The sequence below is a fragment of the Bos indicus genome, chromosome 24 (genome assembly GCF_029378745.1).
Source record: "Bos indicus isolate NIAB-ARS_2022 breed Sahiwal x Tharparkar chromosome 24, NIAB-ARS_B.indTharparkar_mat_pri_1.0, whole genome shotgun sequence".
NCBI classification, from domain to species: Eukaryota; Metazoa; Chordata; class Mammalia; order Artiodactyla; family Bovidae; genus Bos; species Bos indicus.
The window spans coordinates 46,896,420-47,040,598 of NC_091783.1; the positions used below are offsets into that span (position 1 = coordinate 46,896,420).

At 39.7% G+C, this 144,179-nt stretch overlaps 2 protein-coding genes and 1 pseudogene across 12 annotated transcripts; 1 reads left to right on the forward strand and 2 right to left on the reverse strand.

Moving 5' to 3' along the window:
* Window positions 1-911: 911 nt before the first annotated feature.
* On the reverse strand, window positions 912-117,910 carry PIAS2 (protein inhibitor of activated STAT 2). 11 transcript variants are annotated; one of them, XR_011563840.1, is made up of 15 exons: window positions 117,727-117,909; window positions 73,443-73,917; window positions 66,646-66,730; window positions 55,641-55,691; window positions 55,428-55,518; window positions 48,808-48,942; window positions 46,091-46,196; window positions 44,645-44,718; window positions 37,575-37,735; window positions 26,086-26,219; window positions 23,636-23,807; window positions 15,294-15,433; window positions 11,129-13,323; window positions 10,987-11,024; window positions 6,936-8,690 (listed from the first exon to the last, which is right to left on the reverse strand). XR_011563840.1 is itself a non-coding variant. In XM_070778998.1 (15 exons), exons 3-15 carry the CDS (start codon window positions 73,912-73,914, stop codon window positions 8,803-8,805), a joined length of 1,842 nt encoding a protein of 613 aa, XP_070635099.1. In that variant the 5' UTR covers window positions 73,915-73,917; window positions 98,953-99,041; window positions 117,727-117,907; the 3' UTR covers window positions 6,936-8,802. The 11 variants fall into 11 exon arrangements, 10 of the variants coding, with proteins under 10 accessions (XP_019842199.2, XP_070635099.1, XP_019842191.2 ...); XM_070778998.1 differs by lacking the exon at window positions 11,129-13,323 and adding an exon at window positions 98,953-99,041 and having other exon boundaries at window positions 6,936-8,985; window positions 117,727-117,907; XM_019986640.2 differs by lacking the exons at window positions 6,936-8,690; window positions 11,129-13,323 and adding an exon at window positions 912-4,598.
* Window positions 16,490-16,880, forward strand: LOC139179297 (small ribosomal subunit protein eS25-like; annotated as a pseudogene).
* A 6,045-nt stretch (window positions 117,911-123,955) lies between the features above and the next one.
* LOC109577711 (small ribosomal subunit protein uS12-like) lies at window positions 123,956-124,465 on the reverse strand. Its single transcript, XM_070778594.1, has one exon. The coding sequence runs from the start codon at window positions 124,433-124,435 to the stop codon at window positions 123,980-123,982; it is 456 nt and encodes a 151-aa protein (XP_070634695.1). The 5' UTR covers window positions 124,436-124,465; the 3' UTR covers window positions 123,956-123,979.
* Window positions 124,466-144,179: the final 19,714 nt, after the last annotated feature.

The following is a 144,179-nucleotide window of genomic DNA, read 5'->3' on the forward strand; positions in this document are numbered from 1 at the left end:
CTAATGAATCAGCTCTTCGCATCGGGTGGTCAAAGTATTGGAACCTCACCTTCAACATCAGTCCTTCCGATGAATATTTAAAATTGATTTCCTTTAGGATTGACTGGTTTGAGCTCCTTGCAGTCCAAGGGACTCTCAAGAGTCTTCTCCAACACCACAGTTCAAAGGCATCAATTCTTTGGCACTCAGCCTTCTTTATAAAGGTCCAGCTCTCACATCCATACATGACTACTGGAAAAACCGTAGCTCTTGATTATACAGACCTTTGTCAGCGAAGTTATGTTTCTGCTTTTCAATATGTTGTCTGAGGTTATTGATATTTCTCCCAGCAATCTTGATTCCAGCTTGTGCTTCATCCAGCCAGGCATTTCCCATGATGTACTCTACATATAAGTTAAGTAAGCAGGGTGATAACATACAGCCTTGATGTATTCTGTTCCCAATTTGGAACCAGTCCATAGTCCCGTTGCTTCTTGACCTGCATACAGGTTTCACAGGAAGCAGGTAAGGTGTCTGGTATTCCTAGATACCAATACAATTGTACTGCAATATTCATAGTAGTATAGCTGACCCAGGTAACCTGGCCCCTAGGATATAGAGATTATAGGCAGAATTTCCCCAGCCTTACGTATACAGTAGGCTGAGTCTACAATGGGTCCTAGGCCTTCAGGTTTAATGAAACACCTACTGGCACATTCTTGTCCCTACTGTGCATTTCCCTACCCATCTCCCATTCCTGGCCCTCGCCCCGTAAGAGTTTGGAGTCTATTAGGTTAGTGAGCTCACTTCCTCCAAAGTCCCCAGCTTCTTTCATCCGTCTGCCTTGTTTCCCTCCCTTGTGAATACCAGTTGGTCAGATGTCAAGTGATTTCTACAGTCAGTTTAAGTCAAACACAAATGACGACCCACCATTTCTTCATTGACAAGCATTTATTGAGCACCTACCATGTGCCACACCATGTTTGGCTCTGGGATGCAATTGAAATATCCTGCCCTCATGGAGCTTACAATCTAGCAGAGGAAACAAATACACAGTGAACTAATACATAAAATAAACACAGGTTGTGCCTTCTGCCATATAGGATACAAGCAGTGATGTGGTCAGGATATTTAGGAAACACTTTTTAGACAGAATAGTCAAGGAAGGCCCCTATGAGAAATGGTTAAAAACTGAGTATGAAGCCTGACTCCCCGCTTATATGCTACAAGTCACTTACCCTCTCAGAATCTGTTTCCACATTCGTAGAATGGAAATTATCGTATGAAACTCAACCAATGCTCCTTACTGTGAATCACCATGAAAAGTCTTCAATAACTTCTTGCTATTGATATTCTACATGATTTTTCATGATTTCTTACATACTTCTCTTAATATTCCTTAGCAAACTTCTGGCTATTTTGGACATTTTCAGCCGTCTCTTTATCTGTGTGCTCTTGTAGCACCCTGACTCCACCTTTAACCACTGCACTACGATCTCCCTATTCACTGATCTACATGGCCTTAGTCAGTGGTTAGTATTAACCGCTCAGTCGTGTCTGACTCTGTGACCCCATGGACTAGAGAGTCCATGGAATTCTCCAGGCCAGAATACTCGAGTGGGTAGCCACTCCCTTCTCCAGGGGATCTTGCCAACCCAGGGATAGAACCCAGGTCTCCCACATTGCAGGCGGATTCTTTACCAGCTGAGCCACCAGGGAAGCCCCATCTACTGGATGGCAACTTTGGTGAAGGTAAGTCTGCGTCGTGTGTTCCAAGTGCCTGATACAGTGCCTGGCATAAACAGCCTCTCAAATATTTAATGACATGAGACTTTTATAAGCCAAAAGCAGCAGCCAAAAGGTGGAAGACATAGAGGATAGAGGGAAAGTCTCATGGAGGGAGGTCCTGAGGACAACAGAGGACACAGGCATCGAAGGTTCATGGGGCTGGACTGGCCTTTGGCCCAACTTGTCCTCTGAGGCTGGAATAAAGGATGAAGGTGAGCGCGGAGGTAAAGAAACCATGCTGAAGTCCTGAATCTTCTAATTGAATTTGGAAACAAGATCACCTGCTAAGAAAGGTGTGTTCTGAAAAGGAGTGGTAGGCTGTCATCAAACACACACACAAAAGACAAGAAGTAAGTGTTAGCGAGGATGTGGAGAAAAGGAAACCCTTGTGCACTGCTGGCAGGAGTAAACTGGTGCAGCTAGAACAGAGAACAGTACGAGGGATTCTCAAAAAATTAAGTAGAATTACCATATGATCTGGCAATTCCACTTCTGGGTATTTACATGATGTCAAGTGATTTCAAAGAGGTATGTGTACATCAATACTCACTGCAACAGTATTTTACAATAGCCAATGTATATGGAAGCATCTTAAGTGCCCACAGATGAATGGGCAAAGAAGTGCATACATACACAACACGGCCATTAACAACAACAAAGAAATCTTGCCATTTCCAATAACATGCATGGATCTAGAGGGTATTATGCTACGCAAAATATATCAGAGAAAGACAAATACCACATGATCTTGCTCCTACGTGGAATCTAATCAAATGAAATGAAAAGACTCATACAGAGAATAAATGAGTGGTTGCCAGGAGGGAGAGGCTGGAGAGGGGAAGAAATGGTAAAAGGAATTAAGAGATATAAACCTCCAGTTATAAAATAAGCCACAGGAATGAAAACATACAGCATAATACATTATTATAACTTCATATGGAGACAAATGGTTACTAGATTTATGATGGTGAGAATAGATGCAAACATCAAATCATGTAGTACATCTAAAATTAACATAATTTTATACATCAACTATACTTCAATTAAAAAAGAAAAAAGGAATGGAAATATTTGCATTAATTGATGAGAATGGGGAAAGAACCATGCCGTGTCAAGTCAAAGGACTGGCAGGTGACTGAGAAAGGGGTCTGAGGACATGCTGAAGGATGTGATAATGACGTTAGGTAAGAGTACAAAGAAAATAGAGAGGGTTAAATAGGGAGTTTCAATGGAAGAAAATGTTGGAGGCAAGATAACCAAAAACCTCACCAGCCAGTGTTGGATGGGTCATCCGTCAGAACATGAAGTCACTGAGAATACGACAGAATCAGAGATGGCCAAGTACACTGTCAGGAAGTGAGGCCTTCAGCAAATCAATGGGAGTGATCGATGGTAAGAGCAGAAGTAACTAACAGTGTAACTTCCTGACACAGGCAACAAAAGGGCAGATTTTTGTCAGAAGCCTTGAGAAATTATTTAGAAATTACAAGACAAAGGAAGGGCAGCTGCCACCACCTCCTGAGATAGTGGAATGTGGACACAGCCCACACTGGTGAGAGCTGCAGGCTTTGGCAGGCCTTTAGGAGACAGCCAAATTTGTTATGACAAGGCAGTTAAGTACAAACTCAAAAAAACATCAACTTGCAGCCAAGCATGGTTAAGGGAAGATAGAGGGTGGACAGAGGGCTTCCCCATGGCTCAGCAGGTACAGAATCCACCTGCGACGCAGGCAACACAGGCTACCGTCCAAAGGGTCGCAGAGAGTCAGTCACGCCTGAGCGACTGGGCATGTGCAAGCACAAAGGCAGGCAGGCAATCGGGAGAGACTGCAACACATACAGAAGGGAGACCAGTGACGGTAAAAATGGAGGCAAGGGAAGTCTGCACTTCTTAAGACTGCAGAACAAAAATATGCTTCTTGAAAACTTCCTTTCTGAAATCTCATCTTAATCATCAAACTCACCATTGTCTCCCCTTAATGACTGTTGTCCATTCTACCTTGAGAAATGGACTCAGCTCTTATTCCTACATCCACTTAATCTTGAATCTTCCTTTGAAATGGCTCCATCATCCACTCCTTCCTTATTCCTATAGCCATCACCTGAAATCAGGTCTCATAATTTTATGTCTAGGTTACCACACCAGCCTCCCAAATAGCCTACCTAATTAGTGTCACTTCAGTCATAAGGCTTTTGAATTAATAGGTCTGTTTCAGACACCCAAGTCCAACTGCAAAATTTATCTGTTTCTTCATTTGCAACACAAAGACAACACTACTTTCCTTTGAAAGACTGCGGTAAGGAATGTGATATGTTGTAGGTTGCTCAGCACAGCTCTTAGTAGGTAAGAATTCCTGATTTTTGAAAACTTGCTGTAAGCCCTTTGAAGAATGGGACCAGATCTGTTACGTCAGTCTAGTCCACATACATTTTCAAAACACACTGAAACCTTGTTGAATGGTGTGATGAAGGCCAAAATACGAGGGATATTTTATAACACAACACTCTTCATGTAAAAGGCTTGAGCTTTGAAAACATAAAAGCAGCTTTACAATCCATTCAAAAAGAAACAGTTCAGGAAACAACATGGTATGCCAATCAAGAAAGTAATACCTTGAGCAAAAGACGACTGCAGTCTGTTTTTCTTATCCCAGAGCTACCTTGAGAACACCAAGATGGGGTGGGAAACACACACGAAAAAAATGAGAAAGCAAAGCTTGGCTCTGCTTTTGTTGTTGCTTTAGCCTTACCACTTTTCCAGTTTGAGTTGCACTGCCTTTGGCTCAGAAGATCCTACTGGCCTTGGGGAACTCAGAAAGGCCAAAATGGAGCCTAAGGGAAGAGAAAAAAAGAGAGAGCTGGCTACTAAGGGCTGGCCCCAGGCAAAGATGGTTTCAGAAAGTCAAGAATTTCTAACTAAAAATGGAAAACGTAGTGTAACATGGGCTACTTTGTAATGCAAGTAAAAATGTGTGAAAAACCATTTGGATATCCTTATACGCAGGTGTTTCTGGAACATATCAGAGAGATATATTTGAAACTGAGACATCCCAGGAAAATTTCTGCCAATTATCTCCAAATCAGTTACCCCAGCTCACCAAGGTCAGAGGTGGAAGGCCTTAATGCAGATGCCTGCATACAGGTAATGGTACATATTCTTGGAAAATATGGTTAGATAGTTCTCATACCACATGGTTAGCAAAACCACTTGGAAAACTGTTGTGCACCAAAAGTTACAGAAGTATTTACATCCTTGACTCAAGCTCACCTCTAGGAATTTATCCTAAGGAAATAATTTATGCACAAAGACATGCACTGTAACAGCATCATGAGATACAACTGAAATGCCAACAGGGAAAAGCAACAGAAAGCATGGCACATCCATACAAGGCAGTTTTTAGTAACATGGAATAATGCCTGGAGACTGAGAAAAAACAATCAAGATACAACTTACACTGAGAAGGAATAAAACTATGTAAAATCAAACATGTAGCAAAGAGACCGGCAAGAAACATTCAAAAATATTTAAGTGCCCTTTCTACCTTTTCTGTATTGTCTGGACTTCCCACAATAAGCATGTATTACCAACATAAACAAAAAAAATATTGAATCAGACAAGCATTAAAGCAGAATGGGCATTTTTATATAGATTTATTGGTTTCTGCTAGGAATTGGAGTGTGGTTCCTAACAAAAAAGTGGGGGCTTACAAACCAGTCATTCTTTAAAAAGCAGAGAAGTTATTTAATTTCTTTTCTGTAAGTTCCACCATATTCACGTAGAAATGTAGCAGAAAAGATGGTGAATCAGGTTCTATTATGAATTACCAATCTAAATGACAACTCCATGCTCCCACAACACACAGACCTAGACCCAGGGTCACAAAATACAACGTCAGACCCAAGTTTTAAATGGCACACTGCTCTACGTTTTCCACGATGAAAAAGATTAGGAAAATAAAGTGTTTACTTGGGGTGGGGGGGAGACTTTTTTCACACCCACTGGGACTAGAGAGAAATGAACGACTGAGTTGAGAACTAATATTTTATAAAATTCAACTTTACTTAAAAAGACGAAATGTAAAATAAATACTTTTTTGGCAGAAGAAAAGCAGACACCTTGGTTACTAGATGACAGACGTTCAGGACTGCTCTGAATGAAGAATGGCGGAAAGGTCTGAATCCTAAATCACGACAGTCTGTTGAATATCTTTCCTCTACAATCCAACCTTTCTTCAAATCCTTCCAAAATTCTACCCTAGAGAAATTTGCTTTATACCCAGAGTTATGGATCTCCTTATGTATACTCATAATCGTTCACTTAATTATGGTATTTCCATTCTAGCTTTCTGGACTCTACAGTTTCATGTGGCCTTTATAATCATCCCACAACAGATGCTGAAAGAATTTATACCTTCTGGGCAGAAATGGAAACAAAGTCCTAAAGCGGCTTACCTAAGAATCAAAAAGTTAGTCGATGTAAGCAGACCCTAGGCTGAAGCTACATTCAGTACCAATTATATTGTCATGAGTTATCAGAGCAAGGAAACTCGTCTAACATTTCTGTGTGAACAAAGATAAAAACACAGGCTGGTTAAGTGTTTGTAAGAGGCTGGTAACTACAGTTCCTTTTCTTACACATCATCAGATGGCAGATGGTTGGCTGCCACCTAAGTACAAGTAGCGATGACCTCCTCTGAAACTGAATTATACTTGGTTGAGCAGGTATCTTGGCTAGTAAAAGACACTACTACAAAGGCAGGGTCCCAGTAAAAGTATTTGGTGGCCATACTAAAAAAAGGACAATGGCTTAGTAAGCATGCTGTTGTCATAGAGCCAAAAGCATACAAAAAGGTACTCACCTTCAAAGATACATACATAAAAGTCTCAATTTTAAGATTATAAACTCAAAAGTATATTTTTAAAAATGTTAGTCGCCTGTATGAGATAAATTAAAAATTTTATGTAATTTAGTGTAAAGCACCAAAAATGAACAATACAACTGTTCACATAAAATAGTGAAAATAAAAGTACAACTATAAAAGCACAGCGGTTATCAGTTACAAGAATCGAGTAAATGAACTAATTTCTATTATTTTTTTCATTTACCTTATAAAACTCTGTTGGTTAAGTTGGGGGGGGTCTCTGAGAATCTAATGGGTAACAAAATGATAACAAATATACAGCATTTCTTTATTAACAAATTATATCACACAAATCAGGTTACTTTTTCTGTCTGATTACAGAGTTAACAGAACTTGCATCCACATTTAGAGCAGCAATATAAAAGTTTACCAGGAAGAAATTCTGTGTATGGACGAAAGGACTGCAACATGTCCTAAGAATTGAAAACTGGCAACTATGATGTAACAACTGCAGAAGATTCATGCTTGTTTTCCATGTTTTTAACTCTCCAAAAGGGATAATACATTAAGGGGATAATACAGCCAAAGAAGGGATGATGTAAAAACTCACAGGAAATTAAATGAGTATAAAAACAGCACAAAGGTCACGAGAACTTGAGAAGGTATGAAAAACCGAGCAGCGACAAGGCAGCTCCCTGGAGTTGCACCAGGCCTGACTGTTCCCTGTCCTACACGAAACTGGTGCTCTTCATCTGGGCATTTCAGTCTGAGAAATCAGCCAGATTCATGATTTTTAAACAAAGGTTTACTTAGACACAGCTTAGGGAGAGAAAGCTAAACATTCGGAAAGTATTAACTCCTTGAGAAATCAAAATTGTGCAGCCAGATGAAAACAAAGTATAAAATCTGGATAAAAATGTTTCTCTAAAGGTAAAATTCAGCTTCCTGAGAGATTTCAAATCAAACACATAGTAAGAGAGTGGTTTTCAAAGTGGGTTTCAGGCCCATCCTCTCTTCAAACTTTTCTTATACCCAAACACTTCTAATTCTGTTTTTATCTTCTGTGGTTTCAGCAAACATCTCCTTTTTTAAAAAAAGGAAATCTGATGCCACCTCCATCCCTTTGCTATTGTTTGTTCTTTTAAATTTAAAAATCACTGCTATGAGAAAAATGAGATCTATGACATACTTTGTCAGTATTACTCATTGCAGATTTGAACATTATCCTATACAATAAACGAGTAAAAGAAGTTCTTAGGAAGAAATTAAACTTTGCTATTCCCACTGCCCCTAAATCTGTTCTTCTACTGCCTCCATGCTCTCAATATTTCTGGACAGTGTGAACACAATCTTAACATTCCAGCCACACCTTAATCCAGACACATTTCAGTCAACAGTCACAGAGAACTTCGTTGAGAAGGTAAGCCCTAATTTACAGACATCTCTAGAATGAGAAAGTTCAATGACCAAAAACAGCACACATTACATCAGGGCAGACTCTGTATAGTGTTCTTCAACATACTCACTATTAAGGAGCAGACAAATCCCAGAACTCCACTCTGCACTCATGGGCACAGAACACCAGAGTAGAAACAACCGCCAGGGGAAACATACAGGCCATGTTTCTTGGATGGAAACGGAGAACAGTGGAACCCAAGCTTTGGCCACTTATCTAGACTTCATTACTTCAGCAAAACAGAACAAATCCATGGAAAGGACTCATTTGGCAAATGTAACTTCTTTCCATGTATTTTTTCCTTCACATCAGGTTAAACAAAAAGTTGTCATTTTAGAATCACTGATTACATCTTTTTTAATTAGAAAAAAGTATACTTGAATATTTACATAATTTTATTGCTGTGTATTACAACAAAAAAAATTTAACTTTTTTGTAGAATCTATCCAGTAACATGAACTTGAAATCCATCTCTCAGGAGGATACAGTTACAGCTGAATGTAGCTGATGCTCCAGAGGACACCAAGAGTAAGAAAAATCCGTGCACGTCATGTGGTTCTTGTTGCAGTCATCTGTGTTCATCTCTCAGAAGGCAAACGAATCCATCTGACATTTCAATAAATATCAAAGCAATCATTAGCAAAAAATAGCTTCCACGGACCAGAGATCCAAGAAAGAGCAGTTCTGATGAATGATTCCTAGAATCGAGAGTCCTTCTTTAGTCCAGTGAGATGATGTCAGGAATGTTACTTCCACTGCTGGTTATGACCCCTGTCTCACTCCTGCTGCTGGATGAACTAACATGAGTACTGCTCTCATGGGGGCTGGTGGTGGTGACAGACGCACTGCTTGCTGTTAAGGGTGAGGTGAGACTATCCAAAAACATAGGAGGACAGTACTGCTTGAAACAAACAATGATGCGGGTGAGGAAGAGGCTTCATTGATTGTAAATAAAGACTACACACTGTTAGATATGCATAAGTGAAAGCCACATATTTAAATCTCGGTGGGATTTAAAAATTTCTCAAAACTTCACATCTTTGGATAGAAGGTGGCACGAATTTAACATTTTACATTATTTGATGAGTGCAGCATATTCTTGACTGTCTCAAAACAGAATCTGTTGACCAAATATGTAGGTAGTAGTACAAAAATGTCAATAATAACTATAGTTAATACTGAATACTAGCCCCACAATTATGAATCATACTTAGTCTTGAATTTGCTCACTAAATGTATTTATACCAAATTTAAAGCACACTGTAAAAGGCTAATAAACTTATCTTTAATGGCTTTAAGCAAAAGTGCTAACACAAAATTCAATAATTCTTTCAAAAGTTATTATTAATTAGACCCTTAAGGAACAATGTTAAGACTTATCAGCGGAAAAACAACATCTGATTCCTATCTACATACATGTAATAGTACTTGTGTGATTAGAAGACAGCATACACTCTAATATAGAGACTACATGGTAGCTAACTACCCCGAGATGCTCAGAACGAGATCTCCTGTATTTTGGAATAAAAAACAAAACAAAATTTTGGAATAAATCTTAAAGGAAATCTAACTGCCTCTGAGATGTCTGCTTGACAGCCCCCTGCAAGTGTTTATAAATGCTGGTTTAAATCTTAGTTGCTGATCCCCAAACAAATTTCAACCTGGGTTTAAGTACTCTGATACTGACCAGGAGGAAGAGAGACAAGAGCTAAAAGCTTTATTTTATATCACCATAGACTGTTTTATGTGCGAAACAACTGCACTAACTTCAGTATGATAAGCGCGGCCCAGTACACACTACAAGAGGAGAGGTCCTAAGTTTGTGTTTAGACTGACTACATGAAAGATCAGTAAGGACAGCTCATCAATATTATCAATTCTAGGTATTTTTTATCAACAAGTTAGCCTGACACCAAGCATGCTGAATAGCCCTATAAAATCAAAATCCTCAAGGTTCCAAGATGATTTTTTAAAAAAGGATGATTGACATAAAAGTCAGTAATACTGTAATCCTGAAGAATCTATCTCCTAGAAAAATACATAGATATTTTGCTATAGAATCTACTGATGTAGCAAAGTCAGTTTAGGGTGAAAAGAAACTTCTCTTTTTGTGCTTGTCACCTTGGGCCCAAACTTCCAGTACTGCTTGTGTGATCAAACAGAGTATTAAACCAGGAAGCTGATACACAACCTGTGGTTAGCCGATTCTGAGCAGACTACAAGAGCAGTGATCCATGGTTCTTCCTCTATCCGTCCCTACTCTCAGCACTTCTCCAGGTCTCTTTCTCTGTCTGCTTTCCCCATCAGCTTTTCTTGTGCCTTTTTCCTCCTCTCCTGTTAGCCTATCAGTGGAGGCTGTGCTCACTGCAAGGTCTTCATGGTGGGACACTGGAATACTAGTTTCTTATCTCCAACAGATAAAACACGACTGGCTGGTTTATAGCAATTTTAGGTGAGGGCTTCTTCAAAGTCTGAATTTGACTGCCTTTAAAAACTAGGAAGAATCAAGCTAATGATTCAATCTGTTTAATCAGCTTCAGCCATCTTCTATGTACAGAACAAGTGTTTTACAAATTATCTCTATAAAGTTTCAACATTTCCAGTCATCCAGCACTGCTTCCCCTCATTTTAATCACTCAAATGCTTGTTAAGAAATGCCAAATGATTATATTAAACTAAACAAAAAATAATTTAAAATGCTAGTAGTAAAGGTCAAAATATCATAAAATGAAAAACGTCATGCCTCCAAGTAAAACTGTGAAGTATTTATAGAAGTACTTTCCTTCCATCAATTTAAGTAACTGAAAGTTGACTGTCCTGATTTTATGCAACTGGTCATTTTTAGTTAGTGACACAACCAACAATCCAGTACAAATTAGTTGCTTAAATTCAGGATACATACCTGGGGATCAACTGGAATAAGGGAAAGAAAATCCAAACCTAAAACAAAAATGTTCTGTTAATAGTTGTCTCATATTTTGGAGACAAGAATTATTTCCCCAAATCATTTTTTAAGTCATAGAACACGTGGGTTAAGTCCTTACCATTCTGCTGTAGGGAAGGTCTATATCACAATCAGGATATTTCAGGATATTTATGTGCATAAAACCCAAAAATGTACATATGTCTTGACAAAACAACTGGAAAAACCATCCCCAGAGGTTTAAAACGGGTAGAGGAGTCCAAAATTTAAATAGAACTAGTCAAAGCAAATTTTCACTTAGCGGAATGAGAAGCAATAAAATGAAGAGATGATTATCTGGATTGAGACATTAAAAAAAACATGCTTAGTCTCTTAAGACACTTCACATTTATTTTTTAGAAATACACATTAAGCTTCATCTAAAATATCACTTCTAAAACAAATAAATGTCTATTTCACGGACAGCTCTCTGTCCCCCGGTTCCCACAACAAAAGGAGTAGTACACAGTTCAATACGCTGCATAAAGCAAGCACTTCGTAGCCGCTGCTTACTAACAAGCTAAACCTTGCCACGGTGTACTGGGTTATAAGCTAATGCAGTTTTCTAAAGATTTGGGATCCTCCAATTATACTTATATAGAAATAGAAAAGTAACAAAAGGTTGCCCAGTAATACTGTTTTGAAATATTAAAGTTATAACAATAAATAATAAAATCTTCATGTCTGAAAAGTCTAGCAATAAACTTCAAGGTCAGTTCCCCTAGACCTCTGCTTGACTAAATTCTAAAACATTATAAAAAAAAAATCATATATTAGGTATATGATTACTAAGGCCAATTTCTATTTATTCTATGAGTTTTTATATCCTGGTATTCAAGGTCACCTCAAGTACAATAATCATAATACAGTGTACTATGATACTGGACTGTTAGTCTAAATAGAGAATATGAGTGGGAAATTATATTTAACCTGTGTTAATACAACTGATAAATGTTTAAGTTTATTCCCTTATAATCTCTAAATAAGGGTAAAATGATAATACTTACTGAATAATACAAGCTGTAGCACCAATCATTTGAAAGAAGTCATTCAACTTCTAAAAGATTTTTGAAAACTGCTGACATGACTTGTCGTTTCTTATGGCTATCACTAGCTATAAGATACAAGATTTGAGCCAACACTGGACAAAGGGAATCATAAACAATTTTTCCAAAGAGTTCCCCATTAAAGTGATACTAAGGAGGTGATGTACTTCAGTAAGCGAGTTTCTGTTCACAGTAATAATACCGCTGAGTAAATCCTCTCTCTGCGGCAGCTGAACAGTAATTCAAAATCTGTCTAGCCCTTATAATATCATCTGCAAGTTTTATATATTCAGCATTTCTATTACTGGATGATTATTTCATGTGTGCTAACAGTCTACTGATCTGTATCTTTTGACATCTCATCCAAGGATAACTGAATATGATAACATACAATGCCATAATAAAAGTATCTAGAAATTTTTCTGAAATTTTGATTGAAACCCACTGTATCTCCCTAGCTGTATTATACAGATGCTGTCTCCATAAAAGTCAATAATATTTCAATGTAAATATTTCTCACTTAAACCATTTTCTCTCCAACAGTAACACTGAAGCTTGAACAGTATTTCAGATGTTATTCCTTCTATTAAAAAAATATTATCAACAATGTCTTATAATTCTACTTTGTAAGTATAGACTATGAAAACTCTTACATGAAACAGATGAAGCTTCAGGAATAGTGATTAAAACATTATTGCCTTAATACTTTATAAAAGTTCAGTAAAATGCTATTCTTATTTCACCATAAGTTTGAACTGCAATGGTATGTTGTGTTTTCACTCTTAAGTATTTCATAATTATCTTTAACTAAAAAAGCAGGTAGTTTTAAAAATTATGATGGTACATTCTAAATGCTTTTCTCAATACTGATAGATCTGTAGTTTTTAGATTTTAAACACTTCTTCATGTGAAACTGACTCTGTATGTCTTATTAATAACAACACATTTTACTTACTTGAGCCATGAAGTTTAACAAAACGTAACTGCTACATGATTAAATATGTAAATGTTTAGCACTTTCAAATTTTAATGATACAACTTTTGAGCACCATTCGCACCTGACAATATGGCACTAGCAATAATAAGGCAGTCATATTTTTTCGTGAAATAATCAAGCTGTTTTCCATTCCATAAATACAAATTATGTTTTATTTTTGCATTCACTGTTGCACAGTATCAGAAGATGTTCCAAGCTGCAGTTCATTATTAATATCATTTCTTCTTTGTTCTCCTGCAGATTCAGAAGATTCATGTTTATGATGTTTAAAAGGAATGTTAAGAAATGTATTAAGAGTTTGTCATCTCTCAATTCTTGGTATTCTATTTAATATTTTATTATAAATTATTAAATTTATAAATATCAAAACTCTGTACAGTATGACTAATTACATAAAAATTATGCACAAAAAAATCTCCAAAGTAATTACTAATTACAAAAGAGCATGTTAACAGTAAAACCCAAATAAAAACTAAACTATTTAGATCAAGTAACTACTACATAATTCATAAATGACGGTAAACTGGTAACTCTTCTAAAGTACAATAGATCCTATTCTATTCCGTTCATTTTAATAAGCAGTATCACTATACTAGCTTATAATGGCTAAATACCAGTCCTGGATAATAGTCTTAGTTCTTACCAGCTTGAATGTATTTTATGAAATACACAATTAACATATTTTATCGCATTTTTCTCAAATCTGTACATTTTATAAAGTAAATAGTCTGACTTTATGCCCAAATTTTGAAATATAAATTCTCTGAAATTAAAAATTCATCCAAACTCACACAATTCAAAAACTAACAGAGCAAGTGATTTGTACATTGTATCTATTCTATTGCTAAATGGCCAGAGTCACTTAGTAAACAGAGAAATGTTCATTATCTTTTTCCTCAGGATTAATTTTTAATTCGAGATCTTTAGGAAATGAATTCTTCTGGAATGCTTATTTGTAACACATACTAAGATGACATGTGGAAACCTTTCAACTTCATTTAAAACTAGCCACAGTTAAAATAAACATGGCAGTTAGGGATTAAGACTCTGACTTTCCCTCTTTCTTATGGACCATGAAACTTCACCTGTAACTCAAGATCAAGCTTTGTATCAGCAATAACTCTGTAACTGGTGCTGGCTGGGTTTACAAACAGTTTTTTTTTAAATAACCAATTCCCAAAGAACATGTGGAGGAGATATATTTAAGAACCAAAAAGCTTTTAACATTTTTTTTGATGGATACTATTTTTAGTTTACTCTTTTCCATTAAATTGTATTCAAACTGAATAAACTCTGAACAAAATTACACCTGACCAGATTACACAACTATCAACTGTTCCAACAACACAAATTTCACCCAATAGAATATATATTGTGCTTAAAATAAAGACCTTATTAAGAGGGCTAAGAAGGATAAATCACAGGTCAAATTAACTTCCTAAATCCAGAAAAGAAAATTAATAACAGGAGGAGGTAACTGAATTTCAATAAAAGGGCCCTTCAGAGAGAAGGGAAGTCATAAAGTCACTGGTTCTAAACTTGTGCCAATTTGATCTATGAAAAAACTTGATACTACGGTAGCTCAGGCAGCCATGACGTTTTTAGCTGTTAATATCATATAAAAGATATTCCTAAACCGACACAACATTGTAAAGCAATTATCCTCCAATTAAAAAAAAGAAATGTTTTTTTAAAAAGATAACTCTAAACACTCAGGAGTGTTGTGGAAAAAGAGCAGGCAGATCTGATTTTTACAGGGTAAAGCTGGCAGGCAACCTGACCTCACAGTTCTCAAGGGTATTCTGAAGTCGTGATGGGCTACCAAGAAGTGATGCGCTTTTAGAAAAGAAAAGTATGAGAAAACATTCTCCCTAACCTGTGAAGCTTTCATGAAAAACAAACCAAGAAAAAGTCTCCCTGTGGTATATCCTCTATGCAGGAGAATAAACTTCGTCAAATTTTCCCACTACCCTACCACTCTATTTCCTCCCAACAAAATCTATAGATTGCTCGGTAGTTAAAATGATAGCAACTGAACGTGATTAATATTTAAAACAGGTATCACCCTTACAGGAACCCTTTCCTTAGCAATTTCCTTTGCATTTTTATTTAAGATACTTAAATTATATTTGCTTCACAGATTAAGATAAAAAATAAATGGTAAAAAAAAAAAATTGATAAAAACAAAACAACTCTTCACATACCTGGCAGATCTGAGGACATGCTTGAGATTGGCGTGTGGTGGAATGGTACTGAGTAGTCTGTTAATGAAGGCGGAATAGCAGCAGGATCAACCGAAGTCACACTGGGCACCCTTACAGAAGATGGCTGATACATGAGAACCCTGTTTTAAATAGCATGGGAAATTACAAACAATCTGGCTGTTAGTTCACAGGAGAGAAGAGCTGTACTACGGGGCATTCTCAATCGTAAGTTCACTAAGCTTCAGAACAACTATGTGGCAGCTACTCACTACACAGAACGCCACTCACTCTCCTCTTTCATAACAGTCTTCACTTTAACATGAATATGTTGCCTCTCAATAGCAGCTGTGACATAAGAGCAAGGTGGCACTAAAACATAAAGAACACTGCTAGAGCAAAACATAGAACTCTGAACCACAAATAGGGCTATACGCTACACACTGCTTTTATTAATGTATGTGTAACATGCATGTGATATTAGTAAGTTATATATAAAGAAATTTAGAAAGAAAATAGAAGACTCCGAAAATTTGATTTAAATCAGGGTACCTTTATGACTAAAGCTACTTACTTACTATAGCTCAAACATAATTCCTTCCATTATGTAACATGAATTGTGTTAATTATTAGCACTTTTATCTGGGGATCACCTGAGTAAAGACAGTCCTAAAGCCAGCCAGTCTGATAAAAAACCAGTAACAATCAGAAAAGAAATTAGATTAAGAATAAAACATTCAGGATTTAAGACATAACATTCAGAAATAAAAACACTAGCTACCATGATACCATCTACTCTTTTAGGAGAGCTATGACTTTGAAATTCACTGTTCATGCTACTAAAAACACAAATTAAATATACTTAAGATAATTTATTATTGGTATTTATACATATATGTATACACACTGTATATATACACTATAATTATTTTATAATTTCAAGAAGCAGTATGGTTAAACATATTTTTGAAGTAGTTCAGGAAAAAAGAGAAATGATTTTGCATTCTTCCCACTTAATAGTCATTATATCTTAGTCCAGAGTTAATGATTAGAAGTCCTCAAGAAAACATCTTAAAAATATATATATATATATAAAAGAAACTAAGCAACGTCATGGACCCTCTGGCTGATGGCGACCATCTTTTTGTCCAACATCTTAGTGAGGCTGCAGGGGTAGCAGCTGCTCTCCAATCTCTGAGATGCTACCCAAGGATGACAAGAAAAAGTAGATGCCAGAAAGCCAGCCAAGAAAGACAAACACCCAGTGAGCAAGTCGGGGGCAAGGCCAAAGGCAAAATATGGGACAAGCTCAATAACCTAGTCTTGCCTGACAAAGCCACATATGCCAGACTACGTGAGGAAGTTCCTGACTACAAGCTTAAAACCTCAGCTGTTGTCTCCGAGAGACTGAAGACTCACAGCTCCTTGGTCAGGGTAGCCCTTCAGGGGCTACTTAGTAAAGCATCCATTAAAGTGGTTTCAAAGCACAGAGTACACGTAATTTAAACCAGAAACACCAAAGGTGAAGATGCCCCAGCTTCCAGTAAAGATGTACAGACGGGTCCCACCACTGTACATTGTGAAAAATAAAACTTCTGTGAGCTCAACAAGACAGGCACAATCTCCATAGCTGGAAGGGGTCACTACAAAGATGACGCACAACTGATAGAAACAGCGCGTGCGTGTATATGATCAGTCACTAGGTCATGTCTGACTCTGAGACCCCACGGACTATAGCCCACCAAGCTCCTCTGGTCCATGGGATTTCCCAGGCATGAATTCTGGAGTGGGTTGCCGTTTCCTCTTCCAGGGGATCTCCCCGACCCAGGGATCAAACCAGCATCTCCTGCAGCCTCTGCACTGGCAGGAGGATTCTTACCACTGAGCCACCTGGGAAGCCCTGTTATTCTGTACTATTTTTCAAAAAATACAGATGTCACTGGAAAGGAGGAAAACAAAGTCATCTTGAGAGGATATACGTGGCTGTGTTAGCAAATGCTAGTCTCAGGAAAGCAAGTGAACTGAGACTGATCTATTTGGGAATCACGGGAAATACAGTATGCTTGAGACAACAACATAAGCTAAGTATTTCAAAACACATTTTCCAGACGTAGGTGAAGACCAACAAAAAGAGCAACCTGCCTCAGTTACAATCAGGAGGTGTCTTGGATGCCAGTGTTACCTGGCCATCTAAAACCACAAAGGTAGACTCTGGAGGGGGAAAGAGAGCCCTGATATGAGCTCAAGTATGCATGTTATATTAAAGCACATCTGCTTTTGGAAGTCTGAAGACACTGGTCCTCTACAAGGATGAAAGTAGAACAGGGAATCACCAGAAGTGTTTCCAAATTACACATGATCCTACCTCCCACACAGGAATGTGTATGAGAAACTGGGGCATGGGGTCATGGGAAATAAGAAGGAAATAGAGACTGGCATATGTTTGTACACACAAGGGGGCGTAAAAAGTGGCTCTGATTATCTCACACTGGCTTTTCTCTTCATCCTCAACTGACCTTTCAATCTGGATCAGATTCATAGAAAACAACACTCACTTTCCCTCCCTGGCCCTTTACTTACACCTGCACAGAATTGAGGTCAATGTCCCCGTGTACTCGTCACCACAGTAACCCTTAACCACTGCACATCTTCTGCTCTCATAACGTAAAACTCTGGGTGATTAACTATTCCTTGTTTCACCAATATAAAATTCTACACAACAGGTAAAAATGCCACAATCCAGTGACAGTACAAATTATTAATCAACATCTACAATCTCAGCAAATATCTGAAAAATTAAACAATTCAGGGTAAGTTAAATCCGATTACCTGAACTTTGTAACATTAACACAAATTCAACTTCATATAGAATGGGTAAAATTCGCCATTTGTTAGGATTATCAAATTACCTACTGGTAGCGGATTTTGGCACCCCACTCCAGTCAGTACTCTTGCCTGGAAAATCCCAGGGACCGAGGAGCTTGGTGGGCTGCAGTCCATGGGGTCGCTAAGAGTCGGACACGACTGAGTGACTTCACCGTCACTTTTCACTTTCCTGCACTAGAGAAGGAAATGGCAACCCACTCGAGTGTTCTCGGCTGGAGAATCCCAGGGACGGGGGAGCCTGGTGGGCTGCCGTCTATGGGGTCACACAGAGTCGGACACAATTAGCAGCAGTAGCAGCAGCGGATTTTTATCTCAATCAGAAGCCTCACAAAGATCACATTCGGAAAGGTAAACAACTCTAATGCCTGTGCAAAAACAGATGTATTTATAGACATGGAATAATAGGAACCACGGTGAAATCTAAATGGCTATGTCTGGTGGAATTATGGGTTTAAGTATGTGACGCTATAAATACTAAAAACATTTTGTTACTCCCTCCTCATAGGATTGGCAAATACACACACAGGCCTATATGTACATTATGTATTATGTACACATATAAGTTTTTATAGCTTTATGCATATCAGGAAAAGGTTGGCTTAAGGCTCGACTTTCAAAAACTAAGATCATGGCATCTGGTCCCATCACTTCATGGCAAACAGATGTGGAAACAGTGAAAGATTTTATTTTCTTGGGTTCCAAAATCACTGCAGACAGTGACTGCAGCCATGAAATTAAAAGATGCTTGCTCCTTGGAAGGAAAGCTATGACAAACCTAGACAGCATATTATTTTTTGTCTGTTTTTTGTTTTCATGTAACAAAAAAGAGTTATTGTGCGGTTTGTCGAATATAAGATGAATAATAACAATGGCCAAAATACGTCACTTTTCCATGCTTTACTGAGCACTGTCATTGCCATTATTTCATTCAATCCTCACAATAACTTAATGAGTTGCACATTATTATCATTCCTATTTTACAGATGAGAAAACTGAGCTTACAGAATTCCCAAAGTCACACGGTTACTACACAGGAAACGTTACAGGTTGTTTACTGTCACCTTTGGTTCATCATATTTAAGTACAAAGTCACTATCCTTGTCCAAGTCAGCTCTATTTCTGTCAGTGATACCGGACTGCACATTATTAATAAAAAGAAGAGGCATCACTTTGCTGACAAAGGTCAGTACAATCAAAGCTACGGTTTTTCCAGCAGTCATGTACGGATGTGACAGTTGGACCATAAAGAAGGTTGAGTGCCAAAGAATTGATGCTTAAGAACTATGGTGCTGGAGAAGACTCTTGAGAGTCCCTTGGACTGCAAGGAGATCAAACCAGTCAATCCTAAATGAGATCAACCCTCAATATTCATTGGAAGGACTGATGCTGAAGCTCCAGTATTTTGGGCACCTGATGCGAAGAGTATGACCTACTCAATGGACAAAAGTTTGAGCAAACTCCAGGAGATACTGAAGGACAAGGAAGCCTGGCATGCTGCAGTCCACAGGGTCACAAAGAGTCAGACATGAATTAGTGACTGAACAACAACATAATTTCACAGCACAAAAGAAAATTGCTGGCATACTGCTAGACAGCAAATATTAGTATTCTAGAGTACTAGATCACTAAATTCATCATACTTGGCCCAGACTTAGATGTCTGAAAATTCAGTGACTTGAATTTTTATCCATAAACCTGAAATTCACCAGGTGTTCCCACTTTATGATCATAAACATATTTTCAAAGATTCAATTCCGCTACCAATTTCTAATGATTCTTCAGTTCAGTTCAGTCACTCAGCCGTGTCTGACTCTTTGTGACCCCATGAACTGCAGCACGCCAGGCCTCCCTGTCCATCACCAGCTGCCAGAGTTCACCCAAACTCATGTCCATCGAGTCGGTGATGCCATCCAACCATCTCATTCTCTGTCGTCCCCTTCTCCTCCTGCCCCCAATCCCTCCCAGCATCAGGGTCTTTTCCAATGAGTCAACTCTTCACATCAGGTGGCCAAATTATTGCAGTTTCAGTTTCAACATCAGTCCTTCCAATGAACACCCAGGACGGATCTCCTTTAGGATGGACTGGTTGGATCTCCTTGCAGTCCAAGGGACTCTCAAGAGTCTTCTCCAAAACCATAGTCTTAATGTATCTCTAATCTTTGCTTCCTGTCTTGAGAATACCTCTTTATTAATGACAAAGCAATCATTCAATTTCCAAGGCATGGAGTAGGTGCATAATATTTTAAAATTATCTGTTAATTTAGAAAAACACCAGACGTTTTCTAAAAGTCTTATTTTCCCTCTATTCCCCATTTGCTTACTAACACTAAGAAGCCCTATGATAAATTTTCACCTCAGGGAAAATTTCCAGATGCTGACACAAAAGGGAGGACATGAGAAGAATGACCAGACACAAAACCAGAAAAAAAAAACAACTAAGAGTTGGACAGGATTACACAGATGAAATAATCACAGTATGGTCACCACTGTGACGCCTGCACAGGTGGCATCCACTCTACCTTAACACAGAAAAACATCAATGTTCTTAGTGTTCAGAAAACTCCAATGGAAAGTTTTCATGTATCATTCCTCTACTGGATGTGTATCTGCCAAATGCTATAACAAAGAATAAACTTAACCCAGTTCACCAATGACTCCCGTTCAAGACCTACAAGGTAAATAACCACATTTTCTCTTTTCCTGGCTTCACAGCTTCAGTCCTTTGACCCACTCATCCATCAGGCTACTCACTGTCCTCTTTCCCTCCTCTGGCTGCTCTCATTAATACCCTTCTTGATGAAAGCCCTGACTAAAATGGTCTAAGTGAAAGTCATTTAGCCTAAAATGGAATAGAACTGGCATGGGTATGTATCTTGGATACTGCTTCTTTTGTTAATGCAATCTAAGAACAAATCTGCTCAAGTGGTAAACCATTAAGTGAATTCTGACACTTCAGAGAGCTTCTAGCTAAATGGCTGTTAATTTACAGAAGGCCATCATCTATTAAGATGATGATATACAGTCGTCCCTCAGTATTCACAGCGGACTGGGTCCAAGGACCCTCTCCCCAGAAGGATACCAAAACTCACAGATCCTGAAGTCCCTTACCTCAAATACCATAAAATTCATCTCTAGATTACCTTATACCTTATAGGACTTCCCTGGTGGCTCAGACGGTAAAGTGTCTGTCTACGATGCGGGAGACCCGGGTTCGATCCCTGGGTTGGGAAGATCCTTTGGAGAAGGAAATGGCAATCCACTCCAGTACTGTTGCCTGGAAAATCCCATGGACAGAGGAGTCTGGTAGGCTACAGTCCACGGGGTCGCAAAGAGTCGGACACGACTGAGCAACTTCATGTATGTATACCTTATAAGACCTAATACAATGCAAATGCTATGTGAAATAGTTCCTGCTCTTGGAAACTTTAAAAAAAAAATTTTCCTCTAGCCATTTCTGATAATCCACAATTGCCAGAATCCACAGATGTGGAGAGCTGACTAGCTGTCTATGACAAGATCCATTTTATCAATGTATTTCCTAATTATAAAGCATTCTTGGATAAACTCTACTTGGCATTAAAGGATACCATTTTAACATATTATTAAATAATTTACTAAGATCAAATTCAGAATTTTCATTGATCTTCCTAATGTAAGCCTGTTTCATAGCAGTTTTCCAATTTGGCTGTTAATGTATAAGTCAAGTTTGGGTATTAAGAATTACGCCAGCTTCATAGAATGAATGGGGTAGCTGCACTTTATGATTTAAACCAAAATTTTCACGTGTTGCTGGTTTAGTCACAAATTTCCACCTTATACTCTAAATGTTAGGTTTTTCTTTTTACCCTAGATGAGACTCAACATCTATCTCTGTGGTAGCTGATCACAGGTGTGAACTGTCCTGATTCCTCAGCATGGTGAGGTCATCTCAGATGATCCTTACAGTGAGCCACCAGAGACACCCTCCAAGATAACAGTAACCCTTCAACCTGGTGTGAATCCATCTAACTATATATTTTTATATATCCATCTAATTATATATTGTGCAACCTACGTTTCCCCAGCATGCTCTAAAGCATTTTATTAGAGAGTAAACTCTGGAAATATCACATCTAAGCCAGTAAACATTTCAAAACTCTATTTTCATTTTTTATCATTTAAATTCTAGAAGTGCCAACCAAACTGTCTGAAAGAAACCATAAATGATCAGCATCCCAGAAAAAAAATTCCAGTTGAAATACTTATTACATTTTCAGTTCCACTAAGAAAAAAAATGCACTCTCACTGTGATGTGGAAAGCACATCTTGAAATACAAGTATTTTAACAGTGAAGAAGGCAGCACAGAAAGCTTTAATTCTCCTGGTTTCAAAAGTTAACTGCAAAAAAGGAATGTTTCAAAAGTGCACCGAGAATATAACTCGACTTGTATAAAATGCCTAGAGAAGGCAAATTTATAGCAATAAAAAGGAGATCAATGGTTGCCGACTGGAGTGTGCATGGGGATTAACTCAAAGGAACATGACAGACGTTTACTGGGTGTTGAGAATATTCTACAACTGAGTTGTGATGATAACTGCGTACCTATGAATTTAATAAAACCACTGAACTGTGCAACTCAAGACTTCAGATGTGGGATTTTATGGTATGTAAATTATACTCCAATAAAGCCATTAGAGAAAAGAAGTGCAATGAGAGGTCAAAAGACAAGACTGGCACACCCAAGTTTGGAATAATATGCTCATGGGATGTCGAGAGAACCCTCTGCTACTTTCTTGCAGGTTCTAAAATCTCTCAAAATTATCTATTGCTAATTACTTAAACCTGTCATTTAGATGCCTTAGAAACAAATGCTACACCACATTTACTTGCCCACACTGTGCTTTGGAGAGGGTGAGAAGGGAAGGCAATCATTTTTTACTGAGAAAATTACCATGGGCCTGAATCAGGCTGAGCTCTTGCATTATTTTATTGAAACCTGAATATAACCTTATGAGGTAGGCATTACTTAACCCCATTTTACAGAACAGGAAAAGGAGGCTCTAACAAGTTAAGTATTTCATCCAAGATCACAGAACGAGTAAGCAATGGTGTCAAAAGTAGAATCCACACTGGTCAGATTGCCAATTACACACTCCACACACTCCACTTCCTCACGGTGGTCTGTGATGCCAAATTTACTCCTTACAAAGAGTCAAGAAAATAACAGCAAGTGTTCAATATGAAATATTTAGACATGAGAAGATTTCAACCCTCACTTCCCAAAGACGGGAATATCTTCTTCATCAAAATCTGCTTTCCCATGAACAACATGCTCATTTGAAAATATTTCAACTGAACAGAACACAAATTAAAGTGGCCCTCTATGGTTATGCCACTCTCCAAGAGCCATTTACAAACCTAACCCAGGAACAGTTAGTTCCAAGTGTAATAAACAATAGTGAACTATAAATTCACAAACCCTTTGGTTGGGCTGCTTTGTGTTTCTGACATAAAGATGCATTTCCTTTTGGCAGGAGGGCCTTCCTCTTCATCAGAAGAGCTTTCTACTGTTAGGTCAATGACATCCACTTTCTTCTTGCTTGGCTCACTGGCTACAGTCACTGCACACGGCTTACTGAGGACAGTTGAAGCTACATGGAGGGAACAGAGTGGGGAAAAAAAAGTGAGAGGTGTAATACAAGCTCTAACCGTAAGTTTTAAACTGTGCAGCATGTCCTAAAGAATACACAGCCCGTAAAGTCCATACTCATCCCATGGACAGAGACTAACTCTCTAACTTCAGACATTCATCTATGAAACGACTGCTTACCTAGGAGACAGAGGGAGCACAATGCCTTGTGAGAAGACCAAAACCTCTTTCAGACGGCACCTGCTGAGTTATCTCCCCAGTACTGCCAGTAGATCTGTGTAGATCCTGCTCCTCACACTATCTCCCCCGGTGAGGACTCACATTATAGACAGACATCTGGAGTTAAGGGGCTGGTCTCTGGCCGTGGACAAGAGTATGTGGCTTTACTGGCTGTGTATTCTCACAGACATGGTAGTATGAAGTCAGAATCAAACACTTCCATTCTAACAAAGCAGTGGTGCTTATATCAAAGAATACATAAGCTCTTCACCACAAGCCAGAACTGGATAAAATGCTCACTTTGATAGTATCAGTTGAAAAAAAGCCTAACTATCTCACTTTAACAAGTTACTCAGACATTCGAAGTTTTTCTTACCAATTACCTACTTAGGTTCTCCTTTCTACCCACTTCCATAGTCTTACACGATATGTTAACTCACTGTTTCAAAGAAAATATGTTCTACAATCTACTTAGTAGAAAATGCATGCTACTTGATCATGGAAAAGCAGTAGCAACTAATTAAATCACTATTTTTCTCACATATGAGGGAAACCTTGATCATTCCCACGGGTTCAGTAACAACACAGGAGAATGATTAATACTGACATAAAATCCTTTACTTTTTCCTCTCCTCCTACTCTGAACACCTATTATTCATTACGTTGCCAGATGTGAAACACAGTCAGCACAAAACTCAGTGAGTGGACTACATCAGATAAAAAGAAACTAGGTGCACCTCAGGTTTCAATTTCTCAGATGGCCCTGAATTTCCCCACTCAGCACGGACATCACAGGGAGCTGAAGGCTGAGCTAAGTGTAACTCAGGCTCATATTTCTTCCCAGAAAGCAATGAGCTCTGAACTCACCTTTTTTTTTTTTTTTCAAACCAACTAACGTATGACCATCTTTCCCCACCCTCCATTAATGGAAAATGCAGCCTCTCTATCCACATGTCTACTTGGGGTTCGTTCCTCCAACAGATACTCTAAAAACAATTCTGAAAAACTATCCATAGAAATGTCACATAAATCTGCACGTTGTAACAAGCACAGCATATTAAGATGATTCTAAAAACTACAAGCAATGTATTGGTGAGGATGTGGAGAAAAGGTAACTCCAGATGACTGTTGGTGGGAATGTGGTGCAACCGCAGTGGGAAACAACACGGCAGTTTCTCAAAACACTAAACACAGAACTACCCTATGACCCAGCAATTCCGTCCCGGGTATATACTGAAAAACAAAACAAAAACACTAACTCAAAAAGATGCATGCACCCCAAAGCTCATAAGAGCATTATTTACAACTGCCAAGATAGGGAAGCAACCTAAGTGTCCATCAACAGATGAACGGATAAAGAAGATATGGTGTGTACCTACAGACATGCACACGGACATTAAAAACAAAAATCTTGCCACTTGCACCAACATGGATGAACTTGGACAGCATGATGCTAAGTGAAAAAAATCAGAGAAAGACAAATACTATCTGAAATCACCTATATGTGGAATCTAAAAAATATAACTAGTGAATGTAACAAAGCAGCAGCACACTCACAGATATAGAGAACAGATTAGTGGTGACAAGTGGGAAGAGGGAAGAGAAGAGGGGCATTAGAGGGGTGGGGAAGCGGGAGGTACAAGCTATTAGGTTCAGGATAAGCTACAAGGATATGTTGTACAACACAGGGAATATAGCCAATATTTTACAATTAACTATAAATGGAGTATAACCTTTAAAAACTATGAGTCACTATATTGTACACCTTTAACTTTCATAATATTGTACAGCAATTATACTTCAATAAAAATAATAAGACAATTTACATGGTTATTTACTTTATATATGAAAAATATACTATGAAAAGACTGATTATAATGTGGTATAAACCTCTGCACATGTCTTAAGAAAAATCATTTGGGAGAAATAAGATGTTTAACGATCAAAAGGTAAACTGAGGACACGGAACTCCAAACAAGCGTTCTAACGGCCGAGGCGAATGCTACAGATACAACACACGAGTCTCACTGCTTTGCTCTCTGCGGCCATTCTGCACATACTTTCTATTTTGGGACATGGTTGGGTGGATACTTTCATAGCTTCTTTCTTCGGTCTCATTGGACACCAAGAACCATCTTCTTGGAATTTGATCTCGTCCACATCAGTACAGTCATTGAGAATTTCCATAAAAAGCCTATAAACCAAGTAAGAAGAATAGAAACATAATTGAATGGCTTTGCTCAAAGGTGAAATAACAAAGTAATACATTTTACCTTGGAGACAAAAGGTATTTTGTATTTTTTGTTTGTTTGGTGTTTTAATACTTCACACTTAACAACAACTATTATCACCTCCTTCCTCCTAGGTTTTATCTCCTTAACAGGCAACAGAAGAGTTAAGTGACTTACTGAGTATCATTCTAAAAATCAGTGGTTAAACAAAAACAGACACAACTGGAACATTCTTGCTGGGACTTGCAATAAACAAACAACCCTCAACATAACGCATGAACCAAACACAAAAATTACTGTCCAAAATATAACATATATGATTATCAAGAAAAAAGGATCACAGGGATGGGGAAAGGAGGCAGAAATAGAGACATCGAAGTCTTAATAAATTTAAAATAACTCAGCATATAAATTATGTTACAGGATCAAAATGAAATTGGAAAACAACTTCAGAAAAATATTTGGAAATTACACAGAACAATTCAGGACACAAAGATAATATTAAAACACTCAGGAAGTATTTTGTACTGAATGGAAATGAAAATATACTAAAGTCTGTAGAAGGCAGTTAAAGCCGTACAATTTTCCATTAAAAAAGGATGCAAATCAAGAACCTCACCTTCTAACTAAACAGAACTAGAAAAAAGTAAATTAAAGTGACAATAAGCCAGAGAAGGAAAATAACAAAGAACATAAACAAAATAGGGAAAAAATAAAATAGAGAAAAAACAAAGAAACCAAATGCAGGTACTTTAAGATCAATAAAAACCGACAAACTTCTAGTCAGACTTAGACTTACTCAAAAAGCAAAAGATAACCCAAGGAACCTGTGTCTGTTAAAGAAACTGAATTTGTAAAAAAAATTTACCACAAAGACAATTCTAGGCCCAAATGTCTTCAGTATGAAATTCTACCAAATATCTGAGGAGACACAGTATGACTTTCCAGCTCACCTATAATGCCAGCATTGTGTGGGTGCTCAGTTGCCCAATCGAGTCTGACTCTGCAACCCCATGAACTGGGGCCCACCAGGCTCCTCTGTCCATGGGATTTCCCAGGCAAGAATACTGGACTGGGTTGCCATTTCCTCCTCCAGGGCACCTTTCCCACCCAGGGATCGAACCCACATCTCTTGTGTCCCCTGCACTGGCAGGAGGGTTCTTTAACACTGCACCGCCTGGGAAATCCCATAAGGCCAGCATTACTCTGATAGTAAAAACAGACAATACAGGAAAACAGACCACTCTCTCTCACGAACTTAGCAAAACAAACCCAACAATAAATATAAAACATAGCAAATCATGACCAAGTGGGGTTAGAATGAAAGGTTAGTTTAATATTTGAAAATCAATCAATGCAAATCATCACGTAAACAGAGTAGTCAGTTTAAGACAGCAAGACAAAAATATAAAAGGCATCTAAATTAAAAAGGAAGAAGTAAAAACTGCCTTTATTCACAAATTATTAACTTTTCTATACAGAACATTCTATGTTCTCCGTAATGCAACTAGAACTACAAAATGCATTGAGCAGAGTTTCAAGATAGACAAAAATCAACTAAATTTCCATATAACAAGCAGAAATTAATATAAAAACTAATACCACATCAAACATGAAATAAGGGGATAAATCTGACATAAGGCACACAAGACCAATCAACTACCAAGTATTACTGAGACCTAATTAACGAACAGTATGAAAAGGCAAAAAGATAGGATGCTGAAAGATAAATTCCCCAGGTTGGTAGGTGCCCAATATGCTACTGGAGATCAGTGGGGAAATAACTCCAGAAAGAATGAAGGGATGGCGCCAAAGCAAAAACACCACCCAGCTGTGGATGGGACTGGTGATAGAAGCAAGGTCCGATGCTGTAAAGAGCAATACTGCATAGGAACCTGGAATGTCAGGTCCATGAATCAAGGCAAATTGGAAGTGGTCAAACAGGAGATGGCAAGAGTGAATGTCGATATTCTAGGAATCAGCGAACTAAGATAGACTGGAATGGGAATGGGTGAATTTAACTCAGATGAGCATTGTATCTACTACAGCGGGCAGGAATCCCTTAGAAGAAATGGAGTAGCCACCATGGTCAACAAAAGGGTCCGAAATGCAGTACTTGGATGCAATCTCAAAAACGACAGAATGATCTCTGTTCGTTTCCAAGGAAAATCACAGTAATCCAAGTCTATGCCCCGACCAATAACTCTGAAGAAGCTGAAGTTGAACAGTTCTATGAAGACCTACAAGACCTTCTAGAACTAACACCCAAAAAAGATGTCCTTTTCATTATATGGGACTGGAATGCAGAAGTAGGAAGTCAAGAAACACCTGAAGTAACAGGCAAATTTGGCCTTGGAATATGGAATGAAGCAGGGCAAAGGCTAATAGAGTTCTGCCAAGAGAGCACACTGGTCATAGCAAACACCCTCTTCTAACAACACAAGAGAAGACTCTACACGTGGACATCATCAGATGGTTGACACCGAAATCAGATTGATTATATTCTTTGCAGCCAAAGATGGAGAAGCTCTATACAGTCAGCAAAAACAAGACCGGGAGCTGACTGTGGCTCAGATCATGAACACCTTATTGCCAAATTCAGACTGAAATTGAAGAAAGTGGAGAAAACCACTAGACCATTCAGGTATGACCTAAATCAAATCCCTTATGACTATACAGTAAAAGTGAGAAATAGATTTAAGAGACTAGATCTGACAGAGTGCCTGATGAACTATGGATGGAGGTTTGTGACACTGTACAGGAGACAGGGATCAAGACCATCCCCATGGAAAAGAAATGCAAAAAAGCAAAATGGCTGTCTGAAGAGGCTTTACAAATAGCTGTGAAAAGAAGGGAAGTAAAAAGCAAAAGAGAAAAGGACAGATATACCCATTTGAATGCAGAATTCCAAAGAATAGCAAGGAGAGATAAGAAAGCCTTCCTCAGTGATCAATGCAAAGAAATAGAGGAAAACAACAGAATGGGAAAGAATAGAGATCTCTTCAAGAAAATTAGAGATACCAAGGGGACATGTCATGCAAAGATGGGCTCAATATGTGCAGAAATGGTAGGGACTTGACAGATGCAGAAGATATTAAGAAGAGGTGGCAAGAATACACAGAAGAAAAAAAAAAAAAAAGAATACACAGAAGAACTATAATAAAAGATCTTCACGACCCAAATAATCACGATGGTGTGATCACTGACCTAGAGCCAGACATCCTGGAATGTGAAGTCAAGTGGGCCTTAGAAAGCATCACTATGAACAAAGCTAGTGGAGGTGATGCAATTCCAGTTGAGCTATTTCAAGTCCTGAAAGATGATGCTGTGAAAGTGCTGCACTCAATATGCCAGCAAATTTGGAAAACTCAGCAGTGGCCACAGGACTGGAAAAGGTCAGTTTTCATTCCAATCCCAAAGAAAGGCAATGCCAAAGAATGCTCAAACTACCACACAATTGCACTCATCTCACACACTAGTAACGTAATGCTCAAAATTCTCCAAGCCAGGCTTCAGCAATACATGAACCAGTTTTAGAAAAGGCAGAAGTACCAGAGATCAAATTGCCAAAATACATTGGATCATCGAAAAAGCAAGAGAGTTCCAGAAAAACATCTATATCTGCTTTATTGACTATGCCAAAGCCTTTGACTGTGTGGATCACATTACTGTGGAAAATTCTGAAAGAGATGGGAATACCAGATCACCTGACCTGCCTCTTGAGAAATCTGTATGCAGGTCAGGAAGCAACAGTTAGAAGTGGACATGGAACAACAGACTGGTTCCAAATAGAAAAAGAAGTACATCAAGGCTGTATATCGTCACCCTGCTTATTTAACTTATATGCAGAGTACATCATGAGAAACACTGGACTGGAGGAAGGACAAGCTGGATTGCCAGGAGAAATATTAATAATCTCAGATATGCAGATGACACCACCCTTATGGCAGAAAATGAAGAACTAAAGAGCCTCTTGATGAAAGTGAAAGAGGAGAGTGAAAAAGTTGGCTTAAATGCATTGGAGAAGGAAATGGCAACCCACTCCAGTGTTCTTGCCTGGAGAATCCCAGGGATGGGGGAGCCTGGTGGGCTGCTGTCTATGGGGTTGCACAGTTGTAAAAGACTGAAGCGACTTAGCAGCAGCAGCAGTAGCAAAGCTCAACATTCAGAAACTAAGATCATGGCATCCGGTCCCATCACTTCATGACAAATAGATGGGGAAACAGTGTCAGACTTTATTTTGGGGGGGTCCAAAATCACTGCAGATGGTGACTGCAGCCATGAAATTAAAAGACATTTACTCCTTGGAAGGAAAGTTATGACCAACCTAGACAGCATATTAAAAAGCAGAGACATTACTTTGCCAACAAAGGTCCGTCTAGTAAAGACTATAGTTTTTCCAGTGGTCATGTATGGATGTGAGAGTTGGACTACAAAGAAACTGAGTGCCAAAGAATTGATGCTTTTGATCTGTCGTGTTGGAGAAGACTCTTGAGAGTCCCTTGGACTGCAAGGAGTTTCAACCAATCCATCCTAAAGAATATCAGTCCTGGGTGTTCACTGGAAGGACTGATGTTGAAGCTATAACTCCAATACTTTGGCCACCTGATGTGAAGAGATGACTCATTTGAAGAAAGGGACGACAGAGGGTGAGATGGTTGGATGGCATCACCGACTCAATGGACATGGATTTGGGTGGACTCCGGGAGTTGGTAATAGACACGGAGGCCTGGCGTGCCGCTGTTCATGGGGTCGCAAAGAGTTGGACATGACTGAGCAACTGAACTGAATTAATCAACAGATATATACCATGTTCATAGATTAAAATACTCAATATTGTGAAGTCACCCTTAATTGATCTACAGAGTCAACATTATACAAGTAAAAAAAACCAGGTTTTTTCCCTAATTGACAAGCTCACTCTAAAATGTGCAATGAAATGCAAAAGATCTATAATTGCCAAAAGAATTTTAAGAAAGAAAGAAATTAGAAGTCTATTACTCTGATTTCAAGACTGTGCAATATTGACATAAACATATACAAATCAACAAAATAAAATTCAAAGATGAACCCACACACATATGGCAAACTGATTTTTGAAAAAATAATGCAAAGACGATGCAGTGAGTAAAAGCCAATCTCTTCAACAAGTGTGGCAGAACAACTGCATGACCATATGCCAGAAAGAAAAATGAAGCTAAAACCTTGATTTTTATCTCACACCATATACAAAAATTAACTTGAAACAGACAAGACATCTAAGTGTAAAATGCAATGAAAAGACTTCTAAAGGAAGCAAGGAGAAAATCTTTGTGACCCTGGGTTAGGGCAAAATATCTTAGTATGATATCAAAGGCATAGGACATAAAAGAAAACCCTGATAAACTGGCCTTAATCCAAGAACTATTGCTCTTTGAAAGACATTGTTAAGAGACTAAAAGGAGGATATGGCACAAAACATTGTAAAATTATATTATCTGATAACAGGTTGTACATCCACTATATGTACAGAATTATCAAAACTCAGTAATATGAAAACAAAAAACCCAACTGCAAAGTGAGTGAAAATCTGAGCAGTCATTTTACCAAAGATAACACAGAGATGGCAAATCGACACACAAAAAGATGTTCAGTATAGAAATGAGGGAAATGCAAATCCCTTATTTGCATTAAATTAAATCCACAATGGAGTACTACCATATATCAGTAGATTGTCTAAAGTTTAAAAAACTAACAATACCAAATGTTGATCGGACTGTGGAGTAACTAGAACTCTCATACACTGCTACTGGGAATACAAAATAGTACATCACATTGGAAAACAGTTTGGTAATTTACTGAAAAATTAAGCATATGCCTAGCATGTGACCAGGGATTCCACTCTGAGTACTTACCCAAGAAAAATTAAAACATCAGAACAAAGACTTGGACATGAATGTTGTTAGCAGATTTATTTGCAAGACTCCAAGCCAGAAACAACCCATCAACAAGTGAACTGATAAAACTGTGGGCTATCTGTTCAATGGATGCTACTCAGCAAAAAAAACGAACTATTGGTACCTACAGCAATGTGGACAGACTTCAACGGCACTGAATAAAAATAAGTCAGACAAAGGAATGCACTCTATGATGCCATTCATGCACAACTCTAGAAAATCCAAAACAATCTATAGAAACAGGAAGCATATTAGTATTTGAGGAAATAGTGAAAGGAAGAGATTAGAAAGATACATGAGAAAACTGTTGTTATTGTTCAGTTGCTAAGTTGAGTCTGACTCTTTGTGACCACAAGGACTGTATGTAGCACATTAGGCTCTTCTGTCCTCAACTATTTCCCGGAGTTTGCTCAAATTCATGACTGAGTTGGTGATGCTATCTAACCATCTCATTTTCTGTCCCCCACCATTCCTTTCCCCTTCAATCTTTCCCAGCATCAGGGTCTTTTCCAATGAGTTGGTGCTTTGCATCAGGTGACCAAAGAATTGAAGTCCGAGCTTCAACAGTGAATACTAAAGCCTCAGCAACAGTCCTTTCAATGAATATTCAGGGTTGATTTCCTTCAAGATTGATTGGATTGTTCTCCTTGCAGTACAAAGGACTCTCAAGAGTCTTCTCCAACACAACTCAAAAGCATCAATTCTTCGGTGCTCAGCCTACATTATGGTCCAACTTTCACATCTGTAGGTAGCTACTGGAAAAACCACACCTTTGATTGTACAGACCTTTGTCAGCAAAGTGATGTCTCTGCTTTTTATTAATAATATGCTGGCTAGGTTTGTCACAGTTTTCCTTCCAAGGAACAAGCCTCTTTTAATTTCATGGTTACAGTCAACATCCAGAGTGATTTTGGAGCTCAAGAAAATAATATTTGCCACTGCTTCCACTCTTCCCACTTCTATTTGCCATGAAGTGATGAGACCAGATACCACAATCTTAGTTTTTTGAATGCTAAGTTTCAAACCAGCTTTTTCACTCTTCTCTTTCACCTTCATCAAGAGGCTCTTTAGTTACTGTTCACTTACTATTAGAGTGCTATCATCTGCATATCTGAGGTTACTGATATTTCTCCCAGCAGTCCTGATTCCAGCTTGTGATTCATCCAGCCTGGCATTTCACATGATGCACTATGCATATAAGTTAAATAAAACGGCTAACAACATATAGTCTTGTTGTACTCCTTTCCCAATTTTGAACCAGTATGTTGTTGTAACTGTTGCTTCTTGACCCACACACAGGTTTCTCAGCAGACAAGTAAGGCAGTCTGGTACTTCCATAGTTTTTTTGTGATCCACACAAAGGCTTCAGCATAGTCAATGAAGAAGTGGGTGTTTATCAAGAACTAAACATGTTTGCTTTCTCCATAATCCGACAAATGTTGGCATTTTGATCTCTAGTTCCTCTGCCTCTTCAAAACCCAGCTTGTACATCTGGGAGTTCTCAGTTCAAGTACAGCTAAAGCCTACATTGAAGGATTTTGAACATAACCTTGCTAGCATGTGAAATGAGAGCAACTGTATAGTAGTATGAATATTCTTCAGCATTGCTCATTTTTGGGATTGGAATGAAAATTAAACTTTCAATCCCGTGGCCATTGATGAGTTTTCCAAGTTTGCTGACATAATGGTGCAGCACTTTACTAGCATCATCTTTTAGCATTTTGAAAAGCTCAATTGGATTTCCCTCACCTCCAGTAGCTTTCTTCATAGTAATGTTTCTTAAGGCCCACTTGATTGTATACTCCAAGATGTCCAGCTCTAGGTGAGTGACTGCACCATCATGGTTATCTGGGTCATTAGGACCTTTTTTGCATATACATTTCTTCTGTATATTCCTGCCACCTCCTCTTAATCTTTTCTGCCTGTCAGGTGCTTACCCTTTCTGTCCTTTCTCGTGCCCATCCTTGCATGAAATGTTCTCTTGATCTCTCCAGTTTTCTTGAAGAGATCTCTAATCTTTCCCATTCTGTTGTTTTCCTCTATTTTTTTGCATTGTTCATTTAAGAAGGCCTTCTGATCTCTCCTTGCTATTCTCTGGAACTCTGTGGTCAGCTGGGTCTATCTTTCCCTTTCTCCCTTGCCTTTAACTTCTCTTCTTTCCTTAGGTTATTTGTAAAGCCTCCTTGGACAACCACTTTGCCTTCTTTCATTTATTTCTCTTGGGGATGGTTTTGGTCACTGCCTCCTGTACAGTGTTATGAACTTCCATCCATAGTTCTTCAGGCACTCTGTCTACCAGACCTAATCTCTCAAATCTATTTGTCACATCTACTGTATAATCATAAGGGATTTGATTTAGGTCATAACTGAATGGCCTAGTGGTTTTCCCAACTTCAATTTAAGCCTGAATTTTTCAATGAAGAGCTCATAATCTGAGCCAGTCCACTTCAGGTCTTGTTTTTGCTGACTGTATTGAGCTTCTTCATCTTTGGCTGCAAAGAACAATCAATATGATTTTGGTATTGACCATCTGGTGATGTCCATGTGTAGTGTCATCTCTTGGGTTGTTGGAAAAGGGTGTCTGCCATGACCAGTGTGTTCTGTTAACAAAACTTTGTTGGCCTTTGTCCTGCTTCATTAGGGGCTTCCCTGGTGGCTCAAGTGGTAAAGAATCTGCCCATAATGCAGGAAGACCTGGGTTTGATCCCTGGGTCAGGTAGATCCCCTGGAGAAGGGAATGGCTACCCATTCCAGAATTTCTTGCCTGGAGAATTCCACGGACATACTTCATTTTGTACTCCAAGGCCAAAGCTGCCTGCTAGTTCAGATATCTTTTGACTTTCTATTTCTGCATTCCAATTCCTTACAATGAAAAGCATATCTTTTTTTACTATTAGTTCTAAAAAAGTTTGTATACAGGTCTTCATAGAACTAGTCAACTTCAGTTTCTTTGGTGTTAAGTATTTAGTGCACAGACTTGGATTACTGTGATGATGAAGGATCTGCCTTGGAAACGAACTGAGATCATTCACTCCTTTTTGAGACTGTACCCCAAATATTGCATTTCAGATTCTTTTGTTGACCATGAGGGCTACTCCACTTCTTCTACAGATTCCTGCCCACAGTAGTAGATACAATAGTCATCTGAAAATTCAGATTCCTCAAATGTCAATGTTCAATCTTACCATCTTCTCCTGGGCCATATACAATTTACCTTGATTCATGGAACTAACATTCCAGGTTCCTATGCAATATTGTTCTTTATAGCATCGGACTTTGCTTTTACCACCAGACACATCTGCAGCTGAGTGTTATTTCTGCTTTGGCCCAGCTGCTTCATTCTCACTGGAGCTATTAGTAACTGCCCTCCGCTCTTCCCCAGTAGCATACTGGACATCTTCTGACCTGGAGGGGGCTCATCTTCCAGCATCCTATCTTTCAGCCTTTTCATACTGTCCATGGGGTTCTCCAGGCAAGAATACTGGAGTGGGTTGCCATTTTCTTCTCCAGCCACCTTGCTTCCCAGGTGGCTCAGTGCTAAAGAATCCACCTGCAAATACAGGAGCCACAGGTTTGATCCGTGGGTACAGAAGATCTCCTGAGAAGGAAATGGCAACTCATTCCAATAATTTTCCCTAGAAATCCATGGAGAGAGAAGCCTGGTGAGCTACAGGCCATGGAGTCCCACAAGAATTGAGAAAACTTCAGATGTGATAGATATATTTATCATATTTTAATGATATTTCAGGTATATATTGGGTCAAAATGTATCAAATTGTACACTTTAAACAGGGATAGTTCTTCTACCACAATAAAACTGATAAAAATGAATGAGGAAAAACACTACCCTCCTTAGAAGATGTAAAACTTTAAATATGTATTTCCCCAATTATATGAAAAACAAAATTTCAATCAAAATCAAAACAAGATTTGTGTAATTTAAGAATACTTTCATTCAGGTGAATATGGCCAACTCCAATGATGGTCAAGAAAATTCTGATTCATATGGCCAAAGAGGTACTAATGCATAACAAAAATCCAATAATTAAAACAGTTTTACAGTGATCAATACTTTGATCAACGGCACAAATAACAGCACAGAAATGACACTTGTATATAAAAATGTTTCAAATGATGGAAGCAGTGTCCTAAGCCTATGAAGAGATATATTCATTAAGTGTTGGTGAGACTACCGACCAACAATCAGGTAGTGGGTAGTAATGTGATCACATACTCCCTATCATCAGTTTCTTCCCCACCCCCAGTTCTCTTCACATAGTTTCATTCTTTACTTTCACAGCACTTAACATTTACTACACAATTCTTTATTGTCTCCATTTTAGACCTGACACATGGCTAGTATTTAATATGTATTATGTTGAAAGAATTCATGAAGGAATGCATAACAGAATAAAGAACTGCATGAATGAAAGGAGGGAAAATGACATCTTGAAGTTTCTGACAAAAAAACTAGTGTTTGTTCAAATAAAATCTCTGGAACTCTCTAAAACACACTAATGATAAGCAGTATACCCACAACACAATGTCAAGTATTCAGGAAGCACACCCTAAAATATGAATGGGCAAAAGGGCATGAAATACGTAACTTATCTCAAATGATTCAAAAAGTTTCTGAGAATAGTGAAAATCATCTGTTTCTCTCTATACACAGATATACACGCACAAAAACACATACAAATTAAGAGGGAATGTGATAAAACAATATGGCAGACTGTTAACAACTGACACATTACACGCTACTGTTAACAAATTCTTGTTAAGTTTGAAATTATTTCAAAGCAAGTTAAAAAGTAAAAGTTTACAGAGAGAAAAAGTCCCATCACTCTTTACTGTTTCATTCCTCTTTACAATAATACTCTTTTCAAACTTAAAAAATCGTGCTGCAGAATTATCTTTAAAGATCAAGGTTATTTTTCACTCTATACTGAATGAAAATGATAGTGTATATATACATTACTTCCCAACAATTAGGTTGTATTATTTTTCCTTAATTTCAACATATACAAAATGAGCAATACTGCTTAAGAGTTTGGGCTCCAGAGTCAGAAAAACCTAGAAGTGAATTCCCATTTTAAACTTACCAGCTGCATAACACAACTCTATTTACCCTACCACTTACTTAGTATGTTTTTGCAGAGACTTCATTGCTCTTCTAGTTCTAGATAAGCAAAATGATATCACTAAGTGGATTTTACCCTCCTTCCTATAGGTAATGAAATATGACCATGGAAAGCAAAATGAAAAGGAAACTACTCACCCTCTTGCCCCCAACACCATAATATTGTAAAGACAGAAGGGCCACTAACTACAGTTTAAAAATAAGATTGAGTATAATTAAGTATTATGTTGGGATATACTTACCCATCTAAAATTAGACTTTCATAGGCAGCTTTTTTGTCACACACAGGACAAATCCAGGTGGGTTTCTTCTCATTCATTTGCAGATAAAGGGCAGCATCAAAACACTGTAGGTGTGTACAAGTCACCGCACGGCATGGGATTGTCAGCCTCATTTTCCCTAACTGGACGACAGGGAAGACAATGTGGAAAGTCATTTCAGAAAGGAGAACAAAGCCTCAAAAGTCATAAAAATCTGAAGAAGTCATACAAGACTAACAAAGTCAAAAAGAAATTCAAACCAGAATTTATTTCCATCAAGACTACAATATACTTTATTTGTATTCACTGCTTGAGCTATAATTTTTAAAAGACCATTTCACTTTCTGAAAGAAAGTAAAACTTATAAAATCACAGGTAGAAAAAGATACATATAAAATGAAAACATTTAAAGCTTTATACTTCAATTAAAAATAAATAAATTTTTTAAAACATGAAAACATGTTTCTTTTTCATCTCTTCCCCTACTTAAAGGGAACCACTGCTATCTATCTCTCGCATGTCCTTTCACAGATGGTCTATGCATAATCAAGTGTGTCTTTTAAAAAATATTTTCACAGAAATGGTGGCATGCAATTCACACAATTCTTTACTTATATTTAAACTTTTTCTAATCCTTTATCACTACAGATGATGCTGCAATAGACAGCTACGGGATAAATTCCTAGCAGGAAAAATTTTGAGTCCAAGCGTATCTGTGATTTTTGTCCCAATAACAAACTAACTTTCACAGAAATTACCTATTGATTTACACATACACATGTATTAATGTGCTTGGCTCCCCTCAACCTTATCAATATAGCAGTTCTTGAATCCTTTAACCTCTGCCAATCTGACAGGTGAAAAACACCCCATTATAGTTTTGTAATACACTTCTAAGTGAAGCTGAGCTTTTTATAGCTTCTAAGGGTCATTTGGGTTTCTAAGAACTACTTATTCAAAACGTTCTTGATTTTCTACTTGGTTATTAATCTTTGGTTACCTATATTAATCAGCCTCATATACGTGATATGAACTGCAAATGTATTTTTCACTTAAGAAAGAAAGCTTTTTACTTTCCTATAATCACATATGTTGAAGTGTCAGTATACTGATAAAACCTAGTTCTTTTTTTTTTTCCTCATTAAATTTTTTTAAATGGGTCTCAAATTATGTGACAGATTTTTGGTCAAGTTGTTTTCATTAAAAAGTACTGATTTTAAAAACTAATAACTTAAACTGCCACACACAGAGCATATGGTCCACAAAAACATTCTCCTTTCCTTCTGAAGGTTTTACAATGCATTTTTATCATTAACCAGTCTTTTACTATTAAACTTAAATGGCCAATTGGTAGAGGAATACGAACATCAAGACAGACATAACATCCAGATTAGATCAGACCAAGTTTTGCTGTAAAGCCTTTCAAACTTCCCTGTATATTTCCTTTACAAAAAATTCTCAGTTTCTAATCAGTTCTCTCATTCTGATAGAAAATCTATTTCTCGACTATATGCTAAGCCCCACAAGGAAAAGGTCTATGTCACTGTTCACTACTGTAACCTAAGTGTTACAACATAGTACCAAGGATGCAACAGATGATCAGTATTTGTCAACCAGATGGTAGAAGGAATGCAGAGAGACTGGATAAATGGCAAAGACAAAGAAAAGGAAAAGGAAAGGACTTCTTCATATGTACTATGAAGTCTAGAAGAAACCACAGAAAATTATAACACCGTTAATCCTCCCTGAGGGGGAGGGGGAGGATCTTTAGGATATTCTCCTTTTTTCTTTTTGGTTTACCTGTAGTTTCTTTCCTCTAAAATGAACATTGGGTTATTTTATAATATAAAAAGAAAATAATTTAGCCAACTCATCATTATAGCAGTCCTATATGCCAAGTAGCACAATGAATACCCTCTACCTTTATCTTAGTGACACTACCTTTTAACCTAACAACTACACTACCCAGTTGATCTATATTATCATCCTCACTTTATACATGAGGAAACAGGCACAAAGAAACAAAGTTAACTTGACTAACATTACAAAATCAAGAGTCAATATTTGAACCCAGATGATCTAGCTCAAGAGTCCATACTATCTCTTAAGTGTCTAACTAGGATTCTAAGAGATTTTAGAAGTATAGTGATTCATGCAAATGGATAGAACAATTTAACTACTGGGCTGCCCAATAAGTTCATTAAGGTTTTTCTGTATCATGTTAGGGAATATTTAAGATGGAAAAAGGTGAGAAAAGAATGTGAGGCAATTTTCTATGATATATGCTTTATTTCCCCTTCCTTTAATAACAAATAACCTCTTACGTAATGTAGAAACTTACAGCATGTTACAGACTTTTACATAAATTTCATCTAATTCTCATAATAATTGCATGACTCCAAAAGACTAGTACCTCTATTTCTATTTTTGAAATGACGATGTTGAGGTTACAAGATACTGAAAACAATACACTCACTAAGATACAGCTGGCAGAGCTATAACACAAATTCAAATGTTCTTCACTTTCATGAAGACATTCCTAGTTTTATATCATACATGGTGGTAATTTTTAGTTTTAATTATCTACGTTTTCCTATTTTGCTAAGAGGTTTTTTCTGTGAGGAAAGGATGCTGACCTACTCAGCACCTAATGGGGTAACTGGAGGATTTTTTTTCTTTTTCAATTATTGTTATAGATTTGAATATTTCAATAGATTTTCTAATAACAACTTACACTTGCATTCCTAAGAGGCATCCCTTCATTATATCATTCGTTTAAAAGAGTACTGGTGTTAGTTCTAGGTCTTCATAGAACTGATCAACTTCAGCTTGTTCAGTACTGGTGTTTGGGGCATAGACTTGGATTACTGTGATACTAAACGGTGTGCCTTGGAAATGAACCAAGATTGTTCTGTTGTTTTTAAGGTTGCACCTTAAAAGAAGTACATTTCGGACTCTTTTGCTGACTACGAGGGCTACTCCATTTCTTCTGAAGGACTCTTGCCAATAGTAGTGGATATAATGGTCATCTGAATTAAAATCACTCATTCCCATTCATTTTAGTTCACTGATTCCTAAGATGTCGATATTTACTCTTGCCATCTCCTGGTTGACCACATCCAATTTACCTTGATTCATGGACCTAACATTCCAGGTTTCTGTGCAAAACTGTTCCTTATAGCACTGGATTTTACATTCGTCACCAGACACACCCGCAACTCAGTGTGGTTTCTGCCCTGGCTCAGCAGTTTCCTTCTTTCTGGTGCTGTTAATAGCTGTCCTCTGCTCTTCCGCAGTAGCATCCTGGAGACCTTCTGACCTTGGCAGGAGCAGGGGCTCATCTTTCAGTGTCCTAACTTTTTGCCCTTTTATACAGTTCATGGGTTCTCACAGCTAGTATACTGGAGTGGTTTGTCCTTCCCTCCTCCAGTGAATCACGTTTTGTCACAACTCTCTACTATGACCCAACCGTCCTGGGTGGCCCTACACAGCATGGCTCATAGCTTCACTGAGTTACAGAAGACCCGTCGCCCCAACAAGGCAGTGATCCAAAAAAAGATGTCCTATTTATCATAGAGGATTGAACTGAAAAAGCAGGAAGTCAAGAGATAACTGGAGTAATATGCAAGTTTGGCCTTGGAATACAAAATGAAGCAGGGCAAAAGCTAAAACAGAATTCTGCCAAGCAAACGCACTGGTCATAGCAAACACCCTTTTCAACAACACAGAGACTCTACACATGGACATCACCAGATAGTCAATATCAAAATCAGATTGATTATATTCTTTGCAGCTGAAGATGGAGAAGCTCTATACAGTCAGCAAAAACAAGACCTGATCTGACTGTGGCTCTGATCATGAGTTCCTTACTGCAAAATTCAAGTTTAAATTGAAGAAAGTAGGGAAAGCCACTAGGCCATTCAGATATGACCCAAATAATAATTAATTATGATTAGACAGTGGACGTGACGAATAGATTCAAGGGATTAGATCTGGTAGACAGAGTGCCTGAAGAAGTATGGACAGAGGTTCATAACTCTGTACAGATGGTGGTGACCAAAACCATCCCCAAGAAAAAGAAATCCAAGAAGGCAAAGTAGTTATACAAGGAGGCTTTTCAAATAGCAGAGGAAAGAAGAGAAGCCAAAGGCAAGGGAGAAAGGGAACAATGTACACCAAACTGAACACAGAGTTCCAGAGAACAGCAAGGAGAGATAAGACTTTCTTCAATGAACAATGCAAAGAAGTAGAGGAAAACAACAGAATGGGAAAGACTAGAGATCTCTTCAAGATCAAGAGAACACTTCATGCAAGGATGGGCACAATAAAGGACAGAAAGGGTAAGGACCTAACAGAGGCAGAAGAGATTAAGAGGAGGTGGCAAGAATACACAGAAGAACTGTACAAAAAAGGTCTTAGTGACAGGAATAACCACAATGGTGTGGTCACTCACCTAGAGCCAGATATCCTGCAGTGTGAAGTCAAGTGGGCCTTAGGAAGCATTACTATGAACTAAGCTAGTGGAGGTGAGGGAATTCCAGCTGAGCTATTTAAAATGCTTAGAAGATTATGCTGTTAAAGTGCTGCACTCAACATGTCAGCATATTTGAAAAACTCAGCAGTGGCCACAGGACTGGAAAAGGTCAGTTTTCATCCCAATCTCAATTCTGTGTAAAATTCAGATCCTGTGTTCAAAAAGTTAATTATACACACTCAATCAGATCCTCTTCAACAACCAGTGCTGAAAACATACCTCCCTTGGGTCCCAAGGACAGAGGTCGTGGACTGCACTCTCACTATCCACATGCATGTCTACTCTAAATCACTTTACACAACAAAACATTTCACATACCATGAAAACAGAACATTTCTCCCACCTCCTTAAGCTATCATTTTCTCTAATTTTTGCCTCATAAACCCAGGGTTTTTTAGGCTTATCCTCCCAACTGCCTATAATCCTTTTTCTCCTCTCCAGTTCCCATCACCATCCTAGTTCCTGTCTTATTTCCGTTCTGCTATAGTGTCTCTGCCTTCAAAACTACTTTCATAATCTAAGTTCCATCATCTATCTGCTAAGTTTGCTCAAAACACCTATGCTTGATTTTCTAATAACATACACCACATCCTACAGCTATCAACGCAAAGTATGTTAGCACTAAGGCAGTCTGAAGAGTACCATTCACAGTTTTCTTAGAAAATGTTATGGAAAAAATCAGGTAGAATGAATACTGAGGAAAAGCTCAAAAGGCAGTCTCAAAAGAGATCTGTTTTCACTTGTAAGCAGAGAAAAGAAAACATTAATGAACTTTAAACAGGATCTTGTTATTTCTTCAAATAAGAAAACTGTTAATTTTCTTAAAACTGTCAGTTTTCTTAAAACTGACACATCTGAAAGGAATCTATTCTTATATAGGAGAAATCCCAACCACTTCAATATGCCACTTCCACTGTTTTGAATGCCCAAGAATTCAACAGTTTGGTTGCTTTAGTTGTTGTCTTGTAGAATAGCATGGTGTTTGAAGAAAAGAGGAAAAACACACACCAACAAAAGGTTCAAAAAAAACTTACAGGATACGGCACTGTGTAACTGTACAACTTCTTAGTTGTAAAGAGAAGTGCTTTCTTCCTGACAACAGTTTGACATAATAAAACATGAATGTAACACAAGTTCCACTCCCAGTGGCTGTGCTTAAAATATAGCCAGCAATGAGTATCTGCCAAATACACTAGGGTTAAACCACTAAGAAATTTCTAATATCCAAACTGTTTCTGACTAACAAAATGGAAATTTCACGTGTTTCAATTTGGTATCAATTTTAACGTGAGCAGGAGAAAAAGGTACTGTGAGGACACTCAAATGAACTGATGCCCAGTGACCAGGGAAGACCCCGGATCTAAACACATGCCCTTGAGGGCCTCTGCTGCCACCTCATTAAAGTCCTCCTGCTGACCTTCACCCTGCTCAAAACCACAGGTTCCCAATTTGGAAGCAATCCCAATTTCATGTAATTCTATCCCTTTTCAGTAAAGGTAAGTTCAAGTAAATGATAATACATAAAGCTTTAGAAACAAAGATACCTGCAAATACTGCTTTCCAGAATAACAGAGAAGTAGATTTATAATCAGGATATTTATATTTTTGGCCCCATGTGGCAATATGGTACCTTGTTAAGAAAACTGGAATATGGTCAGAAGACCAAACTCTCTATTCTTCTTCTACTATAACCTAAGTGTGTGACCTGGGTTAGCAACCTTTTTCAGTCTCAGGCTCCTCATCGGCAAAATGGGAACAACTCCATACAGGCTTGCTAGCTAAGACAGTCTAAGAGCACGTAATAGGGGCTCAACAAAGTATCCCTTTCTCTGACACAATTCTCTTTCCATTTAAAAAACTGTACACAATGGTAGCTGGTCACCAAACCCAACCCTCCCCCACCGAACCATATCATAAATTCCTAATCCCAGGACTTGTCGTTCCCAAAAGCAGTGATTTTAATCAAGAAGCCTTCATCCACTATTCCTGATTTCTCCCATCAATTAGCACTGCTGCTGCTGCTGCTAAGTTGCTTCAGTCGTGTCCAACTCTGTGCAACCCCACCGGCGGCAGCCCACCAGGCTCCACCGTCTCTGGGATTCTCCAGGCAAGAACACTGGAGTGGGTTGCCATTGACTTCTCCGATTAATTAGCATTAGGTCCTAATAATTTTGTTGCTATTTTTCAACACAGTTTATATGCTGATAAAAGGAGCCAACTCTCTATGTTCAGTATTAGCTGTGGATTATCTGTAATTAGCAGCGACAGATTACTGTGAACCTAAAGCTCTCTTTCCTCTTCGTTATAATATCCTTTTACGTCTCTTTCTGTTTAGTCACTGCCTGAGAACCCTTGCATTCTTTGATATTATAATGCTTATCTATGAAGATTCCTGAATGGGAAAATGAAAAAAGTTCAAAATTTTATACTGTATCATTCATTCCCATACTTACTTATAGGAAAATTAGTAACTTATAAAAAAGCAAAATGCCTCAGAATGTTTCGCTGCTTTACTTACAGGGCACATCAAGGACACCCGAAGGCTAGTGGTAGCAATCTCACTGTCAGGATCCGCAGTAAGTTTTTCTTTAACTTGAGGGAAAATCAACAATAAACACAATGTTTAAAAAATTGTGACTTATGAACAGAATTATAGAAATATACGCCATCTTATTTAAAATTTCCCAAACACTTCAAATAGATCAAGAAACTACAAAAACAAAATAAAATGTTAAGTATTAATGTACTGAAAATACAGCCATACTTCCAGTATTAGGTTAAAGAATTACAAACTCGAAATGACATGCTTAATCAAATTTTTAAGATTTATTTTTAAAAGTAAAATTGTGGGTAAGGAAGAGTTTTTAAAACAGAGAGCTGTTTCAGGCTTAAGAACAATACAATTAGGGAAGGCAGCTGAACTCTGAGCTTCAATACTTTTCTAAAATACATGCATGACTTTTAATTAGGGATTACATGTAATTTCCAATAATTGTTCTTATACTTTATAAAAAAGGTAAAATATTTTTATACTTTGACTACTGAAAACTACTATGGATGTAGGATTATGTGCCATCTTCTTCACCACATAATACATACAAGTTACTGTTGACAGAAACTAATAAATACATAAACTGCCTTCAGATGCCTAATTCTCAACACCATGACAGGGAGAACCAGACTGCAACTGGAAGAGTGGAACCTTCGTCAGGTAAGAATTGTGGAAGAATTCCCGTGGCTTTCAGCTCTAGACAGGAAGATCAACACTGTGCTGTGTGTGATGAGAAATGGCTTGCGTGTAAGAAACAAAATACCATTTCAACAGCCCTGCTTGGCTCCCTGTCCAACCCACAGATTCTCTCTCCTTTCTGGTTCATTCAGTGATATGGGAGGTAATGGGGGTAAAAATATTCTCTTTCCCAGAAAAAAAAGTCTTGTTCAATTAACATCAGTTACTGAATTATCTACAGCTTGGGTTACACATTTTTTCCTCTATTTATTATTATACAGCATGAAAGTATCAAAGTACAAAATAAAACATCTCAGAAGATAAATATTATTTCTGATGGATATCAACATTTCTTTTGCAAAAAGACCTTTTAAGTTATAAGTTTTTTAAGTGTATAGCACACTACACACTGGAGGACTTAAAGACCTGCATTCCTATTCCCAACGCAGGCATCAAAACTGCCAACAACCAGACATTTACCAAAATTAACTTCTTATGAAAAGGCAAAATATCAATATCAATTGAGAGTCAAACTTCATCCTCTTGGGAGCAGTTTCTAAGAGAAGGGTTTTTCAATTTATACAGCTCCATTCTTCAAGAGTATTTTTAACTTGTAATTCATTTTTGGTTTTTAGTAATTATTCCCAAATTGTTTCTGTATTGATGTATATGTGAAGCTTTTAAAACTTCCATTTAAAACCATCTCATATGCTCAGTCTTACAAACAATACTTACTTAGTGCTCTGGAATGATCAGGGTTTCTAATACCTTTCATTTTTAATCTCTGTAATAACATGGCTGATGTGAGTTGTCGTACAAGATATACAGACATGGAGTAATTCTACAAAGAAAAATAATCTGTATTAAAGATGAGAGATAATAGTTATTTATATAAAACACTTGTCTAAGAAACTCTGGTTTCTAAAAATAACATGCAAAATAACTTATACAGCAAAGTCAGTGACTGGGAAGGGAACAAAATCAACTCAGTTACTTCAGGGAAGATGAATGCGTCACCCTATGAAAGGTATTTCTCAATCACTCACCACTGTAAAACATCTACGTGAAAAATAAAATGCTCAGATCAGTGGTTTTCAAACCGTGTTTCCAACTTAGCAAAACTGGTACCTCAGGAGCCATCATGGTATAAATGAGAATACACCCTCCTATGAACACTGCTAACTAGAATTTTCTGTTTTTTATGTAATAGGGAAAATACATTCATGAAAAATGAGTTCCACTACAGAAACAAAGTTCAAACACCTGTGGTCTAAATTAATACTTCTAATCCAGAGTTCCACAGTTCTAATTTTGGCAGACACCTGCTACATAACCTTAGGCAAATCATTCACATGAACCCCAAATCAGCTTTTTTTTGGAGAAAAAATTTGACAGTTGCTATTTGCAAACGGACATTTTACTGGGAAGAAGCAACTACTGTAGTATATAAGACACATGAAGAAATAATAAAAACAAAAAATACAAGGTCAGAAAATAATAGCATCCGATTCCATACCCTCTTAGACTTCGCACAAAGGAACTTTCATGAGCTATCTATAAAGCAATGAAGAGATGATATATAATTTTACTTAAATACTTAAAACCCACCTCACCAATTCACTACATGTATTCATTCAATTGATTCTACAATAAACAAAATACTTTTAATAGTTGCCAAATCAGATACTTTAAATATCACTTTTAACATCCTGCTACAGTCCTTTCAAATATCTGAATATCCAAAAGAGTATACAAATTTACTGATTACAACTGCAAGAAAAGAATATTATTTCCATTAAGTGAAAGTCGCTCAGTCATGTCTGACTTTTTGTGACCCCACAGACTGTAGCCTGCCAGGCTCCTCTGTCCATGGAAATATCCAAGTCAAAATACTAGAGTGGGTAGCCTTTCCCTCCTCCAGGGGATCTTCCCAACCAAGGGATCAAACCCAGGCCTCCCACATTGCAGGCAGATTCTTTACCATCTGAGCCACCAGAGAAGCCCAAGAATACTGGAGTGGGTAGTTTATCCCTTCTCCAGAGGATCTTCCTAACCCAAGAATCAAGTCGAGGTCTCCAGAATTGAAATGTAGATTCTTTACCAGCTGAGCTACCAGGGCAGCCATTATAAGGGTTTAAAAAAAAAAAACAAAAAACTGCTAAGCGTTCAGTATCTGCAATCATTTACTCAAAAACAAAATCTATAAGGTCATAATCATTTCAAAAAGATATACTGCTTTTCTGCTCAAATTTCTCTCAAAAAACTTTATTATCTCACTAAACTTTAAAGCATTAGTACTTGCTCAGTTAACAAGGTCTCTGATATTTGTATATAACACCCATTCTCAAGATTTTACTTATTGTTTATAATAAGCAGGCCCCAGAGAATTAAGCAATTTTGCCAAAATCAAACAATTTGCCAACCTGAGACTAAGCCAAGATTTCCTGAATCTTTATCCAGTGCTACATCACTGTACATTTAAGTTCATGCAAATAAAAAATATTAGGGATCAGTGTCTTATGATAAACAAGTTATAGTAAAAATTCAGAAATGAGAGCTCAAGAGAACAATCATTAGAGGTCCTGGTAATCACAGTTGTACAGTCCAAAGATTAATACAAAAATATTCATTATGTCCAGCTTGGCAATTACCTTGGTGATAAAACCAAATTAATTCTGGCTACAAACATGATTCAACTTCTCCATCCATAAGAAGGAATACTATCGTTTATTTCTATGAAACAGCAACATTAAAGCTGATGATCAGAAATTAATTGCAATCTCTTCCATTTCTATTACTTCAGTTATATAAATAAGCAGTTCTAAAATGGAAATCCCTGTTGTATTAACCAGTATTTCATAATTGACGAAAAGCTTTTTAATACTTAAGAATCTGCAGAAAACCAAGTTCATCAATCTAAAAGTATGGAGGAATTAATACCAATCTAAGTAAATGTTTTCTAGTAAATATAAATCTAAGTAAATATTATGAGATATTCACATTATTTAAGTATCAGCTGTTCATATAAAGGCTGGAGTAAATTATGTCTAATCACAACAGGAGTACATTTAACCATTTCCCCAAAAGCCTAATAAAGTTTTCTTTGTCCCTCTTCATAAATATGTAACAGTAGCCCAAATTCCCACTTTTTAAAAATACCACTTAAAACACACATAAACACAACTGTGATTAACCACTAACTTTAAGAGATACTGTTAGAGCACTTATCTCCTTTGGAAGGAGACACAGAGATGATACTGAAGAAACCTTAGTTTTAACTTTTAAGAATCTCACATCTCTAGCCCGAATTGAAAAATATGGCTTTTGGGGGTTATAAACAGAAAAGTGAACGAGATGGAACTAGTTGGAACTAGTAGCCTAAGAAAAAGCAAAGCGAATCAATACCACCTAGAGGAATCACTTCCATGTTCCCCAGAGAAAAGAATCTTTACCTTTCCAATTTCTGATGCCCAAGAAATGGAAATCTGGTTTGGCACAGCTGAGGATAACCTAACTAAAGACGTGATATTCAAAGGGCGTCCAGGGCGCTTCTGCTCAATTCCATTTTTAGGTGGTGGTGCATAGCCCTGTAACCACAGAAAAGAAAAGCGATTTAAAATTCTGAGCAGAGGTGCAAACGTTTTCTCCAAGACAAGTACAGTATCTTGCCTAATTTCAGTCACACTAAATTCTTTTATTTTATCCTGGAAATCACACAGTCCTCACCCTAAGGTGAGGAAACCCAGAAGAGGAAAATAACCTTTTAAAAATGTTATAAAATATTTTACAAATCCAGAAAAATGTAACAACAAAAATTCCATGTTCCAGTAAAATCAAAGGTGCTGAGATCTTACCATACTGGCTATGATTTTTTTTTTCCTTTCTTTTAAACAATAAAGTTGAATCTCTTTATACTGATTCATTTTAGGAACTTTCATTCATTCAAATACCAGGGGTGACAAAGAGGGAAAACGAACTCTGAAAATTTTTTTTAAAAAGTACAAACTGGGGAATTTCAAAGGAATTATTAAAATCTTGTGAGGGATAAAAATGCTCTCTTGACCTGCATACAGATTTCTCAGGAGAAAGTGGTCTGGTATTCCCATCTCTTTAAGAATTTTCCACAGTTTGTTGTGATCCACACAGTCAAAGGTTTTTGTGTAGTCAACGAAGCAGATGTTTTTCTGGAATTCCCTTGCTTTCTCTATGATCCACCGAACATTGGGTTTGACTGCTAGTTTCTCTGCCTTTAGGGCTTCCCTGGTAGCTTAGACGGTAAAGTGTCTGCCTACAATGCGGGAGACCTGGGTTCGATCCCTGGGTCTGGAAGATCCCCTGGAGAAGGAAATGGCAACCCACTCCAGTACTCTTGCCTGGAGAATCCCATGGGTGGAGGAGCCTAGTGGGCTACAGTCCATTGGGTCGCAAAGAGTCATACACGACTGAGTGACTTCACTTCACTTCCTCTGCCTTTTCTAAACCCAGTTTGTACATCTGGAAATTCTCAGTTCACATACTGCTGAAGTCTAGCTTGAAGGATTTTGAAAATAATTTTTACTAGCATGCAAAGTGAGTACAACCGTCTAGTAGTCTGAGCATTCTTTGTTACTGCCCTTTTTAGGGACTGGAATGAAAACTGATCTTTTTTTGTGACCACTGCTGAGTTTTCCAAATTTGTTGACATACTGAGTGCAGCACTTGAACAGCATCATCTTTTAGCATTTGAAATAGCTCAGCTGAAATTCCCTCACTTCCACTAGCTTTCTTCGAAGTGATGCTTCCTAAGGCCCACTTGACTTCACACTCCAGGATGCCTAGCTCTGGATGAGCGACCACACCAATGTGGTTGTCCAAGTCATTAAGACATTTTTTGTATAGCTCTTCTGTGTATTCTTGCCACCTTTTCTTAATCTCTTCTGTCTCTATTAGGTCCTGACCACTTCTGCCCTTTATTGTGCCCATCACTGTACGAAACATTGCTACTACATTTCTTCTAAGGGATTCTTGCCCACAGTAGTAGACATAATGGTCATGCTCATTCCTGTCCATCTCAGTTCACTGAATCCTGAGATGCTGATGTTCACTCTTGCCATCTCCTGCTTGACCACGTCCGATTTACCTTGATTCACGGACCTAACATTCCAGGTTCTTTGCAATACTGTTCTTCACAGCACTGGGCTTCACTTTCAACACCAAACACATCCACAACTGGGTGTCGTTTCCGCGTCGGCCCAGCTTCTTCATTCTTTCTTGAGCTGTTAGTAACTGTCCTCTGCCCTTTCCCAGTAGCATACTGGACACCTAGACCTGGGAGGGGGACTCATCTTCTGGTGTGGTTATCTTTTGCCTTTTTGTATTGTTCTTGTGGTAAGAATACTGAAGTGTTTTGCCATTCCCTTCTCCCAAAGATCATATTTTGTCAGAACTCTCCACTATGAACCGCCCCTCTTGAGTGGCCCTGACTGCTATGGCTCACAGCTACACTGAGTTACGCAAACCCCTTTGCCATGACAAGGCTATGATCCATGAAGGGGACTCCACACATTTACACCTTTATTTTTGCCTAAGTATTTTTTGAATGTAACTTCTAGACATGTGACTTGACCCATACTTTTATATGCATCTTTAAAAGACCTCAGGAAATAAGAACAGTATCATAACCTAACAATATTAACCATGATTTTAAAAATTGTCTAGTATCTAGTTTACACTGCAATTTCTCAACTGCCTCGACGATGTCTTTTATTACTGAAGCTTTCAAATGTATACAAAACTAGAGAAAAAAGTCTAAACAAACTATCACCCAATTCAATAGGTTACCTGTAAGTAGTCTTTGCCCATTATATAAAGTATTCCAGACACATTATTTTAGGCATACATAGTTTGACATAGAAGATGTGCCTTTACAGTCTGAATCAGAATCCAAACTAGAGCCTCACAGTGTGCTCAGCTGTCTCTGAAGTCTCCTTTATTCTATATTAAAGAATGCTTTTCATCCTCTCTCACCCCCTGCCCCAAAACTCCCACTCTGTTTCTGACGCTGTTGTTCTGTGGGGGACCCCAGGGCTCTTGATCTGAAGAATATTCTCATCTTCTGGATCAGGCGGACTGCTTCCTCACAGTTTGAAGATGTGACACTCCATACTTTGAGACAGTAATGAGTTGCACAGGCTTGACTAGATTCAGGTTTAAATTTTCAGAGACAAAAACTTCACAGAGAATGCTACGTGCTTCCTACTGTGCCATGTCATGAGGCGCAGAATGCCTGTTTGCTCCACTGTCAGTGATGTGAAGGTTGATCAGTTCAGCTTATGTCAGCCTGGTTGTTCCCATCTAGCTTTGACCTAGTGGTTTCAGTTTTCATTGGTCATGGTTACCTAGATCCATTATTTGATTCATGGATTACAAAAAAAAAAAGGTTTTTTAAATCCATTCTTCCCTTTGCTTGTATTAAACCTTTCCATAAACAATTTGACCACATCAACATCTGGTTACTCCAAAATCAATGATTCTATCAATTTTTAGAGCAATGAGTTGATGCAACCTCCAATGGTTTATTTTAGCGTAATTATAAACTCACTTATGTTTGATAATTTTGAGCCTACTTAATCATTATATTTTAGATGCCAATATTATCCCATCTTAGGTCAAGGGAATCTCATCACACTGGAGCATGTGTGTGTGTTTTAACAAAAGAAAATACTGATTGCACTTACGCCAGATTTACTGTGAGGCAGACCATCGGCGTAACTAATATATGCAGGAAAAAATTAGGTATCAGGAAAAGGAAATCCACAAACTCAGAAAGAGTGCATTAAGATAATGGCGCTGGACTGACATGTCTCCCGCTGCAATGAGAGGAAACGCTTAGGAGAGTTTTGCCAGCTGCACTGTAACACACATCCTCTCCATTCTTTTGGAATCTCTACAAGAAATATTCCCCCACGTCAACCCCCACACACCCCCCTAACCTCACAGCTCCACAGGTTTACATCCATTTCTCAAAATATGTCTAAAAGGAAAAATAATTCAGCCTTTCAAAACTCTCCAGGCAAAGAGGGTCTTTTTCTTCCCCTCTCTCCTGCCCTTAAAAACACATAACTTTCTCATCATGTGGTCAGTCTGTACAATGGCAGCATCTGGGTCAAAGATGGCGGTATGGGGACATGCCTGGAGGCAGCTTCACTTGTGTCTGTCCTCACTACACATATCGTTCTACAAGCCCTGCTACGAGCTGCTTACTGTCATCCCTGTTATCAAGAGGCTGGAAAATCAATGGATTAAAGTATCTTTTAAAAGCCATCATCTTAAAAAAAAAATAAAAAAAATAAAAGCCATCATCTTGATCTGGGTAAGAGTAGCATATAAACTGCTTTCATCACTATTTGACCCTGATTATCCAGGGATACCTTGCTATTATCAAGGGAACACCATTTTCTATTCAGTTCACTCTCTGTTCATGAGGTAGAGTATCCAACCATTATGGATCCATGATGACTGCATACTGCAATTAGGTCATACACACAGGGACTTGTTCCAGGACACAAATTCAAATTTATTCAGAGCCCAAATGGGAAATCCCATGACTGTCAAAGCTTATTCCTCCAAAATCTGTTGTGTAATAAATCAGGATCATGGGCAAGAACCATATGTCAAACTTCTCTGTGGCTTGTTGATGCTTCTTACAATTGGAACAAAGTCCCTGAAGATCTCCATGGTGGTAAAGAGCTCAATTCTTCTCCTAAGGTGGCAGTATACTCACATGATTCTCATAAATACGCCAGTCAATGCCCGTATTACATTATCCCAATCAATACCCCAATACTGGGAGATATTACAATATCCCAATCGTGGATCAAGGGGAGGTCTCAGCAGTTCTACATCAGTTCCATGCACATTTATGTCAGCTGTCCCACAGGAATTCACAAGGCTAAAGATGAAGAACCTCTTTGGGAAAGACTGGCATCTGATCTTTGGGACGGCCCTACTAGGGTCAGGCAAGCTCCCCCTTGCCCCTACCACCACTCCATCGCCTTCTCCTTCTGAAATCTGTTTTGACATCCTTTGTCCTATGCTCCATTTCCTCATCTCTCCCACAAGTGCCCCTGGAGCCACTGCAGGACCCTGGCTCCAGAGGTGAGTGTGGAGCTCATCGCACAGTAGTCAGTGTGTTCACCAACAGCCCTAGTGTAAGTACACAAGGGTTAGTTAGTGCTTCTGGAGAGGAACCAGCAGTGACTGAGCAACAGTGTCCCAGAGAACATGCTCAACTACCTGAGTTCTTCTCTCTCACCAGTCCTGAAAGAGTGACAAATTCAGAGCTATCCACAGTGGTGCTGCAGACCTTAAAGATGGAATATTATACCACAGCATGGCGCTGACTGGTCCACTTGGAAAATTCTGTGGAATGTGTGTGTACACATCTGTAAGCATCATATTTTCTGCAGCAACACCAGAGTTTAAGTACAGCCTCACATGTTTCAGAGACACAACTCCCCAAAACTAGCACAATCATTTAATACTGGACAGATCTTCCAGGTGGGTCTATAGACACCAAGAAGATTATCACAGTCAGATATTTCTTTAAGGAGAGTGAGAGAGTAAAACAGCAATAAAAGTTAAAGGTCAAAAGAAATCTTAGCCCCTCCAACACAAAGAGAACTGGATATGAAAAGCCATGGAAATGTGCTATCGTTCCAGAATCCTAGGTTTCCTCTGCCACACATGTGGCCACCCAGTGGCATCCTTCAGTTCCAAGTGAGCTGCTGCTTCTCCTGGTTTAGATCTTTATATGATTCATCCAGATGAAAGACAGCTTCTGAGATCTCCTGTTACTTACAGCCAGAAACCCAAGAGACAAAATGTGCCCCCTAGGTTCTGAACACACACAAGAGCATGTAAGCATGCCTTCCCAACCATACCTACTCAGCCTCTGAAATTTCCCCTTTAATCCCCACAAGATTTCAGCCTTATAGACATCTTTCAGAAAGAGTCAGGCAGTGGTACAGTACTGTTCAAGCACTATAAAATACATGAGAAGGGCTATCTCTCAGGTCTTTAAATCCACAGGCTATATATGACAGAAATGAGATTCCGGACAACCAATAAGTCAGATCTTCGAATACAGGGGTCAGCCTTGGCCACGGGCCTTGTCACTTTGGGGTTCAACTACAACCACTTGGCCCTGGTAGAGCTGAGATTTCTAGACTTTGTTGTCTGGCTTGCTCAGCTGCTCACAGCTGTTGCTCATATACTTATTTCAGAGCCGAATCTTACACTCAGCAGGAATGCTAAACAGCCACCTCATCTCCATGTCAAATGGTCTCTGCTTTGCTGAATATGGCAGCTTACCTTCATGGTAGAATCACTGTTCTCACAGCACTTCTTCAGTTAAGATACATAACCACTCTGAAAAACAGGCCATGCTCTACTACTATTGAGAATACAGCTTTACTGCCACACAGCTGTAGCAAATTAGCAGTTTAGTTCAACCCTCAGTGGAGCCAGATACATACTCCTATTCAACAATTGTTATTTTAAGATTTGACATCTATCAGGTCAGAAACAGGCTATACAGAGAGAAAGAGTGTGTGTCTCTCACTCTCTCTCAACAGGCTGTCAATCAAACACCACTGCATCTGTCTCTCAAGGGTGTGCACCATCAAGGCTCAAGCTTGGAATCCTCAATCACCATGTCCAGTTGTAATGAGCAGCCTCCAACTTTCACCATCCCATCCAAGGCCAAGGCCCAGCTCATTCAGACAGCCAGTACAACATGCTGCCCTCATGTCCTTCCCTACAGGTCCTGCCCTGCTACTATGCCTTTTGATATCATCTTAAGAATCTCTCACAGCTTCCTTACTTCCTGGCACAAGATGCTTCAAGCTCATCTTTTCCATCTCCCCTAGACCTGGAATCTGCCACTTCCCCAAGAAGCCATGAATCTCTCTAATGGAAAACAGTATTTAATGCTGGGACTGTTCATTGGCACTAAGTAGTCACGATTTTTAAGCCTTGTTAGTAATTATAACAAACTCACAAGCAAAAGCCTGGTGAGTAAAAAGCAACTTACAGGCAAAGGAAACAGCTTCCCATTCACTTTTATACAGAGACTATTGGGATAGTTATCTTCTTGAGGACAACTTGTCTCTGCCAGGCAAAGTCTGCATTAAAGAAAAAAAAAACTCTTAAATATTGTACTCAAATTTACACTTTACAAATTCAGGACTATATGCACACAGTTAGCAAGCATAAAATTAAAGTAACACAAAAACTGCAAACTCACCTCAGCTGAACTTGTACTGTATAATCTCTCCTACCACCTGGCAAAAAATCCCTGTTGAAAAGAGAAAAACAAATGGATTAGGAAAATACAACTAGAATTCACAGAAATATGCTCAACAGAAAAAAAGCATTATTGGTATTTTTATTTGTAGTCCTTAAAAAATGAACATTAGCCTAACCAATGGCAGAAGGTTTAATCAAAACAAAACACTGTGGTGACAGTCTGCATATGCTTAACATTTAGTCTTGTCTTTACAGCAACTTTACAGTATTTTCAATTCATGGGAACTTTCACAATACAATTTTTATTTCAACAGACAACAGATTTGGTTAACAGGAAAAGGAGCACATTAGGTTCTAAGACTCTGATGAATTAATTTGCTCACAGTGGTTCTGAAACCTTTGCTGAGTATTCCAGTCACTTGCAAACATGTTTTAAACATAAAGGCCCACTCACCAGGTATCCTTATTGGCTCTGAAGCACAGTCGGAGCATTAACAGTCTTTACAACTACTTAGGGAATTCTAATATAAGATCTAGGATCTATAACTGGTGTCCAGAGTCTCAGAACCTCTATGCCACAGCAACTTCCTAACTATGCACCCAATTAAGGACACAGAATCTCTTAGAATTTCTAGATGAGAACCTAACACGGTCCCATATAAAATATCTCTGACACTGAAACTCCTAAACCCTTGCCAGTCAAAACGGAGTCCACAATGAAGCGGCACTGCAGCTTCTTGGGAGCTTCCTAGTTAGAAATGCAGAGCCTCAGGTCCCACCTCAGACCTACAGAATCAGAAAGAGTCCCAAAGTGATATGTATTCGCTTTACAGTTTAAGAAATATTGCCCTCAGCCACTGTCATAAATCTTGGACTGTGTCAAAGAGAAGATCACGAGAGCTGAGTCCTGTCTGGAGAGTACACGCAGCCCTCCACCTTGCTCCCACAGGGATAGCCTGCATACTGCTTCCAATTCTCTATGTTCGCTGGAAGGCAATAAAGCACAGTAATCACCAGCTTGAGTGCTACAGTCCAAACCAAGGGACCTTGTGCAAATGCCTTCAGCTTTCTGTGCCTCCATCTGTTAAAGATGGGAAATGACTGCATCCACTTCATGACGCTGTGTGACAAACGTGTTAATACATGTGAAGTGCCTGGATATAACAAGTGCTCAACACGTGTGGGCAGCTGGTTGCTATTACTGTTAACTGTCTCTCCTGCCAGTAGTAATCCACATTTCTCAAATGTCTATTCACAATATCCTAGACAGCACCGACCTCTTGTGAGTAACCCGTATCATTCTGCTCATTAAAATCAAACAACACTGCAAAGTCTGGGTGCTGGAGCATCAAAGATAAATAAAACATGATATTTGCTTTCAAAAGTCTCATATGCTAGTAGGTAACAAACACATACAACTAAAATAATACGGTATTATAGTATACTATGTAAAATAAGTATTACAGAAAAGAGGGAAATTCTATTTTGTCTTGAAGTGAACCAAGTGAAGTCGCTCAGTCGTATCCGACTCTTTGTGACCCCATGGACTATAGCCTACCAGGCTCCTCCGTCCATGGAATTCTCCAGGCAAGAACACCGGAGTGGGTTGCCATTTCCTTCTCCAGGCAATCTCCCCGACCCAGGGATCGAACCCAGGTCTCCCGCATTGCAGGCAGACGCTTTAACCTCTGAGCCACCAGGGAAGCCTGGTCTTGAAAGTTCAAGACAATTTCCACAATTAGTCTGAACAAATTAGAAAAGCGTTTGGACAGCACTGGTTCTATTTATACTTAAGAGAGACATATTTCCATCAGTAACAGCGGCTTCACTAGAGGGGTGATACTAAACAAAAGGAAAGCATGGCAAATGCTTGTTAGGTTGGGAACACAATTTTTAAGACTAATCTAGAAAGACAGACGGGAGAACATTTACAAAGGTTTGGATAGTTCACTAAGGATTGATGCTTCATTCTACTAAGGAAAATTAATATAAACTGGGAAATACAGTGCGTTATATATCTTCACAAACATGACAAGTAATGACTAAGCATCTTCTGACATCTTCTGCCAGTAACTGCTCAAGGAACTTTCACATGTTGAACTCGTTCATTAGATATAAAGGTGTTTCCTACACGCCACGCACTATATAACAGGCCTTGAGAATATAAAAATGAGAAAGAGATGTTGGTCTCATTAAGTTTGTAAACTCAAGCAGTCAAATAAATGTTTAACAGAAAATAAGTTCATGAGAGTGGTACAGTGAGAGACAAAGGATCCATTTGGGGAAATGTGGAAGGCAACACAGAAGAGGTCAGACGTGAACTGGCCCTTAAAACATGATTCAGGTTTGCCAAGCAGAGCAAGGAGGAAGAGGATACGCAAAGACGGAGAGCTGGGAAAGCCTAGTTGGAGTACAAGCTGCTAGAGAAGAGTGATGGGAGATGAGATGATTTAAAAAAACATGAATGAGTATTTCCTACCGAGGCCACTTCTCCAAAGTTGAGAAACAAAACTAACCTACCACAAACATAAAAAATACAAGTAGCAACTTAGGCCAAATGAGCAGCAGAGGAGCAATTTCCACATGAAGGAGCTAGATAAAACTTCAGAAAAAAACTGCAGAGATAGGCAAATCTACCCAAGAAAGAGTCTGGAGTAATGATCGTAAGATGATCTAAGAACTTGGGAGAAATTAACTTCTACACAAAGTGAAAAGTTAGAAGTTTTCAGAGTTAGGAAATATAAAGAACAACCAGAGATGAAGAATATAAAAACTGAAATGAAAAATACATTAGAAGGAATCAACAACAGATTAAATGATACAAAAGAATGGATCAGTGACCTGAAAGAGAGTAGTGGAAATCACTGCTGCTGAACAAAGAAAAAAGAATGAGAAGAAATGAGGACAGTTTGAGAGACCTCTAGGACATCAAATGCACTAATAATTCACAGGGGCCCCTAGAAGGAGAAGAGAGAGGGGCCTGGGAACATATCTGAAGACCTAACAGCTGAACATTTTCTTAACATGGAAAAGGAAGCAAAAATAAACAAATGGGACCTCATCAAATGTAAAGGCTTTTGCACAGCAAAGGAAACCAACTACAAAACAAAAAGACAATCCATGGAATCGAAGAAAAGATTTGCAGATAATCTATCAGGTAAGGGATCAACATCCACCTGTTTATATAACATCCTATATAAACAGCTCATACAACATCAAGAAAATAAACAACCCAATTAACAGAACTGAATAGCCATTTTCCCAAAACAGAAATGCAAGTGACCATCAGGCACATGAAAAGATGCTCAACATTGTTAATCATCAGAGAAATGCAAACCAACACTACGATGAGTTATCACCGCACATGGGTCAGAATGGCCACAATCAAAGAGTGCACAAATAACATATGCTAGAGAGGGTATGGAGGAAAAGGAACCTTCCTCCACCGCTGGTGGGAATGCAAACTGGTGCAACCACTATGGAGAACAATATGGAAGTTCCTTAAAAAATTAGAGTCACCACATGATCCAGCAATTCCACCCTCAAGTATATATCCAGAAGAGACAAAAGCTGTAATTCAAAAAAAGACACGCACCCCAATATTCACAGCATCATTTACAACAGTAAGACATGGAAATAAGCTAAGTGTCCATTAACAGATGAAGGGATAAAAAATATGCACATACAACATAAGTCACAAATAAGAATAAAATAATGCCATTTACAGCAACACTGGGTGGACCAAGTAAAGAAACATTTACTTCTAAGTGAAGTAAATTAGAAAAAGACAAATATTATGTATCACTTATATGTGGAATCTAAAAAGTGATATAAACGAACCTGTTTAAAAAACAGAAAACACAGACTTAGGAAAAGAAAAACTTATGGTTACCAAAAGGGAAAGGGAGCTAGGGGAAAGGATAAATCAGGAGTATGGGATTAAATATACCACCATATATATAAAATAGATAAACAACGAAGATTTAAAGTATAGCACAAGAAACTATATTTGGTATAACACCCTACAATGGAAAAGAATCTGAAAAAGCTATCTATATATATGAATCACTTAGCTGCACACTTGAAACACAACACTGTAAATCAACTATCAGTTCAGTTCAGTTCAGTTCAGTTGCTCAGTCATGTCCGACTCTTGGCGACCCCATGAATCGCAGCACGCCAGGCCTCCCTGTCCATCACCAACTCCCGGAGTTCACTCAGACTCACGTCCATCGAGTCAGTGATGCCATCCAGCCATCTCATCCTCTGTCATCCCCTTCTCCTCCTGCCCCCAATCCCTCCCAGCATCAGAGTCTTTTCCAATGAGTCAACTCTTCGCATGAGGTGACCAAAGTACTGGAGATTCAGCTTTAGCATCATTCCTTCCAAAGAACACCCAGGGCTGATCTCCTTTAGGATGGACTGGTTGGATCTCCTTGCAGTCCAAGGGACTCTCAAGAGTCTTCTCCAACACCACAGTTCAAAAGCATCAATTCTTCGGCCCTCAGCTTTCTTCACAATCCAACTCTCACATCCATACATGACCACTGGAAAAACCATAGCCTTGACTAGAAGGACCTTTGTTGGCAAAGTAATGTCTCTGCTTTTGAATATGCTATCTAGGTTGGTCATCACTTTCCTTCCAAGGAGTAAGCGTCTTTTAATTTCACAGCTGCAGTCACCATCTGCAGTGATTCTGAAGCCCCAAAAAACAAAGTCTGACACTGTTTACACATTTATTTCCCATGAAGTGATGGGACCAGATGCCATGATCTTCGTTTTCTGAATGTTGAGCTTTAAGCCAACTTTTTCACTCTCCTCAACTATGCTGCTGCTGCTGCTGAGTCACTTCAGTCGTGTCCGACTCTGTGCGACCCCAGAGACGGCAGCCCACCAGGCTCCCCCGTCCCTGGGATTCTCCAGGCAAGAACACTGGAGTGGGTTGCCATTTCCTTCTCCTCAACTATACTTCGACTTAAAAAATTAAAAACGAAGATGAGCAGAGTAGGTGTGGCAGAGAACTGTCAAGCAATGGAGTGTGGACTTCAGATGGTATCACTAAGGGCTTCCCTGTTGGCTCAGATGGTAAAGAATCTGTGTGCAATGCAGGAGACCTGGGTTTGACTGCTAGGACAGGAAGATTCCCTGGAGAAAGGAATGGCTACCCACTCCAGTACTCTTGCCTGGAGAATTCCAGGGAAAGAAGAGCCTGGTGGGCTACAGTCCATGGGTCACAAAGTGTCAGACACGACTGAGCGACTAACACACTTTTACACACTTTAGGGTTTGTAAGCACAAAGAAGAAAAGACTGAATGGGCTTTAGAAAGATCAGTTGGTCAGCTGGGAGAGTTAGGAGATCATTACACTTGTATAGGCAGAAAATGAATGCTTCAAAGTTATTTAAACATAAATATCACACAATATGACATTTAGGGATAAAAAGTAATAGGACTAAATGACTGACTGGATACAAGGAGGTAGGATAAGGAGCAGGGAGCACTAAGCATGGTGCCCAGGTTTTAGAATGGTGCAGCTGGACAGATGGTGACCCAGGTAGAGCCAGTTATAAAATTCAGCCACCAATCACTGAGTGCTGCTGCTGCTGCTAAGTCGCTTCAGTCATGTTTGACTCTGTGCAACCCCACAGACGGCAGCTCACCAGGCTCCCCCGTCCCTGGGATTCTCCAGGCAAGAACACTGAAGTGGGTTGCCATTTCCTTCTCCAGTGCGTGAAAGTGAAAGTGAAAGTGAAGTCGTGTCCAACTCCTAGCGACCCCGTGGACTGCAGCCTACCAGGCTCCTCCGTCCATGGGATTTTCCAAGCAAGAGTACTGGAGTGGGGTGCCATTGCCTTCTCCAAGTGAGACAGTGATTATTTCTTCAACTTTACAGGCTGAGTAAATTAAGATTCAATAGGCTTTAGTAACCTACCCAGGGGTATATAGACATAAGTGGTTAAGCCAGAATTCACATTTCAATCAGTATGAACTCTAAAGACCATGCTAGCTTCCTAAAGGTAGAGTTGATTCAACTTTTAAATCCTGAAAGAGACACAAAAGGATGAACAGAGTAGCAAATTGAAAGGATGTGGTAGATGAAATGTGGGATAATATAAACAGGCCTCTGTTCAGGCAGATCCCACACCATTAACAAAATAGGCAATAGGAGGAAACATATACTAAGCAAAAATCTCTTTGAAGCCAGCTAATTTAAGAAAGAAAAGAAAAAAGCACATTCGTGGATACTATCACAGAGCAGTGAGGAGAGCATCACACCTTGATCTGGGGAACATGCAAGAGATGGCAGTACGAGAAACGGAGACAGCATGACTGCAGAGGCAGTGGAACCCAACTCGAGGCGTAGTGCTACAGCCAAAACAGAGCTGAAGTCACTATCAGTCTTCACAAGATGTGACCAAAAAACCCCAAACCTGAATGTATTCAAGCCTCTGGTTTAGACCTTATCACCATTATAGGCAAAGGGGACGGGATGGAGGCACAGCAGTTTTCAAATTTGCTGCAAACTGGAAACGCCTGGGGAGCTTTAAAAACTACTGCTGCTGGCTTCTATTTTCAGAGATTCAAATTTAATTGATATGAATGAAATCTAGGTATCTGGAGTCTTAAAAGCTCCCCAGTTGGATTCTAATACACAGCGAAATTTGAGAACCATAAGGATAGAAGTTATACGATACCACAAGAAGCACAATTATCCAAATCCACAATGTGTAATATGCTAACAGAGTCAAATGAACCACTCTTTTTCAAAGTAAGTGGTAGAAAGTACTGTAAGGGTAGAATCAGAACTCCTTAGAGAATTTATCCTTCCCACAACTGGGGCTTGGAAGAAAAGTTATGACCAACCTAGACAGCATATTAAAAACCAGAGATAATACTTTGCCAACAAAGGTCCATCTAGTTAAGGCTATGTGGAGACCTCAATTATAAAGAAAGCTGAGCTTTATCATGTTAACCATCTTAAAGTGTATAGTTTCGTGGCTTTAAATACATTTATACTATACCATCACTATCATCCATCCCGGAGACAGATGATTGAACATCCATGATTGAAAATTTTTACTGAAAGTAATTATTTAGTCATTCATTTTCTGACTAATTAATAACATTCACACAGTTCAAACTTCAAAGATACAGAAAAAAGATATAAAGTGAAAAAACTCCCTCAGCTTGGATCAGGGCTACCTGATTCCCCTCTCCAGAGGCAACTTGTCATGTATGTCCAGACATATGCTATACACTTAGGCAAATTACACACACGCCTTTTTAAGACAGTGCGTGTGCTTAGTCACTTAGTCGTGTCTGACTCTGCGACCCCATGGGCTGTAGCTTGCCAGGCTCCTCTGTGCATGGGATTCTCTAGGCAAGAATACTGGAGTGGGTTGCCATTTCCTTCTCCAGGCAATCTTCCCCACCCAGGAATTAACTGAGGTTTCCTGCATTGTAGGCGGATTCTTTACCAACTGAGCAACCAGAGAGGCCCCTTTTAAGGCTAACTAATGGTACATGTTATCCAAATTCCACGCTTTGATTTGTTCACTTAAAAATGTATGTTGAAACCTATTGACTAAATAACCTCCCTAGGTCAAAGGCCAACACAACACCCTAAAGAAGCTTGTGGTAATCTCTTCCACCTATAAATCAGCTCTTATTTGTCTTCTGTCCATGTGACACCCTGTAATGCCAACAATCATTTTATGTATATAACCCAGTTCATTAACTAGATAGACTGCAAGCAACTTGTGGAAAGGAGACATGCCATATAATATAATGCTGTGTAGCTAATAAACCCTTAGTAAATGTTCTCAAGCAAGGGATCATCAGTGAATACAAACAAAACCATATAATAAATGATATGGCTTGGGATATAAAATATAACTTTTAATTCACCCTATTCATTTCTTAGTTGGTTTTTTGGTACTCCCAAGCTTGAAAGTACTTCCAATATAAAAATTTCCTGCAATGTCTTGCCTCTAGTGAACATGTACATTCATTTTACTTCTTTGATAATTTTCTTCTCTAAAATTTCCAAAACCCGTATTATTTGGACACTAGGTCTCTTGGACCAATCTTTAGTACTGTCCCTTTTTTTCTCTTTTACTGTTCAATTTTGGTCCCCTTCTGGGGAGCTCAAATTTAACCAAGTCAAGTCTGAGGCTTTGCTGAGAGCAGTGACGTGATCAGTGGAAGAATCTAAAGTTGTGTCCCATACTATTCCGCCTAATAACATCATGTGCATCTTCGAGATGTTAGGATGTTTAAGAGAAATCCATATATTCTGATCCACGTCCTCGGAGACTGAGAATGTACACTAACATAAGAAAGACTGAAGTCTGGCTTTAAGAACTTTTGAAACTACCTCGAATTCAGAATTTCCAAAACTTAACTGCAGGACCTTTATTTTTTAAAAAAATTGTATTAACATCTCACAGAAGATAAGTGTTCTAATGAAGAGCTGAAAAGATGCAAAAAGACCTCTAATTTGCTCAATTCTGGGTTCTAAATTTTAACTCTACAATCCCAGAATATCATTTAACCTCCAGGAGCCTCAGTTGTTTTAGGCTAAATCTTTTTAAAGTCTTATAAATACATTAACACCAAAGATGACTATGTATTTAATTGGAAAAGTATATAGTACAGATTTCCTTTTCTGTCCTATCTTAGTTCACTGCTCTTAATAAATGTGTTTAAGTTTATCCTATTTTTTGAAATGGCAAAGCTCAGAGTACTTTTCATAACTGTTTTCAGATTTCTGCTAATTTTTTTGGTCCAGGTAACCATACAGCTCAGAATGGTCCTCTAGTTTATGTTCTTATCCCAGAAAAAATATTAATGTCCACATTTAATATAAAAAAGCCTCTGGATGATGAACTTTATGTCATTCTATCAAATAAATAAAGCCCTAAATAAAGTTTTTTATGTTGCTATATTTGGAATAAAATTTTCATTAAAAAAAAAAAGTACTGCCAGAAGTGACAAAAATTCAAAGGGGTTTTATTAAAAAATTAAAATGTTTTTCTAGTTGTTGTTCAGTCATTCAGTCATGTCCGACTCTTTGTGACCCCACGGAGAGCAGCACACCAGACTTCCCTGTCCTTCACCATCTCCCGGAGCTCTCTCAAACTCATGTCCACCAAGTCAGTGATGCCATCCAACCACCTCATCCTCTGTCACCCCCTTTTTCCAATCTTTCCCAGCATCAGGGTCTTTCCCAATGAGTCAGCTCTTCGCATGAGGTGGCCAAAGTACTGGAGTTTCAGCTTTAGCATCAGTCCTTCCAATGTTAACCCAGGACTGATCTCCTCTAGGATGGACTGGTTGGATCTCCTTGCAGTCCAAGGGACTCTCAAGAGTCTTCTCCAACACCACAGTTCAAAAGCATCAACTGTTTGGTGCTCAGCCTATTTTATTGTCCAGCTCTCACATATGTACTTAACTACTGGAAAAACCATAGCTCTGACTAGACAGACCTTTGTTGGCAAAGTAATGTCTCTGCTTTTTAATATGCTGTCTAGGTTTGTCATTGCTTTTCTTCCAAGGAGCAAGCAACTTTTAATTTCATGGCTGCAGTCACCACCTGCAGTGATTCTGGAGCCCAAGAAAATAAAGTCTGTCACTGTTTCCATTGTTTCCCCATCTGTTTGCCATGAAGTGATAGGACCGCATGCCATGATCTTCATTTTCTGAATGCTGAGCTTTAAGCCAACTTTTTCACTCTCCTCTTTTACTTTCATCAAGAGGTTCTTTAATTCCTTTACACTTTCTGCCATAAGGGTGGTGTCATCAGCATATCTGAGGTTACTGATATTTCTCCTAGCAATCTTGATTCTAGCTTGTGCTTCATCCAGCCTGGAATTTCACATGATGTACTCCGCATATAACTTAAATAAGCAAGGTGACTTATACACAGCCTTGATATATTCCTTTCCCAATTTGGAACAAATCTGTTGTTCCATGCCTGGTTCTAACTGTTGCTTAGGCAGGTAAGGTGGCCTGGTATCCCCATCTCTTTAAAGAATTTTCCAGTTTGTTCTGATCTACACAGTCAAAAGCTTTAGTGTAGTCAATGAAGCAGATGTTTTTCTAGAATTCTCCTGCTTTTTCTATGATCCAACAGATGTTGGTGATTTGACCTTTGGTTCTTCTGCTTTTTGTAAATCCAGCTTGTACATCTAGAAGTTCTCGTTTCATATACTGCTGAAGCCTCACTTGAAGGATTCTGAGCATGTGAAATGAGTGCAACTGTGCAGCAGTTTGTACATTCTTTGGTATTGCCCTTTCTTTGGGACTGGAATGAAAACTTTTTCCAATCCTGTGGCTACTGCTGAGTTTCCCAAATTTGCTGGCATACTGAGTGTGGCACTTTAACAGCATCACCTTTTAGGATTTGAAATAGCTCACTGGAATTTCATCACCTCCACTAGCTTTGTTAGTAATGATGCTTCCTAAGGCCCACTTGACTTCACATTCCAGGATGTCTGGTTCCAGAGTATTTATTAATATTTACCTAACTTTAGTCAAAGTATACTATGCTTACTTAAGGAGAAATGGCTTAACTGTTATGGACAGAATTGTGTCCCCCCAAAATTCATATGCTAAAGCCCTAATTCCCAATGTGACTATGAAGTTGGGGCTTTAATTTAAAGAGGTCATTAAGGTTAAATGAGGTCCCAATGGTGGAGCCCTAATCCACCAGAACTACCGTCCTTATAAGAAGAGGAAGACACACCAGAACACACAGGCACACAGAGGAAAGGCCGTGAGAAGAAGGCCACAGCAAGAAGGCAGCCACCTGCAATGCAAGCCAAGGAGAGCGGCCTCAGGAGAAACCAAACCTGTCAATCAGTTTTGGACTTCAAGTCCCCTGAAATGTGAGAAGAAAAATTTCTGTTGTTTAAGCCACCCCATCTGTGGTACTCTAGTACAGCAGGCAGAGCAGACTACGACACAAACATCTCAGAAAACACATTCCAAACTCCTCTTACCTGGATATGCATATCTCTCTAACTTGCTGAGGTGTGAGAGCAAAAATAAAAAACTTCTCTTGAAACCGCTGAATACTGCTTTGAACTGGGGAGGAAAAAAAAGAAAGGTAATATTCCAATAACAGATTCAATAATAGAAGAACCTACAATAACCAGACACTTATAATAAAGACTCTGCCAAATTCTGAAATTTTTGTTAAAATACACCAAAATGAAGTACTAAGCTACATGCATCTTGGAGTCATGAAAGTAAGGTCACTCTAAAGCAGGTTCAATTTTAAGCATTTATCATTCTTTATTGTAATATTCTAATTATAATCAAAATATAACACAACCCTTCACAATTGTTACATTTCACCCTTGACTACAGCATCTTCTAATCAAGTCTGAGGAAGTAAAAAAACTCTCCCCAGGAAAGCTCTGGTCAAGACTCGGAGTTTGTGTTTCTTTCTTTGTTGTGTTTCGTTTTCAACACTTTATACTCAATTACATGCACAGAGCATTCATTCAAGAGAAAATTTAAAACTCTGAAAACTTCTAAGTTGGGAGAGTTATTAAGACATAAATAATTTTGAACATACAGAAGATTATGCAGTTCAAAAGGATTATCTAATGAAGTCATTCTTCAGAAGTGTTATTTTTAAAAATTGAAATGTATTTTCTTCACAAAGAACTTTTCATAGTTTTACATTGACCCATTATTCAATGATGTTCTAGTACTCATTTAAACAATGAATGCCTTCAATTAACACTTAACTGAATACGCATCTAAATTCCAATAATCAATCGGTTACAATTATCACTAAACATTGCTTTATGAGAACGTTTAAAAATAATCCTATGCACACACCAAAATTTCATGAGATTTAAACAGAATATAGCAAACTTGAATCAACTGAAATAATTTTATCTTTACAAAAACAATCATATTAATTATCATCAGTGATGTTTAACACTAAAATACTTTTCATTCTATAAATACACTGGCCACAGAGATCATTTGGGGAGGGCAGAGTGCTGAGTGTTCATGCTTCCTGTAAAACAGTGGCTTTAATTCAGAATTATGAGTGAGGAGACTTGCTATCGATTGTTCAGTCACAGCAATCACTCCTTTCCTTCCCTCTCGCCCTCCACCTTCACCCCTGTCACCAGTTACTCATTAAGTTCTGTTGTTTTGCTTTGCTTTTTTAATTTTCTTATCAACTGCCTCCTCCCTATTTCCACTACCACCATCCTATCCTAGCAAAACCTAGAATCACTCTGTACAAATGAAGGGGCACCCGTGCCTCTGTCGGTCCCTCACCAGAACATCAGTGCAGAGTTGGTCATCCTTCGTAAAACTTTTTCATCATCGTTCCCCTGCTGAAAAATGCTAAGATCATCTTATCTCTGAATGAACCATGTCCAAAGTCCCTTATTTATAAGAACCTCCGTAACAATGTCTTTCCTCACAAACCTACATTTCCAATGTCTCCCGAAGTCCTGCTCTACTCAAAGCAGTTTCTTCACTGTCAGGACTCAGAACTGTGCCATTTTTATTTCTACTCCTTTGACTACTCAAATCTCTCCTTTCTTGATGTCTACTCTCCTATAAACTCCACTGATTCAGAGCAGGCACATTCATCCTTCAAATCTCCCTCAAGTTATCACTCTTACTCCAAGAACTTGATTAACTTTTCCATCCATTAGGCCAATACAATATTTGAGCTTTAGGTTCACAAATTACAGGGTTTCACCATACAAGCATATAAATTGCTTGCTACTTTTCCCTCACCTTAACATTCTCTCTCCAACTAGAGTAAAATTCCTAAAGCCCACGCCATACTTCTGACTTCTCTACAATCAGGCTACATGACCATATCCAAATTAAACCCTCACTATGTACTTGTTATGAGATTACATTTTAATGGCTTTACATTAATGTGTGTATCACTTTGTTATTGTTGTTGTTTACTCGCCAAGTTGTGCCCAACTGTTTAGCAACCTCATGGACTGTAGTCTACCAGGCTCCTCTGTCCATGAGATTTCCCAAGCAAGAATATTAGAGTGGGTTTTAATTCCCTTCTCCAGGGTATCTTTCCGAACCAGGGATCAAACCAACGGCTCCTGCCACGTCTCCTGCATTATAGGTAGATTCTTTACCACTGAGCCATCAGGGAAGTCCATTAACTGTTAACTATACCCAGAGGCTTAATGAGTATTTCCTAATATTCAGAAATTTAATACTATGAAAAGATACTGACCTCCATTACTCTGTCACCTACCAGACTGCTGCTGCTGCTAAGTCGCTTCAGTTGTGTCCGACTCTGTGCAACTCCAGAGACAGCAGCCCACCAGGCTCCCCCGTCCCTGGGATTCTCCAGGCAAAAACACTGGAGTGGGTTGCCATTGCCTTCTCCAACGCATGAAAGTGAAACGTAAAAGTGAAGTCGCTCAGTCGTGTCCAACTCCTAGCGACCCCATGGACTGCAGCCCACTAGGCTCCTCCGTCCATGGGATTTGCCAGGCAAGAGTACTGGAGTGGGTTGCCATCGCCTTCTCCGTACCTACCAGACTACAAAGATTAAAAGACCAACAATACAATGTGGATAAAGTATAAGGAAAATAACACATTCATACATCATTGGAAGTAGAAACTGGTACAATGCTTTTGAAGCAACTGCCAAACTTCTCTATAAAAGCTGAATATCAAAATATTACACAATCATACTCCTGGACCCAACAAATCCACACCAAGGCATTTACACTTTGTGAATATGCAGTGCGAGTATTCAGAAACATATGCAAAAGTGCTGCCAGCAGCAATGGCTGTAAGACTGCAAGAATAGTGCCCAAGACACGTTATACACTAAATACTTCTGAATAAATAACAACTGGAAACGTACATCAACAGAACACTGGCTCAACTGTGGTACATCTACAAGAAAATAGACCTACTATAATCTACAGATGCATAATTTATTTCTAAGAAATACAGTCGAGTCGCCAGTCCAGGTTCAACGCACGATACTGGATGCTTGGGGCTGGTGCACTGGGACGGACGACCCAGAGGGATGGTATGGGGAGGGAGGAGGGAGGAGGGTTCAGGATGGGGAATACATGTATACCTGTGGTGGATTCATTTCGATATTTGGCAAAACTAATACAATATTGTAAAGTTTAAAAATAAAATAAAATTTAAAAAAAATAATAAAAAAATTAAAAATGGGGAAAAAAAAAAAGAAATACAGTTAAGACTGTCATAGCACAGAACTCCAGAAGATGCTTTTCACAGTAGATTCAAGCAGAATAATGCCCTTCTCCTTCCACCAGAAAAGTGGCACAGTGGCTCTGTGGTTAGAAAGGGTTTTTTTAATAAAGAAAAATGAGAATTTTTTTTTAATGAGAAAAAAAGATGACATAATATGCCAGAGAAACAGTTAATTACTGATAATGACTCTAGCTGAGTAATAACTGTGGCTACGAGGGACTCTTCCTTTCTGTTATGCTTCCATGTCTGAAGTTATCAATTACCAGCATAAATTACTTTTGTAAACGGAAAAGCAAAGTGAAGAAACTTTAAGGAATCAGACTCAACACTTTGAAGGTATTTCATAAAATATTAAACACTTCGATACATCAACATGTAGATGCTTAAAAAGAGAATGAACAAAAAGAGCTAGTCACAGACGAATATATACACAGTATACCACACACATTTCAAAAGCAAGTTAAGTGAACATTAGTTTTTCTCACACATATATGGTAAAACAAGCAAGAGGAAACACAAAATCCAGAACAGTGATTTAACTCAAAGAGGAAAAGGCAAGAAGGTTTCAAAGATACTGGCAATGTTCCTTTCCTAAAAAATGGGTAGTGGTTTCACAGGTTTTCATTCATAAATATTCTTTATAACAATGTCTTTAATATATTCTTTTATACAGACTGAATACACACAAATTTTTTTTAACGAGAAAGGACTTCATCATCAAAGGAAAAAAAAACAGAAGAAACAGAAAAGAGGAAAAAAAGACAAAAACACTGCTAGTGAAAGCAAAAGCAAATGAGAATAGCTATTTAAGGGAGAAGAGAAATTTTATTAATTTGTTTTCAGATTAGGGGATAATTCATTTGTTACAGTAAAACCTCAGCTATAGAGAAATTCATATAGTATTATTGTAGACACTCACTTTCTAGATGCAATAGTCTATCATTTTAAATGCTAATTTTATTTAAATAATTTTAATAGAAATAATACCAAATTGCAAAACTATATAATAATGTATCTTCTTTTGTGGAGACAGTCTTGTTTAGCATCTACAGATGCACCCTGCTGTAACAGTGAATCCCTCACTAAGGGGCTATTGGTTTCAACGTTCCCAAGAGGTTTTGGAACATTTTTTGACTTTTCGGTTGGCTTTTTTTTTTTTTCCTATGAGGGCTCTTCCAGTCTTTCCCATGTTGTTAATTAATTCTTGCTCAACAATGTGTTGATGGCTTAGAAATCATCTAATCAACTGTATATTAAATCAAGAATACACAGACTGGCCGAAGGACGCCAAAAATATGTGCTCTGAAATATGGTTTTGGATCTCTTTCAATTCATAAGGCTTTCTACTTCTCATTTCCCAAATCTAAGTAGGTTTCTCCATAACAGTGTTCCAAATAAATGGATTTACCCCAAATTTTTATTTTTACAAGTATTTTCAACATTATATAACCAAATCATTAAAACTTAAAAGCAATTCCTGAATGTCACTGCATTGCTTTAGACAGTATGAAACTAGCCTTTTTTAGATCACTGTTTTATCAATCTAAGAATAAACATTAAGAAAATAGTTTTCTTTTCTTTCTTAGGGAAAGCAGGATAAGGAAATGTTTAAGCCTTGTTTTAAAGTAAGAAATCAGTTTATAAAGTTTACAGAAACAATGATAAACAGGACTCCTGAAAAATACATGCATCAACAATTTTTTAGCTCAGGAGCAAAAGATTATAAGTCCCAAGGTTATATGTATTTCTTACATTCTAATGTAAACTATGAGCAAAAAGCTGGTTTTCTTCTTAATCACTCTTCAACACAAAATGCTTCCAGTATTATTAACATCATTAAGTCACATGAGATACAAAAATTTTAGTAAATTTATAAAAAGCCTACTACCTTCCTTTAACCTTACTAAGGTTAATGAAAGAAAAATTTACAAAGAACATGGAAAAGTAACAAAATTCCTATTTCTGTTTCTGAACACAGGGAAGCATGAAACACGAAGCACTCCATGAAGCCTCTTCAGAGTTTGCCGCCTGGTGCCCCACTGATGCCAGGGGCAGAGAAGACACCTTGCTGCGTCCTTTCTCCGTCTCTAGTCATCTTCCTTCCAGGCACTCAACCTTCCACTGGAACCAGGACCCCAGATGGCCTCTTCTTCTCAGTCCTGCCTTTAACCATATTTCTGAGGAGTCCCTGGAGGTAGGGTCACCTACACACACTACTAGTCTGAATCCTTCTCCAAACACAAAGAAATAATTTTGCAGTGATTGCTAAGAAACATGTGAATGAACCATGATGCTACATATGTACACTGATACAAATCAAAAACCATGAAAAAAGGAGAAATAAATTATGGAAACATTTTAACCAGATAACGAACCTGGTTAAAAATGAAAGTAAAACCATAAAAGAAACAGTTAGCTAATACATATTTTAAATGTTTGTTCCTGTTATTAATTTGAAAAACGAAAAATCTAAACAAGATACAAGCTGGAAGAAAAACCGCAGTGAGAGACAGTCTCTCGTTTTGTGGAATTCAAACTGGCACAGCTGTACTGGAGACTAATCTAACACGATGTTATCAAGAGTCCTGACTATGATGCAATAATTCTGCTCACAAGACTTTGTAAAAACAATAAAACATGAACAAATATAGAATCCTTATTTCAGAATGAATGTTAATGAAGGGATAAAATACATTATTCTACCTGCCTGGTTCAGGTGTGCTAAACAAAACAATGTAAGGAGCCCACCACTATCAGGCCATGTTGACCCCATTAACCTCAAAACTTCCTTCTAGCTCAACCGAGATGTACAAGTATAATCCTATACAAAATGAAAAAAGCATATTAATATATTTAAGAGAGTTTTCAAATGACTTGAAACAAAAAAGCGTTTTTCCTAGGATGGACAGGAAAATGATCTCCCAGCCTAACTCTGAAATGTCATTTCCCAAGCAATTTATCAACAAATTCAAATACCTCTGTAAATAATTTCATTAGCCAGGAGGAAATTATGCCATTACAGCACAGAAGTCATCAACTTCTGTGGTAAAAATGTGGTGAAAATTCTGAGGTAAAAACGTGTTGGAGTCACATGTATCAATGTCTAATAATATAAAATTTATTACGTTTTCTGAGCAGTCACTGGTTATTAAACAAAAAGCTAAAATATGTGGCAAACTGTCACCTTAGGAAAAATTTAAGTAAAAAAGATTTCTTGCAAAAACAGTTTAAAAAGCTATGCTGAACAGAAACTAAGTCTCTGTAAAAACAGTAAAAATATCAAAAGGCAGAATCACAGGCAATAAATAAGATTTGTGTCTGTTCGTATACACCCTGAAGCAATTTGAGTTCTAAGCTGTAAGAAGGAAGTTTGATCAATGAATTAAAGTTTTATGCCAGATTTGTCATGGTTGCCCGTATTTCTTTTTACCTGTACATTTAAGCATTTGGCATTTTAATGCCTTGATTTTATAACATGCAATTCAGTCAAGCCCTCTTGCTTTATTCACTCTCTTGTCCAGAAGAAACGGATTTCTCTAACACTTACCTAAACTCGTGGGCTTGATGAGAACATCAAGGACATCATAAAAGGGTAAGTTTTTTAACTGCACATCAGGATGGACAGGAGGGATTGGGGGAGATGGCTGCTGCATCTCAAATGCGGGTTTAGTATCTTGAAGCAGCACAGAACCAACAGGAGAGGACGGAGAATGAGGTGTAACTGAAGTGGAAGGCAACGCGTGGATTCCAGCCACAGCCAAGTCAGGTTCTACAGGTGAGGAGCTACCATCCAAACTGAAAACTGGTGATTTGATTGCAGATAAATCAGAAAGGCCTTCGAGAGTCCGAGGGTATCGGCGTCTATACAATTCTCGGATTTTAATCTGAACCGCAGGGCTGCAGCCACTCTTCAATAAATGCAACGCCCTCATCAGGAGGTCATGCTTACGTCCACTTTTATTCCGTCCGGCAAAGCCTAGTAACACTTGTAGTTCAGAAACCCTAAAACTAGAAACCATATTCTAAAAGGAAAGAAAAAAAAAAAAAGGATATAAGCCAATAGCCTCAAACACATAAAAATGCTATCTAAAATATACTATAATTTCAGATTTTTCCAACATTGTTAATATCAACTGGCATGTGCTAGTAATCAGTATTTTCACATATCACTTACAACTGTTAACTGTTTCTACCACCACCACCCTTCCCCGCAATTACATTCACATTGTGGTTTTAATTATGTTTTGCTGTTCTCAATTTTGGAAATCTATAGTCTGTTGGTTTCTGTTGACCACTTCACTATCTATGAAATCTATAACCAATGAAAATACTCCTTTTCACAGTGTACAATACACAGTGTAATGTTTATTACAGTATTATCACCAATTGAACAAAAAAATTTAAGTTTCTGCAACAATGTACCTCTGAAGTTTCTGATGCTAAGCAGGAAAAATCCACAAAAATCAAGACAGAACCGTAATCCAAAATCCAATAAATTTTTCACCCCAACTCCAATATGAAGGGACAACAGGGTTTCCCAGAGATGGTAAAGCCATCCCTGGGTCGGGAAGATGCCCTGGAGAAGGAAATGACAACCCACTCCAATACTCTTGCCTTGAAAATTCTATGGACGGAGGAGCGTGGGAGGCTACAGTCCATGGTGCCGCAGAGAGTCAGACACGACTGAGCAACTTCACTTAATCACTAAGAAAATTAGGATTTTTTTTAATACTAAAGATAAAAATCACATCATCTTTATTCAGCAGTCAAATTCCTAAAATGACTGAAATTCTCACGTGTAAAACAAGAACTCTGTGGTGTAAAATGAAGACTATATATAGCTGTTCCACATTTCACCTTGTTATTTATTCAACAAACCTAGTAAATTCTTCCTATCATTTACTGCGTGTGTCATAAACCCATCTACTTATGTCATTTTCAGATTCTGAACTTAGAGGTAAACCACACTTGGGTCAGCTTCACCTGTACTGGCCGTACCGTACAAGCACCATGTGACCAGAAAGAGAAGCAAGACCTGTGTCGTCCAAAGCCTTTTCGGAAACCAACCAGCCCCCCTCCTCGGCACTGCATGCCCTACAGCTGCCTGGGATGCCTATTCAACCTGGTCAGTATGCAGGGGCCATACTACAGTTGGCAGTGATTCATAATAATTCCTCTGTTTTGCACTTTTAAGTGTCACTGATAGCCCAAGAACAACTGCTAAAACTCTTTAAAAAAAAAAACAAAAAAACTCTTCTTGGTATTTAAAACAGTTGTTAGGAATACTTGCCAGTTTTCCAAAATGCAAACAAATTTAAATATATCAAAGTAATCTGAATGTATATGCTGTATCATAATTCTACTTCAAATACTGTCTCCAAATTTCAGATTGTACAGTCAGAGAATATTACATAGTAACCCCAGCAAACACTTTATACTCTTGATCAGTGCAATTCAATAGAAATGGGAACCACATATATAATTTGAAACTATCTGGTGACCACATTAAAATACGTTTTAAATTTACTTTGATAATATGCTTTATTTAATCCAATACATCAAAAGCATTATTTCAACATGTAAACAGTGGTTGCAATTTAAACATAATTTTTTTTTTAAGTGTCAACAAATCTTTTTTCATACTAAGTTTTCAATATCAAGTGTGTATCTCACACTTGAGTACATCTCAGTTTGGACTAACCCCACTTCAAGGGCTTAGGGGAGGAGTATGGATCTAAATCACACTCTAACAGCAACATATATCACAAGTACCATGATCATTATATTTTAATTTGTTTCACCTCCCCCATGGGTAAAAGGAAGATTTAATTTATCTTACCCTACCCTTGTGCTCTGGCCACTTGATGCAAAGAACGGACTCACTGGAAAAGACCCTAATGCTGGGAAAGATTGAAGGAAGGAGGAGAAGGGGACGACAGAAGTTGAGATGGTTGGATGGCATCACCAACGCAATGGACATGAGTTTGAGTAGGCTCCAGGAGTTGGTGATGGACAGGGAAGTCTGGCTGCTGCAGTCCATGGGGTCACAAAGAGTGACCATCAGTTCAGTTGGAGTGACTATCAGTTCAGCTGGAGTGACTGAACTGAACTGATCCCCTATGCTCAGGACAACAAAGATGGAAAACAAGAGAATCTGGGGCCTATCTAATGGCACATCAGTTAAGAGTCACAGTTTCAGGCATATAAAGACTATGACAGCTTTTCAGGAAGTTTCCTCCCAAGCAAGAAATGCAATGCCTCTTTCCCAAAGTCGTCAATCTTAAAAAATACTTCAACTGAAATCTACTTATACTACAGTAGCACAAATAACATTAAATCTAACACTAGCATTAGCTGAACTAGTTGTTAGGAGAACACTAACAACAAAAACAATGAACAATGACAGTCCTACAGACATACGCTACCTGTGAGTCTTTATAAAGAAACCAAACTAACTCAGAATTCACAGCATCTCTCCTTACCCTTATTTTCAGGTAATTCTTCATTTTAAGGAAACTTGTTTTACAGAAATGACAAAATAGACCACAAGGCATTCTAAAGCTTGACTTTCAAAAAGGAATTCCTGGGAGGTCTCATAATACTTATTTTCAATGGGAATTTTATTTGGCAAAGAATGCTAATGTACTTGGTCTAACATCTATTGTAAATACACAAATGAAAAAGAATAAGGAGATGGAATGCAGAATTACAGTATTGTGAAGCAAAACAGAAATCCCCAGGTTTGGCGAGGTGCAAGGAAACAACAACAGGAGACAGGGCAGCCTTTGCCCTGCAAAATGCTGCCAAGATATCCTACTGCAGGCGTCTGCTCAAAGACGATGGCTCTGAGAGTCCACAGTGTCCTGTGGAAAACTTCACACCAGCAATCAGTAGCTGAAGGTCCCAGATTCAGAACTCAGGACACTGGAGGTCACACCATCTTTCTGGTAATTTCTAGTTTAAAACAACAAAACTCTCCCTTTATTTAGCATTTACTATTAAGATATCCCCTAAGAAGCTTAATCAGTCAACTCCAATGAACATGTGTTTCTTGGCAAACATTGCTGGATCCTGCTTCTTCTTCAAGTTATGCCTTTTTAAAAAAATATCTGTCTTCAACCAATTTCAGCAGTCACCAGGTAAGGTGAGCCTGCTATGAATACTACCAAAAATGGGTTTCAGCTACTGTTTTCCACCAACCTCTGATGTCAGTGTTTTTAATAACACTCCTTTTCAAGTGGATTTTATCCAGTCCATCCTGCCTGCTTCCAAGTCTGCCCTCTAATACTTCAGTTACAATGCTGTGCGTGCTACAGAGAAATTTCTCAATCAATGTTTGTGGACTGACTTTGAGAAAATTCATGAACTATGCCGGCATGACTGATTTTTTAAAAAGATAATCTGATTGCTAAGGAAGAGCTAATTGGTTCAATAAAGCTAATCTAGGTTAACTGACATTCAATTAAGACTACAAATGTAAAACAAGCTTTTTCATTGTCAAAATTATTAAAACAATTTAAAGCTGGAACTTTATACAACTGAACATTACATATAGGACTGAAGGCAAGTTGACGGTGCTATGTGAGCCCAAAAAAGCACAGAATTTGGCGAAGCTATAGCGGGTTAGACGTCACGGTAAAGATCAATTCAGCTCTGTAGATCCTCCATCTGCTATGACACATACTATAGGGAAAGGAGAAGAGCTGCTGAGGCAAACTGACCAATCACGTTATTAATATCGCCTTTCCCAGCTACAGTATTAAAACAATCTACGCCTGCATTTATAGGCAGGGATGCATTAAAAAATCAGATACATCATCAATCCATCAAAGGCACGATTAAGCTGATGCCGTAAGAAAAACTACTACGGTAAACTAGAAAGATAGATGCAATTCCAGAAGTCATAGGAGGCCTCAGTTCCTGGGCCTTACTCCTGTGAGATCATGTAATCCCTATGATTAAATCCCATTTTACTTGAGATATTTGAAATGGATCTCTTCTTTACAACACACTGATCTCCTAAACACCTTCTTTTTGTACAAGATTTAAAATAAAGAAGTCAGTTCAAGAAGCAAAAAAAGTCAACAACAAACACACCCTAGAAAAGAGTGACAAATTAAAAGATACAAGAAAACATGACTTAGAAAGCAAAATACTAAAAGTCTATAAATTCAATCTGGAAAAAGCGGGAAGAAAACAAATACAGTCCTAAGAATGAGAAGAGAAACATAAAGACTACAAATACTAAGCAAATTTCTTTAAGAGAACAGCACATGCTGTTATCAGATCAGATCAGTCCCTCAGTTGTGTCTGACTCTTTGCGACCACATGAATCGCAGCATGCCCCCTCCCTGTCCATCACCAACTCCCGGAGTTCACTCAGACTCACGTCCATCGAGTCAGTGATGCCATCCAGCCATCTCATCCTCTGTCGTCCCCTTCTCCTCCTGCCCCCAATCCCTCCCAGCATCAGAGTCTTTTCCAATGAGTCAACTCTTCGCATGAGATGGCCAAAGTACTGGAGTTTCAGCTTCAGCATCATTCCTTTCAAAGAACACCCAGGACCAATCTCCTCTAGAATGGATTGATTGGATCTCCTTGCAGTCCAAGGGACTCTCAAGAGTCTTCTCCAACACCACAGTTCAAAAGCATCAATTCTTCGGCGCTCAGCCTTCTTCACAGTCCAACTCTCACATCCATACATGACCACAGGAAAAATCATATCCTTCACTAGACGAACCTTTGTTGGCAAAGTAATGTCTCTGCTTTTGAATATGCTATCTAGGTTGGTCATAAAACTTCCCTTCCAAGGAGTAAGCGTCTTTTAATTTCATGGCTGCAGTCACCATCTGTAGTGATTTTGGAGCCCCCTAAAATAAAGTCTGACACTGTTTCCACTGTTTCCCCATCTATTTCCCATGAAGTGGTGGGACTGGATGCCATGACCTTTGTTTTCTGAATGTTGAGCTTTAAGCCAACTTTTTCACTCTCCACTTTCACTTTCATCAAGAGGCTTTTGAGTTCCTCTTCACTTTCTGCCATAAGGGTGGTGTCATCTGCATATCTGAGGTGATTGATATTACTCCCAGCAATCTTGATTCCAGCTTGTGTTTCTTCCAGTCCAGCGTTTGTCATGATGTACTCTGCATATAAGTTAAATAAACAGGGTGACAATATACAGCCTTGACGAACTCCTTTTCCTATCTGGAACCAGTCTGTTGTTCCGTGTCCAGTTCTAACTGTTGCTTCCTGACCTGCATACAGATTTCTCAAGAGGCAGATCAGGTGGTCTGGTATTCCCATCTCTTTCAGAATTTTCCACAGTTTATTGTGAGCCACACAGTCAAAGGCTTTGGCATAGTCAATAAAGCAGAAATAGATGTTTTTCTGGAACTTTCTTGCTTTTTCCATGATCCAGCGGATGTTGGCAATTTGATCTCTGGTTCCTCTGCCTTTTCTAAAACCAGCTTGAACATCACGAAGTTCACAGTTCACATATTGCTGAAGCCTGGCTTGGAGAATCTTGAGCATTACTTTACTGGCGTGTGAGATGAGTGCAATTGTGCGGTAGTTTGAGCATTCTTTGGCATTGCCTTTCTTTGGGATTGGAATGAAAACTGACCTTTTCCAGACCCATGGCCACTGCTGAGTTTTCCAAATGTGCTGGCATATTGAGTGCAGCACTTTCACAGCATCATCTTTCAGGATTTGAAATAGCTCCACTGGAATTCCATCACCTCCACTAGCTTTGTTTGTAGTGATGCTTTCTAAGGCCCACTTAACTTCACATTCCAGGATGTCTGGCTCTAGGTCAGTGATCACACCATCGTGATTATCTGGGTCGTGAAGATCTTTTTTGTACAGTTCTTCTGTGTATTCTTGCCATCTCTTCTTAATATCTTCTGCTTCTGTTAGGTCCATACCATTTCTGTCCTTTATCGAGCTGATCTTTGCATGAAATGTTCCTTTAGTCTAACTTAAAGACAAAGTTATTTCCTAGAAAAATATGTTACTCAATCTGATTCAAGGAGTATTATCTTTGTCCTGCTCTACTTCCAAAATTATCTGCCTAGAAAACATAGCTTAGCAAATAAATTCCTCTACCTCTTCAAGGGAAAAATGGAATTTCTTCCTTAAACTATTCAAGAGCTTAAGAATCAGAAAATCAAATACACGCTAGAAAACAAACATGGAAAAAATTACTGAACACAAAACACAAACTTTTAAAATATTACTGTATTTCAAACTTCAGCAGGTGAGTCCACGCATCCAACCAAAATTTCGGAGAAAAGCTGATGAAACAGGGATCTAGGATACCACCCATTATGTCATCTCCAAAGACAGATGATAAGGCATCTTTTGGTAACACAGTAATGTTTCCTATGAGCACAGACATAAAAGCCTCAAAGTACCTAAAATATAATTTAATCTAGGAAAATAAAAATGGTTTAAGATAAATTCAATAAATTACTTGGTTAAAATGACTTCACATACTGAAATATTTACAGATAAAACTTCTATAAAGTACACGGAATTTCTGTTAAAATCATTTGGGGAGAGTAGATGAGGACATACACGATGCTTTTGGCAGGAAAGCTATGACAAACCTAGACAGTGTGCTGAAGAACAGAGACATCACACTGCCTACAGTTAAGGCTCTGGTCTTCCCAGTGGTCAAATACAGTGGTGAGAGCTGGACCGTAAAGAAGGCAGAGTGCCAAAGAATTGATGTCTTCGAACTGTCCTGCTGGAGAAGACACCTGAGAGTCCCTTGGACAGCAAAGACATCAAACCAGTTAATCTTAAAGAAAATCAACCCTGAATATTCATTGGAAGGACTGATGCTGAAGCTCCAGTGTTCTGGTCACCTGACATGAACAGCCAACTCACTGGAAAAGTCTCTGATGCTGGGAAAGACTGAAAGCAGAAGGAGAAGAGGGCGTCAGAGAATCCGATAGCTGGGTGATATCACCGATGCAATGGACATGAACTTGGGCAAACTCTGGGAGATAGTGAGGGACAGGGAGGCCTGGCATACTGCAGTACAAACAGACACAACCGGGCAACATGAAAAAAGACCCAAGTTGATAATACAAGGTATGGAATACACAGAGAATTCTCTACCTTTGTCACCTAGAAAGTCTCCGTAATAAAAAGTTTGCATGACAAGGGCAAACTGGTGGGGTACATGGCACTATCTATTCAAGTTTTCTATTAACCTGAAAGTATTCTATATTCATTAGAACAAAAAAAAAAAAGTCATTTGTTTGAATCTAGGATAAAGAGATTGTGATCTAAATATCATTTCCCACCAAAAAAAAAAAAAAAAAAGCTCAGGCTCCTTGGGGAAATGTCTAACTGCAAGTCTGAAAATGCACAAGACATGCCTAGAACAGCCTATGCAGAAAACAAATTATCAAGGACTACTGAAATCCTGTCAGAAGGACACAAAACAACTCAGCAGCCCAGGACAAGCTGACGTGAGCAGCAAAAAGTCTAACACTGCATCAGATTCAAATATCAAGTATATGAAAAATCATTTGTACATAATGGTACTTTAAAAAACTCACTGATCTCCTTTAGAAAACATTGGGAAACCAACTCATTAGTATTCTGAAAGTGGATAAGGTAAGAAGAAAAACAATACAAAAAGATTTACCGGCTCAAAAAAATGCATGTGATTAGCTAGACAAATGCTATTCAGTTCAGTTCAGTTCAGTCGTTCAGTCGTGTCCGACTCTTTGCGACCCCATGAATCGCAGCACGCCAGGCCTCCCTGTCCATCACCAACTCCCGGAGTTCACTCAGACTCACGTCCATCGAGTCAGTGATGCCATCCAGCCATCTCATCCTCTGTCGTCCCCTTCTCCTCCTGCCCCCAATCCCTCCCAGCATCAGAGTCTTTTCCAATGAGTCAACTCTTCGCATGAGGTGCCCAAAGGACTGGAGATTCAGCTTTAGCATCATTCCTTCCAAAGAAATCCCAGGGCTGATCTCCTTCAGAATGGACTGGTTGGATCTCCTTGCAGTCCAAAGGACTCTCAAGAGTCTTCTCCAACACCACAGTTCAAAAGCATCAATTCTTCGGCGCTCAGCCTTCTTCACAGTCCTCACAGTCCAACTCTCACATCCATACATGACCACAGGAAAAACCATAGCCTTGACTAGACGGACCTTTGTTGGCAAAGTAATGCCTCTGCTTTTGAATATGCTATCTAGGTTGGCTATCTAGGTTGGTCATCACTTTCCTTCCAAGAAGCAAGCATCTTTTAATTTCATGGCTGCAGTCACCATCTGTAGTGATTTTGGAGCCCCAAAAAATAAAGTCTGCCACTATTTCCACTGTTTCCCCATCTATTTCCCATGAAGTGATGGGACTGAATGCCATGATCTTCATTTTCTGAATGTTGAGCTTTAAGCCAACTTTTTCACTCTCCACTTTCACTTTCATCAAGAGGCTTTTGAGTTCCTCTTCACTTTCTGCCATAAGGGTGGTGTCATCTGCATATCTGAGGTGATTGATATTACTCCCAGCAATCTTGATTCCAGCTTGTGTTTCTTCCAGTCCAGCGTTTGTCATGATGTACTCTGCATATAAGTTAAATAAACAGGGTGACAATATACAGCCTTGACGAACTCCTTTTCCTATCTGGAACCAGTCTGTTGTTCCATGTCCAGTTCTAACTGTTGCTTCCTGACCTGCATACAGATTTCTCAAGAGGCAGATCAGGTGGTCTGGTATTCCCATCTCTTTCAGAATTTTCCACAGTTTATTGTGAGCCACACAGTCAAAGGCTTTGGCATAGTCAATAAAGCAGAAATAGATGTTTTTCTGGAACTTTCTTGCTTTTTCCATGATCCAGCGGATGTTGGCAATTTGATCTCTGGTTCCTCTGCCTTTTCTAAAACCAGCTTGAACATCACGAAGTTCACAGTTCACATATTGCTGAAGCCTGGCTTGGAGAATCTTGAGCATTACTTTACTGGCGTGTGAGATGAGTGCAATTGTGCGGTAGTTTGAGCATTCTTTGGCATTGCCTTTCTTTGGGATTGGAATGAAAACTGACCTTTTCCAGACCCATGGCCACTGCTGAGTTTTCCAAATGTGCTGGCATGTTGAGTGCAGCACTTTCACAGCATCATCTTTCAGGATTTGAAATAGCTCCACTGGAATTCCATCACCTCCACTAGCTTTGTTTGTAGTGATGCTTTCTAAGGCCCACTTAACTTCACATTCCAGGATGTCTGGCTCTAGGTCAGTGATCACACCATCGTGATTATCTGGGTCGTGAAGATCTTTTTTGTACAGTTCTTCTGTGTATTCTTGCCATCTCTTCTTAATATCTTCTGCTTCTGTTAGGTCCATACCATTTCTGTCCTTTATCGAGCTGATCTTTGCATGAAATGTTCCTTTAGTCTAACTTAAAGACAAAGTTATTTCCTAGAAAAATATGTTACTCAATCTGATTCAAGGAGTATTATCTTTGTCCTGCTCTACTTCCAAAATTATCTGCCTAGAAAACATAGCTTAGCAAATAAATTCCTCTACCTCTTCAAGGGAAAAATGGAATTTCTTCCTTAAACTATTCAAGAGCTTAAGAATCAGAAAATCAAATACACGCTAGAAAACAAACATGGAAAAAATTACTGAACACAAAACACAAACTTTTAAAATATTACTGTATTTCAAACTTCAGCAGGTGAGTCCACGCATCCAACCAAAATTTCGGAGAAAAGCTGATGAAACAGGGATCTAGGATACCACCCATTATGTCATCTCCAAAGACAGATGATAAGGCATCTTTTGGTAACACAGTAATGTTTCCTATGAGCACAGACATAAAAGCCTCAAAGTACCTAAAATATAATTTAATCTAGGAAAATAAAAATGGTTTAAGATAAATTCAATAAATTACTTGGTTAAAATGACTTCACATACTGAAATATTTACAGATAAAACTTCTATAAAGTACACGGAATTTCTGTTAAAATCATTTGGGGAGAGTAGATGAGGACATACACGATGCTTTTGGCAGGAAAGCTATGACAAACCTAGACAGTGTGCTGAAGAACAGAGACATCACACTGCCTACAGTTAAGGCTCTGGTCTTCCCAGTGGTCAAATACAGTGGTGAGAGCTGGACCGTAAAGAAGGCAGAGTGCCAAAGAATTGATGTCTTCGAACTGTCCTGCTGGAGAAGACACCTGAGAGTCCCTTGGACAGCAAAGACATCAAACCAGTTAATCTTAAAGAAAATCAACCCTGAATATTCATTGGAAGGACTGATGCTGAAGCTCCAGTGTTCTGGTCACCTGACATGAACAGCCAACTCACTGGAAAAGTCTCTGATGCTGGGAAAGACTGAAAGCAGAAGGAGAAGAGGGCGTCAGAGAATCCGATAGCTGGGTGATATCACCGATGCAATGGACATGAACTTGGGCAAACTCTGGGAGATAGTGAGGGACAGGGAGGCCTGGCATACTGCAGTACAAACAGACACAACCGGGCAACATGAAAAAAGACCCAAGTTGATAATACAAGGTATGGAATACACAGAGAATTCTCTACCTTTGTCACCTAGAAAGTCTCCGTAATAAAAAGTTTGCATGACAAGGGCAAACTGGTGGGGTACATGGCACTATCTATTCAAGTTTTCTATTAACCTGAAAGTATTCTATATTCATTAGAACAAAAAAAAAAAAGTCATTTGTTTGAATCTAGGATAAAGAGATTGTGATCTAAATATCATTTCCCACCAAAAAAAAAAAAAAAAAGCTCAGGCTCCTTGGGGAAATGTCTAACTGCAAGTCTGAAAATGCACAAGACATGCCTAGAACAGCCTATGCAGAAAACAAATTATCAAGGACTACTGAAATCCTGTCAGAAGGACACAAAACAACTCAGCAGCCCAGGACAAGCTGACGTGAGCAGCAAAAAGTCTAACACTGCATCAGATTCAAATATCAAGTATATGAAAAATCATTTGTACATAATGGTACTTTAAAAAACTCACTGATCTCCTTTAGAAAACATTGGGAAACCAACTCATTAGTATTCTGAAAGTGGATAAGGTAAGAAGAAAAACAATACAAAAAGATTTACCGGCTCAAAAAAATGCATGTGATTAGCTAGACAAATGCTATTCAGTTCAGTTCAGTTCAGTCGTTCAGTCGTGTCCGACTCTTTGCGACCCCATGAATCGCAGCACGCCAGGCCTCCCTGTCCATCACCAACTCCCGGAGTTCACTCAGACTCACGTCCATCGAGTCAGTGATGCCATCCAGCCATCTCATCCTCTGTCGTCCCCTTCTCCTCCTGCCCCCAATCCCTCCCAGCATCAGAGTCTTTTCCAATGAGTCAACTCTTCGCATGAGGTGCCCAAAGGACTGGAGATTCAGCTTTAGCATCATTCCTTCCAAAGAAATCCCAGGGCTGATCTCCTTCAGAATGGACTGGTTGGATCTCCTTGCAGTCCAAAGGACTCTCAAGAGTCTTCTCCAACACCACAGTTCAAAAGCATCAATTCTTCGGCGCTCAGCCTTCTTCACAGTCCTCACAGTCCAACTCTCACATCCATACATGACCACAGGAAAAACCATAGCCTTGACTAGACGGACCTTTGTTGGCAAAGTAATGCCTCTGCTTTTGAATATGCTATCTAGGTTGGCTATCTAGGTTGGTCATCACTTTCCTTCCAAGAAGCAAGCATCTTTTAATTTCATGGCTGCAGTCACCATCTGTAGTGATTTTGGAGCCCCAAAAAATAAAGTCTGCCACTATTTCCACTGTTTCCCCATCTATTTCCCATGAAGTGATGGGACTGAATGCCATGATCTTCATTTTCTGAATGTTGAGCTTTAAGCCAACTTTTTCACTCTCCACTTTCACTTTCATCAAGAGGCTTTTGAGTTCCTCTTCACTTTCTGCCATAAGGGTGGTGTCATCTGCATATCTGAGGTGATTGATATTACTCCCAGCAATCTTGATTCCAGCTTGTGTTTCTTCCAGTCCAGCGTTTGTCATGATGTACTCTGCATATAAGTTAAATAAACAGGGTGACAATATACAGCCTTGACGAACTCCTTTTCCTATCTGGAACCAGTCTGTTGTTCCATGTCCAGTTCTAACTGTTGCTTCCTGACCTGCATACAGATTTCTCAAGAGGCAGATCAGGTGGTCTGGTATTCCCATCTCTTTCAGAATTTTCCACAGTTTATTGTGAGCCACACAGTCAAAGGCTTTGGCATAGTCAATAAAGCAGAAATAGATGTTTTTCTGGAACTTTCTTGCTTTTTCCATGATCCAGCGGATGTTGGCAATTTGATCTCTGGTTCCTCTGCCTTTTCTAAAACCAGCTTGAACATCACGAAGTTCACAGTTCACATATTGCTGAAGCCTGGCTTGGAGAATCTTGAGCATTACTTTACTGGCGTGTGAGATGAGTGCAATTGTGCGGTAGTTTGAGCATTCTTTGGCATTGCCTTTCTTTGGGATTGGAATGAAAACTGACCTTTTCCAGACCCATGGCCACTGCTGAGTTTTCCAAATGTGCTGGCATGTTGAGTGCAGCACTTTCACAGCATCATCTTTCAGGATTTGAAATAGCTCCACTGGAATTCCATCACCTCCACTAGCTTTGTTTGTAGTGATGCTTTCTAAGGCCCACTTAACTTCACATTCCAGGATGTCTGGCTCTAGGTCAGTGATCACACCATCGTGATTATCTGGGTCGTGAAGATCTTTTTTGTACAGTTCTTCTGTGTATTCTTGCCATCTCTTCTTAATATCTTCTGCTTCTGTTAGGTCCATACCATTTCTGTCCTTTATCGAGCTGATCTTTGCATGAAATGTTCCTTTAGTCTAACTTAAAGACAAAGTTATTTCCTAGAAAAATATGTTACTCAATCTGATTCAAGGAGTATTATCTTTGTCCTGCTCTACTTCCAAAATTATCTGCCTAGAAAACATAGCTTAGCAAATAAATTCCTCTACCTCTTCAAGGGAAAAATGGAATTTCTTCCTTAAACTATTCAAGAGCTTAAGAATCAGAAAATCAAATACACGCTAGAAAACAAACATGGAAAAAATTACTGAACACAAAACACAAACTTTTAAAATATTACTGTATTTCAAACTTCAGCAGGTGAGTCCACGCATCCAACCAAAATTTCGGAGAAAAGCTGATGAAACAGGGATCTAGGATACCACCCATTATGTCATCTCCAAAGACAGATGATAAGGCATCTTTTGGTAACACAGTAATGTTTCCTATGAGCACAGACATAAAAGCCTCAAAGTACCTAAAATATAATTTAATCTAGGAAAATAAAAATGGTTTAAGATAAATTCAATAAATTACTTGGTTAAAATGACTTCACATACTGAAATATTTACAGATAAAACTTCTATAAAGTACACGGAATTTCTGTTAAAATCATTTGGGGAGAGTAGATGAGGACATACACGATGCTTTTGGCAGGAAAGCTATGACAAACCTAGACAGTGTGCTGAAGAACAGAGACATCACACTGCCTACAGTTAAGGCTCTGGTCTTCCCAGTGGTCAAATACAGTGGTGAGAGCTGGACCGTAAAGAAGGCAGAGTGCCAAAGAATTGATGTCTTCGAACTGTCCTGCTGGAGAAGACACCTGAGAGTCCCTTGGACAGCAAAGACATCAAACCAGTTAATCTTAAAGAAAATCAACCCTGAATATTCATTGGAAGGACTGATGCTGAAGCTCCAGTGTTCTGGTCACCTGACATGAACAGCCAACTCACTGGAAAAGTCTCTGATGCTGGGAAAGACTGAAAGCAGAAGGAGAAGAGGGCGTCAGAGAATCCGATAGCTGGGTGATATCACCGATGCAATGGACATGAACTTGGGCAAACTCTGGGAGATAGTGAGGGACAGGGAGGCCTGGCATACTGCAGTACAAACAGACACAACCGGGCAACATGAAAAAAGACCCAAGTTGATAATACAAGGTATGGAATACACAGAGAATTCTCTACCTTTGTCACCTAGAAAGTCTCCGTAATAAAAAGTTTGCATGACAAGGGCAAACTGGTGGGGTACATGGCACTATCTATTCAAGTTTTCTATTAACCTGAAAGTATTCTATATTCATTAGAACAAAAAAAAAAAAGTCATTTGTTTGAATCTAGGATAAAGAGATTGTGATCTAAATATCATTTCCCACCAAAAAAAAAAAAAAAAAGCTCAGGCTCCTTGGGGAAATGTCTAACTGCAAGTCTGAAAATGCACAAGACATGCCTAGAACAGCCTATGCAGAAAACAAATTATCAAGGACTACTGAAATCCTGTCAGAAGGACACAAAACAACTCAGCAGCCCAGGACAAGCTGACGTGAGCAGCAAAAAGTCTAACACTGCATCAGATTCAAATATCAAGTATATGAAAAATCATTTGTACATAATGGTACTTTAAAAAACTCACTGATCTCCTTTAGAAAACATTGGGAAACCAACTCATTAGTATTCTGAAAGTGGATAAGGTAAGAAGAAAAACAATACAAAAAGATTTACCGGCTCAAAAAAATGCATGTGATTAGCTAGACAAATGCTATTCAGTTCAGTTCAGTTCAGTCGTTCAGTCGTGTCCGACTCTTTGCGACCCCATGAATCGCAGCACGCCAGGCCTCCCTGTCCATCACCAACTCCCGGAGTTCACTCAGACTCACGTCCATCGAGTCAGTGATGCCATCCAGCCATCTCATCCTCTGTCGTCCCCTTCTCCTCCTGCCCCCAATCCCTCCCAGCATCAGAGTCTTTTCCAATGAGTCAACTCTTCGCATGAGGTGCCCAAAGGACTGGAGATTCAGCTTTAGCATCATTCCTTCCAAAGAAATCCCAGGGCTGATCTCCTTCAGAATGGACTGGTTGGATCTCCTTGCAGTCCAAAGGACTCTCAAGAGTCTTCTCCAACACCACAGTTCAAAAGCATCAATTCTTCGGCGCTCAGCCTTCTTCACAGTCCTCACAGTCCAACTCTCACATCCATACATGACCACAGGAAAAACCATAGCCTTGACTAGACGGACCTTTGTTGGCAAAGTAATGCCTCTGCTTTTGAATATGCTATCTAGGTTGGCTATCTAGGTTGGTCATCACTTTCCTTCCAAGAAGCAAGCATCTTTTAATTTCATGGCTGCAGTCACCATCTGTAGTGATTTTGGAGCCCCAAAAAATAAAGTCTGCCACTATTTCCACTGTTTCCCCATCTATTTCCCATGAAGTGATGGGACTGAATGCCATGATCTTCATTTTCTGAATGTTGAGCTTTAAGCCAACTTTTTCACTCTCCACTTTCACTTTCATCAAGAGGCTTTTGAGTTCCTCTTCACTTTCTGCCATAAGGGTGGTGTCATCTGCATATCTGAGGTGATTGATATTACTCCCAGCAATCTTGATTCCAGCTTGTGTTTCTTCCAGTCCAGCGTTTGTCATGATGTACTCTGCATATAAGTTAAATAAACAGGGTGACAATATACAGCCTTGACGAACTCCTTTTCCTATCTGGAACCAGTCTGTTGTTCCATGTCCAGTTCTAACTGTTGCTTCCTGACCTGCATACAGATTTCTCAAGAGGCAGATCAGGTGGTCTGGTATTCCCATCTCTTTCAGAATTTTCCACAGTTTATTGTGATCCACACAGTCAAAGGCTTTGGCATAGTCAATAAAGCAGAAATAGATGTTTTTCTGGAACTTTCTTGCTTTTTCCATGATCCAGCGGATGTTGGCAATTTGATCTCTGGTTCCTCTGCCTTTTCTAAAACCAGCTTGAACATCACGAAGTTCACAGTTCACATATTGCTGAAGCCTGGCTTGGAGAATCTTGAGCATTACTTTACTAGCGTGTGAGATGAGTGCAATTGTGCGGTAGTTTGAGCATTCTTTGGCATTGCCTTTCTTTGGGATTGGAATGAAAACTGACCTTTTCCAGACCCATGGCCACTGCTGAGTTTTCCAAATGTGCTGGCATATTGAGTGCAGCACTTTCACAGCATCATCTTTCAGGATTTGAAATAGCTCCACTGGAATTCCATCACCTCCACTAGCTTTGTTTGTAGTGATGCTTTCTAAGGCCCACTTAACTTCACATTCCAGGATGTCTGGCTCTAGGTCAGTGATCACACCATCGTGATTATCTGGGTCGTGAAGATCTTTTTTGTACAGTTCTTCTGTGTATTCTTGCCATCTCTTCTTAATATCTTCTGCTTCTGTTAGGTCCATACCATTTCTGTCCTTTATCGAGCTGATCTTTGCATGAAATGTTCCTTTAGTCTAACTTAAAGACAAAGTTATTTCCTAGAAAAATATGTTACTCAATCTGATTCAAGGAGTATTATCTTTGTCCTGCTCTACTTCCAAAATTATCTGCCTAGAAAACATAGCTTAGTAAATAAATTCCTCTACCTCTTCAAGGGAAAAATGGAATTTCTTCCTTAAACTATTCAAGAGCTTAAGAATCAGAAAATCAAATACACGCTAGAAAACAAACATGGAAAAAATTACTGAACACAAAACACAAACTTTTAAAATATTACTGTATTTCAAACTTCAGCAGGTGAGTCCACGCATCCAACCAAAATTTCGGAGAAAAGCTGATGAAACAGGGATCTAGGATACCACCCATTATGTCATCTCCAAAGACAGATGATAAGGCATCTTTTGGTAACACAGTAATGTTTCCTATGAGCACAGACATAAAAGCCTCAAAGTACCTAAAATATAATTTAATCTAGGAAAATAAAAATGGTTTAAGATAAATTCAATAAATTACTTGGTTAAAATGACTTCACATACTGAAATATTTACAGATAAAACTTCTATAAAGTACACGGAATTTCTGTTAAAATCATTTGGGGAGAGTAGATGAGGACATACACGATGCTTTTGGCAGGAAAGCTATGACAAACCTAGACAGTGTGCTGAAGAACAGAGACATCACACTGCCTACAGTTAAGGCTCTGGTCTTCCCAGTGGTCAAATACAGTGGTGAGAGCTGGACCGTAAAGAAGGCAGAGTGCCAAAGAATTGATGTCTTCGAACTGTCCTGCTGGAGAAGACACCTGAGAGTCCCTTGGACAGCAAAGACATCAAACCAGTTAATCTTAAAGAAAATCAACCCTGAATATTCATTGGAAGGACTGATGCTGAAGCTCCAGTGTTCTGGTCACCTGACATGAACAGCCAACTCACTGGAAAAGTCTCTGATGCTGGGAAAGACTGAAAGCAGAAGGAGAAGAGGGCGTCAGAGAATCCGATAGCTGGGTGATATCACCGATGCAATGGACATGAACTTGGGCAAACTCTGGGAGATAGTGAGGGACAGGGAGGCCTGGCATACTGCAGTACAAACAGACACAACCGGGCAACATGAAAAAAGACCCAAGTTGATAATACAAGGTATGGAATACACAGAGAATTCTCTACCTTTGTCACCTAGAAAGTCTCCGTAATAAAAAGTTTGCATGACAAGGGCAAACTGGTGGGGTACATGGCACTATCTATTCAAGTTTTCTATTAACCTGAAAGTATTCTATATTCATTAGAACAAAAAAAAAAAAGTCATTTGTTTGAATCTAGGATAAAGAGATTGTGATCTAAATATCATTTCCCACCAAAAAAAAAAAAAAAAAGCTCAGGCTCCTTGGGGAAATGTCTAACTGCAAGTCTGAAAATGCACAAGACATGCCTAGAACAGCCTATGCAGAAAACAAATTATCAAGGACTACTGAAATCCTGTCAGAAGGACACAAAACAACTCAGCAGCCCAGGACAAGCTGACGTGAGCAGCAAAAAGTCTAACACTGCATCAGATTCAAATATCAAGTATATGAAAAATCATTTGTACATAATGGTACTTTAAAAAACTCACTGATCTCCTTTAGAAAACATTGGGAAACCAACTCATTAGTATTCTGAAAGTGGATAAGGTAAGAAGAAAAACAATACAAAAAGATTTACCGGCTCAAAAAAATGCATGTGATTAGCTAGACAAATGCTATTCAGTTCAGTTCAGTTCAGTCGTTCAGTCGTGTCCGACTCTTTGCGACCCCATGAATCGCAGCACGCCAGGCCTCCCTGTCCATCACCAACTCCCGGAGTTCACTCAGACTCACGTCCATCGAGTCAGTGATGCCATCCAGCCATCTCATCCTCTGTCGTCCCCTTCTCCTCCTGCCCCCAATCCCTCCCAGCATCAGAGTCTTTTCCAATGAGTCAACTCTTCGCATGAGGTGCCCAAAGGACTGGAGATTCAGCTTTAGCATCATTCCTTCCAAAGAAATCCCAGGGCTGATCTCCTTCAGAATGGACTGGTTGGATCTCCTTGCAGTCCAAAGGACTCTCAAGAGTCTTCTCCAACACCACAGTTCAAAAGCATCAATTCTTCGGCGCTCAGCCTTCTTCACAGTCCTCACAGTCCAACTCTCACATCCATACATGACCACAGGAAAAACCATAGCCTTGACTAGACGGACCTTTGTTGGCAAAGTAATGCCTCTGCTTTTGAATATGCTATCTAGGTTGGCTATCTAGGTTGGTCATCACTTTCCTTCCAAGAAGCAAGCATCTTTTAATTTCATGGCTGCAGTCACCATCTGTAGTGATTTTGGAGCCCCAAAAAATAAAGTCTGCCACTATTTCCACTGTTTCCCCATCTATTTCCCATGAAGTGATGGGACTGAATGCCATGATCTTCATTTTCTGAATGTTGAGCTTTAAGCCAACTTTTTCACTCTCCACTTTCACTTTCATCAAGAGGCTTTTGAGTTCCTCTTCACTTTCTGCCATAAGGGTGGTGTCATCTGCATATCTGAGGTGATTGATATTACTCCCGGCAATCTTGATTCCAGCTTGCGTTTCTTCCAGTCCAGTGTTTCTCATGATGTACTCTGCATAGAAGTTAAATAAGCAGGGTGACAATATACAGCCTTGACATACTCCTTTTCCTATTTGGAACCAGTCTGTTGTTCCATGTCCAGTACTAACTATTGCTTCCTGACCTGCATACAGGTTTCTCAAGAGGCAGATCAGGTGTTCTTGTATTCCCATCTCTTTCAGAATTTTCCACAGTTTATTGTGATCCACACAGTCAAAGGCTTTGGCATAGTCAATAAAGCAGAAATAGATGTTTTTCTGGAACTCTCTTGCTTTTTCCATGATCCAGCGGATGTTGGCAATTTGATCTCTGGTTGATACAAAAGTAAACGTGGTTTGGACTATGAATTTCAAATCATTATAACTAGGCTCAAACACATCTTTATTAATCAAAATAGGAATTGTTACAATCAACACATTTTACCTACAAGAAATGTTTGTTTATTCTTCTAGCAAAAAAACCCTGCTTCAGAATTGGACGATCCCTTGGAAAGCATCTTCTGCCTCCTGTTGGTTGTGGAAACACTTTGCCTGCAAAAAGTGGTCGAGATGCTTGAAGAAGTGATAGTCGATCGGCGAGAGGGCAGGTGAATACGGTGAATGAGGCAAAACTTGGTCCCCAATTCATTCAAATTCTGAAATGCTGGTTGTGCACTGCCATGGAGAAGAATTGGGCTCAATCTCTTGACCAATGCTGGCTGCAGGAGCTGCAGTTTTCGGCACATCTCAACAATTTGCTGAGCACACTTCTCAGATGTAATGGTTTCACTGGGATTCAGAAAGCTCTAGAGGATCAGCCTAGCAGCAGACCACCAGACAGTGACCAGGACCTGTTTTGGGTAGAAGTTTGGCTCAGGATGTGCTTTGGAGCTTCTTCTTGGTCCAACCACTGAGCTGGACATCACCAGTTGTTGTACAAAATCCACTTTCCGTTGCACGTCACAGTCCGATCGAGAAATGGTTCGTTGTTGTTGAGTAGGATAAGAGAAGATGACACTTCAAAATGATGACTTCTTTTTTGATTTGTGGTCAGCCCACGAGGCGCCCACTTAATGAGCTTTTTCACCTTTCCAGCTTGCTTCAAGTGCTGAACAACCAGAGAATGGTCGATGCTGAGTTCTTCAGCAACTTCTTGCATAGTTGTAAGAGGATCAGCTTTGAGGACTGCTCTCAGTTGGTCACTGTCAACTTCTAATGGCCAGCCACTGCACTCCTCAACTTCAAGGCTCTCGTTTCCTTTGCGAAACTTGTGGAATCATCCCTGCGTCATACGTTCGCTAGCAGTTCCTGGGTTAAATGACTGTTGATGCTGTGAGTTGTCTCCGCTCTCGTTTCCTTTGCGAAACTTGTGGAATCATCCCTGCGTCATACGTTCGCTAGCAGTTCCTGGGTTAAATGACTGTTGATGCTGTGAGTTGTCTCCGCTGCTTTACACCCACCCTTATGGCAGAGAACAAAGGGAAACTAAAGAGCCTCTTGATGAAGGTGAAAGAGAAGACTGGAAAAGCTGGCTTAAGACTCAGCATTCAAAACACTAAGATCATGGCATCCAGTCCCATCAATCACTTCATGGCAAATAGATGGGCAACAATAGAAAGAGCGACAAACCTTATTTTCCTGAACTCCAAAGTCACTATGGACGGTGACTGCAGCCACCAAATTAAAAGCAGCATACTCCTTGGAAGAAAAGCTATGACAAACCTAGACAGCATATTAAAAAACAGATACATCACTTTCACTTTTCACTTTCATGCACTGGAGAAGGAAATGGCAACCCACTCCAGTGTTCTTGCCTGGAGAAGCCCAGGGATGGGGGAGCCTGGTGGGCTGCCGTCTATGGGGTTGCACAGAGTCGGACACAACTGAAGTGACTTAGCAGCAGTAGCAACACACTGAACAGAAAGTAAAAGCCCACCATGGCTGAACCACAGTAATCTAAAGGAATGCGTATTATGAAAGCAGGATAAGCAAGGAAACTGACAAACCCGGGGAGGGAGGGAAATAACCTAAACAAACATTTACTGGATAAAATTATAGTATGAAACATGTGAGGCTAAGACAAGACAAAAGTGCTGGGCAAGATGGCATGCCTGAATGTTGGTAGACGTGGTAAGCAGTTTAAAACATTCTACAGCAAAGGAAGAAAAATACAGTAATTTTAGATTTATATATAAAGTTTCAAGAGAAAATTAATTAAACTCCAAGAGTTTGTGAGAAAGCAAAAAAAAAAAAAATGTATTTCACAACTAGTAAAATGGAGAAACATGAAAAAGAGAAAAAAAAAGACAGCAAGAAAACAGATGAGGAAACAAAATGCAGAAAAAGAAACATGCTCAAACTAAAGGTGTAGAAATAAATACAAATATATCAATAATCCCAACAAATGAAAATGAAATACTTCCCAATTAAAATAGCCATTAAGGGATATCACTACAGAAATCACAGCATCAAAAATATGGGAATACTAAGAACAACTCTACACACATGAATTTGTCAACTGAGTTGAAATGGATCAATTCCTTGAAAAATACAAACTATCAAAATTCACCCAATATGAAATAGATAATTTGACTACTCCATCTAATTAGGAAATTTAGCTCTTAATTTAAAAAAATAATTAAAAAAAAAAAAATTACCACACCCAGATCATTTTACCAGAGAATTCTACTCAACATTTAAATAAGAATCAGTACCAATTCTACATAATTACTTCTGGAAAACAATATCAGAGATTTCCAAATTTATTTTATGAAGTTGTAACAGACTGATAACAAAACCAAACAAAATCAATACAAAAAATGAAAATAAAACCAACATCCTTCACAACTGTAGATGCTAAAATCTTCAAGTATTAGCAAACAGATTTCAGCAATATATAAAAAGAATACTAAGGCCAAGTGAAGTGTTTATTCCCGGAATAAACAGTCAGCTCAATGTCTGAAATCACAGAAGTACACCATACTAACAGCTTAAGTAAAATCACATGATTATACATATATGTGTGTGTGTGTATCAATGAAGAAAAAAGCATGTGACAAATTCAACAACCACTCATGATAAAAATTCTCAGAAAAAAAGGAATACAGGAGAACCACCTCACCTTGACAAAAAGCACCTACAAAAAAAACTATAGCTCATGGTGGAAAAAAATGAATGCTTCTCCCTAAGACTGGGAATGAGGCAAGGATGTGCTGGAAGTTCTAGCTAGTGGAATGAGACCAACAAAAGAAAAGACACAGCGAATGAAAGAAAAAAACAAAACTGCCTGTACTGGCAGATTCCAAGGAGTATGCAAAACAATTACTAGAATTAATAACTGGGGATTTCTCTCGTGGTTCCAGTGGTTAAGAATCCACCCTACAATGCAGGGGACACAGGTCTGATACCTGGTCAGGGAACTAAGATCCCACATGACATGGAGCAACCAAGCCCACGTTACAACTGCTGAGCCCACATGTGCTACAACTAGAGAGTCTGTGCACCACTGTGAAAGATCCCCAGTGCCACTGCTAAGACTTGACACAGCCAAACAAATAAATAATAAAAAAATTTTTAACTGTTTAGAGACAGAGAGAGAATTAATAATTGAGTCCATCAAGGTCACAGGATACAAAAGCCAACACACAAATACAATCACACCTCTATATACTAACAAAGAATATGCGGAAACAAGTAGAACACACAATACTATTTATAATCACTCCAAAGAAAATGAAAATATGTACAGTCAAAACTATAACAAAACACATACAGGTCTTGTATGCTGTTAACTACAAAACACTAATGAAAGAAGTCTGCTGCTACCCCATAGACGGCAGCCCACCAGGCTCCGCCATCCCTAGGATTCTCCAGGCAAGAACACTGGAGTGGGTTGCCGTTTCCTTCTCCAATGCGTGAGAGAGAAAAGTGAAAGTGAAGTCGCTCAGTCGTGTTCGACTCTTTGCGACCCCATGGACTGCAGCCTACCAGGCTCCTCCGGCCATGGGATTTTCCAGGCAAGAGTACTGGAGTGGGGTGCCATTGCCTTCTCCGGAAAGAAGTCTAAAAAGTGCTAAATAAATGGATCCCTTGTGCACTGGAACAAGGAACAAAACAACAAAATCGATTTTCCCTATGTCAAGTCACAGATTTAAGACAATTCCTACCCGAGTCTCACCAAAGCGTTTTATAGATATACATGAGGTTATTCTAAAATTTGTATGGAAAGGCAAAGGAACTAGAGATTAAGGGGATGGAAAGGAAATAGGTGTGGCTATAAAAACAATAATATGAGTGATGCTTGTGGTGATGGAAATGGTCTGTACCTTGTGTCAATGTCAATACCCTGACTGTGCTATTGTACTACAGTTTAGCAAGGCATTATCAACGGGGTACCTGGATAAAGAGGACACAGATGTCTCTGTTGCCTCTGTATTCCTTCTGACAACTGTCAGCGAATTAACAATTATCTTAATAAAAAATTTAAAGTATAAAGACCAACATTATTACAGCAGATTAATTTTTTAATTCAATACCACGACATTCATAAGAGATAAAACTAAAATAAAAGAACACAAAAATGTAGGAGGGGAAATTTTAAAAATCAGGCAGAATAAGATGGCCTAAAAATAAATAAATAAATAATAGGTATGTTAATATCAAACAACAGTATGTAACTGAAAAAGCATTATTAGATATAAAGAGGAACTACAGAGAGTAAAAGTTTCAATTCAACAGCAATATGATAAATTCAAATTTTCATGTACCAGTAACAATTATAAAATGTCTTTTAAAAAGCTGATATAAACTACAAAGAAAATTGAAAAATAATTCTAGCAGAAGAATAACATCTACTCTTAAAAAACAAAGATATAAGATTCTAACAATAGAATTAACAAGTCTAATACTAGACACATATAAAATTTTTCACCAACAACTAGAAAATACACTGTTTTCAAATACAAAAAAACTCTCCAAATTCAAAAAGTCTCAACAGATTTCCAAGGACTGTATCCCCATAGATCACACTACCTAGCCACAACACAAATCAATGACCAAATTAACTAAAAGAATGCCAGCATGTTTAGAAATAAAACTTTTAAAATATTTTTATTTATTTATTTGCACCAAGTCTTAGCTGCAGGACATGGGATCTTTACTTGGGGCATGCAGGATCTAGTTACCCGACCAGGGAGAGACCCGGGCTCTCTGCATTGGGAGCTTTGGAGTCTTAGCCACAGGACCACCAGGCAAGTCCTCTGCAAATAAAAGTGTTAAAGAACTCATAAATTAAGAATTCATCCCTTGTGTGATTCAGGGAAAGCAAATACATAGCTATTCATGATCTTAAATGTCTATTAAAATGCTGAAAATTAATAAGCAAGTCATCCAACTTAAGAAATTAGAAAAACAGAAATAAACCCAACAGAAATAAAGAACAGAAATTAAGGAGGGAAAGGATACGTTAAAGAGCATATAAAAGACAGAAACTTGATTATCTGAAAGGGTTTTTTTTTTTTTAATTGGCATTTTTAGCTTTTAAAACTAAGCAAGAAAAAGGCAGCACTAAAAAAAAGATTAAAAGGACATTAACTACAAATCTGCCATAAACTCAAGAATGTGGATGAAATGGACAACTTTCTATTAAAGTATAACCTACCAAAATCAGTTTGAAAATTGAAAATACGAGCAATCCTGTAACCAAAGCAATTGAGTCAGTGATTAAGATGTGTCCCAATTCTACAAGGAAGTTCTACCAAACACTCAAGAAACAAATCTTTCTAATCTCACATAAACTCCTCCAAAAGAAAGAGGAAAAGTATATATACTTTCTTAATTATAAGGAAATATTACTCATTATTAAAGCCAAAATCGTACGTTAACTATATTCAAACTGAGTCCAATAATGGAAAAAAGGGACAGACCAGGGTAGACTTAATATTCGAAACACAAATTTGGTTTAAATATTAGAAAACAAATCAGTGTATTTCATCACGTTAATAGGTTAACAGAAGAAAAACATAAGACCCTCTCAAAAGATGCAGAAAAAGTTTGTGATAAAATTCAACATCCATTCATTTTTCTTTTCAATTAGCAAACTTGCAATAGGAAGGAACATCCTTAACCTGAAAAGATTATCTACAATAAACCTACAGCAAGCATCATACTTAACTGTGAAACTCTGAAAGCATTCCCTTTAAAATCAGGAACAAGATCAGGATGCCCCCATCACCGCTTCTATTCAACATTGTACTGGAGATCCTAGCCAGCACATTAAGACAAGAAAAAGAAAGAAGAAAAAAAAAAGCATAAGAATTGGAAAGGAGGAAACAAAGAGGTCATTATTCACAGATCTGTCTACGCAGAAAATCCAAAAGAATTCTATATACAATTTATCACAATTAGAACAATACCAAGTCCATTATACAAAGTCAAATTGTACTTCTTTACACCAGCAAGGTAGAAAATATAATTTTTAAAGATACCGTTACTGATTTGACACAAAAATAAGGCACCTAGAAATAAATCTAACAAAATACTTGCAATCGTTTTTTGAAACTGTTAGAAGAAAATTATAAAAACTTTATTGAATTAGACTGTAAAAGACCTAAGTGAATGAATATTGCCACGTTCATGCTTAAGAAACAATAACAAAATGTCAGTTTCCTTCAAATTGGTTTACAAATTCAATGCATTTCCCATCAAAACCCCAACAGCTGTGCACGTATCTACAGAACTTTAAAAACTGATCCTAAAATTATATGGAGGAGCAAACCACCAAGAAGTTTTGAGGAGCTACAAGGCAGGAGGACTTGGCCTACTTCTGTGTCCCTCAATGACTGACTAGATGGTTTCATACCAACTCTATGAAAACTTTAAAACTGAACATAATTTAAGAAAAAATAAATTGTTGGAAGGCAAGAAGCACAACAAAGGCAGTAAGAACCTGGAAGGCCAAGACTGTGGAAAGAAGGGAAGCCTAGAATATGGAATCTAATATTTGATGCCTCTTTTCCCCTGGAGATACCTGCCAAAGGAAAGGGGGCAATGGGGAAGTTAAGAAATCAAACAGATCTTTAAATACACTTATAGGGCTGGGAAAACTGAGAAGATATTTGCAAAATACAACATACAAGCCCTAGTATCTGGGATACGTTAATAAACTCCTACAAATCAGTATGAAAAAGACAGATGGCCCAATACAAAAATGGGAAAAGACTTAGCAAGCCACCCCACAAAAGACCAAAAGGTGTATTAAAAAGGGCTTAACATAGTTAATCATTACGGAATTCAAATGAAAACCAGTGAACATCCACCAAAATGTCTAAAATTAAAAGGATGGATGAGAAAGCACAAGAAGCAACTGGAACTCTATTACTTTGCTAGCGGAAGGAAATTAACAAAAAACTACAACTGTATACAACAATACGGATGAATCTCGCAAACAAAACTGAGAAGAAAAAATGAGACACAAAAAATATACACTACACTATACAGGTCCATTTAAATAAGATTCAAAAAACAAGCAAAACTAGTGTAAGATGTTCAGGTCTGGCCAGTAGGTATCTTCTGAGGAGGAGGAGGTTAGTCACTGGGAAAGGACTCACGGGAATGGATGCCAGTCATGTTCTATTTCTTGCTGTGCTCTGCTTACTTACATATGCCCTAGAGCAGTAGAAGTGTGTTTTTATGGGAGCTGTTAAAGTAATTAAAACTATGTGATGGTGCTGTCAGACTAAGAAACTAGTCTAGAAAGTATAGATAGATTCAATCGTGGAACTACTACAAATCAGGAGGAAATTTTTTTTAAAAACTGAGCCATAAAAGGGAACGAATTTGAGTCAGCTGAACTGATGTAGATGAACCTTGAGCCTATTATACAGAATGAAGAAAGTCAGGAGGAGAAAAACAAATACTGTATATCAATGCATATATATGGGACCTAGAAAAAAACGGTACTGATGAACCTATACTCAGGGCAGAAACAGAGACACAGACGTATAGAACAGACTTGTGGACACAGTCTGGAAAGGAGAGGGTCTGATGAACTGAGAGCGTTGAAAAATACACGTTACCAATGTAGACAATGGACTTGTGAACACAGCAGAGGAAGGAGAGGGCGGGACAGACTGAGAGAGCAGCACTGAAGCATACACACTGCCATGTGTAAAACACATAACTTGTAGGAAGTTGCTTAAAACAAGGAACTCAATCCTGTGGCTGTGACAACTTAGAGGAGTGGGATGGGGGAGAGGGAGGGAGGCTGAAGAGGGAGGGAATCTATGTGTACCCAGAGCCGATTCATAACGCTGTACAGCAGAAACCAACACAACACTGTAAAGCAACTCTACCCCAATAAAAAAATATATATTAAAAAAAAAAGAAACCTAGTACAAACATGGGCAAAAGACATGAATAGAATCTCAGATGAGGGAAGAACACGTTAACCAGCACAGTAAAAGATGCTCAAACTCATTAGCAAAAATCAAAAAATTGAAAACTAAAAAGTGATATTTTATACTCCCCAGCAAAAACTTCTGAAGTTTAATAAAAGTGCTAAGTAATGAAAACCTCTACATTACTGGAGGGAGTAAATACTGATACAATACTCTTTAGAAAATAACCTAGCATTATCCAGTATTGTTGAAGATGCAAGTATCTTTAATTCCCAGCAATGCAATGCTACTCCTAGAATTTCTACAGTAAAACATATTGTATTAAATATTCACATTAAATGAGATCGACAAAGATTACAAATAGCATCGTATCAATGCAAGTTAACTTTGTTCACAAAGTAAGTTACTTGTGTGTGTGTGTGTGTGCACACACACATTTTCAGAGCTTTTTGGATTTCAGACATATAGAAGAGAGATTTAGGCGCCTGCTATAGGAGGGGGAAAAAGGAAATTTTTCCAACAAGCAACAATAAAACTAGTATTTACATTTACACAATGGAAATTCAAAAACAATGATAAACCAAAACATCCCAAATACATACAGCATTATTCAATTTGTATAAAATTTTAAAACACACACACTAATTATAAAAAATATGCATATATAAAACTTGTGATTTATATATATATAATTTTATATCTATATAATGTGGATGTAATCAGAGAAGGGCACCCTGCTGGTCTAATGAACTATTTCTTAACTAGGATGGTGTGCACATGAATGTTTATTTACCTATACCTTACCTGGTATAAGACCTTCCCTGGTTGCTCAGACAGTAAAGCGTCTGCCTGCAATGCGGGAGGACGTGGGTTCGATCCCTGGGTTGGGAAGATCCCCCGGACAAGGAAATGGCAACCCACTCCAGTACTCTTGCCTGGTAAATCCCATGGACAGAGGAGCCTGGCTGGCTACAGTCCATGGGGTTGCAAAGTGTCAGACACAACTGAGTGACTTCATTCATTCATTCATTCCCTGGTATAAACAATCTTTTGAATCTATTAAATAATTTAAATATTTAAGTTTATTAATTAGCATGATACACACCAATACATACATCACTAATGAAAGTGAAGTCACTAAGTCGTGTCCGACTCTTTGGGGCCCCATGGACTACAGCTTACCAGGCTCCTCCATCCATGGGATTTTCCAGGCAAGAGTACTGGAGTGGGTTGCCATTTCCTTCTCTAGAGGGTCTTCCCAACCCAGGGATTGAACCTGGGTCTCCCACATTGTAGGCAGATGCTTTACCATCTGAGCCACCAGGGAATATTCCCCATTATCAATTCAGAAAACAATCAAGAGGACTTTTTTAAAGGAATTAGAATCCTAAGAGAGTTCAAGATATTTTTCCCCCATAAATCAAGGACAGGTTGCTATTTTAAAAAATGAAGAGGGAGCAGAAAGAAAAATAGGATAAAGCTCTTCTAAATCAAAAATATAATCACTAAAATAAATTTTATGGACGAGTTCTAAGACAAGTCAAGGAAATCTTCCAGAATGTAAACAAATAAAACGTCAACTTAGGAAATCTAGCATTTACCTGTCAAGAGTCTCAGAGAAAAGAGGAAAGAAATTATCAAAAAAACAAAAAATAATTCCCCAGACCTGAAAAGCCTTACCACTGAAAAGGTTCCACCAGAAGGAATGAAAAAGGCCCACAACTAAACACAGTTCACAAGCCAAAGATAAGGAGATAACCATAAAGACTGTAAACAAGGCTTCCACAAAAGGATAACCATCGGATTTGCAACAGATCTCATCAGCAATACTGGGTGTTTTAAATTCCAAAAGCAAAGCTTTCAAAATTCAGAAGGAAAAACTGTATTACCAACTTACAATTCTGTATCTAAATTTTCCACTAGGAACAAAAGCAAGTCATTTTTTAAATGTTCAAGAAACCAGAAAGTTTATCACCTGCTTATCGTTTCTAAAACAACTACTTGGGTCAGGGACAGGGATTGGGATACTGGGCTCAGCAGCATATACAGCATGGACAAACAGCACAGGAACTATACTCAATATCCTCTGACAAACCCGAATGGGAAAGAACATGAAAATATAAACAGGTGACTGAGTCACTTGCTGTAGAGCAGAAGCTAACACATTACAAACCAACTATACTTCAACAAAATTAAAAAAATAAAACAACTATTCAAGATTATATTCCAGTAAAATCAAAAAGGAGTTTAAAAAAGAGAAAGACATGAGATGCAAACAACAAACCAAACCCAGGAGTGCAATGTAATCTCAGGATAACAGATGTAGAAAGCAAGATCTAGATCTAGAAAGCAGCTCTAGAAAGCAAACTGCCCAATTATAAAAGGCTGAGAGCTCCAGAAAACCCATCTTCAAGAAAAGTTGAATGGTTCTAGGATGAAAACACGTTGCAATATTAAAGTTTTAACAGTGATTTCCAAGAGCTATCCACAATCAAGCCAGGTGTTGTAATATTACTAATTTAAGGAGCCCGGGTTTAACACAGAAGCTCCACACTACTCGGTTCTACAGTAACTACTTACTTATATCCGCGCACAAATCACAAGGCTGGCTATTAGTATTCAATTTGTAGAATCTTTCTGTAGAAGCACAGGAAAGTTTAGAAAAGTTGTAAGCCATAATATAAAAGTTACAAATCTTGACAACGCAATAGAAAATGAAGGCTAGAATGGGAAAGAAGGGTAGTTGTTGTACAGTCACACAGTCATGCCCAACTCTTTGTGACCCCACAGACTGCAGCACACCAGGCTTCCCTGTCCTTCACCATCTCCCGGAGCTGGCTCAAACTCGTGTCTATTGAGTCAATGATGCCATCCAACCCCCTTATCTTCTATGGTACCCTTCTCCTCCCACCTTCAATCTTTCCCAGCATCAGGGTCTTTTCTAATGAGTTGGTTCTTCGCATCAGGTGGCCGAAGTATTGGAGTTTCAGCTTCAACATCAGTCCTTCCAATGAATACTCAGGACTGATCTCCCCCAGGATGGACTGGTTGGATCTCCTTGCAGTCCAAGGGACTCTCATAGTCTTCTCCAACATCACAGTTCAAAAGCACCAATTCTTCAGCGCTCAGCCTTCTTTACGGTCCAACTCTCACATCCATACATGACAAGGGTGGAAGCAGGGAGAACAAAAGGAAAATGGTGGGTGTTAAATCCTCTCTAAGACTGGAAATGAAAGAGTGTCTAAAACTGATGGGTCAAAAAACAGAAATCTGGAGAGTCAATGTGTTGGAAAAACACCACCGTAGCAGTAAAGCGTTAGGAAAACATTAGAAAAATACCAACCCACCAAAGCAGTAAAGCAGTAAAACATATTTCTTTAGTTCTGACTCTAGCCTCCAAAGCCTGAAGGTCCTTGGGGAGGGGCAACAGAGAGGAGGCAGCCTAGAATTCACAGTGGGAAAAAACAGAAATCTGGGACTTCCCTGGTGGTCCAGTCGTTAAGAACCCTCCAACCAATGCACAGGACACCAGTTCAATCCCTGGTCCAGGAAGTTTCCGTACAACTAAGCCCTAATGCCCCAACTCCTGAACCCACATGTTGTTACTACTGAAGCCCACGCTCAAGAGCCTGTGATCCACAAGAAGCCACTGCAATGAGAAGAGCAGGCACCGCAACAAGAGTAGCCCCACTCCCTGCAAAGACAGAAAGCTCCTGCACAGCAATGAGGACCCAGCTTAGCCAAAAACAGTAACAATAATAAAACAATAATGCAATTAAAAGAAATGCAAACTTCATTAGCATGATTACAATTAGTTTTTTAAAAAGCAAAGAACAAAAGAAACAGAAATGTAACTATTACGAAAAGTTTAAAATATAATCAACTGCATTAGGAACAAAACTGTACCTCCTAGAAATCAAAGTGCTGGGGCCGGTAGAAAATACAATGACCTGAATTTCTTATCTACTAGGGAGTCAAGCAACAGATACTGTTTAGAATCGAAAGAAAAGTCAGGACATAGAAAGATATGCTTTTTTTTTGACTTTTGGAATTAACCTAAAAAAAAAAAAAACCTAAAGAGAACCCTCATTAAAGGCAGTAATATCAGGATTTAAGAAAGAAATTTTTTTTAAAACATTTTCTGCCCTTTCATTTAAAAAAAGAATCAAAGAAAAAGATGAAAAAAAGAAATAAGAAATTTTAAAATATTAAACCATTTCCAACTTGGGGAAAAAAGTCAAATAATGTCTAAGGTCATACAGTTGAAATCTATGCGTGCCCAATTAAAAAAAAAAGCTCTTAATCTAGATCTGCTTTTTACTGACTTATATGAATAATCATATGGAGAGCTCTGAACGTCTGTTAAGTTTATATTGTTCTCTGAAGTCACACATTAAAAAAAAAAACCTTTGTTTCAAAAAAATCTAGGGAAATTGGCATGTCACTAGTGGATTCAAAATGAACATTCATATAGGACAGTTTAGACTATGACACCAATTGATTTCATATCACATTTACTTCAGTTGTGAATTTCTTAAATTCAGATTCCTGAATAAAAAGTCTAGTTATCAAGACAACGCAATAGGGAAAGAATTTTTAACAAATCGTCCTGGGAAAACTGGATATCCACATGCAAAGGAAATTTTATCTCCACCTTACACCATAAACAAAAATTACCTCAAAACGGATAAACAACCTATATGTAAAAATTAAAACTATAAACTCTAGATGAAAACAGGAATAAATCTTTGACACTCCATAAGGCAATGGTTTCTTAGATTTGACATCAAAAGCACAAGCAACAAAGAACAAACAGATAAAATACAAAACATTTGTGCTTCAAAGTATGTAACAAAGAAAATGAAGTACAGTCCACAAAAAGGAAAAAGATACTTGAAAACCATATATCTGACAAAGAACTTATACCTCAAATATATAAAGAACATAAACAATAATAAAAAAATCAAATAACCCAATTTAAAAAAATGAGCAAAAGGCTTGGATAGACATTTTTCCAAAGAAGATGTACAGATAGCCAATAAGCACATGAAAACATGCTCAACATCGAGTCACCAGGAAAATGTGAACCAAAACCACAAGATACCACTTCACATCCCTGAGGTCAAGTATGTGGAGAAATCATAACATATACATTTCTGGTAGGAATGAAAAATGGTGTAGCAGTTGGAAAAAGAGTTGGACAGTTTCTTAAGAACTTAAGAGTTACATGACCCAGCAACTACGTTCTTAGGTGTCTATCCAAGAAAATCAAAAACATTATGTCCACACAGGACTTATACACTTAGAGATGAATGCTCACACTAATCAAAATGTGGAAATCACCCAAATGTACATAAACTCATGAAAGAACAAACAAAATGTGGTATATTTCGTACAACAGAATATTAGTCAACCATAAAAAAGAAAGAAGTACTGATACATGCTACAATAACAAACCTGGAAAGATTATATGTTAAGTCAAAGAAATCACATGATTCTTTCCAAGAAAGGCCACATGTGACACTGTGTTACTAGGAAATGTCCAGAATAGGCCAATCCATAGAGCCAAAGTGGACCAGTAGATGCTGAGGGCTGGGCGAAGGAGAACACAGGAAGGGACTGACAGTGACATGGGTTTCTTTGGGGTGATGAAAATGTCCTGAAACTCAATAGTGGTGACGGCTGCACAACTTTGCAAATTGACCACAACCACTAAAAGGCTGAATTTTATGGTATGACAATTATATTGCAAGAAAAAAAATGTTTTAATAGCTAAGATCCAATTCAGGAAAACAAAGGCACAAATGTTGACAAAAGACAAACATCTGGAGGATCTAATGGTTAGAAAAATGTCACCTTTATCAGAATAAATATTCATGTATACCGAGAGATGGTGCTGACCTAAGGAGCAAACACACAAAAAGGTCTACTACAGCTAAGAATACCTTGGTTTACTATGAAAAATTATCTATTTCACTTTAAATTAAATATCTGGTTTTGAATCTGCTTTCATCAACATGATCTCAAATGGAAGCCCTCCTGGAAATTGAGTTGTGTCCACTAATAACCGCTTTGAGTTACATGGTGGATTCTTTTACATCTATTGTATTAGTCTACTTCTTGGCCCAATAGACGGGAACTTGGAGGGATGAGGACCTCTAACCTCAACACCCTCCTTACCCACTAACTTCCCATTCTCCCTCTGTATCCCAAGAGCACCCAAAGGTACCAGGATGGCAAGTAAGGAACCAAACACTCAAGTCTTTTAGGCAGAAAATCTTCTGTTATAGAATTACTTAAGCCTTAAGCCTCTGAGTAGATTTTCTGTGTCTGGTGTACTAGTATCTATTAAGTGATAATCACTGGCTCTTTCACTAGATTCTTACAAACACATTCATTCTCATTCTCTGACACACAAAAGATAACTCTCAGTGCACAAAAGGAAGGGGATGAGGAATACATGAGACAACCTTAAAAAAAAAGTCACTACAATAGATCCCACTCCACCCGCAACCTTGGGAGAAGTGCAAAGAGTAGGTTGACCAGGTTAAATCGTAACAGGGACCTTTTTAAGGAGCGCACCAGTAGCGTACTGAAATTACGCAACTGGAGAAGACAAGGGTAGAAAGGGTGCTCTGGCTGAAGAGATGAAGGACTTCAGACGACAACTATTCTGCCTCTCCTCCACCACTGCGCTTGCCTCCTAGAGGCTATTCTGGAGGAAGAAAGCAGGACAGCAGCGGTGACAAAGGTCCAGGCCACCAGACTGTCTGAGCGTGTTCCAGATTAATCACAACTAGTTAGTTAATTCACAAACTATTAGGGTGGCACAAAAGTAGCTCGGGTTTTGGACCATGAATTTTAAGTCGTTAGGCTCAAATACATCTTTATTAATCAAAATAGGAATCATCACAATCAACAATCAATGTTTGCCAATGAGAAATGTTTGTTTATTTCTGCAGCATAAATATCCATGCTCCAGGATTCGACGAACTCTTGGAAAGCATTTTCTGCCTCCTGCTGGTTGCAAAAGCATTTTCCTGGCAAAAAGTTGTCGAGATGCTTGAAGACAACAAGTGTAGAAAAGGGTAGTCGGTTGGCAAGAGATGGTCAGGTGAATATGGCAGATAAGGCAAAACTTCATAGCCCAATCTGTTCAACTTTTGAAATGCTGGTTGTACGATACGCAGTTGGGCGCTGTAGTGGAAACTGGGCCGGTTCTGTTGACCAGCGCCAGCTGCAGGCGCTGCAGTTTTCAGTGCGTCTCATCGATTTGCTGAGCATACTTCTCAGATGTAAGGGTTTCGCAGGGACTGAGAAAGCTGCAGTGGATCAGACAGGCAGCAGACCTCCAGACAGTGACCCTGACCTTCTTTTGATGTAAGTTTGGCTTTAGGAAGTGCTTTGGAGCTTCTCGGTTCATCCACTAAGTTGGCTGCCAGTTGTTGTATAAAATTCACTCGTCATTGCACATCACAATCCAATTGAGAAACCTTTCATTACTCTTTGTAGAATAACAGATGACAACATTTTTCAAAACGATGATTTTTTTTGATTTGCAGTCAGCTCGTGCAGCACCCACTAACGGAGCTTCATTACCTCTCCAATTTGCTTCAAATGCTCAACGACCATAGAGCGGTCAATGCTGAGTTCTTCAGCAACTTCTTGCATACTTGTAGGAGGATCAGCTTCAAGGATTGCTCTCAGTTGGTCGGCGTCTACTTCTGCCGACCGGCCACTGCCCTCCTCGTTTTCAAGGCTCTCGTCTGCTTTGCCAAACTTCCGAACAAGCACTGCACTGTGCACTCGTTGGGAGTTGCCTGACCCAATGTGCTGCTGATGTTGCAAGTTGCCTCTGATGCTTTATGACCAATTTTGAATTCAAATAACAAAAACTGTTCGAATTTGCTTTTTGTCTAACATTATTTCTATAGTCTAAATAAATATAAAATAAGCAGCAAGTAATAATCATTAGCAAAAAAAATACAGCAAGAAATACATATTAAAATGATGTATATCACAACATTCAAGAACGTATTCCAGTATCAAACGTCAAAGTTCAACAAAGAAAAACCACAATTACTTTTGCACCAACCTAATAAATCACAACCTCCTAACAACATAAACACTTTCAACAAGCAACAGTTGAACTGAATAAATTCTTCTCTGACACATTTACAATCAAATCTCAGACCCACCAGAGACGCTGGGAGGGTGCAAACAAAACCCTGTGCACTTGAGAATGGAGGGAAAGGAGCAGTGACCCCCCACAGGAGACTGAGCCAGACCTGCCTTTGAGTGTGTGAGGGTCTCCTGTGGAGGCCCGGGTCAGCAGCCACCTGCCGCAGGGACGGGGGCTCTGAGTGCAGACCTGGGAGGCGCGGCAAGTGGCCGAAGTCCTCCTGGAGGTCACCATGAGACCGGCCCAGGTAAGCCGAGCAGACAACCCACAAACTGGAGAACAATCGTAACAAAGAAGTTTCTCGCGCTGTTGCCAAAGTTCTAGGGCCCACAACAAATTTCCTAGCCTGGGGATCGGGCAAAAGGACTGAGAACCCCCAGGGAATTTGAATTTGAAGGCCAGTGGGATTTGATTACAGAATTTCCACAGGACTGGGGAAACAGACTCCTGGAGGATACAATAAAACCTCATGCCCACCAGGACCCAGAAGAAAGGAGAAGTGACCCCACAAAAAGACTGAGGCAGACTTCCCCACGGGTGTGTGGGAGTCTCTGGAGGAGTCGTGGGTCGACAGTGGCCTGCCGTGGGGTCAGAGGCACTGACTACAACAGTCCTGGGAGCCGCAGTGTGCTGACATAGGTCTTTCTGAAGGAGGTGGTCATTATCACCATTATCCCTACCATAGTTTGGCCTCAGGCCAAACTACAGGGAAGGAACACAGCCCCACCCATTAACAGAAAACTGGATTAAAGGTTTACTGAGCATGGCCTTACCCACCAGAGCAAGACCCAATTTCCCCCCACAGCCAGTCCCTTTCATCAGAAGCCTGCACAAGCCTTTTATTCTCATCCATCAGAGGGCAGAATGAAAACCACAATCACAGAAAACTAACCAAACTGATCACATGGACCACAGCCTTGTCTGACTCAATGAAAACTATGAGCCATGCCATGCTCATAGTTTCATGGCTCATAGTTTCATGGCTCATAGCCATGCCATGCCACCCAAGGTGGACAGGTCACGATGGAGAGTTCTGACAATACACGGTCCACTGGAGAAGGGAACGGTAAACTACTTCAGCATTCTTGCCTTGAGAAGCCCATGAACAGTATGAAAAGGCGTAAAGATAGTAGGACACTGAAAGATGAACTCCCCAGATCAGTAGGTGCCCAGTAAACTGGAGAAGAGCAAAGAAACAGCTCTGGAAGGAATGAAGAGGCTGAGCCAAAGTGGAAACAACGCCCAGTTGTGGCTGTGTCTGGTGGTGAAAAGAAAGCTCAGCGCTGTAAAGAACAACATTGCATAGGAACCTGGAATGTTAGGTCGATGATCAAGGTAAACTCAGTTCAGCTGCTCAGTCGCATACGACTCTTTGCAACATCATGGACTGCAGCAAGCCAGGCTTCCTGGTCCATCACCAACTCCCGGAGCTTACTCAAACTCATGTCCATCGAGTCAGTGATACCACCCAACCACCTCATCCTCGGTCGTCCCCTTCTCCTCCCGCCTTCAATTGTTCCCAGCATCAGGGTCTTTTCCAATGAGTCAGTTCTTCACATCAGGTGGCCAAAGTATTGGAGTTTCAGCTGCACCATCAGTCCTTCCAGTGAATATTCAAGAATGATCTCCTTTAGGATGGACTGATTGGATCTCCCTGCTGTCCAAGAGACTCTCAAGAGCCTTCTCCAACACCACAGTTCAAAAGCATCAATTCTTCAGCGCTCAGCTTTCTTTACAGTCCAACTCTCACATCCGTACATGACTACGGGAAAACCCATAGCTTTGACTAGATGGACTTTTGTTGGCAAGGCAAATTGGAAGTGGTCAAACAGGAGATGGCAAGAGTGAACATAATATTATAGTAAGCAGTGAACTAAAATGGACTGTAATCGGCAATTTTAATTCAGATGACTATCTACTACTGTGGTCAAGAATCCCTTAGAAGAAATGAAGTAGCCCTCCTAGTCAACAAAAGAGTACGATGCAGTACTTGCGTGCTACCTCAAAAACAACAGAATGATCTCTGTTTGTTTCCAAGGCAAACCATTCAACATCACAATAATCCAATAATGCTGAAGAAGTTGAAGTTGAAAGGTTCTATGAAGACCTAAAGGAGAAGACGATGGCACCCCACTCCAGTACTCTTGCCTGGAAAATCCCATGGACGGAGGAGCCTGCTAGGCTGCGGTCCATGGGGCCGCTGAGAGTCGGACACGACTGAGCGACTTCACTTTCACTTGTCACTTTCCTGCATTGGAGAAGGAAATGGCAACCCACTCCAGTGTTCTTGCCTGGAGAATCCCAGGGACGGGGGAGCCTGGTGGGCTGCCGTCTATGGGGTCCCACAGAGTCGGACACGACTGAAGTGACTTAGCATAGCATAGCATGAAGACCTAACCATTCAACATCACAGTAATCCAAGTCTATGCCCCAACCACTAGTGCCAAAGAAGCTGAATTTGAATGGTTCTATGCAGACCTATAAGACCTAGAACACACACCCAAAAAAGGTATCCTTTTCATCACAGGGGAATGGAATGCAAAAGTAGGAAGTCAGGAGATACCTGGTCTAACAGGCAAGTTTGGCCTTGGAGTACAAAATGAAGGGCAAAGGTTAACAGAGTTTTGCCAAGAGAACACACTGGTCATAGCAAACACCGTCTTCCAACAACACAAGAGAAGACTCTACACATGGACATCACCAGATGGTCAACACCGAAATCAGACTGATTATATTCTTTGGAGCCAAAAATACAGAAGCTCTATACAGTCAGCAAAAACAAGATCAGGAGCTGACTGTGGCTCAGATCATGAACTCCTTATTGCCAAATTCAGACTTAAATTGAAGAAAGTAGGGAAAACCACTAGTCCATTCAGGTATGACCTAAATCAAATCCCTTACGATTATACAGTGGAAGTGACAAATAGATTCAAGGGATCAGATCTGATAGAGTGCCTGAAGAACTATGGACGGAAGTTGGTGATATTGTAGAGAAGGCAGTGATCAAAACCATCCCCAAGAAAAAAGAAATGCAAAAAGGCAAAATGCTTGTCTGAGGAGGCCTTACAAATAGCTGAGAAAAGAAAAGCGAAAAGCAAAGAGAAAAAGGAAAAATGTACCCATCTGAATGCAGAGTTCCACAGAATAACAAGGAAAGATAAGTAAGCCTTCCTCAGCGATCAATGCACAGAAATAGAGGAAAAAATAAAATGGGAAAGACTAGAGCTCTCTTCAAGAAAATTAGAGATACCAAGGGAACATTTCATGCAAAGATGGGTACAATAAAGGACAGAAATGGTATGGACCTAACAAGCAGAAGAGATTAAGAAGAGATGGCAAGAATACACAGAACTGACCTTAATGACCCAGATAACCACAATGGTATGATCACTCATCTACAGCCAGACATCCTGGAGTGTGAAGTCAAGTGGGCCTTACAAAGCATCACTACAAACAAAGCTAGTGGAGGTGACAGAATTCCAGTTGATCTATTTCAAATTCTAAAAGATGATGTTGTGAAAGCGCTGCACTCATTATGCCAGCAAATTTGGAAAACTCAGCAGTGGCCACAGGACTGGAAAAGGTCAGTGTTCATTCCAATCCCAAAGAAGGGCGATACCAAAGAATGTTCCAACTACCACACAATTTCACTCATTTCACATGCTAGCAAAGTAATGCTCAAAATTCTCCAAGCTAGGCTTCAACAGTACGTGAACCGAGAACTTCCAGATGTTCACGCTGGATTAAGAAAAAGCAGAGGAACCAGAGATCAAATTGACAACGTCCATCGATCATGGGAAATGCAAGGGAATTCCAGAAGAACATCTATGTCTGCTTCATTGACTACAATAAAGTCTTCAACTGTGTGGATCACAGCAAATTGTGGAAAATTCTTAAAAGACAGTAATACCAGACCACCTACTGCCTCCTGCGAAACCTGTATGCAGGTCAAGAAGCAACAGTGAGAACCAGACATGGAACAGACTGTTTCCAAATTGGGAAAGGAGTACATCAAGGCTGTATACTGTCACCCTGCTTATTTAACTTACATACAGAGTATATCATGCGAAATGCTGGCTGGATGAAGCACAAGCTGGAATTAAGAAATATCAATAACCTCAGCTAGGCAGATGACACCACCCTTATGGCAGAAAACAAAGAGGAACCAAAGTGCCTCTTCATGAAGGTGAAAGAGGAGTGAAAAAGCTGGCTTAAAACTCAACATTCAAAAAATGAAGATCATGGCATCCGGTCCCATCACATCATGGCAAATAGATGGGAAAATAATGTAAACAGTGACAGACTTTATTTTCCTGGGCTCCAAAATCACTGCAGAAGGTGACTGCAGCCATGAAATTAAAACCCAGATAGCGTATTAAAATGCAGAGGCACTACCTTGCTGACCAAGACCCATACAGTCAAAGCTAGTTGTTCCAAGAGTCACGTGTGGATGTGAGAGTTGGACCAGAAAGAAGGCTGAGTGCCGATGCTTTCGAACTGTGATGTTGAAAAAGATTCGAGAGTCCCTTGGAGTGCAAGGAGATCAAACTAGTCAATTCTGAAGAAAATCAATCCTAAATATTCATTAGAAGGATTGATACTGAAGCTGAAGCTCCAATATTTTGGTCACGTGACGCAAAGAGCCAACTCACTGGAAAAGACCTTGCTGCTGGGAAAGACTGAAGGCAGGAGATGGGGATGACAGAGGAGTGGCTGGCTAGATGGCATCACCGATTCATCACCGACATGAATTTGAGCAAACTCTGGGAGATGGTGAAGGACAGGGAAGCCTGGCGTGCTGCAGTCCATGGGGTTGAAAGAGTCGGACACGACTGAGCGACTGAACAACAGCACCTTGAAAGCTTCTAACACATGATGCATTATTGTAATCATCTTTGTTTGTTGATGTTGTTTAGTTGCTCAGTCCTGTCTCACTCCTTGTGAACAGAGACCATAGCCCTCCAAGCACCTCTGTCCATGGGATTCGCCAGGCAAGAATACTGGAATGGGTAGCCATTTCCTGCTCCAGGGGATCTTCCCAACCCAGGGACTGACCTGGCATCTCATGCATTGGCAGGCTTCTTTACCACTGAGTCATCTGGGAAGCCCAATATGACCCTCATCTCCTGGCTTAAGTGCTCAGCCAATCAGATCCTCTCTCCCCTAAGAACTGAAGGGAGTGTGCTGGTATCCTGCTGGTCACCTGAACTGCAAGAGGCAAAATGTAGGGATGTCACACTCTGCCATGACTGGACAAGAGTTCTAGTACTGGCCCACAAGACAGTCTCAAAAACGGAAATTGTCAGGCAGCCTCTTAAGGGTCTACAGGAGTGGCCCCATCAAATGACGCCCCTCCCCCAAGAAAAGCAAAGGCACAGGAGTCACTGAAGCACAGTGAGGTCTAAATTCCCAAAATTCCTTCCCCAAATTCTGGACCTTCTGTACAGGAGACACCAGCATTAGCCAGCAGTGACCTGCTCTTGTGACATGGGCTTCTAGGAAGTGGCCCTGAGTCATAATGGACAAAGATAAAGGAAATCTTCTGAGTGGCATTATGAGCCAAACATGCAACATTCAGGTCTGCTGGCCATTTCCTCTACAGCCAAGAATTTAGGCAACAAACCAATGCCTGTGATTTTTCCCCATCCGTGAATTTACTTCACTATCCCTCTGATCGTCAAAATATACTCTGATTCAGAAACCATTTAAAAAACACTTAATGTGTCTTCCTCTTTTCCTCCCTTCTAATTCGATTTTTAGCCAGTTGTCTGGTTTTCCCCTCAATATTATGTCATGTAAGCAGGGTATCATTGTTTATCATTCAATTTAGTTCACAGAGTGCTGGAGGACAGGTAGGGGACACCCCATGGACCTCAAGGAAACTGGACAGAGCAGTAAAGCTTAGACTCTGAGGAGCGCTGACTCTGAAGTTAGACCTAAATTAAAAATCCCAGGTCTTCCCAGTATCAAGCTGTGCAACTTCCGTCTGGTTATTCAACCACTCTGGGCCTCACTTTTTGTGAGAACTATTTAAATAAGTATGTATGTAAAGTTCTGAAACCAGAGCCAGGCACATAATAAGCACTTTATTATAATGGATATCTGCCACCATCATCATCAAGGTTTGCAATGAGGAGTCTACAATGAGGGAGAGCTACAGCACATCTTTAAGTGCAAACGATGCTATTAAGCAGTATGGCAAAATCTGGGGTGATAACTCAGTGTTTGCATAGCTCATACCCTCCTCACTTCCGAAAAATTTCCTGTTTCCTAAGGCAACCTGTCGGGAAGGGGCCATCTTCTAGCAAGTGTAGGAAGCAAAGACAGCTAATTTACAGAAAAAAAAATGATGATGATGATCCACAAAATAAAATGGGAGAGAAGAGAGTGCTGAGGGCTGGAGATGAGAGTGGAGGGAGGTAAGGGGAGATAAAGACAGAAAGAGAAAAATCTTGGTTTTCAACCACTTTCCAGTTCCTGGTTCCACTGCAACCTATAAGCACTGACTGCCTTTTCTGCCCTCCATTGTTGTTCAGTTGATAAGTCATGTCCTACTCTTTTGCAATCCCGTGGACTGGAGTCTGCCAGGCTCCTGTGTTCATGGGATTTCCCAGGCAAGAATACTGGAGTGGGCTGCCATTTCCTTCTCCAAGGGATCTTCCTGACCCAGGGATCGAACCCGCCATCTCCTGCACTGCAAATGGGTTCTTTACCACTGAGCCACCAAGGAAGCCCTTTTTGCCTTTCACCAATAAATTCTCCACTTTTTATTAAGCTGTGACCAACATTTGTAAAAGTCTAACACAAGTCTTGGCAAAGTTTTCATCAACAACAACAAAAAAAGCTTAGAAGAGGACAAGTTACATATACCCATTAGTACACAAAAACTAAGACAATATTGCAGATACAAATAACCACAAATTTCAGTATCCTCAATCCACTCTACATCTAATGCATTAATTTACAGATGAGGCTCAGGCCTTGTTGTTTCAAAAGCTCTACAGGTGTTATTAGCTCTACAGCTGAGACTCACCCTTACACTTAACCATATGAACACCCTTTACCTAATATCAGGTTCTCTGTATAAACTAGCATAGTGCATAAAACGTATTAACATACTTTTCACTGGGAATTAAGTAATTTTTGAAACAGCTGGAGAGAAAATGACAGGCACTATTCAAACCAAAACAATTTACCTTTAGATCAGAGCCATGAATACGTTCTTTTGCCGATGTTCACCAAACCAGCCAGGTACCCGCCAACATCCCTTCCCCCAATACACCCCACTCCCAAATTCCGTAATAAACATACACACTGAATCTTTTGCCAGATTCCACTTTCTTATTCTGAAAAAGTAACGCTAACAACACACGTCTATGTTGTGCAAACTGATCGCAGTTAAAAGTTTCTATTCATCCGTTCTTTTAAGACTATTTATTTTTTAATCAGATTTCCGTCCTTAAGGATCTTATTTATGCCGTCAGTAACTCAACAGTCCATAAAAAAAAAAAATTTGGCTCGTTTATCACAATTCTGTTTCAGTTAGGGCTTTGAAGGTTATCAGCTTCGGGGGAAAAAAAAAAATATATATATATATATATATCTTTTCCATTCTAACCGCAACACAGCCCATTTCAAACCTCTACTCTACAATACAAGCGTATCAACAATAAAGTTATGACCTTGTTCTCATGACAACACAGACTTTGCGGAGTTCTTACCCATAGTACTAAGAAAAACACCAACGTTTAAGGCCGATGACGAAAGGCAGGATTCCCAAAAGACGACGCTCCTCTCCAAGACGTGCAAGGAGCACTGGTGGGAGGAAGGGGCCTTTCTCGTGACAGATCGTCCTGAACAGCAGCATCACCCCAAGGAGAGGGAGAATTCTAAAAGCAACTTCACGTTTCCGAAAACAGCCTCCCACTCAAGTGAGTGGCCCGGAGACTGAGGAATCGCCAGACACGTACACCCCTCGCGAAGGTGGAAAAGCAAACCCTACTCCCGACTTCATCCCTTAAAATAAATGGGGGAAGTTGGGTCCCCACGAGCCCCTGGCGGGAGCGGCCGCGGCCCCTCGCGCCAGGTGTGCGTACCCGCGACGGACCCCACGGGTCGGCTCACCCTGGGCCCCAGGGCCCGCCACCCCTGCGCGGCCCGCGCGTCCTCCGCCGCCGAGCGCTCCCCCCACGGCCGCGCGGGCGCCTGCTCGGACGCCGGCCAGGCTCGGGGCTCCGGGCTCCGCCAACCGCTCCCCGCGAAACAAGAAGGTGGCAGCCGGCGACGTTGCGGTTTCCCCGCCTCCCCTCCCCTCCCCTCCCCCCCCCCCCCCGCGGCCTCCGCTCTCCACTCCCGCGCCCCCGCTTACCCTCAACTCCTCGAAATCCGCCATTTTATACCACCCGCGGGCGCCGCCGCCGCTGCCGTCACAGCACCCCCGCCCGCTACCGCCAACAACGCCGCCGCCACCACGGCCGCCGCCGCCGCCTCCAGCACCATCCTGCACTGGGGGCCGCTAAAGACGCCGCGGCCGCCGCCGCCGCTGCCGCCGCCGCCGGGCCCGTCACGTGATGAGCGCTGGAGCCCCGCCCACCGGCGAGCGCGGCCCCGCCCACCCAACCCACAGCCTTCCGCCCGCGTCTTCCGCCCGCGCGCCGGCCCTCCCCGCGCCGCGCTGTCCTCGCCCGCTGGTCCCCGCCCTCTCCCGCGGCCTGCCCGCCTTCCCGCACGCCTTCCGGCCAAGCCGGGCCGGTCGCCGTGCAGCCCTCTGCCCCCGGTCCCCGGCGTGGATGCCAGGCACCAGTTCCTGAAGCGCTGTGGAGACTGCAGCGTTACCGGAGGGCCTGGGCGGAGGGAGTGACGGAGAAGAGGAGGTGGCCTGAGACTCGTGACTGGAACATTTCGGGAAAATTCTTACGGGGCCCTTCTACACGGTGGCTGTGGACAGAGAGGTCCACCCAAAATAAAGGCATCCCCTGGGTTAGTTGCGGCGGAACAACCTAAACGTGGATGTTGGATAAGCTATTGTTCCCATCTCATGGTGCAGGGTTGGTAAGACCTCTTTGGGTTGCCAATAGCCTCAAAGTGCTAACATGGCTAGTTCTTTCTGACTTTGAAGGGCGACTGAATGTCAAGGATTGCAGAGTTGAGCGGGTTGGGGGAGGGTAGTTGGAGAAGTGAAAAAGGAGCGCGCCCAGAAGGGCCCTGATAGAGAGGGGTCAGGGAAATCAGATAGGTGGGAAAGATGAAATGCCAGAGGCAGAGATGATGGAAGTTTCACCTCACCCTTGAAGTGCTGACCAAGGATGAGACAAGGTGCTGAGTCAAGCTGGTCAGAAATTCGCTGGACCAAATCTGGGATTCAGATTTCCTTGAAGAGGTGGATGAAGCCCATTTCAGACACCTAATGTTGACCCCTGGACCAAAAATAGTTTTCCAGTCTGACTTTTCACCTAATTGCTGCTCATCTTTCAGATCTCAGTTTAAGTATCACTCTTTCAGAAAGACCTCTTAAACCCACATGGCGCTTGTGCTGTTCTTAGTCGTTCAGTCGTGTCCGACTCTGCGACCCCTATGGACGGTAGCCCCGCAGGCTCCTCTATCCATAGGGCTTCTCCAGGCCAGAGTACTGGAGTGGGTTGTCATGGCTCCGCCAAGGGATCTTCCCAACCCAGGGATCGAGCCCTGGTCTCGTGCATTGTGGGCGGGTTCTTTACCACCTGAGCTGCCGGCGCCATTTTCTTTCAGATCCCTCTCTGACGGCTCATAGGACCAGAACCTTTCCCTCCTAATGTTTTTACATGATAATTGTGTAGGTCCCTGTGTAATTATTATATAAATAATTATTGTTTACCTTTTTTCCTTTAAAATGTTTTTAAACCCACGGGGGAACCTGGTGGGCGGCCGTCTAATGGGGTCACACAGAGTCGGACACTACTGAAGCGACTTAGCAGCAGCAGCAGACTAATAACTGACAGATGCCTGAAAAATTGTTGTCCTCCTATTTGTTTAGTGAGTAAAAGAATGAACAGTATCAGACTAGCTGCCGCTAAGTCGCTTCAGTCATGTCCAACTCTGTGCGACCCCATAGACCGCAGCCCACCAGGCTCCCCAGTCAAAACTAAGTCAAACTGAGACCACAAAAATCAATGGTGGAATTCTGGCTTTCTACCATTGATTTTTGTGGTCTCAATTTGACTTAGTTTTTATTTTGGCTTATTCATCTTAGGCCTTGATTTCCACCTCAGAGTTTAACATTGTTCAACAGACATTTAAGTGAAGGCCTATGTGGTCTAGGAGGTTTAGAGGAATATATGAATAGAATACAATACAGCCCTTCCACCAAGGCACTTAAAACCCACAAGAGGCACTGACACGCAAAACCAAGAAAAGCCACGCTACAATTACTGAAGTGTTCATTGTAGGGTTGGGTAGCTTTGCCTGCAAAAGAGTCTAGATGCTGTCTTAGACTGGCCTAAACCACTACTTGGTCTCACCAGGCCAGATTACTAGTTGGGCGTCTTTCCTAAACTATGCTCCCTAATATTCATTCAATATTTGTTTAAAGGAAAGGCTGAATGGTAATGGGTTAAAAGCAAATCTCTTTTTACTGTCATAAACAATTTAGCTCTGATCCAAATTTGTAAATCCTACTCATCAAAAGAAATCTCTGCACTTGGTTGGATATAACTTCTTTGTAGTGTGACATAATACATCCATGGATGAGACTTGAGGAAGGAGGTAAGTACCAAAGTCTCACTGTAGACCACATACCTAACTACCACACCTGCCATATGTAGAACTGTTCCCCTAGAGGAATTCCATTTAATACAATTTTCTCCTCATTACATTTTTAAGTAATTAAATATGTTAACACTGTTTATGGATTGAGGTTCTAGGCAGTTACCTGGCTGGACCACCCCCTTTATCTAGCTCCCATTAAAAACATAAGTATTATAATTAAAGTTTGCTAAGTTTATACTACACAGACTCAAAAGTCTCACAAGTAGCTTTTCCACATATTAGCTGTCTTAACTATGGCAAAGTCTCAATTCCGTTTTTCTAATCTATTCCAGACCTCAGGATGTTGAATTAAGTGAGATCAGGAATTTTACTATACTTTATAAACTTACCTTTGATAGGTGATTGTTTTTGTATTTAAACAGCTGATAAGCACACACCAAAAGTATTAAGCACTTAATATCTATATGATATATTCTAGTACTTTAGAAAAGAAGATTCTTTTCTAGTTGGATGATGCATGAGATACTGAATTTACTTTCCAAGCACCTGTCTTAATCCTTTCCCTGCCTGTCTGTACATCCATCAGTCTCTTGATCTCAGTATCTCTCATTTGGTTTCCATTGACTTCTTCATTTTTCCCTGTATCTGTATTCAAGGCTCCTGCATAGTTTCAAGCCACCTTTCTTTGCCAAGCGCACATCTATTTTAATCAGATTTCTTCACACCTTTTGCATTCTGCCTTAGCCTTTACTGAACAGTATGAAAAGAAAATGAACAATGAATTTATATTTTATATTCCCATTTTTAACACAAAATTTGAAAGCATAACACGATAAATATACTTTCCAACAAGGTTCAGCAATTATTAATATTTGAACAATTTTTATTAAGGTATAGATAACATAGATAAACCCTCATATCTTAAGTGAACTATTCATTTAGTTTTGAAAAATGTTTATCAAGACACAGCACTTTCATCACCCCAGAAAATTCCCTCCTGCACCGGAAATAACCAATGATCTGATTTCTAATACTGTAGAGAGAATTTTAAAATGAGACTACTTTATTTATTTTAAAATACTGTCATAACCTCAGTGCCAAAACCAGACAAAAATTAATTATCCAATCTAACATATAAGCAGATTTTACCCCAGTAATGCAAGGATGGTTTTACCCTAGCTTATATGTTAGAGACTTGGTAACTTGGTACAACTGTACAACTGAGAACAAAATTCTGGATTTAGAAAATAATTAGCAAGTGCCAAAAGTAAAGAGTTAATCCAGACAAAATCCTAGAAGGCAATATTCCAGACATTTAAACTGAACATTTATCCTGAGGAATTTGACAATCCAAAAGTAAAATCTATAAACTGGGACTTCCCTGGTGGTTCAGTGGTGAATCCACCTGCCAATACGGGAGACAGGAATAGCGGGTTAAATCCCTGTGTCAGGAAGATCCCTCGGAGAAGGAAATGGCAACTCCCACTCCGGCATTCTTGCCTGGAAAATCCCATGGACAGAGGAGCCTGGCGAAATGCAGTCCATGGGATTGCAGAGTCAGACACGACTTAGCAACTAAACAACAAACTGAAATATAACTTGCAAAGTCCAATAAACAACCCCGATATTTAATACAAGACCCCACAGAGTAAAAATAAACTGGAAATGTCAGCACGTCCACAAATTGCATTCAGTTTTTCTACTAATCAGTAAATCTCACTCCTTGAATATTGAAAAATAGGTCCAGGATGGTACTCTACATACACTGGGCAGAAACAAAAATTCTCTCCAGGTAAAGATCTTATCACCCCAAACCTCAAATTAACCTACAGATAATTTTCCAAGTTAAATGACCAACACGTAATCAAAAATCAGAAAAAGACTGCAATAAAAACATGCTTACACAAGTAAGTAAATTAACAAGCAAACCTTGAAAAAAATTATAGATACTATAGAATTAAGAAGTTAAAGACCTCAATGGATAGGTTTAATAGTATATCACACACAATTTAAAAGAATAACTGGAACACGTTAGAAGACTAGAATGAAGCTAAGGGAAACAAAAAGATGGAAAATGTGTAAGAAAATGTTAGACATAAATTTGTGACAGAAAAGATAATGTTGAAAAAGTCTACCAAATGTTTTCATTGGAGTCCTCAAAGAGCAAAAAACCAAAATGAGGCAGAAGCAATATATGACAAGATAAAATTGGAGATTTTCAGACTGATTAAAAAAAAACCCACTGTGGGTAAAGTGTTAACAAAACCCTTTTCCTTTCCGCATGAAAACTTGACCTTCAGTTAATTTTCTAGCTCTTTTCACCTGGAAACATAATAGAGGTTTATGAGAAAAATGACCTCTGATTAGTAAATTGCCTCTGGACCAGGAAGAACTATAAATGGTCTACATTTATAGACCTGATGCAGCTACCATATTAAGGACTTAATGAGTTCAGTTCACCAGCAAAACACAGCAATTTTAAAGGTGTATGCACTTAAATGACATGTCCTTAATATATCATACAGAACTACAATGAGAAGTAAAACAAAACCCCACAAGTATAGTGAAGCATTTTACCATACTATCTCAGTAATTGATACAAAAAGCAAACAAAATCATTAAAGATACAGATTTTTGGAACTGCGTAATTAGCAAATCTGACTCGGTCACTACAAATAATGTGCGTGCATGCTCAGCTGCTTCAGTCGTGTCCGACTCTGCCACCCCATGGACTGTAGCCCCACCCCCACCCCCACACCCTGGCTCCTCTGTCCATGGGATTCTCCAGGCAAGACTACTGGAGTGGGTTACCATGCCCTCCTACAGGTGATCTTCCCAACCCAGTGATCGAATCAGCATCTCCCGAGTTAACAGGCGGATTCTTTACCTATTAAGCCACCTGGTAAATCTCCCACAAAGCACGTACACTCAGACCCTTCTTTCCCTCCTCTGAGAAAATGGATTGAGAGAAGAATGTGCCTTTCTCGCTTTCAACTAAGCCACATGCCTTGTGTGCAGCTTTATCAGAAGAATTTCATATGATTAATAAAAGACGGATGACTGTTTTTTCCTAAAGTCACTAGGAGAAATCCTTGTCCAAACACTGCAGTAGCTCCCTGCCAGGTGGGGTGCGCTGATTTGTCCCCAGGTCCCAGTTCTGATCAGACTCAACCATATCTGTCTGAGGTGGGCCTGTGAGAAGACCCAGAATGGGACTTGCAGAAAATGCATTATTTTAAATACATATGGAACATTTACCAACGTTGAGCATGATAGGGGAAGCCTTCTACAATTTAAAAAATTGTGATAAAATATACACAACCTAAAATTTACCATCTTAAACCCTTTCAAGTGTACAATACAGTGCCATTAAGTATAGTCACATTTTGTACAACCATCACCACCGTTCATCTCCTGAACTCCTTTCACCTCGCTAAACTGAAGCGCTATACTCACTAAGCAGTAACTCCCTATTCTCTTCTTCCCCCCAGCCCCTGACAAACACCATTCTGCTTTCTCCTTAACTTTACTCTGCTGCTGAGTCGCTTCAGTCGTGTCTGACTCTGTGCGACCCCAGAGACGGCAGCCCACCAGGCTCCCCCGTCCCTGGGATTCTCCAGGCAAGAACACTGGAGTGGGTTGCCATTTCCTTCTCCAATGCATGAAAGTGAAAAGTGAAAGTGAAGTTGCTCAGTCGTGGCCGACTCCTAGCGACCCCATGGACTGCAGCCTGCAAGGCTCCTCCGTCCATGGGATTTTTCAGGCAAGAGTACTGGAGTGGGGTGCCATTGCCTTCTCTGTGGAATGTCCTACTTAAGTAGAATAACACATAAAACATATCCACCTTTTTTTTTTTTTTGGTATAGGAAAATTTATTACTATCGTGCTTTCATCATCAAAATGTATGATCTTGGTCTTTCCTTCTTACCTTTGTATAAAGCCAAAAGAGAGACATTGGCTACTTTGACAACCTTAAAGTGGACTCCAGGAATGTCACCAACAGCATGACCTTTGCGACCAAATCCAGCAACCAGAACTTCATCATTTTCCTCAATAAAATTCAAGCAACCATCATTGGGTACCAAAGCAGTGATTTTTTTGCCATTCTTGATTAGCTGAACCCTGACACACTTCCTGATGGCAGAATTTGGCTGTTTGGCTTCAACTCCTACTTTTTCCAGCACAATTCCCCTGGCGTGAGAAGCGCCGCCAAAAGGGTTGGCCTTCAGGGCTGTGCCCAGATGGGCTTTCTTGTACTGCTTATCATGCAACTTCTGGTCTCGTTGGTGGCTTCGGAGCTTCCTGGCAGTACGAAGACCGCGACACTTGCCCATCCTGCCGGCGCCACGGGCCTGAGCGAAAGAGCAAAACATATCCACCTTGACTTGATTCTAGGTACCTCATATAAATGGAATTACATGGTATGTGTCTTTTTGTGACTGGCTCATCCATAATGTAGCATATGGCAAAATTTTCCACCTTAACTTTACTCTAGGTACCTCATATAAATGGAATTACATGGTATGTGTCTTTTTGTGACTGGCTCATTCATAATGTAGCATATGGCAAAATTTTCTTCTCTTTTAAGGCTGAATAATATTCCATTGTATGTGTATACCATATTTTGTTTATCCGTTTATCTGTCCATGAACAATTAGGTTGTATCTTAATCAGGTTGGGTTAATGAAACGACATACCACAGACTGTGTGGCTCAAACAGTTAACATTTATTTCTCATAGTTCTGGAGGCTGGGACATACAAGATCAAGGTGCTAGCATTTGGTGTCTGATGAGGCTCCCCTTCCTGGTTTGCATTTGACCATCTTCTTACTATTTCCATAAGTGATGGGGAGAGAGATCTCTGGTTTCTTGATCTTATAAGAGCATTAATCCAATCCTAGGGCTTCCATCTTCATGACCTCAACCAAACCTAATTACTGCCCAGAGGCCCCACCTCCAAATAGCATCACAATGGGGACTGAAGCATCAACAAATGGGTTTTTGAGGGACACAGACATTGAGTCAATAGTAGATTGGTTCCACTTTTTATTGTGACTAATGCGAACAAATCTCTCTCCTAAATCCTGCTTTCAATATTGGGGTGTATATACCCAGGAGTGAAATTAGTGGATCATATGGTAATTTTATTTTTTGAGGAGTTGTCATGTTTTCCAAAGCAGCTGTGCCATTTTACATTCTTGCCAGCAGTGTGCAATGGTTCCAGCTTTTCCACATGCTCATCCACCCTTGTTATATTCTGGTGTTTAATACTATCCATCATAATAGGTATCAGATGATATCTCCTTGTTGTTTGATTTGCAATTCCCTAGAACATTTCATGCAAAGATGAGCTCGATAAAGGACAGAAATGGTATGGACCTAACAGAAGCAGAAGATATTAAGAAGAGATGGCAAGAATACACAGAAGAACTATACAAAAAAGATCTTCACGACCCAGATAATCACGATGGTGTGATCACTGACCTAGAGCCAGACATCCTGGAATGTGAAGTCAAGTGGGCCTTAGGAAGCATCACTACAAACAAAGCTAGTGGAGGTGATGGAATTCCAGTGGAGCTATTCCAAATCCTGAAAGATGATGCTGTGAAAGTGCTGCACTCCATATGCCAGCACATTTGGAAAACTCAGCAGTGGCCACAGGACTGGAAAAGGTCAGTTTTCATTCCAATCCCAAAGAAAGGCAATGCCAAAGAATGCTCAAACTACCGCACAATTGCACTCATCTCACACGCTAGTAAAAGTAATGCTCAAAATTCTCCAAGCCAGGCTTCAGCAATATGTGAACCGTGAACTTCCTGATGTTCAAGCTGGTTTTAGAAAAGGCAGAGGAACCAGAGATCAAATTGCCAACATCCGCTGGATCATGGAAAAAGCAAGAAAGTTCCAGAAAAACATCTATTTCTGCTTTATTGACTATGCCAAAGCCTTTGACTGTGTGGATCACAATAAACTGTGGAAAATTCTGAAAGAGATGGGAATACCAGACCACCTGATCTGCCTCTTGAGAAATCTGTATGCAGGTCAGGAAGCAACAGTTAGAACTGGACTGTTAGAACAGTTAGAACAACAGACTGGTTCCAAATAGGAAAAGGAGTTCGTCAAGGCTGCATATTGTCACCCTGTTTATTTAACTTATATGCAGAGTACATCATGAGAAACGCTGGACTGGAAGAAACAAGCTGAAATCAAGATTGCCGGGAGAAATATCAATAACCTCAGATATGCAGATGACACCACCCTTATGCAGAAAGTGAAGAGGAACTAAAAAGCCTCTTGATGAAAGTGAAAGTGGAGAGTGAAAAAGTGGCTTAAAGCTCAACATTCAGAAAATGAAGATCATGGCATCTGGTCCCATCACTTCATGAGAAATAGATGGGGAAACAGTGGAAACAGTGTCAGATTTTATTTTGGGGGGCTCCAAAATCAGTGCAGATGGTGACTGCGGCCATGAAATTAAAAGATGCTTACTCCTTGGAAGAAAAGTTATGACCAACCTAGATAGCATACTGAAAAGCAGAGACATTGCTTTGCCAACAAAGGCCCATCTAGTTAAGGCTATGGTTTTTCCAGTAGTCACGTATGGATGTGAGAGTTGGACTGTGAAGAAGGCTGAGCGTCAGAGAATTGATGCTTTTGAACTGTGGTGTTGGAGAAGACTCTTGAGAGTCCCTTGGACTGCAAGGAGATCCAACCAGTCCATTCTAGAGGAGATCAGCCCTGGGTGTTCTTTGGAAGGAATGATGCTGAAGCTAAAACTCCAGTACTTTGCCACTTCATGAGAAGAGTTGACTCATTGGAAAAGACTCTGATGCTGGGAGGGACTGGGGGCAGGAGGAGAAGGGGACGACAGAGGATGAGATGGCTGGATGGCATCACCGACTCGATGGACTTGAGTCTGAGTGAACTCCGGGAGTTGGTGACAGACAGGGAGGCCTGGCGTGGTGTGATTCATGGGGTCGCAAAGAGTTGGACACCACTGAGCGACTGAACTGAATTGAACTGAACTGAATGGTTAGTGATATTGAACATCTTTTCATGCACTTATTGGCCTTCAGTATAACTTCTTTGGAGAAATGTCTATTCAGTCCTTTGTGCATGCGTGCGAAGTCGCTTTAGTCGTGTACGACTCTTTGTGACATATGGACTGTAGCCTGCCAGGCTGCTCTGTCCATGGGATTCTCCACGCAAGAATACTGGAGTGGGTTGCCATGCCCTCCTCCGGCGGATCTTCCAGACCCAGGGATCGAACCCAGTCTCTTATGTCTCCTGCATTGGCAGGCAGGTTCTTTACCACTAGTGCCACCTGGGAAACCATTCGTTCCTGTACTCATTTTTAAATCAGGTTATTTGGTTTTTTTGTTTCTGAGTTTCAACAAAATTTTAAAGGACCGGAAGCTGCTACAAGTCTCTTTTACTTCTCTATGACAGAGATTGTCTTGAAACAGTGTTTTATCATCTCTCAGGCTCTGATGAGATATAATAAGCCATGATGGGGTCTTCCCCGGTGGTTTAATGGGTTAAGAATCCTCCTTGCAATGCAGGGGACTCAGGTGTGATCCCTGTTCAGGGAACTAAGAGCCCACATATCTAGGAGCAACTAAGCCCCAGCGCTTTGGAGCCTGAGCACAACTGGAGAGCCCATATGCCACAACAACTGAGCTTGCAAGTCTTAACTAGAGAGTCTGTGGACTGCAGCAAAAGATCCTCATGATGCAAGGAAGATCCTGAGTGCCCTAGTTAAGGCTGGACGCAGCCAAATAAATAAATAATTTAAAAAAAGAAGCCATAATGACTGTACGTACCCTTGATATTTTGTGATGAGAATGGCAGTTTACCTCTGTGATCTTCCTCTCAAAACATGCACATGTGTGAGCTAAGTCAAGCTCACTTCAAGTTAAGTCACTTCAGTCGTGTCCGACTCTTTGCAATCCTATTGACTGTAGCCCGCCAGGTTGTTCTGTCCATGGGATGTTCCAGGCAAGAATACTGGAGTGGGTTGCCATGCCCTCCTCCAGGGGATCTTCCCAACTCAGGGATCGAACCCACATCTATTAGGTCTCCTGTGTTGGCAGCTGGGTTCTTGACCACTAGCACCACCTGGGAAGCCCCCCCACACACACAACACACACATCCCCAGTTTAATCATGGGGAAAGTTATCAGGCAAATCTCAGTGAAGGAGCATTCTACAAACCATTTGACCAGTATTCTTTAAAAGCGTCAAGGTCATTGAAAATAAGGAAGTGAGAGAAACTGTCACAGCAAAGAAGAGTCTGAGGAGACACAACAACTAAGCATGATGTGGAAGCAGTCCATATCCCTTTTGGCACCAGGGACTGGTTTCATGGAAAATAATTTTCCCATGAATAGGATGGGGGAGATAGTTTGGGGATGATTTAAGTACATTGCTTTTATGATGATCTGACATGAAGCAGAGCTCAGGCAGTAATGTGAGCAATGGGAAGTTCTGTAAACGCAAAAGAACCAGCTTTGCCCACTACTCACCTGCTGTGCAGCCTGGTTTCTAACAGACCATGGGCCCATACTGGTCCATGTCCCAGGGGTTGGGGACCCTTGTAATATGATATTCTGGCTGGATCCTGGTATAGAAAAGGATAATGTATAAGAACTAAGGAAATCTGAATCAAGTGTGAACTTTAGTACTAACGACTCAGTATCTGTTCATTAGTTGTGACATGCATGTGTGTGTGCCAAGTTGCTTCAGTCATGTCCAGCTCTTTGCAACCCCATGGACTGTAGCCCACCAGGCTCCTCTGTGCATGGGATTCTCCAGGCAAGAATACTGGAGTGGGTTGCCATGCCCTCCTCCAAGGGATTCCCAACCCAGGGATTGAAAGCCTGTCTCTTAAGTCTCCTGCATTAGCAGGTGGGTTCTTTACCACTAGCACCGCCCGGGAAGCCCAGTTGTGACATACATTAACACAAGACGGTAACCACTGCATAGTACAGGAAACTCCACTCAGTGCTCTGTAATAAACTACATGGGCAAAGAATCTGAAAAAGAATGGATATTTTCATATGTGTAACTGAATCACTTTGCTGTACACCTGAACTAACACAACATTGTAAATCAACTACACTCCAATAGAAGATAAACGTTGACATTTTTAAAAGATGCTAATAATAAAGGAAACTGGAGTATACAGGAGGGAACTGTGTTCTATCTACAGAACTGGAATCTAAAACCTATTTTATTTGTCATAAAAAGATTTCCAAAAAAAAAAAAGATTTCAAAATTAAATTTGTCAATGATAGAGACTGGCTACTGGATTTTTAAAATATAATTTCAACTTTTGAATGATTGAAAAATACAAAATATCTTAAATTGTGTCTGCAAGAATTTGAAGATATTGTCATTAACATGTCTTGACCAGGAAATACAGACAATTCAAACATTAAATCTGACCACAGAAGTCCTCTCAAGCTTTTCATTAAAACTTGTGAAGTTTTCTGTTTGGAAGTTTTAAACAAATTTAAGATTTACATTTTCCTTAATACTTTAGTATTCCATTTTTCTTATAATAAGAAAAAAGTAATGATCTTTTTCACCAAGCTCCATGTGTAGACATTCCTAGACCCCCTCCAGTTTATGAACATGCCTCAGAAATATTATTATTTTTTTTGTGTGCATGATCTGAAAAAGGTTAGGAAGCACTAACTTAGAGAAACTTTTATACATGCACATGTGCACCAGGAGATATGTACAAGAATATTTATTACTTCACTGTAACAGCAAAAAATTAAAAATAACTTGTCTGTCAAGGACAGAATGACTATATGTATTGTAGTGTGTTCCTGCAAAAGAATGCTATGTTTAGAGTATGAAAGAAATGAATAAGCCAGAATTGCATATATGAATATGGACAACCCCCTAAAAAATGCTAAGTGAAAAAATCAAGCTGTAAAAGTTACATACCTTTTATATAAGTTTTGCAAAAGGGGAAAATAATGCTGTATAGTTATGGATATGTAAATACATGCTAGAAGTTCGAAAACATACACGCGAATGATGAGTATTAAAACCAGGAAAGTGGATCCCTCTGAGAAGAAGGGACTAGGATCTGGAGGCTATTCTTGGGGGGTTTACTATACTTGTAAAGTTTTCTCTCAAAAAAAAAAGATCTGAAGCAAATATGGCAAAATGTTAAGATATGATAGAATTGGAAAGTAGGTATATCAATCTATTATCCTCTATACTTGTGTGCTTGAAATATTTCATATTGCAACAAAACACATAAATGTCCTAACTCTGATCATTCTTAACTACTTCGCGGCTACTGCCACCGTTGTCCTGGGTGACCACAGTTGCCAACTGTCTTTCTATCTTGCTTTTTATCTTGTTCCACTCCAATCATTCTCCATGTAATAGCCAGGATGACTTTTTATAAATATAATTCTGATCTCACCATCTCCCTATTCACAATCTTTTAGCAGGTTTACAGCACTCTAGAAATAAAAATTAAATTCCTTACCTCAGCCCACAGACCCTATTTATCTCTCACATTTAGACCTCATTCTTCCTCCTCTGTCATTATTTATTCCCTCAAACTGTGGAACTTCTTACTACCTCACATTATATTAATTCATGGTTTACAGGTACAGTTCTTCCCAGAGTCCCCACCCCCTTTAGAATATAAGTTCCTTGAAGGCAGGGACTTTGTTTTTCACTCCATCCCCATTGCCAAGAACACCATTTGATTCATATGAAAGCATGAAATAAATATTTTCTGGATTAAAGAATAAATGAATGATTATTTCATTTTCATTCAAATAGAGGAAGAATAATACTTCAGTGGTTAAAAATGATATAATCAAACACATGGAGTCTGAAAATGACAGATTACACTCTCAACAATAACAAAAATTGCAAATATTCATTAACCACTCATTATGTGCACTTCCATGCACTGGAACCACATACATTGTGGGGTACATATGAACCTTGCTTTCCTCCTAGGCCCTGCGAACCTATTTGAGATATGGGAACCTCCTCCCTAGCCACAGCTGATTGGATCTGGAGGAGAGGGGACTGAGAAAGACCCATCTGTTAGCCAGAGGGAAGCGATCAGTTTCTTTTTCTTGAAAATCTATGCTGAGTGACGTGTAGGGCTAAAAAAGTTTAAAGATGAGTCATGTTAATGGCAGGACATTTTTGAGCGAAAGGAACAGCTGCTAAGGTCCCTGAAGCTGTACCGGTATCTGCCCTTTCTGAACCTTGCTGTTCAGTGTTTCTTTGGCTTAATGACATAAATTACCCCACTATTCTTCCAGAAAAATCCACTGCCTTCATTTTTAAAACTAATATAGGTAAGTTACTTTGTTTTGTTAATTATTCATTCTCTTAGAAACAAACAAAACTAACAATCTCTTAATCAGGGAAACCTGACTAAGGCAATCTTTTCCACACATGGTCCACTTTCATTCTGAGAAGGTATTACTGTTCCCATTTTACAGACGAGGAGACAAGGCTTGAACATGTGCATGTCCAATACCTTTCCTAAAATCATACAGCAGTAAACGATGGGGCAAGATTCCGATCCTGGTCTATGTGGCTGCAGGAATGGAAGCAGGAAAACTGTTCACAGGTCAAGTTAGGAAGACGGGGCAAACATTTTGATACCATTTAGGGTAAATTAGAACATGACATTGATAACAGAGACAGAGTAAAAACCAGATTTCATTCTATTTTTGGATAAGATCCAAAAATATTTTGTAAATTTATTTTGTAAAACCTCTCTATTCTTATATTTCAACAACTGTTGGCAGAGAGACATTTATACCAACACAGAATGCCTATGATTAAAACTTTTTCCACCGACAGAGTTGATAGTTTTAAAAGAATGACAAGATGCACTTTTTTTTTTTAAAGGATATGTTCTTTTTAAGCAACATAAAAAATAATTTTAGGGGAGCAAGTGGGCAAGGGAAATTGTTGTTTTATCTCTTTCCCACCTGCTGCAGCAAGGGCCCCAATAACACTTTGCCTGAATTTCTTGTCTGAACTCTAGTCACTTTCTATTGATCGAGGAAGGCCAGGAACACTGGCCATTACCAGCTTTAGGGCTCACAATGTAGGACAGTTGTGCCCTTCTGGGGAGAGGTTCTTGGCACCTCCTGGACCACTGGATGCAACTTCCCCATGGGTGACAAGTGGCCACCTGACCATCTTGTTTCAGCGTCACCGAGGTTGGGAAGTCTGGCTTCCTGGCTTCTGGGGGCCTCAGTACCCACATTCAGACAATGCTTTTCCCTCCAACTTGTCCTTTTCCTTCTTCTGAAGCCTCTTTACTTGTTCTCTCTGCCTCTCCTCTCTCTGTTCCATCCTTTTGAGAGAGTAGACATCGGGCAGCTACAGCATCACTTTTCAGCTTGTGAGACCTGGCCCCTCTAGCTGGCAATGGCTCACCTTGATGGGTGACAAGCAAAAGTGGGAGAGGTGTGTCTTACACAGATGGTTCATCAGGCTCTCCCTGACAGGAGTGATAGAGGCTTAAATCTCATATTGTGTAGTCCTACCTTTCTAGTAATCTCATCTTTATTTTGCTGTTGTCTCTTTTCCTTTTTTCAGTCTTCTCTGTCCCTCCTTTCTTTACCTCTCTCTTGATCCTTATATTTGCACTCCTGTCCCCTTTATCCTGAAAACTTCTTGTGTCTTTAAGTTTTTGTCATTGGTTTGTTTGTTTTATGTAGTTTTGTCTGGCCAAGTGCTCCTGCAATTCTCTGCCAAAATTGTGGGCATAGTGGAGCATTTAAATCTTGAAATACAACTGCAGTTCTCATTGCCTGAAACTCCAGCCTTGAGTTACTCTGTGGGATTTTAAAGAACAAAAACAAAAGAAAGGAGTTTGTATTTTTCCCTCTTCTGCTTTTGCAATATAAGTGTTCTACCTGGGCTGGAGGAGCTTGCATTTCTCTCCTCTCTGCCATTGCAATGCAACTATTCTTTCTGCCTGAGCTCAACGGGGCTTGCATCTCTGTTCTGGGCCTTGGAGTGTAATTATTCTGCTTGGGCTTTCAGGAATTACCTGACTCTTCTGAGGTGCCCCAGACTGAGGGGGAAAAAAGGGACCATTTTAAATTCAAGTGGGAAAACTCTGGTTCTGTCCCACCAGAATCAACTTGTGTTCATGTGATCTGGGAAATACTCAATATTGAATTAATATCTGATCTTGGAGCTAGCTTAAGCTTATGGATTTAATTAATACAAACCTGTCTTTAGAGTCATCAGAATTAAGTATAACACATTAATTTTCCCTAGGGTTCCTGGAAGTCAATAAGAACGTTTGTTTTTATTATGAAATTTGTCAACAGGAAAAATAACCTGATATGATTAAATTTTCAAGTAAATATAATTGGGATAAGAAATTTGGGGCAAACTCTACAGAAATAATTATGTTTTAGAAACATCCATCTGAAACAGTCTCTTTAAATCTTGGTAAGTTAAAATTAAGTTAAATGATAAGAATTCATTGAGCATCCAGGCCATTTCAAATAATATAAACTATTGGGAAGTTTAAGTTTCTAAACAGGTCTAAAATTTACCTACTTTTGTCTTCTTGTGAGAGAGAAACTAAAGCTCTTTGGTGCCACTTTGAGATGTTCTCTAGCAATCTATAGAATACTAATGTAAAGACAGTTCATGGTTGCTTAAGCAAAGTAGGAGGTGTGTTTTCAGAAAAGAAGGTACGAGGAATGGAAATATATTTTGTTAAAGGAAAAAAGGTGATTTTTGTCCTAAAGCTGGTTATTTCTAAATGGGAAGAATAAGGGACAAAGTGTGACTACAGAAAGTTGCATGAGTCTGCAGAAGAGGAACACTGAGAAAAGAATTTTGTATGTGTTCAGGATTTTCTAAGGTTGGATTAAATTTAATTAGGTAAATGGATTTTGTTAAGAGCAAGCTGATGCAAGACTGGATTTAGTTTCTCTCTTTCATAAGAGAACAAACTTTTCCTGGAATGCAGCCTTTGATATCGGATTATGTGAGTTTCTGTGCCTTTAAGTGATCTGTTTTGTTTTGTTTTTTCAATTTTATTTATTTATTTTTGGCTGCCCCGAATCTTCACTCCCGCCTGGGTTTTTTCTAGGTGCAGTGAGTGGGAGCTACTTTTTGTTGCAGTGCACGAGTTTCTTACTGCGATGGCTTCTCTTGTGTAGCATGGGCTCTGGGCACATGGGCTCAGTAGTTGCGGCACATGGGCTCAGTTACTCCACGGCGTGTGGGATCTTCCTGAACCAGGGATCAAACCCATGTTCCCTGCATTGGCAGGCTGATTCTTGATCCCTGGGCCAGGGAAGTCCTGTAATTGTTTTTGAAATCTTCTCTTTTTTCACCTAACTCAAGGGATAATTGTTCCACAGTGGCCTTTGAGTCTATCAGACTGGGTGTTTTAAAGCTTTTCAAAAGTTTTGACAGACTTCCCAAATATCAAATTCTACTTAAAGTTCTTTTAATCTCCAGCTACTTTGAGGGGGTCCTTCAAAGTGCTACTGGAGCATCCCAAAAAGAGATTCTAATCTCAGTGGGTTGGTATGTTAAATGACATGGGAAACGTCAAAACTGTTGCCTATGTCAGAAAGAATCATCAGGCTCTCCCCAGTTTTATCACAGTCACCAAGCAGATAGGGGAGAGGATTTGGGGATTTTCTGCTCTCTAGTCTCTCACCTTACTCTATGTCCAAAAAAATCCCCCATGGGAATACTCCCACCTCTAGGGCCTCAGGTCCTGACCCAGAAGGCATTTTCCATTGCATCGAACTCCAGCTCCTCCAGGAGTTCCATTTTGCAGCTCTAAGATCCCCTTCACTTCAGGCCTTGGCAGCCTCATACTTTGTTACAGACTACCTATTGGGCTGGCCACTTCTAAGCAGTCCATGTCCTACGCTTTATAGATGCTCAGCCTCAAGGAATATAGCCCAACATAGGGAAAATTGTTATCGGACATAAGCTTTATAGACAACAGATCTCCCTCAAGGACAGCCCTGGCAACACGCTGGCACTGGTTCAAACATCCCCTATTGAGGACACTTGGCACAAGGGACAACCAGAGACATCTGGATAGGCATCAGTGGGAGAGTAGAGGACACTCAGAATCCCATTAAGTAAGAGGGGCATTCAGAGGACACTCTGATCCCCTTTAGACAGAAAGGTCCTAGTAAATGTCTCTGAGCGTCATTTCCAGGAGTGCTCTCGGTTGCAGGTTATTCAGTAACCTCCTCTTCTAAGCCAGAAGAAACACCTCTGGAATGTATTCTTAAAAATTGGAAATTAAAAAAAAATAAATGTGCTAAAAAGGAGAAAACTTAAACTTTGTCATAACACTGCCTGTTAAGTTGGTGGGATGGAGAAAAATGGCCTGTAAATGGGTCTCTGAATTACAGTACTGTCTTGCAATTGGATCTTTACTGTCACAAGATGGGAAAATGGACTGAAGTTCCATACGGCCAAGTCTTCATGGTCCTTTACCAAAACCCTGCTCCCTGTGGCCTGGGGAATCAGAAAACACTCCCGACATTTTAGATGATTCCCTGTTAACCTGCCTCAATTTTCAGGGTGAAACCAAGTTTCCCCTTCTTCTCCGGAGCCACCTATTTCTTCAGAGGCACCTACTTCTCCAGATACCTCTGACCAATCCCACACTCCACCTCCCTATGTTCATTTATATCCCATTATCCTAGGAAGGAGAGACTAATCCCTCCAGGGTAACCCGTAGTGGAAATTCCTATTACCCCAAATCAGGAAAAGTACATCCCCCATATGCCCCAGGCAAATGGTGAAGGGACAATCAGAGAATATGTGCCCTTCTCTTTAACCAGTTTAGACCAATGCAAACAGAGGGCGTCCCTCATAGCTCAGTTGGTAAAGAATCTGCCTGCAATGTAGTAGACCAGGGTTCGATTCTTGTGTCGGGAAGATCCTCTGGAGAAGGAAATGACAACCCACTCCAGTATTCTTGCCTGGAGAATCCCATGGACAGAGGAGTTTGGCAGGTTACAGTCCATTGGATTGCAAGAGTCAAACACGACTTCAATCAGAGACTGAGATGGTTTTCTTAAGACCCTAATAAGTTGGTTGAAGGGTTTCAGACGTTGACTCTGGCCTCTCATTTAACTTGGAGGGATATCCAAGTAGTCCTATCTACTTGCTGTACCTCTGAGGAAAAGCAGAGAATTTGGGCAGCAGCAGAGGGGTGCTCTGATTTAGGGGGACTCCAAAATCACTGCAGATGGTGACTGCAGCCATGAAATAAAAAGACGCTTGCTCCTTGAAAGGAAAGTTATGACCAACCTAGACAGCATATGAAAAAGCAGAGACATTACTTTGCCAACAAAGGTCCGTCAAGGCTATGGTTTTTCCAGTAGTCATGTATAGATGTGCAAGTTGGACTATAAAGAAAGCTGAGTGCTGAAGAATTGATGCTTTCCAACTGTGGTGTTGGAGGAGACTCTTGAGAGTCCCTTGGACTGCAAGGAGATCCAACCAGTCCATCCTAAAGGAGATCAGTCCTGAGTGTTCATTGGAAGGACTGGTGCTGAAGCTAAAACTCCAATACTTTGGCCACCTGATGCGAAGAACTGACTCATTTGGAAAGACCCTGATGCTGGGAAAGATTGAAGGCAGGAGGAGAAGGGGACAATAGAGGAAGAGATGGTTGGATGGCATCACCGACTCAATAGACATGAATTTGAGTAAACTCAGGGAGTTGGCGATGGACAGGGAGGCCTGGCGTGCTGCAGTCCCTGGGATCGCAAAGAGTTGGACACGACTGAATGACTGAACTGAACTGAACTGAGAGGGGTGCACTGACCACCTTGCCAGGGACCAACCTGAACATTTTGTTATGGGTGGAGATGACTGCCTCTTCCAGATCAGTAGCCCTGCTGGAGTTATAATTCCCAGGGGGGAACAGAAGCCAGGTAGCACACAATCCAATGTGTATTAGAAGGGATGAGGAAGTATATCAAAAAGCCGGTTAACTGGCTTAATGAAAACATTAAAGGAGTGACCCAAGAAGATAAAGAAAATCCACCCCTCTTTCAGGGGGCCGCTTGAGAGGGCTTTTAGAACATTTGCTAATATTGATTCTTCCACTCCTGAGGGCCAATCCCTACTGGGACAACAGTCCGCCCCAAAATTAGAGGCACAATTAGGCCCACAAAGCCTGATCCCCCAGCTCCTAGAGGTGGCCTTTTGGATACTTAATAACTGAGATCAAGCTGAGGAGGAAGAGAGAAACTGACATGAAAATGGGCAGGCCACAGCTCAAGCTAAACTGAGGCCACAGCTGTCAGCCGTGCCTTGCAACCTCAGGACAACCCAAGGGGTCCCGAGGAAGTTTAGCCATCTGCCTGGAGGTAAAACCAGCAAGGGGGAATGCTTCAAATGTAAGTCAACCAGTCACTGAGCCTGAGAATGTCAAAAAGAACCCCCTGGTCCATGTCCAGTCTGCAGACAAACAGGTCATTGGAAGTGGGACTGCCCTCAGTCCTGAAGGGGAGGGGACAGCTCCCACTGTGGAGATGGCCACACTGGATGACTGGGGCGGTCTGGAGATTCTGGCAGCTCTCCCCACAATGAGATTTTTATCTCTATCGAGGAGCCCTGGGTGATCCTTGACATGGCAGGTAAAAAAAATCAACTTTTAAACTGATACAGGAGCTACTTAGCTCTATCCTGATCTCTCACCTCGGCCTATCTCCTCCAAAAGCCGTGCTGTGACTGGTGTTGATGGAGTCTCCCACGCACACCTGTTGCTTGGCTGGGCCTCATTTGCCAACTTGAATAGCATTTGGTCTCACATGCCTTTTCGGGTGTGCCTGAGTGTTCTACCGCGTACTGGGAAGAGACCCTCTGAGCTCCCTCGGAGACATATTATGACTAGGAGACCCTGAGCAGCTTCTTCTCTCGACTCTGATGAAAACAAATCAGCTGGAGGAACAAGGGCCTATTCCCTGCCAGAGTCTACACACAGCAAACCCTGCAGTTTGGGACAAAGGCATCCCCGAGAAGGCTACAAACGTCCAACCTGTAAAAAGTAGCCTTAAGCAGAAGTTGCTCATCCTGACAAGAGACAGTACCCCATAAAGCTGGAAGCAAAAATGGGTTTGCAATCCCTCACAGATTTAAAACATGGCCTCTTGGTGCCCTGTCAGTTTCCAGGCAGTACCCCTATTCTGCCAATTATTAGGCCAAATGGGGAATGTCGAATGATACAAGACACAGAGCAGTAAATGAGGCAGGGGTCCCTATACATCCCAATCCTTAAATGCAAAAAATTTAAATGTAAAAAATTCCCCTGTTAAACATGGGGCTGAACTTAGTCACAATAGTTTGGACATGGAACCAACCAAAGTGTCCATCGATAGACGAATGGATAAATAAGTTGTGGTATGTATATACAATGGAATATTACTCAACCATAAAAGAGATATGTTTGAGTCGGTTCTAGTAAGGTGGATGAACCTAGAGCCTATTGTACAGAGTGAAGTTAGGAAGAGAAAAACAAATTTTGTATATTAACACGTATATATATATGGAGTCTAGAGAAATGGTACTGATGAACCTATTTGCAGGGCAGGAATAGAGACTCAGACGAAGAGAACAGACTTTGGAAACAGCAGGGGAAGGAGAGGGTGGGATGAATTGAGAGAGTAGCACTGAAACATACACATTACCATATATAAAAATAGAGAGCTAATGAGAAGTTCTTGTATAATACAGGGAGTTCAACCTGATGTTCTGGGGCAACCTAGAGGGGTGGGATGAAGTGGGAGGAAGTTGGGGGAGGTTAAAAAATGAGGAGACATATGTATACTTATGGCTGATTCATGCTGTTGTATGGCAGAAACCAACAGAATATTGTAAAGCAACTATCCTCCAATTCAAAATAAGTTAAAAAAAATACGGGGCTGAGATTTTACATCTCTTAGAAGTGACTCAAAAACCGAAACTAGTAGCAGTCATTCACTGCCATGGGCACCAAAAGGTAATTCTAAAATTACCCACAGGAACACCAGGGCAGATCGGGAGGCAAAGAAAAGCCCTGATGCCCATACCAGGCAGAACCCAATATTGAGAAAATTCGATAACAGGCCACTTGACTTTAGCAAACAGTGAACAACCAATCCTTGCTATTCAATATGGGTGGGGAAATTGAAAATTGATTCTAGTTTGTTCTCTTGGATGCTACAAGGTATAAAAAATTTTCTAACAGGAGGTTTTCACTTTCTTCTAACCCTTTCCTTTCCAGTCATACTGATTGATGCTATATTTAATCTAGGGCTCCATTGTCTTCTTTACTGTTGTAAACCTGTGTCTAAGACCTTTTGGTCCAAGAAGGAGACCTGGCACCAACAGGTTGAGACCTTCTATTCTAAAATTAGAGAAACATGGTAAACTTTAACCTGGAGATTAACAAAAATATACACCCAAGCAGAATGGCTTCTTGGCAGGGGCAATATCGCTCCCTGTCTGGTCAACAGTTAAAGAAGGCCTCCCAAAGTTAACCTGGTTCCTTCTCTTTCTAGACCCTTTAATGGTTATTGTAGTTTACCTCCTTTTTACCCCTTGTTAGCTTAACCTTTTGGTTAAGTTTGTGGTTTTTAGACTCCAATATTTTCAAGTAAGACTCATGATGGCTCAAGGAATTCAGCCCATTCCAACAGAGAGTGGCCCAGGTCCCTACAATTCCTTGAAACAGTCAGCGAAGGACTTTTACACCTCGAGAGTAGGCTAGGGTCTGTGGCCCCTGTCCAGCAGGAAAAAGTTTCAGAAGAGCCTTTGGCCACTTGCCCCTTAAAAATAAGGGCGTGGAGTCTCTCAGAGGGGAACTGGACAGGTGAGGGCCTGGGATCTTTGCTGCACTGCTACAGTGCTTGCACCTGGACACACCTCTCCTTGCGAAAAAATACAAAGAAACTATATGGGACTAAAAATAACTGCAAGTGAGCAACAAAATACAAAGAAACTATACAGGACTAAAAATAACTGCAAGCCAGAAACAAAATACAAAGAAACTATATGGGACTAAAAATAAATGCATGCACAGAGGGTTGGAGCAAATTCTGGACAAAAGATACAGAGAGACCAAAAAACCCAACTGCCACTTTTGAAAAGCCTGGAACAGAAATAGAGTGTTGGGAACAAAAGCAGGGTACTGAGCACGCCCCCCTGAACTCATCACCACCAGAGGGGTGGGCAAACCACCTAAGCCACCTGCCCAGCCGGAACTCTGGACACACAGCTATCTTCACCCCATATAAGAACAAGCTTGACCTGCTTCAGAGAGACGTCAAGTAAGGGAAGCTGTTGCTTGTTCTTGCTCCCCCTGCTGCAGCACGGGCCCCAATAAACCCTTGCTGAAAGAAAAAATGGAGTTTTGACAATATATGTTTAGAGATGAGTTATCTGTTAGGCAAGGATCTTTCTTGTCATTCTTGAAAACTCTCCTGCATCCTTGCATGCCGAGTTAGAAGCTCTGTGGAAGGTAGTTTGATGTAAGTGAGGCTGTGAACACAGGTTTCAAGGTGTTTGTGTGGGGAGGGACTAGTGGAGAGAAGGGGAGAGGCCTTGATGGATTCACACACACTTTGAAGAATATAGTCAATTTAAAAAAAAAGGTTCATGAATAAATACACTCACAATTTGCCCTATAGAACATAAGCTGTAAGAGAAAGAAGAAGTGGAATAACTTTTCTCCGACTGAAGTTGGACCGTGTTTTTCAATATTTTAGAAATAATATGACTTTAAAGAAAAGAAAAGAATTAATGTCCCTTGAGAAATAAGCGGTAAGCCTTGATTCTGTTTCGTATACATGAGAGGACAAAACTTGGAAACGTCACTAATGTGCACACTTCAGTTCAGTTCAGTGATTCAGTCGTGTCCAACTCTTTGCAACCCCATGGACTGCAGCATGCCAGGCCTCCCTGTCCATCACCAGCTCCCAGAGTTTACTCAAACTCATGTGTATTGAGTCGGTGATGCCATCCAACTATCTCATCCTCTGTCATCCCCTTCTCCTCCCATCTTCAATCTTTCCCAGCATCAGGGTCTTTTCAAATGAGTCAACTCTTGGTATCAGGTGGCCAAAGTATTGGAGTTTCAGCTTCAACATCAGACCTACCAATGAACACCCAGGACTGATCTCCTTTAGGATGGACTGGTTGGATCTCCTTGCAGTCCAAGGGACTCTCAAGACTGTTCTCCAACACCACAGTTCTAAAACATCAATCCTTCGGCGCTCAGCTTTCTTTATAGTTCAATTCCCACGTCCATACAGACTATTGGAAAAATAATAGCCTTGATTAGATGGACCTTTGTTGGCAAAGTCAAGTCTCTGCTTTTTAATATGTTGTCTAGATTGGTCATAACTTTTTTTCCAAGGAGCAAGCGTCTTTTAATTTCATGGCTGGAATCAACATCTGCAGTTATTTTGGAGCCCAAAAACTAAAGTCTGCCTCTCTTCCCACTGTTTCCCCATCTATTTGCCATGAAGTGATGGGACTGGATGCTATGATCTTCGTTTTCTGAATGTTGAGCTTTAAGCCAACTTTTTCACTCTCTTCTTTCACTTTCATCAAGAGCCTCTTTAGTTCTTCTTCACTTTCTGCTATAAGGATGGTGTCATCCACATATATGAGGTTATTGATATTTCTCCTGGCAATCTTGATTCCAGCTTGTGCTTCATCCAGCCCAGCGTTTCTCATGATGTACTCTGCATATAAGTTAAATAAGCACAGTGACAATACAGCCTTGACGTACTCCTTTCCCAATTTGGAACCAGTCTGTTGTTCCATGTCCAATTTAACTGTTGCTTCCTGACCTGCATACAGGTTTCTCAAGAGGCAGGTCAGGTGGTCTGGTATTCCCATCTCTTTCAGAATTTTCCACAGTTTATTGTGATCCACATAGTCAAAGGCTTTGACATAGTCAATAAAGCAGAAATAGATGTTTTCCTGGAACTCCTGCTTTTTCCATGATCCAGCGGATGTTGGCAATTTGATCTCTGGTTCCTCTGCCTTTTCTAAAACCAGCTTGAACATCTGGAAGTTCACAGTTCACGTATTGCTGAAGCCTAGCATGGAGAATTTTGAGCATTATTTTGCTAGCATGTGAGATGAGTGCAGTTGTGCGGTAGTTTGAGCATTCTTTGGCATTGCCTTTCTTTGGGATTGGAATGAAAACTGACCTTTTCTTGACCCATGGCTACTGCTGAGTTTTCCAAATTTGCTGACATATTGAGTGCAGCACTTTCACAGCATCATCTTTCAGGATTTGAAATAGCTCCACTGGAATTCCATCACCTCCACTAGATCTGTTTGCAGTGATGCTTCCTAAGGCCCACTTGATTTCACATTCCAGGATGTCTGGCTCTAGGCGAGTGATCACATTTCGTGATAATCTGGGTCGTGAAGATTTTCTTTGTACAGTTCTTCTGTGTATCCTTGCTACCTCTTCTTAATATCTTCTGTTTCTGTTAGGTCCATACCATTTCGGTCCTTTATTGAGCCCATCTTTGCATGAAATGTTCCCTTGTTATCTCTAATTTTCTTGAAGAGATTTCTAGTTTTTCCCATTCTATTGTCTTCTTCTGATTCTTTGCACTGATCACTGAAGAATACTTGCTTATCTCTCCTTGCTATTCTTTGGAACTCTGCATTCAAATGGGTATATCTTCCTTTTTCTCCTTTGTTTCTCTTCACACTATTTGTAAGGCCACCTCAGACAGTCATTTTGCTTTTTTGCATTTCTTTATCTTGGGGATGGTCTTGATCCCTGTCTCCTGTACAATGTCACAAACCTCCATCCATAGTTCATCAGGCACTCTGTCTATAAGATCTGGTCCCTTAAATCTATTTGTCACTTCCACTGTATAATCGTTAGGGATTTGATTTAGGTCATATCTGAATGGTCTAGTGGTTTTCCCTACTTTCTTCAATTTAAATCTGAATTTGGCAATAAGGAGTTCATGATCTGAGCCACAGTCAGCTCCTGATCTTGTTTTTGCTGACTGTATAGATCTTCTCTGTCTTTGACTGCAAAGAATATAATCAATCTGATTTCGGTGTTGACCATCTGGTGATGTCCGTGTGTAGTCTCCTCTTGTGTTGTTGGAAGACAGTGTTTGCTATGACCAGTGCGTTCTCTTGGTAAAACTCTATTAGCCTTGGACATGCTTCATTCTGTACTCCAAGGTCAAATTTGCCTGTTACTCCAGGTGTTTCTTGACTTCCCACTTTTGCATCCCAGTCCACTATAATGAAGACGATATCTTTTTTGGGTGTTAGTTCTAGAAGGTCTTGTAGGTCTTCATAGAACTGTTCAACTTCAGCTTCTTCAGCGTTACTGGTCGGGGCTTAGACTTGGATTAATGTGATATTGAATGATTTGCCTTGGAAACGAACAGAGATCATTCCATTGTTTTTGAGACTGCATCCAAGTACTGCATTTCGGACTCTTTAGTTGATTATGAGGGCTACTCCATTTCTTCTAAGGGATTCTTGCCCCAGATAGTAGATATAATGATCATCTGAGTTAAATTCACCCATTCCAGTCCATTTTAATTCACTGATTCCTAAAATGTTGATGTTCACTCTTGCCATCTCCTGTTTGACCACTTCGAATTTGCCTCGATTCATGGACCTAACATTCCAGATTCCTATGCAATATTGCTCTTTACAGCATCGGACCCTTCTTCCATCACATCTCATCCACAACTGGGTGTTGTTTTTGCTTTGTCTCCATCTTTTCATTCTTTCTCTTTATTTCTCCACTGATCTCCAGTAGCATATTGGGCACCTACCAACCTTTGTGAGAGCCCCATGAACTAATGTGCACACCTGATGCAATTTTCATATTTGGATGATTACTGAAGCAATGTTTCAAAACTCAAGGATAAGAAATTTATTGAATGTTTTATAAAAGGAGAGGAAAATAAAATTTCCTTAGAAAGAGGGCAGTTTTTATTTTCTCTGTAGGTATGAACAGTTTAGGAAGCAATTAATGGATATAGTTTTTAAAATGGTTCTGGCAGTGTGG

Coding starts and splice junctions, on each gene's coding strand:
- PIAS2 (XM_019986632.2), bottom strand. CDS start 117,750: ATGGCGGATTTCGAGGAGTTGAGG. Junction 55,692..66,645: donor AGAGAGATATGCATATCCAG/GTAAGAGGAGTT, acceptor TCTTTTCAACAG/GGATTTTTTGCCAGGTGGTA. Junction 46,197..48,807: donor GGGCATCAGAAATTGGAAAG/GTAAAGATTCTT, acceptor TTTTCTTTGTAG/AATTACTCCATGTCTGTATA.
- LOC109577711 (XM_070778594.1), bottom strand. CDS start 124,435: ATGGGCAAGTGTCGCGGTCTTCGTACTGCCAGGAAGCTCCGAAGCCAC.